General features: G+C 42.0%; 2 protein-coding genes and 1 long non-coding RNA gene across 6 annotated transcripts; all 3 read right to left on the bottom strand.

Annotated features, from left to right (window-relative positions):
* Positions 1-7,698: 7,698 nt before the first annotated feature.
* LOC115657053 (pre-mRNA 3'-end-processing factor FIP1-like) lies at positions 7,699-39,924 on the bottom strand. 3 transcript variants are annotated; one of them, XM_030574264.1, is made up of 16 exons: positions 39,842-39,924; positions 37,955-37,994; positions 34,892-34,976; positions 34,085-34,194; positions 32,841-32,899; positions 31,486-31,596; positions 28,807-28,937; positions 27,736-27,860; positions 24,789-24,894; positions 22,825-23,023; positions 20,426-20,452; positions 18,339-18,396; positions 16,649-16,704; positions 15,445-15,513; positions 12,917-13,075; positions 7,699-9,540 (listed from the first exon to the last, which is right to left on the bottom strand). In XM_030574264.1, the coding sequence occupies exons 1-16, from the start codon at positions 39,921-39,923 to the stop codon at positions 9,350-9,352; spliced, it is 1,608 nt and encodes a 535-aa protein (XP_030430124.1). In that variant the 5' UTR covers position 39,924; the 3' UTR covers positions 7,699-9,349. The 3 variants fall into 3 exon arrangements, with proteins under 3 accessions (XP_030430124.1, XP_030430123.1, XP_030430125.1); XM_030574263.1 differs by having other exon boundaries at positions 7,702-9,540; positions 15,321-15,513; XM_030574265.1 differs by lacking the exon at positions 39,842-39,924 and adding an exon at positions 36,674-36,699 and having other exon boundaries at positions 7,703-9,540; positions 15,321-15,513.
* Positions 39,925-40,497: 573 nt separating this feature from the next.
* Positions 40,498-51,192, bottom strand: LOC115657489. The gene is made up of 3 exons (XR_004001982.1): positions 50,696-51,192; positions 50,001-50,003; positions 40,498-40,607 (listed from the first exon to the last, which is right to left on the bottom strand). It is a non-coding gene; the product is annotated as an uncharacterized LOC115657489 (long non-coding RNA).
* Positions 51,193-51,246: 54 nt separating this feature from the next.
* Positions 51,247-88,947, bottom strand: CHIC1 (cysteine rich hydrophobic domain 1). Of its 2 annotated transcripts, none has more exons than XM_030575416.1 (6): positions 88,767-88,947; positions 74,127-74,181; positions 60,197-60,352; positions 56,860-56,916; positions 56,527-56,586; positions 51,247-55,091 (listed from the first exon to the last, which is right to left on the bottom strand). In XM_030575416.1, exons 1-6 carry the CDS (start codon positions 88,922-88,924, stop codon positions 55,041-55,043), a joined length of 537 nt encoding a protein of 178 aa, XP_030431276.1. In that variant the 5' UTR covers positions 88,925-88,947; the 3' UTR covers positions 51,247-55,040. The 2 variants fall into 2 exon arrangements, with proteins under 2 accessions (XP_030431276.1, XP_030431277.1); XM_030575417.1 differs by lacking the exon at positions 51,247-55,091 and adding an exon at positions 55,099-55,376.
* Between the last annotated feature and the right edge of the window lie 14,314 nt (positions 88,948-103,261).

Raw genomic sequence — 103,261 nt, 5'->3', positions numbered from 1 at the left:
CACTATAAAATCAGGACATCTGATCACCCTCTCTAAGGTTGATCACCACCACTGTTGCAATATTATACAGGTTGCTAATCCAAAGTCTTGAAGTCCTACCAAATGACTTCCTCAGTGCATTTTATTAGGGCTGTGGATTAATTGCAGTTAACTCACGTGATTAACTCAAATTAAAATCATACTGTTAAACAATAGAAGACTAATTGAATGTTTTTCTATATTTTGTATTGTGTTGCAATTGAAACCAAAGTGTATATTCAAGTGCTTGCATTTATCGATTCCAGCGAGGTGTGTGTGCGCCGTGTGCACGATCATTGGATAATTTTTACCCTAGCAACACCCGGTGGGTTGGCTGTGGAGCCTCCTGGAGTGGAGTCTTAATGGTGGTGGATATATACCCCTGCTGCCCCAGCACCCCCTCAGTTCCTTCTTACCACTCGTGATGGTTGTTGGAACTGTGGAGCGTGGCATAGCTGTCCTCCACTCTCCCTAGCCTTTGCTTCCTGGTTTTAGATAGTGTTATAAAGTTCGGCTCATAGTTAAGTTTAGCAGGGTGGAAGGGGTCCTACTCCTTCCTCCCTGCCTGCTGCCCGGGCTCATGCCCAAGGCTCCGGGTTTTAAGCCATGTTCAACCTGCTCAAAGCCTATGCCAACGGAAGACCCCAACGACTCTTGCCTGAAATGTCTCGGGGAGTCTCACCAGGCCAAGAGTGCAAGATCTGTAAGGCATTCAGAACTCGAACCAAAAAGGAGCAGGACTTTAGGCTCAAGCAGCTCCTTATGGAGGCAGACCTTAGCCGAGATCCCCTATCAGCACGCCAAGTTCTAGCACCGAGCACGTCAGTCTGCAGTGCCCATGGCAGTGGCTTCAGGTATGGCACCCCAGGCAGACTCGGATAGAGGCCTGCAGCACCAGACCTCTCCAGTACCGTGTCCAGTGCAAGTGGCTCAGTGCTGTTCCCTGTCTCCAGGACAGAAGAGACTGCACAAGCTGGAGGTGACTGTCTTGCAGCAACAGGCGCTAGCTGCTCCTTTGCTAACCTCGGAGTCGCGTCCGGCACTGCAGCGATCAAGGGTACAAGCGCCAATATCGGCACCATTGAGTCTGGCGCTGAGGGAGGAGCCATTGAGTCCGGTGCACACTGGCTCCCTGACCTGGACCGTGGTTGAGCCCCAGCTTCCGTCGACACGAGAGACGTTCACAACAGTTAGAGATGTCATTGCCCTCACAGAGTTGGCACCGGCGCAGACTGCAGCACTGCTTCTGATTTCTGTTATATAGTCTAGGGGCAAGCCTACCCTAATACAGCCGCCATCTCCTGGCATTGAGACGTGGCACCACTCCTGATCCCAGCGCCATTCCCTCTCACAGCGCCGGTCGTGCTTCCGGCACCGATCGCCTTCCCCAGAGTCGATCCTGGCACTGCTCCCGCAGACATTCGTCGTTGCGATCAAGGTCTGGATCCCAGTACTGGGTCGGTCATCGACGTCTCTCGATCACAGTACCAGTCCCCGACACCTCGCTGGCACTGCTCTCCAACAACCCGGTACTGGTCCGCCCTGCACCCCGAAGAGTCGACGCAGACGCACTCCGCACCGTCTCGGCCCTCGCGCTCCACCTCATGGTCATCGAAGTTTGAGGGTGCCTCGCGCTTGGCCTATCCAGCTTCAGGCCAGGGCGAGGGTAATGTGGGTCAATGGCATGAAGGCCAAGACCTTAATCAGGATCCTGCACGATGGTCCTTTTGGACACAGTGGGCGTACCACCAAGCCCAAGGGGTTCTGTTGGGGCCTCCCGCTCTGCCCATTCAGAACCCCGGGTACCAGAAGCCACCATAAGTCGTCCCCTTCCAGGGAGTATGGAAGCGGCTCCATCTACCCCAACGCAGGCCCCAGTGTAGCGGATCCTGGGCAACAGGACTCCTCGCTACACAATCTGCCACAGGATCCCCCTGGACCCTGTGGCATCTTTGTCATCATCTCCAGATGAGGCAGTGGCGGGGACAACAGCCTCAGGTCCTCCCCAAAAAGACCTTTAACATAAGATGGCATGTAATATGGACCTCCAAGCGGAGGAGATACTGGAGTTGGAGGACCCAGTGGTGGACATCCTTTCGGCGGAGGCCCCGTCCCAAGAAGCGTTGCCTATCTGCACCATCCAGACCGCCACCTCTATCCCACCGACGGCTAGAGGAGTGGAGAGGAAATACTTTGTCCCCTCCAAGGAGTATGAGTACCTTTATACTCACCTTCAGCCATGTTCACTAGTGGCGTCCTTGGTGAATGCATGGGAACGACATGGTCAACAGGCCCCAGAGCCCAAATCAAAAGACGCCAGGATGCTGGGGCCTGTTGACCATGTCGTTCCCTTGCATTCACCGAGGACACCACTAGTGGGCGCAAAATTTATTCAGCAGGAGGTCTTCAGCTCAGGATCACAAACCAACAAGGGCTCCTGAGCTGATATTGCTATAACTCATGGAACTCCATGGGAAATTTCAGAAGTTAATTTTATAGGAGTCCAGGGATGAGGTTGGGGCCCTAGTGGAGGGCAAAAAAGGTGGCTAGGACCTCCTTACAGGCTTCCTTAGATGCAGCAGACTCTGTGGCTAGGACCCTGGCATTGGGCATAGCCATGCGACGCATCTCCTGGTTGCAGGTATCTGGCCTGCCACCAGAGCTGCAACAGACCCTGCAGGACCTGCCATCTGATGGGCAGGGCCTGTTCTCAGGCAAGACGGACTCTACATTACAGAGTCTGAACGATTCCAGGGCTATCATGCGCTCCCTGGGTATGCACACCCTAGTGACCCCGCGCAAGCCTTTTAAGCCGCAGCCTCAATGGTTTTACCCTCCCCCTCGTCAGGACTTCTATAGAAGACAGGGACAAGGTGGTACAAAGAAATCCACTGGCCACCAACCTGGTGAGAACCAAGGCCCTCCCAAACTATCAGCAGGGCCTAAGCAAAACTTTTGAAGGTGTGCCTGAGAACGGCATATCAGTCACCACTCAGTATCCTTCCCCTCCATTTCGAGATCGTCTCTCCCATTTCCATTGTGCGTGGTACCGTATAACTTCAGACTGGTGGGTTCTTCACACAGTGGAAAAGGGATATTCTCTCCAGTTTTCTTTCTCCCCTTCCTCCAATCCTCCCTCCCCAGCCCTCTTCAGGAACCCCTCTCAAGAGAAACTCCTTATACAGGAGGTCCAAACGCTCCTGTCCATAGGAGCGATCAAAGAGGTTCCAAGGGAGCTAAGGGGCAGGGGGTTTTCCTCCCACTACTTTTCCTAATCCCAAGGCCAAGGGTGGGCTTCAACCCATCCTAGATCTGAGCTGACTCAAAAAATTTATGGTAAAGTTGAAGTTCCGCATGGTTTCATTGGGGACCATTATTCCTTCCTGGGATCCTGGGGGCTGGTACGCCGCCCTCTACATGATGGACGTGTACTTCCATGTAGTAATTTACCTGCCACACAGGCGCTTCCTTCGCTTTGTGGTCAATCATGAACACTACCAATTCGCTGTCCTTCCCTTTGGCCTCTCCATGGCTCCCAGGGTGTTCAAGTGTACGGCCATCGTGGCAGTCTACGTTCCTCGTCAACGGATCCAGGTGTTTCCGTATCTCAACAACTGGCTCATTCGAGGCCAAATCAGGGACCAAGTTCAATCCCATGTTCGGTTCACCCTAAGCATGTTCCGCTGGCTGGGTCTCCTGCTCAACAATGGAAAGTCGACTTTGGAACCAACCCAGAGAATAGAGTTTATCGGGGCAGACTCGCCCGTGCTCTCTTGCTGGATGCATGCTTTCAGTCGATGGCCAGCATCATTGGCAGCCTCCTAAACTTTCCGACTTCCACGGTAAAGAGGTGCCTCGGCCTTCCGGGGCACATGGCTTCATGCACTTACGTAACCAGGCCTGCCAGACTTCTGCTTTGCACGCTTCAGGCCTGGTTATTAACAGTATATCGACCAGGTTGAGACAGCCTGAGCATGGTGGTCACTGTCCGTGATTAGTTTTTGACTTCCCTCTGTTGGTGGCTGGACCCCACATCGGTATGCAATGGGGTACCATTTCACACCCCACAGCCCTCCTGATACCTGGTCACAGACGCATCATCTCTGGGATGGGGTGCCCACCTCGGAGAACTCCAAACACAGGGCCTGTGGACCACATCCGATCTGACTCTGCATATCAATGTACAAGAACTGATGGCAGTACGCCTAGCGTTTCAAGCATTTCGTGAGCACCTACATGGCCATTGTGTGACAGTCCTCACAGACAACACCATGGCCACATTCTATATCAACAATTAAGGGGGAGCTCGGTCATCCCCCATGCCAGGAGGCCATTCGCCTGTGGGAATTCTGCATAGTCCACTTGATATATCTGTTGGCATTGTTTCTCCCAAGGGTCCAGAACACGCTGGCAGACCACCTCAGCAGGTCCTTGCAGCCTCACAAGTGGTCGATTTGTCCAGATATCCATCCACTTCATCTTCCTGAGGTGGGGGTTTCTCCAGGTCCATCTATTCGCCTCGCGCATCAATCGGAAGTGTTCTGTTCTCTCCAGGGGCACTCTCAGGGTTCCCTATCAGATGCTTTCCTACTTCTGTGGAAAGACCAGCTGTTCTACGCCTTCCCTCCATTCCCGCTGGTACACAGGGTCCTACTCAAGCTGTGCAGGGACAAGGCACACATGATTCTGGTTGCCTCAGCAGGGCCCAGGCAGCACTGGTACACCGCACTCCTGGGGTTCTTGGCAGAGCCTCCGATCACGCTCCCACTGTGGCCGAACCTCATCTCGCAGGACCATGGATGACTATGTCACCCCGCCCTGCAATCGCGCCACCTTACAGCATGGTGGCTGCATGGCTACCTCGGTCGGAGTTACTCTGCTCACAGTCGGTGCAGCAGGTTGCGTTAGGAAGCAGGAAACCCTCGACTCGAGCCACATACCTGGCTAAATGGAGGCATTTCTCCTGTTGGTGCGAGCAGTGTGACACACACCCATTGCAGGCATTGATACCTCTCATCCTAGACTCTCTCTTATCCCTAAAGCAGCAGGGCCTGGTGATACCATCTGTCAGGGTGCACCTGGCAGCCATCTTGGCTTTCCATCCAGAACTTGCTTCCTCCGTCTTCTCCAACCTGATGGTAGTTAGATTTCTGAAGGGTTTAGATTGCCTCTCCCCACAAGTGCGACAACCAGTTCCGGCATGAGACCTTAATCTGGTCCTCCCCAGGCTCATGGGGCCCGTTTGAGCCAATGGCCACCTGCTCATTCCTTTACCTATCTTGGAAGACAGCCTTCCTTGTAGCCATCACTTCAGCGAGATGCATATCTGAAATCAGAGCCCTCGTCAGAGCAGCCATATACAGTTTTTTCCATAAAGACAAGGTGCAGCTTCGCCCCCACTCTGCCTTTCTCCCCAGGTGATATCAGCTTTTCACGTGAACCAGGACATTTTCCTCTCGGTCTTTCACCCGAAGCCGCATGCTATGCGGCAGGATCAACATATGCACATTCTGGACGTTCATAGGGCCCTCGCATTCTATATCGAGCATACGAAGCTGTTTAGGAAAACGACCCAGCTCTTCATTGCAGTGGCCGACCGGCTGAAAGGCCTACTGGTCGCCTCGCAACGCATCTCCTCTTGGATCATGATCCATGCTTGCTACGATTTGGCCAGTGTCCCAACCCCATGCCTCACTGCCCACTTCATGAGGGCTCAAGCCTCATCGGCCGCTTTTCTGGCCCAGGTTCCAATTCACAAGATCCGTAGAGCTGCAGTTTGGTCATCGGTACATACCTTTGCCGCTCGCTACACGTTAGCTCAGCAGTCTAGAGACGATGTCGCATTTGGTTTAGCGGTTCTGCACTCAGCGATGTCTCACTCCAACCCCATCGCCTAGGGAAGGCTTGGGAGTCACTTAATTGGAATCGATATGAGCAAACACTCGAAGAAAAAATGGATACTTTATCTTTGTAACTGTTGTTCTTTGCTCATATCCATTCCAAACTCGCCCTCCTTCCCCTTTGTCAGAGTAGCCGATAAGAAGGAACTGAGGGGGAGCTGGGTTGGCAGTAGTCTATATTCAGTGCCATTAAGGCGCCATTCCAGGGGGCTCCACAGCCGACCCACCAGGTGTTGCTAAGGTAAAAATTAAACGATCATGCATGCAGCGCGCACACACCTAATTGGAATGGATACGAGCAACACATCCCAAACAACAAACAGTTAAAGGTAACTTTTTTAATATTTGTACTGTAAAAATGCTAAGAAATAGGTTAAAGTTCCATAGTGCAACCTCTGTTATGAAAGTGCAACTTACAAATTTTGTTTGTTACATAACTGCACTCAAAATCAAAACCATGTAAAACTTCAGAGGCTAACAAGTCCACTCAGTCCTACTTCTTATTCACCCAATTGCTAAGACAAACAAGTTTGCTTACATTTACAGGAGATAATGCTGCCTGCTTGTTATTTTACAGTGTTGCCAGAAAGTGAGAACAGGCATTGTATAGCACTTCTGTAGCCAGTATTGCAAGATATTTACATGCCAGATATGCTGAACATTCTTATGCCCCCTTATGCTTTGGCTACCATTCCAGAGGACATGCCTCCATGTGATGATGCTCATTAAAAAAAAAATACATTCATGAAATTTGTGACTGAACTCCTTGGGGGAGAATTCTATGTCCCCTGCTCTGTTTTACCCATGTTCTGCCATATATTTCATGTTATAGCAGTCTCTGATGGTGACCCAGCAGAGGTTGTTCATTTTAAGAACACTTTCACTGCAGATTCGACAGAATACAAAGATACTGATGTGAGATTTCTAAAGATAGCTATCGCACTCAACCCAAGGTTTAAAAATCTGAAGTGCCTTCCAAAATCTGAGATAAGGTGTGGAGCATGCTTTCAGACGTCTTAAAAGACCAGCACTCCCATGCGGAAACTATAGAACCCAAATCACCAAAAAAGAAAATCAACCTTCTGCTGGTGGCATCCAATTTGGATAATGAAAATGAATATATGTCCATCCAAACCGCTTTGGACTGTTATCAAGCAGAACCCATCATCAGCATTGAATCATGTGCCCTGGAATGGTGGGTGAAGCATGAAGGGACCTATGAATCTTTAGCGCATCTGGCATGTAAATATCTTGTGACAACAGTGCCATGAGAACACTCGTTCTTGTTTAGTGTTACCTGAAAGTGAGAAGCAGGCAGCATTATCTCCTGCAAACGTAACCAAATGTGTTTCTCTGAGTGATTGGCTGAACAAGAAGTAGGACTGCAGGCTCTAAAATTTTACATTATTTCTGAGTGCAGGTTTTTTTGTACATAATTCTACATTTGTAAATTCAACTTTCATGATAAAGAGATTGCACTACAGTACTTTTAGGTGAATTTAAAAATACTGTTTTTTTTTGACAGTGCAAATACCTGTAATCAAAAATAAACTGAACACTATTCTCTGTTGTAACTGAAATCAATATTTGAAAATGTAGAAAATATCCACAAATTTAAATAAATGGTATTCTATTGTTTAACAGTGCGATTCATTTTTTTTAACCACTTGACAGCCCTACATTTTTATATATTGGGTACATGTTGAATACCTTTTACACCCTCTTCGTTATAAGCAAGTGTTCTTGGTATGGCTTCTCTCTCCCTCCGTCACCTCCCCCCCCTCCCCCCAAAATCATAGTAAGGACACCTTTCCTCTCCAAAAAATGAAGCTTTTGCTCTAGAGCCAGAGCAGTGCCAGTACAAAGTGATCCTTGCACTGCTTTCCACAGTATGCCTGAACTCCACGTGCTGGGCTGCTCTGCCAACCTGGCCTCTTGTACATTAAGAACTAGACAGATGTCACCACAAAAGCTAATCACTACTGACCTGGTCTGACTCCTAAATGGTAACATGAAATACTCCATAAATCTCATCACCAGAGCCCAATTGTTCTGTTAAAGTTGAGGCATGGCTGCACAGAGTACTGAAAAGGGAGGAAATACATTTAAGCATAGTCTGGGGGTTTTTTTCCCTTCTGCCTTCAGTATGCATTGCATACGATTCTGTTGCTTCAAGACAATGGAAAGTTTTTAAAACTCACATTTACAAAAAAAAAATTGCTTTATTCTGCTTCCCACAGGTTTTGTAGTTAATGACCCATCAAATGCAGTGTCATAGCATACAACTTAATATCATGCTGGATGGGCTCAAGTTTCAAAGGTTGTAAGCTTCACACAACACTCAGACTTGCATGACTACAGTACAAAAAAATCATGTAAAATTTCAGAACCATCTTATTTTGGGGAAGGATTTAAGACATTTTTAAATATCAATTCATAGAAGTGGAAGATATTTAAAATGAGATACTTGTGGATTCACACAAACAAGTGCAGTATTCTGTTTAAGAACCAGGTATACACAACAAACCCCCACCTTCCACTGAGAAATTTCTGTTTAAAAAAAAAACCCCAAAACCCTAAATCAAACAGAGCATGGAATTTGATGGCATTATTCTGAGATCTATAGGAGGAGGCAGAGTGAAATGCATTGCACAGGTGTATTAGTGATGCTGAATATAACTAAACCCAACAATGTCAAACTGCTGGCTGGGGCTTCATGTTCCTTAAGGTGTTAGATTATTTATCTCAATTGTTACAAAAAAAATAATCCAACCTAATTAAAAAAGAAACTCATGCTCTCATCACAGTCTTCCACGGAATGTGACTTTCCATTTACAGGTATAACATGTAAGTAGAACTACATTTTCAATGGGTTTAATAAAAAAAAAGCTGGGTTTGAAGTCTCTGAATGCCCTACCTTTTAAAAGCCATTAGACCAAAGCAGGTTCAAATGACACACCTGTAAAGTAGTTCCTTTCCACATGCTGCCAATCCTGCCACAGACAAATGAGAGATACTTTCATAGCTATAAAGAAATGGATCCAGGGATGAGACTGTCACTAACAGACACCAGATTCTAAGCTGGCTCACAGAGGACCTAAAATCACACTTTTCTTTGGACAAGAGAGTTCAAATTGCAGTTACTGTCCTACTTTTTAAAAAAAGGAATCATGGTTGCGCAAAAAAACCCTATCACCTAAATACATTAGTTTCAGCTGAAGCTGTCTTTCATCAGAAACCATAGGATCTGATATAATGAAGTTCTTCTAGGGTCCTTTACAAGAAGAATAGCTCGGTGCTGTATATACTATTACTGCCATACTTCGTCTTGTATCCAAGTTTAACTGTGTGTTCAGCCTTAACGCATGAGCTGTCACATTGCATTTCAATACTTGGCCACCAGTCATCTCTGCTTCCCTTGGAACATAAAGTTAGATGCCATGCTGCTTGCAAAGGAGCAAGTCCCTTCTAAAGGACAGCTGGGAGCTGTTACTCCTTAGCATTTTGTTCATCTCCCTCTGCGACGCCGTCATCACTGGCCTCCTTCTCCTCTTTGCTGCGCTTGTTCTTTTTGTGCTTGTGGCGCCGGTGGCTTTCACCCTCTTCACTTTCATGCTGCTTACTGTAATGAGGGGAAAGGGGTAGAGAAACCAGAATCAAGTGTCAGCACAGCCAACTGCCAGGGAAGTTCAATTGTACCTATGACAAAAGGTGCTGACAAAGGATGACGTTTGACCTAGAATAAATGTGATAAGAGATCACATATATAGAAATCACATATACAGAGAATGTGATGCCACAGAAAGGTTTCATCAGCACTCCTTCGGGATGCGCTTGTTACTCTTAAATGTCAAAACCATGAGGGAGTTACGCAGGTTGGCCCAACTGGATGCTGATAAATCCTTTCTGCCATGGTGCACCATTATGGTAAATTGTACATGCCACATATTTGACAGAGGCTGTTGTAGGAACAGTTTGTGGCTTTTACTAGGTCTATTTTTGGTATTCCTCCACCTGTAAAAGCCAGGCTCCAGTAATATGTGGAGTGGAGGGAATGCAGGCTGTGTAGGGAGTGATGAGGGAAAGGACAAGAATAAATTTGAGAGACTGTTGAAAATTTACCTACACTAGTTTTTCTAGACAGAATCTCTTGGGACTTACCCAGGCTGGAAAGGAAAGACTGATCCTACTGGCAGAGAACTGTTGGCTTCCTAACTGGACAAAACAATCCAATTCTACCTCTAATAAGCCAGGTGTTGGCCCAGGACTGAACTTTCCTCATCCTAGGTCTCAGGCCACAGGACTAGGTGGGAAGGTTCTTTCTTGCTTCCCAAATATGTGAAGGTTTCTCTGCCAGGTTTTGTTTTTCAAAAGAGAAAATGAGCACTGCAGTTGCTCTGCAGGTTAAGAGTGGACAAACCAATGCAGCAGGGTTGTGTGGGGCACAAAGTGCAGATGAGTAGCTCCCAGGGGAGTGTAAAAGGAGTTTAGCACATGGATACCTTCACGCAGAGCATGTGAGCACATTCTTATTACAAGCGGCATTCCCAAGCCCTGTGGTGAAGGTGCACCTCTTGCTGAACACTGAGGTCCTGTGTAAAAATCCCAAGGCTGCAAGTCAGTTTCTAACTTGTTTTAATCATGGTTCCATTATCATAAAAAGAAACCATTCTTGGCATGTTGATAACTTAATACCTTCCCTCCAAGGATCTCGCAGCATTTCCTGCACAGGGAGATAAGCCTTCCAGCACTCTGGGAGACAGATGATATCTCCTAGCCAGTCACCCAACACATCAATGGCAGAGCCAGGAACTGAACTTACTTTTGCTTGTTTTCAACCCTGCGCTCTGACCACACAACCATCCTTTGTCTCAAAGGTCTTGAACATTTGAAATGGGGGCTTTGTTTGTAAACATGACAGGTTTTCTTCAGACTTAAATCTAACCTAAAGCAGGTTGAAAATTGCACTGCAGTCCCTTCTCCCACTGCAAGAGTCCCAAATGACATCAGATCTTACCAGCATGATCACCTCAAGCACTAGAATCCAAAATGCAATTGTAATTCAAAGCCACCTTTAAAAAAACTCTACGTGGATTTCACCATTTACTCAGTGGAACAAACAATTCTCATCCAAGCACTCTGGGCTGCTCAAACAAGGGAGTGCTTGCTTTTAAAGAGAACAAGAGGAAAATCTATCCCAGCATTTCATTTCCAGCTGGCAGTCTGTATCCTAATTCCCTATCTAAGCACTGTAATAGCTTTTGGCATCATTTCAATGGAGTCCACGCTGCTTGTACAGCCACGCGATTTGCTGTATTTCTACTACAACATCAAACCTCTTGGGTATCAGGAGTATTATTTATCTAGCACCAGCTTCCATTTGTTTTCAATTTGGTTTTCACTGTGGTTACCACCCTCCTGTGAGATTCTAACTCTTCCTTTACACCAAGAGAGCAATCAGTACCTCTTGGAGAAATTAATGTGCATCCTGAAAGATCAGAACAGCATTTTACCTCCAGTCTTCAGAGAGAAGGTTTTTCTGATACATCAATTACATGATGAAGAGAAGACATTTTTTCCCTCCTCCAGAGAACCAGCCTGAAACACTAAGGCCTGGTTGGTCTACACTATAGTTAGGTTGACGTAAGGCAGCTTACATCAACGTAATTATGTCAGTGTACATACTGCAGCCTTGCTCCCTCCAATGTAAGTGCCCTACTACATCGACATAACTCCACCTCCACGAAAGACCTAGGGCTTCTGTCGGTGTAGTCAGGATGACGCAGTATCCATATAGACACACTGTCAGTTACTTACATCAGCTGTTGGCTGCCATTCTTGACAATTGTTGCTTACAGCTCAACTGTCACCCTTGGGCAGGTGGGGGGGCTCCAGCTGGGAACCCGGGTGGTTGACATGCTCCTGGCAGGGAGCAGAGAGCCAAGAGCCCGGGCTCTCGGCCCCCCACACTGCCCCTCTTAAGTCAGTGGAAGGGCTCTTGGAGAGGACATGCACCACCAACACTAGAAGGGCAGCGTGAACATGAACCACCACAGTAAGGCTGTGAGTTGACATAACATAGGTCAACTTAACATTGTAGTCTAGACATGCCCTTAGATCTAAACATCTATCTACACTGTTAACAAGATGCCCATCGCTGTGGTATCTGAGCAGCTCCCAGAATTCTGAAGTGTATTAATTCAGAAGTCAGAGGCTGGATTTTAGGCTTGTTATTTTGTTGATGGGAGTGCTATTTTGAGAAGATTGGTTCAAGAAGTAGTTTACATTTTGCTCTGAAGGAGTGGAGATTCACAAACACACTGATCTGCTCCATGAGTGACCTCTTTATCAGAGCATCACTAGCTCCATTTTAGTGGGGGTGGGGGGCACCCTGAGGGAGATAGTGACTCAGGCAGTATCACTCACCAGCAGAGATGGGACCACCATCCAGATCTCCTGACTGCTAAGACAATGCCATAGCCCAGCACCACACTACCCCTCTGCTCCAGGAGTGAAGTTCAGACCAGTGGATTGAACCCTCCATCCTGTGCACACCCCTTGGAATGGACAGGTCCATTGTTCCAGTAGAGCACAGCTGAGGTTTTCCTTCCTATTTTAAACTGAAATTTTCTTTTCATGGAAGCGAGTCTCCTGGTGCAGAGTCCATGACCAGCAATATCCCTGCTGGGAACCAATGTAGGGGACCTACAGATGGCACTTTGCCAGATCCCCAGAGCTAGCCTTGCTCCTCCAGAATGTACAAAATGAACACACAGTAATACAAAGGAAGCCTTCCCCTACCAAGATGGCTCTGAATCACTTGCCAGATGCATTACTTATAGGGATTTTGCCTCTCTCTGAAGCATCAGATATTGGACAATGTCGCAGGCATAGGCAATGCCAAAACGGACTAGAGGTCAGGTTTGTTGTGGATATTCCAGCCTCTGCCAAGATCCACATCCACTTAAAGGGCCCGCTCCACCAACAAGGAATCTTACCGTCTTGAAGACTTATGTTTACTGCTCTCCTCCTTCTCTCTGTGTCTGCGCTCCCGGTGGCGATCCTCCCGCTCTCTGCTCCGATCTCTACTCCTGCGATAATCCCGCTCAAAATCATAGCTTCGCTCTCGACTGTAGTAGCGGTATCGCTCGTCATCACTTCGGGGGAGAGAAAAGCGTACAGTGAGGCATGGGGAGCTGCTAGACAGAGGGGGGGAATATGCTACTCATTAACACTTGAGCCTGCCCTCTAATACATTATGAGCTATGTTCGTGGAGCCTGTGAAATCCCAGGGTCTCGAGGGCCTCATCTACTTACAACCTGATCTATATGCAGACCCCCATCCCTCCAAGGGAAACATCACCTCTTGGCAAAGTGCAATGTTGATTTAGACTGGAATTCTCTATTAGCACAATCAGAATAGATATTTAAAAAGAAAAACAAGTCCATGAGCTTAGCGTTTCTTGCTTATCGTAGCTCAGAAGCAACACTGGAGTTCAGATCAACACACACGTTTCAACAAACATTCATGCAACTTTAATGCAAATATCTGTAATAATAAACATAGAAATAATCATTGCCTATTCCCATCCATGGCCCTCCCACAACACACACCAACCCCTCCTACACAAGGTGTATGAGATCTCAACTAAAGAGAATGGTTTAGAGTTTCTATAAGGATGTAAAAGAGTCTGAGGAGTATTCTTATACGTGGGTGTGTGGCAGAGAACCTGGCCTTTGCCCAGGTGGGCTTTCTGGAACACATTTGTGACGCGCCCTCTCACTACTGTTCAGTCTTGCTCTACATTTTCCATAAACGAGAAAGAAATGACCAAAGTGGTCCAGAAACGTAGTCCTTGTATCTCTGCACTCCGCTAGTGCAGGACTGTACACTGCAGCACTCTTGTTCAGGCTACTGGTACATCACTTTGCTTGAGTCTATTTTTATTTATTTACACACAGATATATAAACACACATGTACACGTGCCTAAGAAAACGGTACGATGCACACAGAGACCACATGAGCTTATGGTCTGCACCCTTTCTCCAGCCTAAACATCTCACTCTCTTCTATATAAAACTGCATATCCAAAATGCAGACACATTTTGGAATTTCCACTCTCTTCTCCCCTATGCCTGTCTTATAACTCCCCTTCCCCATAAAAACACTGAATACTAAACCCCAAAAAGATCCCCAGTCCCATAGTTGGAAACAAGAATGAAACATTTGGGAAAAAAGCCTGAAATACTGTTTTGTAACCTACGCAAACAAGTTAAAGAAGAAAATCAGACGGAATCAAAGACAGAGGTATCATCTGGGAACTATCGCCTCAAAAAGGTTTGACTGATTACTGTGACTTGCCCTACCTGATGAATACAATTTAAGCTTCTAGATGCCAACATACTCTCCAGCAACTAAAAATGCTAGCACAGTGCCTGGAGTGCTAAGCAGATCACATGATTCATGTCCCCAGAATTACAGGAGCCTTACAAATTCCAGTATGTTAACATCCTCATTGCTTCCCTACCTGATCACCTTCCAAAATGCCTGAAGCCTTTTAAAAAAGCTCTCTGTTACAAGAAAACTACCTTGTTTGCTCAGCTCAGTGGCCTGGAAGTTGCCAAAGCAAGCAGCACCCTTTGCCAGGAATATACATATATTTTGGTCATGTTTTCAGCAACTACTGGCATTGCTGGGTGTGATGCTTGTAAAAATATCAACAGTGCTTGTGACAACAGTAATATCACAAGAGCCCTATGGTGGAGAGTGCAAAGCAACTGCATTGAAAGAACAGCAACCCTCTAATCTTCCCTGTGTCTCCGGTTTGCAGCCTTCTCCGCTGAGCTCTCTCACGGCTACTGTCCCCTTAAATCACACTTAATTCCCAGCAAGGTGGCTGTCTCCAGAGAAATGCCCATTGTCATTAAGGGTTTACACTGCATGGCATGTTCACGGTGAACAATGCTCCTTATCCCACAAGCTTTCAGACCATGGGGCTCAGCAAAAGGGGGCAGTTTCCCATCAAAATTGTTACATTCAGTTTTTCAACTGTCATCTTGAAACTACAGAATAGCAGCATTTGTATAGGACTTGTCATCCAGAGACCAAAGTGCCTTACACAAAAGGTGGATATATAATTGGTCATTAGCCCTGTTACAAGCAGGGAAACTGAGGCATGGAGAGTATGTGGTTGCATAACAAGTCAACAGCCGAGAACAAACCAGGTGTCCTATTGCTTGTTCTTGTGCTCTAGCTACTGATCAGTGCTGTAATTTCCCAGCAGGACTTGGTGGTAACATGTGAGCACTAAGTGTGGTAATAACTTTCATGCTTTCATCTGGCACAGCCTAGCCCCCTCCCTGGGAGGCCATTGCAGTGTCATGTGGACTACCGTGCTTACTTGTTGTATTCACTGGTAGTTGGAGTCCGGTCTCTGTCTCTCTCCCTTTCCCTTTCCCGCTCCCTCTCTCTCTCACGCCTTGAGCCAGAGTACTCCCAGTGGCTGCTGCTGGAGCTGCTCGTACCTTTATCCACGGTCGTCACCCAGGGCGTGTGGGATGTGGAAATAGGAGGGTAGCTGATGAAACCAGAATCTGCAGTGAGAGAGCAGAACCTTCACTTGTCTGAAGGGTTAGTGCTGACCCAGCAGGGAAAGAAAACATGCTTCTCTGCACCCTGCAACCAGGCCACATCGGGCAGCAATTTCGTCAGATCCTGCAACCTAAGCAGGTTTGGCCTAGGTCAGGTCTGGAATTGGGACTCACCCAGTAACATGTAGGTGCTCTAGTTAGTGGTACTGCTGGATCAGGAAGTGACACTACTCCCTTTGAATAGCCACTAACCCAACCCCCACCTCTTTACCCATGAGCCCCTGATTTCCTCCTTGCATATTCATGTATGATATTCTAATGAGTTTTAAGCATCATCTAGGCCAGAAAGAGGCAGATGTTGCTGCAATCACTCCAGGCACTGATTAAGGTTATTCAATTAGGAGCTGTTGACACCTGCCCTCTGTGGATCACAGCTGCCCACTCGGCCATGTTACTGGTCCTCCCGCAGGAAGTCCTATCATTTCTTCCTGCTCAGAGGATGCTGGCTGGGGAAGGAAGACAAGATAAAGGATCCTGAGATGCCCTGGCAGTTTCTCTCTTTTTGATCAGCCAGCAGAATCTATGGTTTGGTCTTCAAGATTCCTAGCCAGCTCTGTTAGCTCAGAGAGCAAGAGGTCTGGCCCCTGACCCCTTGCAGGATTAGGGCTGGTGCCTGCAGCAGGTAAATCCCAGGTTCTTGCTCTATCAGAGACATTCAAAGGCTCATGCATGAAAAGTCTGAAATTTCGCTGGGGGCACATTCTTCCCTGGAAAAAGCCAGGATCACGACTAGGGGCACAGGGACCCATGGCTGCACTAGAAAGCTTCTCTGTTGCTGACATGGGAGTTGGGTACTGAGAGCAGCTGATACAGGAATGAGAACTATTTAATTACAAACATTACCTGGGTCAGAGTCAATTCAGAGAGTGCAGTTGATCTAAGACTGTCTAGAACATTTACTGCTAGGCTCATTACCAACGCCCACTGTCAGCGATTGGGCTGGCTGGAGCGCAGACACAGCTTCAAAGGTCACAGTGACAGAGGCATAGGTCAACCTAGCACAAGGGTAAGTTACCAACAACCCTCTGGCCAGCCCCATGCCCAATCAGTTCCACCATCCTGCGGCTTCCATGCTCACCTGCAGAGTTGTATCCAAATGGTGGAGGCTGCCTGTTATTGTAGCTGGCAGGTTGGCTTTGGAGAGAACACAAGGACACCAGTTACTAACATCAGTTACCTGCCATCAGCTTAGCACACAGAGCGGGAACCTGCAATACACTTACTGTTAACTCAATGGAGAAATTAAGACAGGAACCCTCCCCACCCCCCAGATGCCACAAGTCTCCTCCTAACCCCCTTGCTTCTGTTCAACTCCTGAAATCCAAGCTGGGTTCTTCACACCTGCCTGGTCTCCAGGCCAACAAGTTTCCACTCCTGGCTGCTGCAGTTTCCCTCCATGGTCCTGGGTTGAGGCTGGATGTGGGATCTGGCAGCAGGGAAAGGCAGGACAGAGTGGAAGGTCTTGCTGAGAGGATGGAGACCAGAAGGGAGGGACTGGCTCTGGCCAGAAGCCCTGACAGTCTCCCCTCCCTCTAGTAACAGATCCTCCTTCCTCTTTGCCATGATGCCCTGTAGTGGCTATACCAAAATTCAGGAAAATGGTCAGTCTTGAAAAGGCCAGAGGCAGTGTAAAAACAGAAGATCGTGCTAGAAAATTAGAAGTTAGGAAAGCTTATCAGGGTCTAAGGAAAGGTTCTACTTAGGTTCACTCATGTTTTGGGCAAAACATTATGTAAATTCATGTAATATAGGAACGAGTTAGTTCATCTCTAGCGGATGGTGGCAGACAAAGATCCTTTGGGGAAGGAAGGAGTGGTGACTTGAATGAAATGATAAAGATTTTCTTTAATAGCTATAAAGCCATGTGTTATGCTACACAATCACATTTTGCCCTCCATAGCATTTTTCATGCAAGGATCTCCAACCTCTTTTTTTTTTTTGGGGGGGGTGGGGGGGGCAGCAATCTGGTAACTTTAGTTATGCAAGATGACCAGAGGTCACATCCTTTCACCTCACAGATGGTTCCCTGAGGCAAGACGTGGTGTGGTGGACTGGGAGCCTGGCAATTTAAGTTATATTCCTGGCTCTGCCATGAGCCTGTTCTGTGTCCTTGGGCAAGACCCTTTGCCTCCACGAGCATTAGTCCTCCGTCATCCTCCCCAATCTGCATGAGACTAATAATGCTTCATAAGAAATAAATTCACAGTAGCAAAGTGCTCTAAGATCCTTGGATGGAAACTTCCAGGGAAATGCAAAATGGTATTACTAAGAACACAGTGAAAGCAACAATACAGTTTTGAATACTGGTTGTGAACATACTCCTAATATGTGTGAGACATGGCAAGATACCAGTAAACTGACAAACCAGGGGCGAAGTTTGCTGCAACAGATTAAAGCCTTGGAGCAAGAGTTCACTGTAAACCTGGCAATTCATGCTCCCCTTCCAAATCAGATGCAGGTTGTAAGTTACTCTACAAATATTCTAAACACAAACCTAGCGTTCCCCGATACCATGTGGCCATGCTGATGGGTCCCCTACTACGTAGCACACCTAGTTATAGTATCCCCACATCCTGCTCCTTAAGCTACCTTGATTCTTAGCACTTCTTAAAGATTCTTTGTGTTTCTTAAAACTGTGAAAAACAGGATAGCTCCTATTTCCCTCCTATGCCTCCCACTCAGAGTAATTCCATTCTACTGTCTAGCTGCACTTGGCTGTGTAAAACCAGGATGGAAAATTATTTACTCAAAGGAAGCTTCTGCCTTACCCATCAAGTGTTGGAATGAGGAGAGCTGGTGGAGGAGCCAGAGGTGGAGGGAACAGCCCTATAAATAAAAGCAGAGTGTCAAGATGAAGTCGCAGCAAGCTTACGGTGTGGGGCTAGACTCCCCCAGAAATCAGGCAATTAAAGCACAGTTCTACTCTGAACAGTTACGTTGAAATGGCACCTTCTAATTCCACAAACTCACACCCCTGAGTGTATTCAGAGCCATATGCGCTTACAATTGATCCTCTACTGCTTTTTACTCCTATTTGCCCTACAGAGACAGCACAGCTAAAGAAAAAAGAGCCAGACGCTATTCCAGCTTGCGCATCATCAACAAAATATCAACTCAAGTACAGAGTGAAAATTTCCCCCTACATTAACCCTGTGCAGTCCCATGGAAGACTGAAGGCTTGGCTCTCAGATCCCAGGTTGAAATCCCTAGGGCTGACTGTAAATAGAGTGATGGTTCTATCTGTACAGTGATTTAATGTGACATGCAACATGGAAGCCTACTGTTTTGGGAAAAATCACTTTTCTGACTATAAAAGCAGCAAAGAATCCTGTGGCACCTTATAGACTAACAGACGTTTTGGAGCATGAGCTTTCGTGGGTGAATACCCACTTCCTTCACCCACGAAAGCTCATGCTCCAAAACGTCTGTTAGTCTATAAGGTGCCACAGGATTCTTTGCTGCTTTTACAGATCCAGACTAACACGGCTACCCTCTGATACTTTTCTGACTATAACTACACTGTAGAAGGCAGAAACCATAGTAGGGCAGAGCACAACCTAGACAGTTAAATGGATGTTAGAAGTCCCCCACATGATCTCTTTCCACTTTCTAAAAGTGACTTGCATACCTACCTAGGCTTCTAAATCCAATTGACTTTCAAAGTGGCTAAATCACTTTTGAAAATGAGACTTAAGTGATTTTGAAAATTTTACCAGTTTCAAACAACCAAGAAATTCTTGGTTAAGCCATTACCAATGGCAAGGACATCATGCTAAGTGAACTACTAGTTTGTTCCAGTGTAAACATTTGTTTTCGTTGTTTTAAAAGAATGTGTTTTCTTAAGTTATTCTGACACTCAGTCATCAAAATTCCCCCCTTCCCTATTTTTGAAAGATTTTTAATCTGTAGATTATATGACTAGAGAAAGTAGTAACATTTGTGAAACTCATCCCTCTAGAGCAGTTGCTATTGTTGAGAGAAAGCACTGATACTTAGTGTGTCATGCACCTTCCTCTAATTACCACAGAAGCAAAAATTGTGACAGGGTATTTTCCACACATTACCCTTTTCGGTTCAATTACTATATATGAAGCTTCCACTGTAGCTAAAGTCTTTTCTTTCCCCTCCAGCCCATCACAACTTTAATCTAGATGGAACCAGAATTGCAACTGGCAGCAGCAGTGCCCAGAAGTAGGTCGGGATTTGTACTCTGCTTGCTAGAGGTGGCATTTCCCTAGATCAAGCCCACTATGAGCAGGGTCCATTTGATAACAAAAAAGAATCCATTCTGCAATATTGTTTACATTGAGATGAGAAGTTCCAATCAGGATCTGAAGCTCTCCAAAAATTGGGGCTGTTCCAGCTTGGGCTCAAGCTTATTTGTTACACTTGGTTTGTTAATGTTCACCAACTATACTGTACGTCACGGGAAAGAAAACTTCCAGTGAAAACAGCCATTGCTGCCCCCTTGTTCTCATGTTCTCTCTGAAATCTTATGTGAAGCACTTTGATTTGACAGAAGACTCATCACTATGTGAGATCCCATGATGGCACAAGTTAGGTCTTCTGAAATTTAACCAAGAAGCTTTCATGATGTCCTCTGCCAACCAAAGCTGCTTTCTGGATTATTCTTCCAAGATAAAATGATTGTTTTAAGTGGCCCTATGGATCATTATTGAGCTCTATAAGCTAAACAGCTGAAATTTGAGATTGCACTGCTTATCAGTGCTTATGTTAGCCCAAGTCTGATTGACCTCAAGGTAAGATGCAGCCACACCATTTCATACTTTACTTCAGTGCTCAGATAGGACTATTCTTACTCACTGCCACTGTTAAAGGCAAATCAAAAGCCTACCTGGAATGGGACCTGGTGGTGGCAAGCCTATGGAAATAAGAAAACAAATTTAGTGAGAACAAGAAGAAATTAACATTATTTTGTTACCATAAGCTAATGAGCCTGGTTTAGTAGTATCCACTTCAAGAAGTTTGTTTGAGGCCAGGTATATTTCAGCAAACAGAATATACAGTAAAAACTGTTCACTTCTTCCCCCCCCTAGTCATCATAAAATGAGGCAGTAAAGACCAGGGAGGCTATTATTTCATCCATCACTCAGACAATGCAATAATGTTCTCCATGGATTAGATCCCCTGAAAGCATATTTATTCGGGATCTTCAGAAAAGGAAGCCAGCGAAGAGAGAAGCGCTAGTATAATATGCTCTTGCTGACCTCTTCCAGGCAGGAGACTAGCTGCTGCATCCTGGACGAGGTAAAGTCCAAAGTGTGGCCTTCACTTCAGTATTCCAGCACACCAGTAATAAAGGCACTGATCACCATGATGAGGTTGATTGAGTGGAAGAGGCACTGCCTTGTTTGTAGTAAATGGAAAAAGGTGTTTCAGACCATTGCTGATGCTGCTTAGTTAGAAAAAGGAATCAACAGGATTCTGACACTGTGCATGCCCTGGACTGTCAGCAGGCATTTAAATGTCCATGAACAAGCAAGCCCTCTTGGTCTTTGCCTGCACATTTTTCTAACAGGCTGATCCAAAACTCCACTTGATGTCAATGACCGATATACATGTAAAACCACAGCAGTCCTAAGTCTAACAGTGATTTTAGCACCAGTGTTTAAGGACTAATTAACTTTCACCTGAGACACTGACTCATGCAACACTAGGTCAAAGATAAATGAATGACAAACTCTCCATTCAGAGGAAATATTCTAATCTAATCTCTGGACCTGAATCAACACACACTACAGAACCAGATGTTTTTAAAGAGAGGATTTTGGTTCTTCTCTAGAAAATAAATACTAATCTAACCCCAATTCACATAGGTTATCTCCAGTAAGGTGTGTCACATAGTGCATCAAGTAGCAGAAATAGCAGTAGAACTTGAGACTCCTGACCCTCAGAGCCCTGCTCTTACCACTAGACAATGCTCTTCCCTTCAGGAATACAATGCAATCCCACTATCTAATCAGCTGCACTCTAAAGTTAGGTGTGAAGCATACACCGATTCATCATAACAACATGTGTTATACAAGGAACCACCATCCACTTAAAATCTAGTCACTCTAAAAATAAATTTAATAGTTTCAGGTCTACAAATACTTAAGTCCCCCTGCTGCGCTTTTTCCTTTTGTTAACATTTCTCTCCCTCAGTTGCTATTGTATAAGACCCATACAAACATCAGAAGAAGGTGAGTGACTAGCTGTGCAGGAGAAAGAAATTGATTATATGCAAAATAGTGCCAAAGACATAAAGGGGGGGATACCCAGACCAAAATAGAGGCCCCTTCCCTCCATCTCATCAAGTTCTAGCCTCCTAGCCATTATAAATACCATAGGTAAAAGGTGTTCTGGGAGATGCAATTTTTAAGTTAAGTGTGTCTTCTTAAGTGCTGAGTGCACTCAGCACCATGCCTACCTTCTCAATATCTGTAAGGGAGCACACACTTGGCAACATTGAGGGACACTGACAGCTTGCCAGGAGTCCATAGGAGGCCCCTCATTTGCACATACATTCACACTGTTGTCTTAAAAGTGAAAAATAAAATGGGCAGAACTCTAATACCTGCTTACACTCTCAGATGTTTATACAAGTAATATCCCACAGTGACACGAGGTATGATAAAATGTATAGGATACACATGTAGAAGGGATATAAACCTTCAGACTTCAGGGCACAAACTAACCACCAACCAACCTGAGTAAGGAAGAAACTTCTCCTCTAAGCAGATTATTCCAGAACTGTCCATTACAGGGTGTCTCACTTTCCTCTGAAGTATCTGTCAGACAGGATCCTGGGGCATCTAAATAGCACACTAGTCTGATCCAGTGAGGCAATTCCTATGTTCCTACCTTCCTTCAAAGATTAAGAGAAATTGCTAGTCTACTTATCCATGTGTAAGAGGCCAAGCACCATGGTATCCAAGTGACATCAGCGACTGCAACAAAACACAGAGCCATTCAAAGGGAACAGCAGCCCTGAAGAGTTTGAAGGCATATATATCCAAAGGTGGGGGGGGGAGGAGGCGAAGAGGGGGAGAGAAAGAGAGAGAGAGAGAGAGAGAGAGAGAGAGAGAGAGAGGGGAGGTTCCCCAGCTGTCTGAGTTATCTCAGTGACCTGATACATGGCTGCTCACTTGCCCCTTAACATTTCTTAATTATACTAAAGATTCCTTTGATTTCCCCAAGCCTCAGGTACTTGAACTTCACACACCCAGATTAACACATCAAGCAAATACCTACCTGGAGGATGCAGAGGAGGTGGGACAGAAGTAACTGGAGGGGGAGGATGGAGAAAGTGTGGTGGGGGTGGCCCAGCAATTGGGGGAGGTGGGGGACCTGCTGGTGGTACAAACGGCTGTTGCTGAGGTGGCTGCTGGGGCTGTGATGGTTGCTGAGGCTGCTGTGGGGGTTGTGGCTTATTTCCATGATCTCCAAGAACCTTCAAAACAAAGACAGACAGACAGAAAATAGAAGGTGGTATTTTACCCCTTGGAACCTGCAATCAGTGCCTCCTAGTGCTGGCAAAAGGGGCATGTGCCACAGAACCCAAGCACCCCAACATTACAGGGAGGGAGGAAGTCTGGGACAGTCTCAGCCTTTTAGACACACTACAGGGGAGATGTCACAAGCTCGGCATGCAAGGAAATGCCCTGTCAACAAACATCTTCGCAAGCATGAACATGACAAGTGGTAGAGTCCAAGCTAGCTACAAATCTACTCCTATGCGAGATACCCCTCCCCAAGGGATGCATAGAATTATGACTGAATGGGTCACTTGCACTTAATACTCTTAGGACGAGCCAAAAACCTGATCTCAAGAGGGGTTGGGCACAGCCACTCTTGAGATCAGGCCCCACATCACAGCCCTCAAAATAAGAGCAGCCCCATTCGAGTGGTGATATGCTCTCTTATTAAACAGACAATTGTGTGTCAAAATTTGTTTTTGAAGTGCATCCAATTTGCTTTCTTCATCAATACAACATGGGGTCAAATTCTGCTCCTAGTTGCATCAGTGTAAACCCACCATCAAAATTAACAGAGCGCTGCTGGAGTCACACCAGTCTAACTGGCAAGAGAATTTGGCCGTTTATGTTCACATTGCCACTATTTTAAAGTTCAGTATACAGCATACACCAAAATGATTTGGATATGCAAACACCAGCACTCAGTATGGGGAAGAATAAAAAATAATTTACTAATCAGATTTAGCCTTGATGCACCCCTGGGGCCTACCCTTAGTAAAAGGTTTGTTTGCACTTTCCCAACATCGTTACTTTATAAAAGAAGTTTTTTGGGCTGGAGGGGGGCAGTTGGAAAAGAACTGTTCTGGTCAGAAGGTTCTGGGGACTCTAAAAACCCCTAGCTTCTGTCTGCTGAGAATCCCAGCAGAATATGGGCATTAGGTTGTATATGGGATGACACGACTGAAGTCAGTGGAGCTATACTGAAGTGAGATCAGAACAGGCCCACAGTTTGTAACTTAATTTTTTTGATGCCTTTAAAAAGGGACAAGTTGTGCAGTCCCAACACTTAGACACTGCAGGGTGAAGAATGTCTGATAATAACCGACATGAATGTTATTTTGAAATGCTGTCATTTTTTAAAAGATACATAAACATTCCCTTGCAGTGTTGGAAACCCCCACACAACAGCACTAGATTAGAGAAAATGACCAGACTAGTTTTACTGTCCAACATGAGAAAAATGTAGAAAGGTAAATGAGAGCAATTAACAGTGAAAGTAAATTGGATTGTTACAATTCTTTCAGATTTAATAGGAGAACACACTAGTAACAAGGTATGGCTTTAAAAAAAAAGGGGAAAAAACACTAACAAATCCATCTAGGAACTTCACAGTTAACATTTGCTGAACATCATGATAGTAGTTAGGAGCTTGGACCCTCCTGCTCAAAAAAGAGAAGTCCCAGTGTGTGTGTGGGGGGTGGGGCTGGGGGAAGAGAGAGAAACGCTCGATTAGCAGTGTAAGGCTGATACAGTTGAGTTCTCATTCCACCCGCTAGGGGGGCACTGGTATGTGCATATGTTATGATTGGTGATTTATTTTGCAATCTTGACAGTGTTCTTTTAAAACAAAACCTCATGTTTTACAGAAGTAGACAGTCAGGAAAGTGCAGACAATTGCTCAAGGTTCATCTGAAAGTGCACAGGATATCAAATGTTTGAAGACAGCTTGAAGCTGTTTACCTGAATGGGATTTTCCTCAGAGGCGTGTTTATCGCGGCGTCTTCCTTCTACCCTCCTAATAGTGCCTGCCTGTCCACCAATCACATCAATTGTCCCACCCAGCTTCCTGGTACAAAGTAGATATATCTTCTCAGGTTCGGCACAGAAATTAGAAGTAACAGTTTTTCTTTTCCCCCCGACAGAGAGCTCTCTCTCATGCTGGGAGACCTAAAGCAAAAAGGCCAAGTACATTCTTTTCCATCCACAGCAAATCACTCCAGGCAGAGCTCCAACTGACAGGGAAACACAGTAGAAGGGTGGGGAATCCTTTACTGCATATGCACAACTTGAGCTCTGGCTGCAGATAGTGATTTAGGTCTCTTTAGACACCACTTAGTGCTTGATCCTGAGATGTGAAGAATACTCTACTGGCTTCAGAGGGATAATGTGGGTGCTGAACATCTCTCAGGTTCAGACCCTGAAAACTGTCACTCACCTATACATCAATAAGACTACTCAGGTTGCAGGATCAGGCCCAATGCCCTTACAAACAGATCTAGTAGGAGTGGAGAGTGCACAGCACTTGAGAACTTTAGATCAGAGACAGCCCAAAATTTGCACCATTTCATGACGGACCCATGCTAACTCTCATGGACCACCACTCTAAACTAAGCACTCTCTTTGGTTACAATTCTGACTGTAGGACACATTTTTTGCCTCTCTATCCCTAGGCCCAGTCCTCCTCTCAAAGAAGTCAGTAAAAGTTTTACCACTGGCTTCAATGGGAGCAAGACAGGGCCTTATATTAATAAAGAGTGTTTGCATATAAACAGGGGACCAGATTCTGCTGTTGGTTACCCTAGTTAGATCAGGATCTTTGTTTCTCAAGAATTTGTATTTTCTTGTTGCTTATTCAAAATCCTATACTGGGGACAACTATTTCCACAGCTGTGATGTCACAAGCACAGGATTTGGGGGATGAATGAGAAGCAGGAGAAGTTAAAGGAATCAAACATTCTACGTTTATGAAAATATTCTCAGTAATAAAGACCCAGGGGCAAGAAAGTTGGGACTCTCTATCTGAATAGACAGATTAGAGTTTCTTGTCCAGAGACAGCAGCTCATGAAGGGTCTGATCCTTTAAAAGATGCAGAGTTTCCCTCCTCCTGAAAGCTGTGAATTTGCCATGACTTTTGTGACGGTAGCTGACGTTAGGACATAAACCCAGGTCTGGACCATTCTGGCCTGCCCCTTACTGAGTGAAACTCCACCAGGAAATTTCAGTCTGGCTCTACTGGAAAGCCACGAGCTTTTAATTAACTGTTGAAGTCATTTACTAAAAAGCGTTCACAGTATTTTAACTAATAAAGGATACTTGACTCCAAATAATGGGATCCCATTAACTTCTGCATTCTCCCCACCCTCCCAGGTTGTGACTTCTGCACCTTTTGCCTGACAAAACCATTGCAAACAGCATTGCCATAGTCAGCTTCTGCTGCAATCCAACCAGAGAGAAGTAGGATCACACCTTACACCTTCTACTGTGGGACAAGTGAGTTACGGAAGGGCCAGAGCTAAACAGAAAACAAGTGAAATTTACTGTCCTTCCCATTTTCATTGTCATAGGAAACAAGACTTTGCAAACACAACCTGCTGATTGTTGAGATACAATAGCACAACAGATGTCCAATTTCATGGCATGTATCTTAGTGCCAACAGAGAGACGTGCTGTGACTATAGCACCAAAGGTATTTAAACACATTGATTTTAATCCAGGTTAATCTCTAGATAAAGCCAATATTGATTCCATGTTAAATTGGACGCTGCTAAATGCGTTAGGGCTAGAATGTATTTTCTTAAAGAAAAAGAAACTTTACAAAGCCCAATAAGGAAAGAAAAGTTTTCATTAATTTCAGTAGGAGCAGGTTGGATTTGCAGAGACTTTAGAAAGAATAGCATCACATGCGAGAGCTGGAAAGTAAAGCTGATCAGTCTGATTTCTCTGTCGAGAAAGTGTGAAATGCAAAAAAAACTAACTGCTTAGACAGAAATGAATAAATTGCAACTTTAAAGTTTTTTTAATCCAGAATAATTAATTTAATACAGCTCTGAATAATTCAGAGCTAACCCAGGGATCCTCTTCTAATTTTACTCAAACTCTCCACTGAAAAGAGTGAGACACAGGTGCAGGACTGGTTCCTAAGTATGATCAGCAGAGGTGTGCAAACCATGGAGTTTTAAAAAAAGAAAAATCTGTTTTGGTCTCCTGTAACCAGGTTTCCCAAAGCGCCTTATAAAAAATAATCAGAGCCATATTGTCAGGAAGGTGACTGTTGTCCAGTACAGGTTTCCAGTTAGAATTACTAAAAGCAATTTTACTTTGTCTAGGCTTTGAACCATTTACAGTCAAGAGAAAAAACACCAAACTGACATCCAACTGATAGCATATGTAACTCATGCTACCTGCAGAGCAGGCAGTTCAAATACCAAGTAGCTCCTCTTGGCCCTTACCAAGGCCTGAGCCAGCTCTGGTTAAAGGCAACGGAATGATTTATTGACTTCAGTGGGAGTTGGACCAGGCTCTGGAAGAATCAGCAGCCCAACAATGGGAAGCTCCATAGCAGGAAGACTTCCTTGTCTTAGCCCTCCCCTGCAAAGCTCCCCTTTGTAAGGCTGGGACCATGCAGCATGGCACCAGGCCTACCTACTCACACAGTGCAACAGTGGGAACACCAACAGGGTAGGGAAATGGAGCTGAGGGTGGGGGGGTTCCATAACTACACAGCAGTGTCATTGGGAAGGGTGATAACTATTGACTTTCAGATTAACACTCAACATAGTTTAAAAGTCGCTGCCCTGTTTGGGGTCCATAAGAGACTCAGACAAAGAAATAGCAGGATATCATCTGTCCCATTATTTAATACATTCAAATAGAAAACTCCAATGCAGTTTCTATACACTCCCTTACCTATTAGGTGGAGGCCCAGCCTTCATCCGCCCTCCTATCAGAGCCACAAAGTCCGTTTTGAATTCTGTTTTGATAATGTTGTTCTCTGGTTCTTTCTCTGCATTTCCTGTCCTTCCTTGCTGAACCTAAAGAATTAAAAAAAAAAAAAAAAAAAAAAAAAAGATTTCTGTCTTTGGTTACCAGCTGAGTAATAAGTCATGAAGTTCTGCTCTTCATAGGTTCACGCAAAATAAAGATCCAATCTTCAGCCAATCTCACAGTTTTGCAAGTTGAATGCCTTTTCCACTCTTGGCCTGCTGTCCCCATTTTTAAATTCCCATTAGAAGCCCCAACATATACCTAACCTGACCGTGGTCCTCTTTTTCCAGTCCTTAATTCAGGGAATAGAAATTGGATATGGAGGCTTTTCCCTCAAGCTCACCCATTCAAATCCTGCCAAGTGACCAAAAGCTGTTACCATCTGAGGCCATTCGGTGACCATGTGAAATGAGTTTGGTGGCCATGATGGACAGGAATCCACATCACAAGAAGTGGCAACAAAACTGGCAAAGTCTCATCAGAGATGCCAAGAAGCAAATAGGCCAGGGAGACAATGCCCCTCGCATCACAGTTGGCTCCTCAGATCAGACTTAAGTCAATGGTCTGTCAACTCTACACCTCTCACCAGCACTAAATTCACACACACAGGATCCACCAACCTGAGGGCTTTGGCAGTGTTACCAGCCCAGCTCCACAGCCAGACAATCTCGAGGGTACAGCCTTCTCTGGGAATACACCTAAGTCTCACCATCCCAGGGGATTTTTATTTGCCATCATGTCAACAATCTCCATGTTTGCTGGAGTGCGTCATTCAACCAGGCAAGAGAACAATTTATTAGCCGGGGGAAGAGTTAAAATTGTCACCTCCACTAAAAAAATGTCCAGGTCCATCATTCTTGACAGCTTGCCTTTCAGTTAACATTCCAGGATCACATTGCTAAACCAGCTTCCATTTTTAGACTTGCACTTATGTGCCCACAAAATGAGCAGGCTTTTGTGCTGCACCCACACACTGGCTAGCAGGTTACTTACTGTGATCTTATTCTCACTGCTGATAGGTGGAGAGGGATCCAGTCCAAGCTGAAGCCGTCGCTGTTTCTCACAATAAGCTTTCCATGTGTCTTCATTGAATCCATAATTAAAGTAATCAGAAAGGTCAGCACCTGAAAATTAAGCCACAAATCAACAGAGCAACTCGGAGAACACGTGCACTCTCAAATCGCTCCTGAAATGCTTACATGGAGAATTTAAAATTTCCAATAGAGAATTGGACATGGGGTTGTTCTTCACTTTCTGTTCTGAACTTTGTATAGTGTTGGTGTGAGAGTTTCAAAACTGTTGCATTCCTCGTAAGAGGTGGGTACATCTTAGTAGGGGCCAAAATATGAAGTGCTCTGGGACCCTGTGGATGCAAAGTTCACCACAAATTCAGGATATTGTAAGAGAGACAGTAACTTATGTGAATTCACAGACAGTTCTTCACTGATTTAGTTTTTCATAGTGGTATCCTGTATTAGTCCTTTCATAATTTTATGGAGGAGTTTAATGCTGATGAAAACTGTCAGTGGCACAGATTTTTTCCATCTTTGCTCTGCCAATGCTTTTCTATTCCGAGCTGGACTGCCCTTTGCTGTTCTGATTAGAGGTTCTCTACACCAGGGCCTGCCCACTGTGCTAAACTGCAGCCTTTATAACATGGCTTAAACCGCACAGACTTATTGTTCAGTTGTGATCTCAACCAGGATTTGAACTGAGATCTCTCAATTTGTATTAACCCGCTATGACATTGGTGATAATTTTAGGGCTTATTAAGGAGAGACTATTTTGCTGACTAATCTTATTGTCTAGGACATAGCCCAGAAGGCTGCTAAGGAAGAGGCTACTGAAGTAGCACAAAGAAGATGGGCTGAGCTTGTGCTTTAAATTTTACCTCAATCCATACTTCAAAATCATTATTTTATGACTATGTAGATCATTCCTGGTCCAGAGATGGGTCAGCAGGACAATAATGATCCCCACGCTCGTATCTCTGGATTTTACTGGTATCACTGCTCTAATTCTGTTCTTTCCTAACTTCTTCTCTTCCTAGTCTCTCTTTCACTTCATAGTCAAATCCCCTGCAGAAGAAAAGGATAAATTTTCTATTTACATCTACACAACATCCCTTCATCACAAAGTGCCTACTGATCAATACTTTAAAAAAAGTAACACAGTGATTTGAATTTTCCACTGTGTCTCCTACTGTCCTTCATCTCAGGTGGGTGAGATGTATCAAACATCTCATGCACCGCCTTCCAAAAACACTACTTACACAGCACAACCATATTTTTGAAGGGCAAATAAAATATTAGCTCCCGGCCATATATGAAGGAGCAAGTGAATAGATTTATGCCAAGACTGATAGATTTTCATGCCAATTTTGCACGGCTGCTGTAATAAGTGTTTGGATCTCTCTGGACTTTAGTTATTTTGTATGAAACACGGCTGAAAAATGGAAAGACTTCACTTCAAGTATTTTATAGTTTGTACATAAGAGTCACTTTGATGTAGAGTATCAGAGGGTAGCCGTGTTAGTCTGGAAGTGTTACTGTTAGTTTGTTAGTGTTAGTGTTAGTTTTTTATGCTCCAAAACGTCTGTTAGTCTATAAGGTGCCACAGGATTTTTTGCTGCTTTTACTTTGATGTAGAAAACTCCCCAGTACAAAACCAATAGAAATGGAAGATAAAAGAAACTTCCTATATTTTAATCTTAGCATGTTACATAGCAATTTTTATCTATAGATCTCAGCGTTCTACAAAGGTGAGTATCATTATCCACATAATACAGAGACACAAGCTGAGGCATGGAGAGTTAACTTGCCCAGGGTCACACAGTTAGCCAGTGGCAGACCCTGGAGCAGAACCCATCTTCTGACTCAGATACTCTTGCCCTGTTGCACACTGGCAGGAAACAACCAATATTTCCTTCCAATGTGTAAATCAAGTTATTTTCCTTACTGGGTTGTTTGGTGGCTTTTTTGATACATTAACTCACATTAGAGATGTTCCTGTCAAGAACTGAGTGTGATTGCTTTCCTTAATGATATACATTGATTATGCCCCAACTCCCACTGACAACAATGGGAATTATGTGATTGAATGCTAACTTGCTAAGAACAAACTGTCTATCCCCATGCTCCTTCATGAACCTGGTACTTCCCAGCTCAAGCGCTGACATTCCAAAGGAGCACCAGTGACAAGGCTGCACAAAGGGTGTCCTTGAGTTTAGCCATGATGGGCTAAAGCATGCCAATGGCTGTGCATCAAGAGACCACCTCTCACCTACAGCCAAATCCTGATCCCACTGAAGTTAACAAAAAGTCCAACTGACTTCAGGATTTGTCCAAATGCTATTATACTGCTACCAGAGTCTCATGTCTTAAGAAACAGAGGTTAATATAAAGACCAGCTACTTTTCTTTAGGAAAGTAAGAAACAGAATACAAGTCTAGCCCAATTTCTTCTGATCACTGCTGAAATTGGCACATGGCTCAGTAACTCTAGTTAGCATCACTAATTGCTCAGAAGAGGAGTCAGAGGTTGAGCAGTAAGGGTTGTTGGATTTCTCCCTCCATCCCCCAGGGCAGCAACACTTTGACAGAAATTATGCATGAAAAACAAAATAAAACAGAACTGCAGAAAATATTTACCACAAGAAACTTTGAGGCCCCACCTGGTTTCCTCCACGGTTTGTCTTCAAACGAATCTAAATCCACTTCTATTACAGGCAATCCATTTATATTCCCTGTGGCATCTAGATCAATACCTTTGGGCTGCAACTTGGCTTTAAAGAGAGAGAAATTGTTACTGCTTTTAATGTAATGTTTCTAATCCACCAATTTGATGAGCGAATTATTCAGTTTAAAATAGCTATTATCTGCTATGAATTTAACATCAGCTCTGCATTTGCCATTTTCCAAACGTAACCAGATCTAACTTTGTAGTAAAAAAACCACTTCCAGTGACTTGTGAATAGATGGCCATGGTGTTATAGCTACTAAACCTGGAGAGCTGGGAGACAAAGAAAAAAAGACCCCCAAAATACCAGCACTGTAGATGAACCAAATAAGCCATTTAGGCAACTATGAGATTTAGCTCAGAAGAAAATATTAACTTTTCTCAAGATCATTCAGTGCAATCCCCCTCCCCCTAAAACCGACGCAGACAGGTCTACTCTTAATGTTAGCTTCGGGCTTGATTTTACAACAGGCCAACAATCCACTGGAGCCAATAGGAGTCCCCGGTGCTCAGCACTTTGCAAGAAGAAAAGGACTCTGGAGGCAACTACATCTCCTCAATTCTCCTCAGCCAGAGGGAAGATAATCACCACAAAGGGACTGGGAAAAGGGAAAAACAGGGATTGCAAAAAGACAGTTTCCCATACAGAAAGGAAAAGAAGGGTATAAGGGGAGAGGACATATTGAAGAGATATTTTAAACCCAACATATGATGTAAAATATAAAACTGGCAGAGGTACTGAAGGCTGATTCCAGCCAACTGATTAGTTAATGGTCAAGGGCCAGAGTCTTCTGCCCTTACTCCTGGTGATTAACATCTTACACTGCAAGTAGCCCCACTGATCTCAGTAAGCCTACTTATGCAGTGAGGCAACACTCAGTGCAAGCAAGGATAGTAGAATCCAGCCCCAAGCATTAATTCTCTAGTAATATCCTGTCCTGAACAGATGCTGTGTTACACAGGGATTGTCTTTTTTTCCATTTTCAGTTTAAAACAGCAATTACAACCTGGCTGCCTGGCATTTCTAGGTGATCAATTACCAGCTGGCTGTTCCTCGAACACATGTTGGGCCATCAATTCTCCCCAGCCAGCCACTAATCTTTAAGAAACTCACTGCACAGAGCCCATACTTGCTTTAAAGAAGATTCTCTTTTTTGAGGGTTGAGACAGTAAGCAATATTTTTAGCTGGCCCAGCCATTCATGCCAGGGACTTCAGCAAAAAGCCTGTGCAAGAAGTTTGAAATACCCCAAAATACAGATGGTAAAATAAATATTATGATTATTAATACCTGAAGAGGATGTTCCATAGCCTCTACCTGTTTTTAAGTTTAGATTCATAGGAGTCCCCCTAGATAGAAAAGAATGAGAAGAGATTTGCATCAGTATTTCAATATATGGGTTGAATTTTTTGTTGTACATTCTAGCCTCAATATACCCCAGCAGACTGGAAGAACATAAAGTGTTGTCCCAACCAACAATGACCTTTGCTTTATCTGAAGCATCTTTGTGATTTATATTACTTAAGACTCCATTACTTTAAAAATTAGGATTACACTTTTCATGTAAAGCTATTGATGGTGAAGAGAGCAGCATACTGAAATGGATATCCAGCAGTGTACATTTAGATAAGCAGCAACACACGAGATTGTCTGGACTCAGAAGCAGAGCCTGATGATTTCCCCAATGTTTGTAGGTACCATCCTGCCAGAGACCATACTTGTGAGTAAGAATTAGGATGGAGCTGGGCAATGGGGGAAAGAATTGTAGCAGCAAGTCTGTACAGAATATGAGAAAAGAAGGGAGCACTCTGTTTCACAATGAAAAAACACAGAATCCAAAAAAGGATGTTTGAAAAATTCTAATGAATCAGCGATTGCATGAATGGGGCATCACTCTTTAGAATGATCCATTAGACCCCAAACCCTTCCTGCAAAAGCAGAGGGGAGTTATCCTTGCAACGAATGATTAGAATATGCTGCAATGAACAGGTAAAAGGTTTCCTTAAGATGATGGTTGACAGCAGCAACCAGAAATGCTGCCCCCTTATTTCCATCTAATACAGAAGAGTAAATGTTATTCAGACTCAGATTCTTAACCATCTCAGTGATAGGTGGCTGGTTTGCAAATCTGGTCTCACCATACCTCAGCTGTGAAGAATTGGACAGCTGAAACAATTAATGAATTCAGGTCTTCCTTTTAATTCATCTGCTGTTTAGTTTGATTCTTCATTTAAATTCAACAAAACCTCAAGAATTAAAGTAACTTTAAGAACTTGCACTACTTCCCACCTTCTATTTCACTTAGTCAAGTGCGCCACCAATATTAATTATTCAACATGACGGCAGTTGACATCTGGAGTATTAGCCTCATTTTACAGATGGGTCACCCAGTAAGCCAATGCCAGAAACAGGCATTAGCCATTAAACTCACTGCCTCTTAAAATGGTAAAATCAACTGCTTTTTCCCCCCTGAATCACAATAAGAAAGTTGGTTATTAAAACAAGCAGCAGGCACTGTAACCAGAAATACATACATGTACGATGGCGCTCCTGTTTTAATGTTGCCAATGGTAACTTTCACATCATCATCATCATCACTGTCGCTATCACTGTCTTCCTCCTCATCTTCACCACTCGGGGGGGCCTAACAGTAAAACAGACACATGGGGACTCATTGACACTTACACTCAAGAAATTCACCTGGATGAGAACGCAAGTCTTAAAAGCTCAAAAAAGTAGTACAGGTTAGGAAGAATGATTCTGTTACAAAGACTTCCCTTTCCACTTGGTTAATAATCAAGAATTTTATTTAATTTATTTTTTTATAAACAAAAATTTTTTCACCTTTCATCCAAAGGATGTCCGAACTATTTTCAAACTAACTCCCACCACAGCCCTGTGGAGTTGCCTAGGAGTGTTACTACACCAGTTTTGCACATTAGGCTCTGATTCTGGCAAGTGCTTAAGCATACATTTAACACCCACCAATTTCAGTGGGATGCTATCCTGAATCAGGGCCAGAGAAATTAAGGTACAGAGGAGTTGAGAGGCTCAAAATGAGTAATCTCAGAAGGCAATGGCTGAGTCAGAAGTAGACCTTGGCAATCCCAACACCTAATACTCTGACCACAGGCGTTTTATGTAGAAAAACTACATGCTGTAATTAGCACCCAGAATTGCTAATTAATAATTTGTTATGGTATAGGTGTAATAAGCTATATTTAAGATGACAAGTAGTAGTCCCTTTTTATCTGAGCCTTGTTATACACTAATATTTACAAGTAGTGAACATGCACTGTACCGCAATAGCCACATCCAACAGTTATAGCTGTAACACATACATGTTGTGACATCTCTCGGTCTTCACTGGTGACAGGCTGGCTCTCCTGAGGAGCATCTTGCAAAGGATGAGAAGATTCTGCATGTCTACCAAATATAACAGATCAAAATAAATACATGTGACCCATGGAGCGACCTATTCATGTTTCTAAAGTGCCCATCAGTACAGAATCAAGATAACATTCTGATCATAGTTTTATCAAGAGACATATTTGATTCTGGTGACTGGTAATAGAGTAGTTAGCTCAAATTCAATCTCAGTAGGTTTTGCTTTTATTGGTGAAAGGCAATTTAGAGTTCCTGAAGGATGCCAGATGGGCGGCCTTGCACACCAAACACTTATTTATCCACAGATCAGCTAAGGTACTTGCAGCAGCTCTGAAAGATTCCCAGTTTGCCTCAACCCCACTACTTCTAAGGGTACGAATGCGGTTCAGTCTCCATAGTCCATTCAATCCTTGGCCTTTCCCTGAGACTGCCAACAAGACTGCCAATTATATAGGCATTTTTAAGTGAAGAGGACACCTGCCCAGTAGGAATCAGATTAAGATCAATTGATTCCCTTTTTACAAGCCACCAAACATCAACAACATTCAGTTATTCAGGACTTGGGCTGAATTTTAACCAGTCACATGGAAATTAAAGGACAGGTAATTAACAATCCCATAGACCATCCCATTTCCTTATTCATTGCAAATTAATCCTAATATACACTATTGACCTTTCAGATTTATTCTGTTAACTAAAGATTGTGGAGCAAACGTTAGTATTGTTTATTGCATTTTCCAAGCAAGCCAGTGTCAACAAAAATCATAAGTACCTTATGTGTTATGGAACTAAAAATCAGAAGGCGGCATATTTAGCCATGGAACTGGAAGAGTTATTTTGAAATTCTAATAGAATCCTTTTTTTAAAGTTAAATTAACTGAGGACTTAAGGGCCCAAACATGACAACACTTACATCTGAGCAAAGGTTATTACTGGGGGTACTCCCACTGAAGTCAATGAAGATACTCATGGGGATAAGCACCATGCCTGTTAGTGAGTGTTTGCTCCCTTTGGGGTTAGATCCTGCAAACACATGACACACAGAGGCCACACACTAAACAGATTAAAGCCATTTTAGAGGCTGCACAAAAGGAGACACCTTCTAAACTAGGAAGCCAAAGATCACACTGACATAATGGAGCCCAGTAATACAAAATCTTGGAAGTGGTTACCAAGAATCAAATAAAATAAAAGTCAACCCACTGCAATTTTGTAAACCAATGGAGCTCTCTTATTAATAGGCTAGGAAGACAAGATTATGGAGAGACGGACAGACCTAGGCAAGCAGGCTAAATTAATTCTTTATCAACTGCACAGTCATGTTGGAGGAAAGGTAGTGGAAAATTTCACAAAGAAAAAATTGCAGTAATTAAGCCAAGAACAAACAAAAAGTACAGACAAAGATTTCAGCAGCCGTCCTAGTAAGCATAGGTACCACTATGGTCAAATTCCTGAGTGGTAGCAAAAGCACTTTAGTTACTGAATTAGCATAACAGGCTTCAAAAAGAAGATCACTCCATAACAACTCCAAGGTCACAGGCATCAAGTCATTGTGCAAAAGATAAAGAGAAGTACCACGGGAGGAAACTGCCACAGATAGCTCCCCAAAATCTTTGGCATTCTTTTCACCAAATCAAAAGCGATTAAGAGCATTGATCTTAAACCACAGAATTGTCTCAGAATCCAAGACTGATCAATCAGCCAGCACCGAATTAAAGAAAAGCAACAAATGTTACCTTCAGCTTCAAATCACAGGAAGTATCTGTGGATGCGTATTACAATTTGTGAATTGAAAGTTCAAGTACACATATATAAAAGTAACAGCCACTTTCCTACAGTTTTAAGAAGAGTGAACAAACAATCACTTTGACAGGATTAGTGTCATCACTTTTATGTTGGTAATATTCCTGGGCATTTTATTTCCACCCCCTGAATCCCAACATAACCCTTTGTGCAGTAATAAAACAGCCCCTTTTACAGCTCTGCTATAATTTCACAAAATCCTCTGCATCAAGGAACGTCAAGAGATACTGAAGACATGTAATTTGGTGTACACTGTCTTCTCACGGATAGTCAACATATTCAGAGAGATCATCATACTGGCATTTCAATGGTTAACAAAGAGTTTAGCAAATAATCATCTTGTTGGCACATCTCACAACCCATACAAAGTTTATATGTGGGACAAAGACTCAAAATGAGGACTATAAGGAAAATAGCAGCAGGAAGCAAAATAATATAATAATACTTTGCAGTCAAGGTTTTAAAGTGATTTGCAAACATTAATAAATTGAAGGATGTAGCTCCTTTATCTTATGGAGAATTTCTGATAATCTCATGTAAATCATAAAGAGACAAGAACACTATTTATGTAGGTTAGCAGTACATTTATGTCTAAAATCAGAGACTGTCCTTGTCACGAGGAATAGTTGATATTACGTTTGCTAAGTAATCGTGCAGTAAGACAGTCCACAGGTTGCTTGCGTGTGTTCATATTGGCTGAATTAGGATGCTTGCTCCAAAAAGGAGAATATTCGTAATGGTCCCAAAGTGCAGCAAACACTGGGCTCAATTTGCTGCGTTTCTCAACACCCTGAACTCCAGTTTATGGCACCTGTTCAACAATCCTGAAATTCCTATCATACGTACATATACAAAAAATATTCAAATGCAGAGACCTCTGGAGTGGAGGGAGGCACAGCTGGTGCATACCACACTGCACAAGTATGGGGAGGGCGGGAATTTTGGTCAAGGATACTGCGAGAATCCTCTAATCTTATTAAGAATCCAGTGTAACTTTTCATATCACCACTGAACTTGTTTTTAAGGTCTCATCCAAAAGATGTCCAAACAGTACAACATACATACAACTCAATTTGTTGTGATGCAAGGGGATTAGTTGACTCTGTCAAGATCTGAAACTAGGCTCAAAGTATCTAGGAATTACAAGCCTGATGCTCAGACAACGTTCTCCCCTCCAGCAGATACAGTTATGAGTGACTAGTTTACAGACTTACCTAGCAATTGGTCCATCTTCTTGCTTACCAGTGGTGTCATCTGCAAATATGATAAAAATAACGTATTAAATCAAAACCCAAAGTGATCAGAACTTATAACACAGTCTGGGCCTTCTGGGGAAAAAAAACTATCATATACACACACACATTATAAGTAATGATTATTTCCAAGCAAAGCTCAATATGAAATAAAGCAATGAAAAAGTAAGATTACACATCCTTGACAACTGACAGAATTAAAAAAGGCCTTTGAATGCCAGACCCCAGATTATGCAACAGAATGAATAAAGGCACCTATCAAGCCAGGTATGGATCTTGGCTCCAAGAGTCTTCACACATTTTTTTCTGTGGGAGAAAGAGACCAGGCTAGGTGGGAACACGACCTCAAGTCAAGAAGTTTGCAAAAGCAAAAATCAAGAGACCAGAAAATATACTGACCTTAATTGACCAAAAAAAATGTAAGGTCTCACAATGGTAGGAAACGCATGAAGTGATGGAGCATTGAAAAAGATGCCTGGTAACTGTTCCAAGAATGCTCTGCCAGCAAACCCAGGCTCTGACCCTTCACTTGGATACATAGGGAGCCCCAAGTGGCACAGGGGTCCACTGGCATCAATCCAGGGGCCCAAATATGACAGATTTTAAAAGTTATTATGCACGCCAATGTCTTGCTATTAGAGTTTCATTCTGCCCCACTTAATTCATTATCTTATCACTGTTAAAAAGTGATCATATACAAGCCAAAAAATCCTATACTGTATTAAACAGCATCAAAGACTGTGACAGAAGAAAAAGATTCTGATGGAAGGTCAACTCCAACTCCAACTCCAGCTCACCCAGCTGAGGTAGTGGATTCAGACTTACTATTATCGATATAGTGCCATAAGCATGTGTGACCCTTTGCAAACAACTGAAAGTAACAAGTTTCTACCCTGAAGGAGTTTACAAGCTGAAACAAACATAAGCCAGTAAAGGATGACAGTAGTATCACACACAATGGCTAGGACAACAAAGTAAGGAAAATTAGTAGGGTATATGTGTGTACATACACACAAACTTCAGCAAAGGGAAGGAGAAAAATCTACCGAAACCCCATGGAGTCTACAGAAAAAAAAACTAACTGATAGATTAGACAGGTTAAATAAGTAAGAGTCTTTCATTTGATTGTGGTCTATCAGCAGTGCCACAACCCTATTCCCACGATCCCTATTCCACTCCCGACATAAAATCTTGCAATGGTCAGTGGAATCTAATACAAGACCATCACATAGGCATGTACTGGATATGGAGAGGCTCCTTGATTAACCTACACATCCATTAGTCAACTCCATCACCTCCCCAGGAGGAGAAGGGAATGTGGCTGCTCAGAAGCTCAGGGGAAGGCAGACCATAATCTGGAGAGCGCCTGTGCTCTATCCTAGTTTACTTTGCCTTCTGACTAGTGAGGGCTTTCCTAGGATATGCCTACACAGCGTTACAAACCTGGGTCTATGCACTCTGTTTCCAAGCCTGCGCTTGTACATCCACACAGTATCGTTAAGCCTGGCTTTACACTAGCTAGACCCCAGTCTCACAGCTGCGCTAACATGTCCACACTGCACTATACAGACTCGGGTCTGCGGCTTGAGCTGCGTCCGCACTGCCGAACGACCCCAGTCACCGCGGGGCTGGGACCCGCCCCCCGGCAGGGTCATGAGCGCTTGCTGGCCCCACTCAGGCTGGTTACTGTGGGCGGGCTGGGCCCAGAGCCGAGCCGGAGCCTGGGTGAGGTGCAGTGCGGACAGACCCCGCACCCTGCCCGCCGGCCGAGGGGTGCTTGGGCGCTTCTCGCCCAGCGCATCCCCCGCGGCGACTCGGCGCAGGCACGGCCGCCGCCCGGTTACCTACCCCCGTACAACCAGTGCTCCTCGTCCTCCTCCGCCTCCAGCGGCGCCGCGCCCGAGGCGGGGGGCTCCAGCTCGGTGGCCATGGCCGCCGCGCCCTGGCCCGGGGGATGCGCCGGCACCGGCCGGGCGGGAGGAGGGCAGGCGGCCTTCGCCGCCACAGGGCCGCGCCGCGCTCGGAGGGGACGCGCGGGCCCGGCGCGCCTCACGCAGGGGGCCAGGCCGCGCCGCCCCCCATGGCCCCGGTGCGTTCGGCGCAGTCCCAGCCCCGCCGCCTGCACGCGCCGCTAACGGGCCGCCATCGCTCTTTCTCTGGAGGAGGAGGAGGAAAAACCCGCGTGCGAGCCGGATCCGCCGGGTCCTAGCGCCGCCCAGCCCCGCCGCGGGATCAACAAAAGGCGTTCTGCATCCCAAACCAGCGGAGTTCTGTCTGCTACTGCGCATGAGCAAATGGCGGCCAGCGTTCCTACTGAGCATGCGCGGAGATTAAGCACCTGTGCAGTGGGAAAAGTGAAGCCACAGTGAAGCGCCTGTGCACTCAATTTTTGTGCCGCCAATTTTCCATTGGCGCTTAGCTTTGCTCTGGGCATGCGCGGGGCGGGGCTTGGTCCCTTCCTCGAGCCTCAGGGCTGAGAGCGGTCGGGCCGGCAGGGAGGTTACAGCTCTGGCGCTTTGAGAGATCGGGAGCGCGTCCCTGTGGGCCCAACCCGCGCGCTGGGCGAGGACCGTCCCGGAGCTGCTGGCCAGCCAGTCCCCGGAGCGCAGCCTTGCTAAGGCCACGGGGCGCGCGCTGTGCAGCACGGGCTGGGGAAAGAGAATTCCCAGCTGGAATCACCCAAGCACATTGGGGGCGGGGGATAAATGGATCAGATACGGGGAGCTGATCGAAAAATCAAATAGAAATGAGGCAAAACTGGGGATAACGGAATGGGCAAGGACAGTGAACAACATTTAAAAGGCAGAGCAGAGCATCTGCGAAAGGCAAGGCAAGGCCAGGGCAAACAAAGCAATGTATACAGGGAAAATCGCTGGAGCTCACAAGCCATGATTGTTATTTATTAGTAGGATGTGTTGTGGTAGCATATCAGAGCCCTAATAATCAGGGGCGGCTCCAGGCACCAGCACTCCAAACGCGTGCCTGGGGCGGCAAGCTGCGGGGGCACTGCTGGTTGCCGCTAGGGCGGCAGGCAGGGTGCTTTCGGCAGCTTGCCTGTGGAGGGTCCACTGGTCTGGGGGCTTCGGCGGACCTCCCGCAGGCGTGCAGGACCAGTGGACCCTCCGTGCTTGGGGCCGCAGAATGTCTAATAATAGAGCAGAACCCCATCCTGCTAGGGGGGCACTGTATGCACAAAGAACAAAAAGACAGCCCCTGCCCCCAAAGAGCTTACAATTTAAGAGGCATTTGGCATCAATCGGCCCAAATTTGCCAATATTAATACACATGAGTATCTGGACACATGAATAGTTCCACTGACTTTCTTATGTAAGGGCTAGATCCTGCAAGAAGCTCCACACCAATGGATTTTTGTACCCATGTGGAGCCCTGAAATTGATCAAGCCTTCACAAGGATTCAAGGATCTGGTAGGGCATTTCCACTAGCGGGATCAGGGCCACACTGTGTAACTGCATTTAGGATTCATTGGTTCAGAAGTATCAATCAGTGTTGACCATTGTTTGAGAAATAACTATAAAAGCACAGTGAATTCTGGCCCCTATCTTGCAAACACTTACTCACATGCTTAACTTTAAGTCAGTAGCACTAATTGTGCTTAAAGTTAAGCATGTATATATATCTATATATATTTGTACGATTGGGGACTTTGGCTGTAAGCTATTTGAGACCGGAACTGTAATTTATTAAAAATTTGCAGTTTGGCCAACCCTGAGCATTAAAAAATCATGAGTCAGCCCTCTCCCCTCCCAAATCATGAAATTGGCTTAAAAATCATAAGATTAAAAATATTTTACTTATCTTCTGATTAACATAGGATACACTTGGGACACATATAGCTTGCCTCTGTAACAACAATGGCTAGAAACTTTGTTTTTCAAAAGCGAAAGCTAACATTCTTATGAAATAACATGACTCCAAGAACTGGGGCTTTAAAAAAAACACCAAATATCATGAGACCTTCAAATTGCAAGAGTTGGCAAGGCTGTATTTGCACAGCACCTAGCACAAAAGCACCTGTTTAATGCTTCTAGTTGCTACCATAATATAAAAAACAAATTAATAATAATTGCCCAAGAAATTGTTACTAGATGGAAGGAGTGCAATGCCTTGGACCATTTACCCCAGGAAGTGCCCTACAAAAATATCATTACTGCTGTTATAATATGAAAATTGATTTATATGAATATGTAGAATATATTTTATACCTACTTTGCCCTCGTCTCAATGATTATACAAGGTGCATAGCAACAGAGAATCAGGCCTCAAGTGTACAGGAACTTCAGACCATTTAAAAGGGGAGATTCCCAGCTTCTTAATGGTATAGCACTTGGGTCTAGTCCTGGAAGATCCCAAGATACAGATACTTTATCAGTTTCATATATAATTATAATACCTAACTCTTATGTAACATTTTCACCTGTAGATCTCTAAGTGCTTTACCACAGAAATAAATTATTATCCCCATTTTACAGATGGGGAAACTGAGGCATAGGGAGGCGAGTGACCTACCCAAGGTCACCCATCAGGCCAGTGGCAGAGCCATGAATAGAACCCAGCTCTCCTATGTGGATCCAATGCTCTCTCTACTATGCCACAGGTCACAGTTAGTGATTTCTAAACTAGTTAAAATTTTCTTCTTTTTCTGAGCTATTTGCATTGAGACTCATAGACTCAAAGGTCAGAAGGGACCATTATGATCAAATAGTCTGACCTCCTGCACAATGCAGACCACAGAATCTCACCCACCCACTCCTGTATCAAACCTGTGTCTGAGCTATTGAAGGCCTCAATAAAGACCTCAAGGTGCAGAGAACCTTCCAGCAAGTGACGCATGCCCCACGCTGCAGAAGATGGCGAAACCCCCCCAGGGCTTCTGCCAATCTGCCCTGGAGGAAAATTCCTTCCTGACCCCAAATATGGCTATCAGCTAAACCCTAAGCATGTGGGCAAGACTCACCAGCCAGCACCCAGGAAAGAATTCTCTATAATAACTCAGATCCCACCCCATCTAACATCCATCACAGGCCACTGGGCATATTTACTGCTAGTAGTCAAAGATGAATTAATTGCCAAAATTAGGCTATCCCATTATACCATCCCCTCCATAAACTTATCAAGCTTAGTCTTGAAGCCAGATATGTCTTTTGCCCCCACTACTCCCCTAGGAAGGTTGGTCCAGAACTTCACTCCTCTGATGGTTAGAAACCTTCATCTAATTTCAAGTCTAAACTTCCTGATAGCCTGTTTATACCCATTTGTTCTTGTGTCCACATTGGTACTGAGCTTAAATAATTCCTCTCCCTCCCTGGTATATATTCCTCTGATATATTTATAGAGAGCAATCATATCTCCCCTCAGCCTTCTTTTGGTTAGGCTAAATAAGCCAAGCTCTTTGAGTCTCCTTTCATATAACAGGTTTTCCATTCCTCGGACCTTATCTGAACCTGTTCCAGTTTGAATTCATCCTTCTTAAACATGGGAGACCAGAACTGCACACAGTATTCCAGATGAGGTCTCACTAGTGCCTTGTATAACAGTACTAACACCTCCTTATCTGTACTGGAAATACCTTGCCTGATGCATCCCAAGACTGCATTACGTTTTTTGACAGCCATATCACATTGGTGGCTCATAGTCATCCTGTGATCAACCAACACTCCAAGATCCTTTTCCTCCTCTGTTACTTCCAAATGATGCCTCCCCAGTTTATAACAATAGTTCTTGTTATTAATCCCTAAGTGCATGACCTTGCACTTTTCACTATTAAATTTCATCCTATTACTATTACTCCAGTTTACAAGGTCATCCAGATCTTCCTGTGTGATATCCCGGTCCTTCTCAATACCTCCCAGCCTTGTGTCATCCGCAAACTTTATTAGCACAATTCCCACTTTTTGTGCCAAGGTCAGTAATAAAAAGACTAAATAAGATTGGTCCCAAAACCAGTCCCTGAGGAACTCCACTAGTAACCTCCCTCAAGCCTGACAATTCACCTTTCAGTACGACCAGTTGTAGTCTCCCCTTTAACCAGTTCCTTATCCACCTTTCAATTTTCATATTGATCCCCATCTTTTCCAATTTAGCTAATAATTCCCTGTGTGGAGCTGTATCAAATGCCTTACTGAAATTGAGGTAAATTAGATCCACGGCATTTCCTTTGTCTAAAAAATCTGTTACCTTCTCCAGGAAGGAGATCAAATTGGTCTGGCATGATCTACCTTTTGTAAAACCATGTTGTATTTTGTCCCAATTACCATTGACCTCAATGTCCTTGACTACTTTTTCCTTCAAAATTTTTTTCCAAGATCTTGCATAATAAAGATGTCAGACTGAGAGGCCTGTAGTTGCCCGGATCATTTTTTTTCCCCTTTCTTAAAGATAGGAACTATGTTAGCAATTTTCCAGTCTGAGTTTACAGATTCATTAAAAATTCTTGCTAATAGACTTGCAATTTCATGTACCTGTTCCTTTAATATTCTTGGATGAAGATTATCTGGGCCCCCTGATTTCATCCCATTAAGATCATGGTATTAAGACAGTTTGGGTTCCCTAACAGAAATTTCTAGTGAACACTTTCTGGTAGTTCAAGTTAGCCAACTAGATATTGGAATGGAGGGGCTATTGGACTTCTGGTTTTTGTGACTACTGGTTCTCCAAAAGAAACTCTTCAAACTGTTAAAAAATTTTAATGAGCCATCCAGAATTTCCAATAGGGTTTTACAAGTGGATGGATGCAAAAAGCAATACCGCAACACGTTTCTATATGACTCTTTAAACATTTTGTTAATAGTTCTTCTGTCAAGTAGGTGGCACATGCAGGACACATGGTGTGGCAATGTGTTATGCAGGATTTATAGGCATTTGCTTGGGATGACCTGCATAATTCATTTCTGGCTTTGCAACTCATGAGTAATTTCATCTCAGCTGGCAGATTCAAGACCTGTGTGTAGCTTCCCATCCTCTTCCTTCTGGGAATTACACAAATCATCTGGTATTTCCCAGTCCTTTGGAGTAACTGTCATTTCAGGAGACTCAGCTGCATAGTGCCTATTTTGTTGTAGGCAGTGTGCTGCCACCTATCTCCTCTCTTACAGATTCTTTGGTTTGGGTCATGCTGTATGGAAGCTTAGAACAATACTACTGTCATATGACAGGCTCAAATAATCACAGAATGAATCACTTTCTTATGATTATTTGTATTTCTGTAGCACCAAGGGGCCAGACTTGAGGACCAGGACCCTGTTGTGCTAGATGCTGTACAAACAGAAGAAAAAGATGGTTCTAATAGTGTACAAGTGTCTTAATTAGAATAAAAAACCCAGTATTACCTCTAAAGCTCCTCTCACTCTTTCTGCCTGGGGTTTCCTTCTACAGATTAAAAGAAACACTGCACATTCTCTGTCTGAATGGAAAACAGTCAGTAGTGACAGACAAGTCACACAGAAAGACACCTACACTTAAAGCCTTGAGAGCAGATCTCTATGGGGGATCCTATACCAGGGATTACTGAGTCTAGATTATCTTCATCCAGTCTTCTGTGGAAAACTCCTGTTCCCACAACCAGAAAGTGACTGACAGTTGTAGTCATCTGTGTCTCTTGTGGCCTGTCAGAATATTTCACAAGTGACAAACAATAATTTCAAGTCATTGCTTGGGCCTTATGAAGTGACACTTGTGTGATCTGTCTAAATATAAAAGTAAGCCCCATCAGGAGTAAAGTGATGTTTTCAAGCAGTTTAATATAACCACATTTTCCAGGGTGAAGCAGTGATAGAGCACAGATCTGTTAGTGTATTAGCTTTGTAATGTCTTTTCAGTTTATGTCTTGCTCTCCATAGTTTGTAACTCAAAATGTGCATGGCACTGAGAGACCCTGATTAATGACCTGGAGTTTCTCCAGCCATCCAATTGTTGTCATTATGGAACAAACTGGACCAAGCTGAATTTGTCCTTCGGGCACAAAACCATGATAGACATCAGGCATGTAGCAGATCCGTGTGGAACTAACCTGTAGGCTGCCATACAATGTTTAACCACATTGCACCCCAGTGGTTGCTTACAGAGATTCCTATTTAGTTGTTTGAACATCTATTTGTAAATCTCCTTTGGGATGTAGCTGAATGAAAGTTGCAATACAAGAGTAAGATTATCATTGTTACTGACACTGCCATCTAAGATCTCGTCAACACTGTACCAGACCTTATGTGTTTCAAATCATTCTATTCTCTCTATAATAGGCCTTAGCTGCAATTTAGACAGCGAGATTGCAGCCTCCTTTGAGCCAGAGCTCTTGTATCTAAGTCAACATGGTTCCAAAGCAAAAGTTCAGTCTCTAGTTCCTGAGGGGCTTGCCCAGTAAATGCTTCAGCCAACAGCTCCAGGACCCACTTCAGAAGTTCATAAATGAAATGATATTTTATGTGCAGCTTCACAAAAATCAAGAGAAAATCATAAAAGATCAGATGAATACTTCAGAAAGGATAACTAAGCTGGACTGGAGCTTACAGTACTGCACACTGAAAGGTTGGTATACATTTGCCAAAGTGATTAGTGATTTTGGATGCCCAGCTTTACAGACCTGGTAGAAGACTCATTTTCAGACAGTGCACCCACCCTCTGAAAATCAGATCCCTTTACAAGGCATCTCAATATGGGGACCCAAAAAATGGAGGCACCCAAAATCACTAGGCTCATTAGCAAATTTAGGCCATTTTCAATAGCATGGCAGAAAAGGCCTTTTTTTATTTCTTCTGTCTAAAGTTGTCTTTTTCTTTCAGTCACCTCACTGTGATCACATAGCCCAAGCTGTCCTCTCCAGTTATTACTCTTAAGAGTCAACAGATCCAGTCTCAATCTCTACTCAATTAGCATTAGGCATTACATCATCTTCTGTCAATACAGAACAATCAGTGGGTTTTCTTTATACATATCTTTTCATTTAAAAACAAACGCAGTTACAAATACTTCACATCTGGCCCAGGATAACTATCTTCCCATCACATTAGTATCTGTCCTTTACTGATTCTCAATTGACATTTTTGAGGCAGACGTGGGCATTTTACCTGAGCATGGGGCAGACAGTGCTGGAAGGATGCCAGATTCATTCAGGTAACAAGATGTGAAGTAGAGATTAGATGAGAGTTATCAAGTAACATTAAATATTAGACAAGTTGGCCTTACTCATCACATCCAGGTTATCCCTCTCTTGTGTGGCAATGACTGGACTTCAAGATGTAAGAGAGAAGATAAAAGTGTTGTCCGATACTGCTCTCAACTCTCCACCACCCTTTACAAAATACAGAAGATTGGATCCACCATCCACTTCCCCAATACATGCAAAAATTATGCTGCTCTAACTGTACTGATATATTTAAAGTGATATAACCTCTCCACCTAGTGTGCACACAGTTATAATGGTGCCAATATCAATATGGCTTATTCTTGGATACAAAGAAAACTATAAACCTAGCTATTCTGGCAAACCCCTCGAGGATGAATGCAGTTATATTGATACTGAAGTGCTCATACTGATATAACTTATGCTAATTCCTACAACAGCATAAGCTGTACTGGTATAAAGCACAGTTATACCGGTATAACTGTGTCTACACAATAGCTTTTACTGGTATAGTTATGACAGTTTAAAAAAAAACAACACCTCTGACTGACATAGCTGTGCCAAGGCCAATTTTTAAAATCAGGTTTAGGGGTTGTATTGATTTAACTATTTCAATAGGAAATCACACCCATAACAGAAAGAGTTAAACCAGCACAAAAACTGTATGTAGACAAGGCCTTGATATAAAATAACTATCACTGTGGAAGGCTGCTAACATATCACCTGACTTTTTCCTATTGATACATTATTTGTATTGCAGAAGCTCCTGGGCCATTGGTCCATGACTAGGTCTCCTATCATACACATACAAACACAAGAAAAACAAAATCCTACTCCAAAGGGCAGAGGGTTGCAATAAGTTTCCAGATTCAGAATCCTGTCTATACCCTCAGAGCCTGAGAAGGACTGGGACGATATTCAGTAAACGGCAATTGTTTTAGTAACAAGACTAAACAAGTCTGTGCGTGGGGGAGTGAGGTTCTTTTAAAAAACTAGAAATTAAGTGAGCGTTTGTGAAGAGTCCTGGATGCGTTATTGCTGGAAACTGAGCTCAGTTTCTCCACTCACGAGAGTGTTAGTGCAAGTTTCTTCACCTCCCTCAACTTGCCGTATCCTGATTTGGAGGAAGTCCCTCCACAGGTTTGTTTAGACATGAATAAAAGTTACATTTTGAAAACGTTTTAGCTCAAACGTTTTAACTGACCCATTTAAAACTCAAGTGTAGCCAGGGCAAGTTGTATTTGGACATGTCAGGTGAATGGCCTAGGCGGGCTCCCTCCTAACCTTACCAGCTAACATGTGCTAAACTAAGTACAACTTGTCCAGTCCACATTAGTTTTAGACTCTGTTTGTTATGATATGCTAACATCATAACCCCTGTGCTTCCTCCCCCACTCACCTTGAATCATATTCTAGACATCTTTTCAGCTAAGGCTAATAAAGATGTACGTGATGGTGGTTTTAACAACATAATCATAGTTCATGGAAAGTGGGACTGAGATGACCAGCTAATTTCACACAGGCCATTTAGTGGTGTTCAGATGGCAACAATTTCATTCTCCAGCACTAAATTCACCCAAAGTTTAAAAAAATTCTTTAAAACAAAAACTGCTTATCAATTCATATGCAACAGTCATTATTTTCATTTTACGGTGGAACACAGTTCAGACCTTCAACCAACGGGAGACATTACCTCATAGCTGGTAATAGCAACGTTATCAATAGAATGTTAGAAGTAAACCTGTTTTACAAAACTCCCTTTCACAAGAAATGGCCATCTCCCTGACTAACAGAAGGCTATTGTATTTTCCCCTCAATTTTATGTCCCTTAAGATTTGCATAACATTGTGGTTTACTTGGACTGGTGGAAGTCAGACGATATTTTAGGTGCATCAGTTCCTTTAAATGAATCATATTTTTCTTTGATTTTCTTTTAAATTTACTCTATTTTTAAACTCCTGTTGGACTTTCCAATGATGACTGAAGTGAGGTTTACATGGCATATTTAATATACAAGGTATTCAAAACAAGGTTAAATAGTTTGTCTATTGGCTGATTTCACTAACAGGCAGTTATATATTCAAAACCTGTTCCTACGCATCATCAGAGAAATAGAAAACTATAATTAAAGGACTGATGTTAGCATAATTCCTAGTGCAATTTCCCTCCATTTTCAAGTGTCGTAATATCTTTCTTGACAGCAATCTGACAAGTCTTGGGTTATTTTATAATTAAACAATTCAAATCCTTTTTCTTCAATAGTGTTCATAATAGCATATTGGATGCTAAAAATTGTATCTGTAGAACATGGATGTCACCACACTTGCTGGTGGTAGGCTTATTTCACTTGCCACTCCTCCCCTCTTTGGGCTCTTTCTAATGTAATTTATCATGAGTGGACTGTTTTGACCATTTTCACTTAGGAGTATAATTAGAGGATTTTTCCATTCATTCAATTTAAAATCTTTTCTACAGCACTTGTCCCTTTAGTATCTAAGCACTACATAAACAGTAACAGATTTACAGCAAGTTTACACTGCAATTTAGTGTAATTGTAGTGTGGATAGATATATCCAAGCTAGCTTTCTTCTAGCTAGTACAAGTAACAATAGCAGTGAAGATGCAGTGGCACAAACACCGGCATGAGCTAGCAACCTGAGTACGTACCCAGGGTCCCCAGTGGGCTTATACTTGGTTGCTAGTCTGTGCTGACATGTCTTTGTTATTCACTAGATTAAAGCTAGTGCAGCTAAATTAACCCTTGCTACAATTACACTTAAATTGCACTGTAAGCTTCACTACATTCCTGTAAGGTAAGGAAATATCCTCATTTTACAGATGAGAATGGAAGCACATACAGATTGATTTACCCACTCATAGAGGAAGTCTGTAACAAAGCGGAGACAAAACCCCAGATCTCTCGAGTCACAATCTACTGCTTTAATCACAAAATCAACCTTCCCATGGGAGGAAATGGAAGCATATATAGACTCATGCCAATTTCCCCCCCATTCCTTCTCCAAAGGTGCAACATAGTGGTGATCGATTGTCCTTCTAGGTGCTACTGTCCACTCCAGAGGCAGCTGCATTTTCAGTAGCTCTGTACATATAGTTTGTAAAGCAAGGGGGTACAACATGTAATACGAGTGACTAGACTCATTAGCTATTAAAAAACACAAAAATGCAAGTCAGAGTAAAATTGGCTAATGGAGATTTGGCCTAGCACCCAGAAGTGTTCTGTTTTAGAGGGATTTGAGTATTGGGTTGTAGCAATGACAGAAAACTGGTCAGTGAAGTGCACACATTGGAATGCTTTTTCATTTGCCTAATGTACTGAGAAAATGCAGAGCTCTAGAAAACGGTGCTCTATCTTTGAGCAATATATGTACATATACTAGTTACAGGGACCCATGCATTCCCCACTACACAGAATGCTGAAGGACTTATGTATAAAATCCCACTCTCATAAGAAAAGTTGGTATATCAACAACTATGGGATGGGAAATGGGGCTTTACAGCATTGTGCTGCATATACAGTCTTCTGTTCAACTGTTTTTGTCTTAACAGGCACACGTTCTTGTGCTCCAGTCAGGCTTCCCTTGAGGTGGACCTACAGCAGAATGAAAAGAACTTGCTTTTCTCAGTTCTGAGAAGTCCTCACCATTGAGCTCCGATCCAGCAGGCATTGCAGATGCCTTGGATCTGAAGATGGCATGGGCTAGTCCAAAACTGTGGTTCCCATTGCCCAGAGTGCTATCTCCACGGTGGCAAGTGGAAAACAGTTCTTGAAAAAAGTCAGTATCAACCAATTGGACAGATTCTATGGAAAAGTAGGAGCATGGCCCAGAATGATTCCAAGGCCTCCACTACCCTCAGTCCAGCAGAGCCTTCATAAATTGCTGACTCCTGGTACCTTGAGCAGGTAAACATGGTGGAGGCCTTGATGTAAAGAACTATCTGGCTGGGTCAGATAGACTAAAAAATTGACATATATGTAACAACAGAAGAGGCGCAAAAGGGTGTTTTCCATTTCTACACAAACTTTGCAATATTTGTTTTCATCTCTGGATTTAATTAAAATAAAAACATTTTGAAAAATGATTCAGATTAACCGAGTTTGACTTCCAGCTTCTTTAATGGCACAGGTCAATGCAGTAAATTGTAAAGACAAAGCTTGTTTAGGATTTTATTCAAAAAACTTCAAGGTATGAGGTCCTATTTAAAAAAGTGGCTATTTACTTGTAAACAGAATAAAAATGTTAAGGACTCAATTAAAAATCCTTTCATACAACTTAAACAAAAACAGATTTCTGATGAGTTACAAATAATATTACACTTTCATAAAAACACCAAAAACAAAACAACAAAAACAAAGATTGCAGAACAGGAATATCAGACAACCTTGTTTACTAAAATGGTCAGAACTATTTACATTGAATATTAACTGTTTGACATTTTTATTGCTCAAATGCTAATGTTTATAGATAAATGCAGTAAACTGATGTCAGGAGACACTAATACACGCATATTCATGTTTTTGCATACAGATTTCTGTACTTATCAAGATGAGCATGTGAACTTTATCAAGACTACACTAAATTTAGCAAAAATGTATTTTGTTTCTAGTCTCATACATAATCAAATCTAAACTTTCTACACATGTTCATATACATTTATATTTCTTTAGGCCAGCATGAAACTACTCTCAAAAGAGTCATTTTAAAGCTTTTAGATGAGAGTTTTCCTTCTCTGCCAATATTCTATAATACTGCGACATTTCCTAATACAGAAGTCTGGAAAAGAAAACAATGATCAAAGTATTCTGACAAAACTTAAACTAAACAATGTTTCCAGATGTGCTTTTCAGGAAATTTGTGGGAAATTACGTTTACAGATATTCACTTAAACTGGTTCCCTTTTCTCCCCCTTTGCACAGCATTTTCTCTTTCATTTGAACCAGTCAAGGCACTTTCCTTTCCATTTGCATTAAACTTTGTTACCGCTACTCTTCGTTGTATCGCTATGCGCCCTCTCTGATTCTCAATGACTCATCGTGGATTGGTTTTTACAAAATTCATATTTACTTATAGTTTTTAAGGTAATACAGATTTTAGAAGACTGAAAACTATCAGATGAATATTCATGTATTAAAGCAAATGGTAGTCAAAATAGAACCTGTCAGCAGAATGCAGCCTATAATCTAAAGCAAAACCTGTGGCTGCCTTTATCTTTAAATGAAAAAAATGATCTGTGTCATTTGCATGCTGGCATTTGTAACACAATCCAAAATTACCTCTTTATTCAGATCAAGTTTGTCGTAATCAGCTGTCTTGGCTCTTATGTTCCAGGACATTTGCTAGTATTGTCTCATAGCTGGGAAAAATTTAGGTGCTCACTTTTGAACTAAATATTAATGGGTGAAGATTAAACGATTTGTAATCTGACATTTCCCAAAAAAATACCCCAAAATCCCTATAGAATTTATGTTCTTAAATGTGTCATTTTCATACAGATACAAGTGCAAGTCTTCTAAATTAATAAGCCATTGAACATACTGTCTAACTGTGGAGAGCTGATGGTATTTTCTCTCAGCCTGGCACAGTGTTTCACAAAAATGTGTTATAAATCAGATGGAACAATTCTGACCTGCATATCCTAAGGTCAGACACAGACTTGGGTTTAAGGGGAAGGACTGCTAATAACTATGAGACTAAAGAGTATTCAATATTCACTACTACTCATGACATCAAACTCTCACTGGCTTTCTTGTCCCCTCAGCTGCAGAGGAACATTCTGAAAATATAGTCACTCAAATGAGGGAAGGAAATAAAGAGTGTGGTGTGGTTTCTGGGCTGTTGGTTAACAAAAATGAGACGGAATAATTATTAACAACCTCTAGCATAACAGTAAGAAGCTTCTATTACTTAAGATTTTAAGGTATTAAATATGCTTACAATTATTCTTTTATTAGCAACACTTTCTGCCCAGAATCCTGTTTTAACAGAAATGAATATAAAATTAAGCATGCTATTCCAATTCTGTTTTGCACTCTATTTTCTCTGAGTCTTTAAGCATTCCCTCTGCTTCCCACAGTTAGTGCCACATTATGATGAAATGTGTCTATGTATGCTTTTTGTAGTTCTGTAATAAAGTTTCAGTGAAGTTTATAGTCAGACATTATTGTAGATTTTTTTTTAAACTACTTACATTCTAGTGTTTTAAAATGCAGTTAGTTAGCTGACACTGATCTACTAACGTGAACTGAAACCTGTTTACTAAGCTGACAATCCATTTCAGCATTCAAATTTCTCAGCTTGAAGCATCATTCTTGGCAGCTGTGGTTGGAAATTACATCCCAAGTACAGGAGTTTCTTGTTCCTCAGCTGAGCAACAAAAAGGATGAAGAATTTGACTCAACAAGACTACATGCCCATGAAACAGTCTGCTAGAAGTCATGTCAACTGCAGCTACTTAAATTCAATGGTTTAACAAATGCTTTCTTCAAATCCAACCAGGGTTTGTACCATCCCTTTTCTGTATGGATTAATATTTCAGAGGAAAGTCTAAAATCAATCTGGAACTGGAAAACTTAGGCATCAAATAGCATCACAAAGAATCCAAATAACGGTAAAGCAATGCCTGGACACTAAGTTATGATAAAGCTCCTTGAGGCAAATATCAGCTCATCATGGCTCACATCAAACGACTGTTTTGTGGTTCTCTGTTATTCTGTTTGACAATATGTATGCTGCTCCTTTTTCATTCTGGAAAGGGTGCAGTTTTAGTTAACTACTTAATATGTAAAAAATAATATCAGGTACCACTGTGCTATAAAAATAATAAGTTTAATGTTTCTTCTGTATTGATTTACCTGTCCCAAGTAGTTGGCTTTAGTTATAACAATTTGGTCCAATTACTTTAAATTTGCTTCTTTGCTTTTTTTTTTTTAAATGTGTTTTTTTCCTGACTTCCATATATTTGTGTCTTAAAAATAGGCTTTTAGGATAGTCTGATAATATTAGTTGCAGTCTACTCCACAAATACAATTTTTCCAAAAGATGAGAATACTTAAGATTCCTTATTTCAGGTACTAACCAAGACACCTGAAAACTTTCTGAAGAAACACAGAAATGCTGTGCATTTTTCATCCATTTACTAACAAAGTGCATCTGAGCCCTACATCTGATAGTATGTACAAACTCATTATGGCTTTACCATAAAAATGGCATATGAATGGGTCCATAGAATCAGGATGCTAATAAATGTCATTAATAAATCTATGTAGAACTGTTGGCAATACAATCAGAGCTATATTACATTCTGTAAACCTTGACACACCACACTTTACATTATGCAATGAAGCACTATTTACAAATCCACAGTGGGTAAAATAATTAACCCTCTAATGTAAGTGATGATTTTGCAAAGTGCGGGACAAAACCAGTGCTGTTAATTGCAAGTCCTATGCAAGCAAGTTATAGTAAAATCATTGCTAACTACTGGAAGCTTACTTGGACGTTTCTATTGAGGATTTATAGAAATGAGATTTTAGAATGAAATACAATATGATACAGAGTTAGGATGTACATGTGGAAACAGTAAGTATGGAAATTAATAAGGCAGCATGCTCAGAACAAGTTTTAAGCAGTACTGATGTTAGATCCTTAGCGGCAACTATATCTGTTATTGTTAATGTTAAAAATTCAGAGTGCAACATAGAAGCCTCATTTAACATAAAAATTGTGCAAATTGTTTCTGTCTTAAACAAAAGAAAATAACATAGCAAGGAAGATATTCTACCAAATAACATTTTTAAGTCACAGCAAAGTAGACCATCTTCTTTTCAAAATCAGCTACAAGGCACTAAGAGTAGGAAATGGCAGGTAACATGAAAGACTGAATACTGCTCCTCAGTCAGGTCGAAATATGGGATATTTTGGTAAGAATTCTATTAGTATTACCTGTTGAAGAAAAAACCCAACATATTAATCAAACTGTTCTTTAGAATAATGTTGATGAAACTGTATACATATTTATTGCTATGTGCTTGCTACTGGACTTGACATGTGGAGAACCTATACCACCCAGCTTAAAAATAAATAAAATCAGGTACTGAGCAGAGTCCTTCTGTCCTGGATTCCACTGGAAAGGATGTTGTGGGTGCTGGGATTCCCTCCACAATTTTTTCCGCTCGGCTTATCTCAGAACACCTCGTTCAGTAGTGGGAGAGCACTTTATTCAGTCTTCTGGAATCCAAGAAATCAGTTCAACTCCAGGCTCGTCACTGAATTGTTTTTTTATTGGTATACAATCAAACTATACTTGAGCTGATCAGGCTCGAGTGTAGGGGTTGGTACAGGGTATACCACACATCCGAAATACATAATCACGAACCAGTTTATACACATACTTACACTTACTACATCATATCGCACACTGATTGGTCTACTCATTTTTGTAGCCAATCCTTAACTAAATCATGAGGTGTTTGTGCACTCCACTACATGCTAGGCCACTCCACTACAGCTGCAAGTTATCACACATTGCTTACTATCCTTCTCTCTCTTTTCTACTAGCTACACCTTTTACATATTTACAAGGGTATTGTAACTTACGCTTTGTTCATTGTTTCACGTCCTTGCTAAGACTAGACCTACAGTATGCATCAAAGTTTTTGGCTAAGTGACCTTCCCCGAAGTATAAAAGATAATTTTTATGCCCATCTGAAGAGGAAAACGTAGTCAAACAAGATGAACATCTTGAACTCTGCTTTCTTAGATGCGTCCACTATCTTGGTCAAAGCTCTAGGCAAACGCAAACCAACAAAAAATTGCTGAAGTAACCAAAATATACAAAAATTAAACACTTAAGTCTATGCTATACTAGCTACTTGTGAGTTATTTACAGCTACTTTAATAAGGGAGAAAGGGAGAGGTTCGTTCAGTGAGTATTCAACAGGTGGACAGGAACTGAGGTTGTGGGTGAGAACTAAGAAGGGGTGAGGGAATCTGTAACCTCACTATAGCAGATAAGGTTCCTCTAACTGTCAACTATTATTCAACACAAATCTCCAGCAGCAGGGCTCTGAGCAGGCAATGTTATGAAGGAGAAACTCTGTTTTCAGATGATAATGTCAAAGTTTTACTACATGCAGCTGTTGCACTGTTATGTTGCCATATTCATGTATCAAAATAGGATTTTCATTCTACTAGCCAAGAGTTTCTGTAGTGAGTGACACAAATGGTGAATTTCCAAAGGTTGTGTGTACATCAGCTGAGAACGAATTAGACGTGAGGAAACTGAAGGGTAAAGAGTCTGGCAGTTAATGACATTTGAACTATTAAAATCACACTGTAGTGATGGATACTAAAAATGTAACAGAAAAAGAATACTTACATATTCCATCATATTGCTAGTTTCACATTTCCTTTTACTCAGCTTCCAGTGCAAACCAAGCTAAGAAAATAATTATTGTGGGATTAAAGGTGTACTATTGCATTATTTCTCATCAACAACATAATAAAAGCTTCAGCAATATCTAACAGTTCAAGATCTCAAGCATGTCTTTTTACATTTCTTACGCTTTAAGATGTGAGAAGAATTTAGTATTTTAGCTCCAGTCCTAAACAAGCGAATAGTATTCCTATATTCCAATTGTGCAGTATTTTATTAATTCTAAATAAAAGTGGAAAAAGAAATTTATAGATTCTAGTCCTTAATATTTCTTACCTTATGATATAGTCTGTTATTTTCCCATTCTAGCAACTTCTGAATTGATCTTCTAGTCTAGGAAAGAAAATCAATATTATATTAGAAATGGCTCAGCTATCAATCTCATTCCCAAAAGTCTTAAAGTTATATTTGCAGCTCTCAAACATCACATGTAAAGTGGTAAAGTATGTTTTAGGAAAGGATAACTAAGGAAAGGAAGAATTTCACCTTGGAGAAGTCTTGCCTTCCCAAATCCACTTGTCTCAAGCATAGATTATAGGGGTGGGAGAGTAAGGGCATCTCATCAGAATTATAGATTATGATTTCTGTCTAGAAGCTCCATCATTCCCACTACCTTTCTCAGCTGTACAATTTGGGAGTTATCTTGGACTCAGGAGCATTTTGGGGTGCTCAAGTAGCTAACTCAGCAAAACTCCATCTTCCATCTGTTACTGGTCAAAAGATTACAACCATCTGACCCGTCACAGTGATCCACATAACTGTGACCTCTGGGCTTCGGTATTGCAACTCATATCTAGGAATGAAACTACATATGCTGAAAAAAGTCTCCAGCTGGTACAAAAGTCAGCACCAGTATGCTTAGCGACATAGGACTCTGAATGTATCATCCTGGTGCTCTGCTCTCTGCACTGGCTTCCAAGTACACTGAGTCCAATTCAAGGTCTATGGCCTGATATTCAAAATCCTCTAAGGGACTGGCCACATGTACTTAACAGATCACCTGTCGTGCAACCAGTTCAAACATACCATGATGGTTATGTTCCACCAGGGCAAGGGAACTCTTAACACATTGTGAGAGTCACAAGTACAGGAAACAGAACATACATAGGACCTGGATCTACAACATGGAACTAAAAAAATAAGTCAACTTCGAAATAGCCACTTGGAGGGCTAAATGGAAAATTCATATCTTAAACTAATCAAACTATTTCACCAATAAGGTGAAAAGGAAAAAAAGAGAGATCCATAGATTTCAAGGCCACAAAGGTTGTGATCTAGTCTGACCCCTGCATAACACAAATCATAGAATTTCACCCAGTAATTCCTGTCTCAAACCCAATAACTGTGGTTGGGCTAGAGCATCTCTTTTAGAAAGACATCCAATCTTGATTTAAAGATTTCAGGTGGGAGAGAATTCACCCAGGGCTGGCTTTAGGGCAATTCCACCAATTCCCGGGTATCAGGCCCCGCACCCAAGAGGGCCCCGCACCCTCCGCTGAAGTGCCGCTGGAAACAGTGGCAACCGATTGAGCTGATGCCGAATTGCCACTGCCATCTTCGGCGGCAGCTCAATGCTGCCGCTGTCTTCAGCAGCATTTCAGCAGCAGCTCTTTCGAATGGGGCCCCGCACGTCCTAAAGCCAGCCCTGAATCCACCATTTCCCTTGATAAGTTTTTCTAATTGTTTAACTACTCTCATTTTTAAAATTTGCATTTATTTCCAGTTTGAGTTGGTCTAGCTTCAAATTCCAGCCACTGGATCTTGTTATGTCTTTGTCAGATTAGAGAACCTTTTACTATCAGACATCTCATCATGTGGGTATTTGTAGACAGTGATCAGATCACTTAACCCTGTCTTCAATAAACTGAACAGATTAATCGATAATCCTTCACCTGTAATGTTTTCCTGTCCTTAAATCATTTTTTATAGCTCTCATCTGAATCCTCTCCACTTTTTCAACATTTTTTAACTGTTTATACCTGAATAGAAACAATATTCCAGTTATGGTCTGATCAGTGCAGTATTATCTCCCTACTCCTACTCTATATACACCTGTTTATACCTTTGAGGATTACACTAACCCTTTTCGCTCCAGCATTGGACTGGGAGCTTATGTTCATTTGGATGTTTGTCATCATATCTAAATCCTTTTCAGAGTTACTGCTTTCCAGGAGGAAGAGTGATACAAGCGTTATTTGTATTTTAAATACTTGGGAAGCATTCAGATACATTGATGTACACTGTATAGGATTAGACAAGGGCTATGTCTACACTACAGAGCATATGCTGTCATTAGGGTGACTAGATGTCCTGATTTTATAGGGACAGTCCAGTCCCGTTATTTGGAGCTTTTCTTATATAGACTCCTATTACCCCCATCCCACATCCCGATTTTTCACACTTGATGTCAGGTCACACCCCAGCATAGTATGTATGCTGACAGAAGGAGCTATTCTGTTGGTGTAGGAATGCCACAATGTTAGCCATGCTGACAGAAACACTCTTATGTAAGCATAGCTGGGCCTACACTGGGTTGTTGTTTTTTTTGCTGGTATAGCTATGTTGCAAGGGTGTGTAGTTTTTTTTTGATGCCCCTGACTGACATAGCTATGACAGTATACATTTTCAGTGTAGACCAAGCCTAGGTAAGAGTGCTTGGAGATCCTTTCTGGGGACCAGTGAAGGAGGGAAACTGAGGCAGATGCAGCTGTCGTGTTGCATCCTGACATGGAAGGGCACTTAATGAGGAGCCAGCTGTATGACAGCAGCCCAGTGGGTTAAAGCACTATGCTTTTCAACCCTGAGATCAACCCTTATGAGGTCAAACATTAAATGCAAAGTCTCCTTGTATACCTCAGCAAAGGTTTGTCCTCTATTACAAAACACACATATTTTGGTTCTCTCTACTTAAGAAAGGCCCAAAAATCATAATAAGGGATGCTGCAGGGCAGAACTAGTATGATCTGGAAGAGGGGTAAAGGAAAATGCCTGCCTGCATTCTGCTTCACTCCAAGCAGTTCTATTATTGTTACTTTCATAAGCAAATTGAAGGAGCTGCCAAACCACTTCTCTCTGCATGTGGTGCAACCTGTAGGCTTTTTTTGGGGGCAGAGTTTAGTGGACTTTCCTTTTCACACTTAGCTCACCAGAGATAGAAACAAAACTAGACAATGGGAGAAATGGCTCAATCTTTTGAACGTCTGTAACATTAGCTTCAATTCACAATGATAAATCCTGATATGAAACTAGAAAAGTAACAAAGATGAAGGAGTATACTGTTTCTTCCTTTAATAAATTGTACAATGTACAGAGGTTTACAAAGAGATTTCAGTCTATTTAGGACATTCTTTGGCTCATTAACTGCTACTCTGGCACAACTCATTGTTATTAACATAATTCAACATTGTTTACATTATATATTTTATTTACTGTTATTATTAAAGATTAACAGCTAGCAGACATATCTCACCAGTTAAAGGGAGACGTATGACAGCAACTGGGGATACAGAAAGAAGTTTCAGAATAAAGAAAGGCACCTTTACTTAAAGGCTATTATACATTAGCAGCTGTTGTCAATTTTTGGTCACAATGCAACTTTGAAATGTGCACTTACTCTTTTATTAAGACAGATAACAGGCCACAGGCTGCAACCCAGGGTGCAGCAGCAGCACAGACAGCCACAAAGCAGCCATTTTACATTGACAGGGAGATTCTTCTTTAAACACGCATTCACACGGCTGATACTAGTCTTAAATTCTTCAGGAGCAACCTACAACAGAAATGGCAAACTTTAACTGGAAGCCACTGCAGATGCGCTTTCTTATTCACTGGTTCCATGGATTACAACATAAGTGACAGAGGTACAGTTATAAGGTGTGAAACAAAGCTATATAAATCCTCCAAAAACATTGCTAGTACAACTAGTGTGAAAGTTCGCCTTCCTAAATTAAGTTCATTTACTCTCTATGCTTGAAATTTTTTTTTATGTAAAAATGATAATTGCAGTAAGTTAGAAGAGTTTCTTCCCATGTTCTCTTGCAACTGCTAATAAATCGTGTTGATAACACAACCATCCCCTGTAAAACTAGATTAGGAACAGGGCCAAGCAACAGACAAAATTGGTGACTTTGACAAAAAATTAGATGAAAGAGACATTTTGGCTTTCATGGAAACAAAAGGTACCTTTGTATGTAAAAAGGTGCCATTTCACACACAAAACAAGTGTTCATCACTGTGTCTAATTTCTCCCTATTACAAGCTTGTAACATGCATGTGAAGTTGCCCTCTCTTTGGAGCGAAAAGCTGTGCTTGTCAATAGAAATGAAAATATTTCTTCCAGGAACAAATTACTGATTGGTACCATCCCACATCTCTAATTATGGTATCCTGCTGAGGAGGCGTAACCAAGGAGCGAACAGGTGGGTTATAATAACTATGCTTTATACAGGAGTATAAAACATGCCTAGGATCAGCAGCATGCTGAACAGTGATGTGAAGGTTTGAAGCATTAGATTATTCCTTCTTATTTCAACTAATTTTATTGCTTGCCATGGTGTATAAGTCATATAAGTCACTATGGCTGGTTCTTGAAGAGTGGCTGATGCTGAGATAAGTAAAAGTTACAAACTTTGGCCAAGATTTTCCAGAGTGACTGCTGGTTCTGGATGCCTCAGTCAGTGGGTGCTTAACTTGAAAGACTGTAAAGGGGCCTGATTTTCAGAGAGTGGATGCTCAGTGCTTTCTGACAGTTAGGGCTCTTTAAAGTCTAAGTGACACACTCACTAACCAAGGCACCCCAAAATCACTAATCACTCTGGAAAGCCTTGGCCAAGGTCTTCATGACTGAAAGTTTACTAAGACAGTGATATACAGTGAAGTGAATTTACCCTCTTTCACTTACAGAACCCCCCCACCCCCCGATTTATAAAACACCCCCCATCCAATGAAATGATTAACTACTGCAAGTGTCACAAAGAAAGACTCATGATTATTCTGGTTACAAAGCAATGGAAGCACAAGAGTGTCTCCACCTTTTAAAGTCTCCGTTAATAGCCAAAACAAGATTTGAACAAAGCAAATTTGTAAGGACAGACAACCCTAGATTCTGTATCCCTACGGTTTGGTGGGACATTATCTGAGATTGCAAAGTATCCTTTTCAAGATAAAACAATTTAAAGCAGCAAGACAAATAATGATTTTGATATTTCATCTGATAAATTTTAGTATGTTTTACTTTGTTTTCTCAAAACAACAAACTTATTTTTAAAGGACTATTGTTTTGGGGGGAGAGGAGTGAACAAGAGGATGTTTACCAAAGTAAATTGTGTACTGCCTCTGCAGATTCACACTGCAAGACTGTATGCATGAGCTTCCCCAAGGGCTGCATGCCCCTATTCCAGCATTTTAAACCCAAGGGTACAAAGGCCCACACGCATCCAACTGTTTTTCAGTTCCTTTTTTAACTACAGCTGAAACTTCAAAAGCAAATTCAGCCAGTTCTGAGGATTTCTTAACAGGTTTTGCCCTGTCCAAGAAATAATCAACAGCCCTTTCAACAACCAAGGTGTACAGCAAAGATCAACACAGAAGATCTCATGGCTTTGAAAAACACTGACAAAAATATGATATCAACAAACGTGATAGTAAAAAGTCAATAATTTGGTATAGAATATTAAGACTATTAATCAGTTGTGTGAAAATTAGTACAAGGAAGTTATGCCATTAAAGGTTGCCTTTCTTAAGATCTCCTGGCAAACGGCATAGCCTTCAGGAAGGAACCTTTATTAAAAGACTGCAAGCAGGAGCAGAGCTAATGGAACTGAGAATATCTGGTGAGCCCAACCAGAATCACCTGGCCCTCTTAGCTAAATATTCCTGAGAACTTTTGTAAGAAGATACATATGTGCATTCCCTTCTCCAATGTGACAACATTTGAAACCATGCTGTGATCATGAATATCCTGGAATAATATATTGGCTACACTATACTCTGATTCAGGGTAAAGCAACTACCTTCAGGTGAAATTTGACAGAGAAGGAATTTGCTAAACTCTCTGAAAACCCCATGCGTTGATTTAACCATATGATACTTTCCTGCTAGGATGTTCTTCATTACTGCCAAAATGCAAGCTGAAGTTGGTACGCGTATGGATGCACTAGCATCACAAATACACTGCATGTTGATACAACACAGAAGACTGATGACCCTGCCTGTTCAAATAAACTGTGTATTGACAGGTGTTATCAGTGTGAATATCCATCGGCTTTGCTCTGATCAGAGGAATAAAAGCATGAAGCCCTCAGCCCCAGCCAGTTACTGTTTATGTAAGTTCCTGAGATCTGATCATTGACAACACCTGTTAGAAGTCCACAAGTCTTCTTACAGAAGACAAACTAGTACCTTCCAAGAACTCAGAAAAGTTCTTAAGTGTCAGAACCTGAGTGGCACTAAGACCAAATTTCCCCAATTTCACTCAACTTCAGCATTGGGCAGAGAACAAGTGATCTTTAGAAAATTAATCATGCCCCAACAAGATGACTCTTCGAAGTCAAATATCTAATATGGAAACAACTTCAGGCTCTGCTGACAAAGGCTGGTGACCACAATTGCCGGACACAAGCCACTCTGTAGCGTGCAATTTCACTGACTGAGAAACTCCCCCATTGAACCCGAGGTGCTTCCTATGTTTGTTTTATCAAGATGTGGGAGCATGAGTCCTGGCAATCTTTTCAATTTGAAGTAGGACTTATACGGCTCACATATATAGTGAGACTTTGCCACCAGCACCAATTCTGTAGTCTCAATTTTCACATGAGATATTAATATATCCTGTAATGGTTTACTATGAGAAGGACTGGGGATCAGGATTTGGCCTGAACTCAAACTGAAAAGAATATATCCATTCAAGAACTCCAGGAACCAGCAATCTGGAAAGATACCTGATATTCTGCAATGCCTGCGAACATCTTAAAAATTAAAATGGGTTCCAGATCTTCTGGAAAAACTGCTGTTTCACTGGAAGTGCAGAAGAAGCTGATGGACCAAGATGGATGACTGTTTCTGCAGTGACCAAAAAATAAATCTCCTGTAACCTTGAGTGATGTGATGAACCTCTTAAAAAAAAAAAAAAAAAAAAAAAAAAAAAAAAAAAAAAAAAGCAGCTTCTGTTGCTTCCCAGCCTCAGTCTTCTAACTATTAATCTGATTGCAGAATTACAAAGCCAGCCATGATATGGACTACAGTGGTCATAACCAGGGACCTAGTTGCAGGGTCTGAAATGTCATTGTAGAAAGGGGTGACCAACCGGAGCCTGAGAAGGATCCATAATTTACCAACGTACACTGCCAAAGAGCCACCGTAATGTGTCGGCAGCCCTTCATCAGCTCCTCCCTCACTCCCAGGGCCTCTCACCATCAGCCCTGCCGATCAGTGCTTCCTCCTCCTTCCCCACACCTCCCAGTCAGCTGTTTTGTGGCATGCAGGAGGCTCTGGGGGAACGGGGAGAGGAGCGAGGGCATGGCAGGCTTGAGAGAGGTGAGAAGAGGTGGAGTGGGGGCAGAGCCAGAGGTTGAGCAGTGAGCACCCCCTGACACACTGGAAAGCTGGCACCTGTAGCTCCAGCCCCGGAGTCGGCGCCTATACAAGGAGCCGCAAATTAACTTCTGAAGAGCCGCGTGTGGCTCCGGAGCCACAGGTTGGCCACCCCTGTTGCACACCATCAATGAATAAATGTTGCAAATTTCTGAACTACTTCAGTGAAGGAGATCTTTCATAATTAGAGCCAATCTTCAGCAAAGTCTATCCCAGATGAAGAGGACCAATGTACATTACTGGATATCTGTTTTCCCCTATGCCTTCTGCTATTTTTAGAAGCTGAAACATGTGCTTTTGGGGAATGCGTCAAACTCTTAAAGAGTACCTGGCTGTTCTACTCATAGGCAAGTCATCTTTTTGCATCCAGGTTCAGACCTTGCAGAGCCTTCCAAAATCCAGTGACTAGATCCTTCTCCAACAGATACGAGGACTTCATGGGTAAAGACCCAGAAGAACCTTCTGGCATCATGCAACAATTCTGAGAGACCTCTTGCAGGAGTGCTCTTAAGTGCCTGAGTCCCCATGGCTTCCTCCATGTCAGGGCATGGAGTCCTGAACTACAATCACTTTTTTGACCTGCAAAGGAAATCTAAATAGAGTCCACACAAAATCTATGAACTTACTACTACATAAATACTTCATGAACTAAAATACTCAATTAAGTCCAGTACCAATGCAAGCAGAGGGTAGGGTTCTGTCCACTTAGGCCAATGGAAAGAGGTAATGATGTATAATTGCGTGTGTGTGTGTGTAAGGGCTTACATCCTTGATTTTAGAATGCTGTGACAGAGGCACACAAATACTCCCGCAAAAGCTGCTTTGAAATGAGTCCAACTGCTGAATGGCAGGACCTGTGATCTCATAATGGGATCTGTGGGGGCTAAGTCATGGAGAATATAACATGAACATATTATTTTAACAGGACCTTTGCTGAACACACACGTACGCCACATGTGCTCTTAAATTTGATACTGAATAAGGTAAAAAGTCTTCTGAAATATATCTGGTTATCACTTAGAGATTAGAACTTTTATGTTTTATATATATATGCAACTTCAAAAAAGTATAACAATTTGCAACACTGGTCATAGTAATTGATTAATCTGTTTTGATATTTAAAAAGGAAGCTTTTATTTTTCCATTGTATTGACTATCAAAGCATTTTTCTATTAGTAAGTTTTAAGATGATGAGATTTAATTCTACAGATATTCTTTTAATGGCAGCCACTGGAACAGCTGACAGGTTTCAGAGTAGCAGCCGTGTTAGTCTGTATCTGCAAAAAGAACAGGAGTACTTGTGGCACCTTAGAGACTAACAAATTTATTTGAGCATAAGCTTTCGTGGGCTACAGCTCACTTCTTCGGATGCTGAGTAAATTCTAGAATCATTACAATCAAAGACAACTGATATTATTGTCAATTTACTTTAACAGAAATCATTGCTACCATAGCAAGAACTTTTCAGAAGTGTACAGTAAATGGACTGTTATATGAGGTTACAAATCTTTGTTTAGCATTAAGGCAAAAATCCCATCTCCCTCAGCAATACCATCCATCCTGATTGGTGAGAAAGGATTATAGGGTTTATTTCCTGGCCATTAGCAACTCTCAGAGCAAGAATTAGGCTTTCCCCCAGAGGTGGGCAAACTATGACCCACAGGCCACATCCAGCTCATGGGACCCTCCTGCCCGGCCCCTGAGTGCCTGACCTGGGAGGCTGGCTCCTAGCCCCTCCCGTGCTGTTCCCCCTCCCCCACAGCCTCAGCTCGCCACGCCACCGACACAATGCTCTGGGTGGCGGGGCTCTTGCAGAGCTGTGGACTGTCCTGGTGTTCTGGAAGGCACAGCTGTAGCGCTGCCAACCACCGATGCTCCAGGCAGTGCGGTAAGGGAGCGGGGGGGGGCTTGGATAGAGGGCTGGGGAGTTCGAGGTGGTGGTCAAGAGGCGGAGGTGTGGATAGGGGGCGGGGCGGTCAGGAAGGAGAGGAGGGGTTGGATTGGGTGGCAGGGGGCGGTCAGGGGTTTCAGGGGCAGTCAGGGGACAGGGAGGGGTGGATGGGGCAGGAGTCCCAGGGGGACCATCAGAGGGTGAGAAGCAGAGTGAGGGCCAGGCCATACCTGGCTGTTTGGGGAGGCACAGCCTCCCCTAACCAGCCCTCCATACGATTTCAGAAACCCGATGTGGCCCTCAGGCCAAAAAGTTTGCCCGCCCCTGCTTTACACAGAGCATGAACAATCCCTACATAACCTCAACCAAATCTTGCTATATTCCATCCCACAATTTCTGTACATCAGAAATGCATCAGTTTCACTGCCACCTTTGTTCTTCCACATCTGCAGAGGAGGGGGCAGGAAATGTTGAAGATAGGATCCTGCTACCTCCTAAGAGCCAAGAGCATAGAAAAGACTGCAGGAATGGGTGCCAAAAAACCACAACAGCTGTTTCCTGACCATTTGGATCACTGATCATTAAAATCAGTGGTGATTTGGGTGTGCACGTGAGCCAGGCTTGCTGCCAGTTAACAAAAGAACATGGTACTTTTTGGTAGCATGAATGAATAACTATGCAGTGAATATTTTATAAGAGTATTTACTTTTTGGGGCTAAGGAAACAAGCTTACATTCTCTGACAAATGGGCAAGTTCAAATATAGTGTATACGCAATAATTTTTTAAAAACAAATTAAATTAATTCTTTTCATGAGCACAAATGGAACAATTCCAATTGATAGTGACTGAAATATCAAAATTTAAAATACTTTATTTGCACCGGATCTTTCACTGGAATAAAGGAAATTTGTTTATCATCACAGCTATTTGTGGATGGGTTTATGTTAATTTAAAAATTAAGGCACATGGCACACAAAATAATCAACTAAGGGAAGTGGGGAAAGCCCAGGAATCCCCCCCCGACTTGGAATTTTTTTAAAAGAAAAATGGAAAAAACAACAACATATAGTGTAAGAAAAAAATCCTACAATAGCAGGAGGGTTTTCTCCCCATCTTTAACTTTTGTGAGACTTATGAAAAATGGATATAATTCCATAACACTTCATCTGTACTCTTAATGCAAATTTTGTATTAAAACAAACAAATCTTGCTAGACTGCTACATAGCCCAGTAACACACAATTTTTGCAGTTACAGATGGTGGATGCTTATTCTCCAGGCATGCTGGGGTTGAGTGTATTAATGAGTCTGTGGTGGTAACTTTTAAGGAAATTAACATCTTAAATTATGGTTCTGTTCTGAAGTGCGACTCTACACAAATGGCACTTTTCATTCAAAAGAAGTTAAGCATTTGTGTTTTCGGAGTCATATATGTTTACTTTAAATGACAAAAATAAATGACTACTTTTTGTTCCTGCTAGCACTGCGTTGCCCACTTTGCTAAAAGAGTGGGAACTGGATTCTAGTCTCTCTTTTACATCATGCACAGCTTTGCACATCAAGTTTCAATAAGTTACATCACATGGCACAAACTTACTGAAGGCAATGGAGTTACAGATGTCTCTAGTATGTAAGTCTTTTTACCACAGTTTTAGAAATCAAGCAATGATAAATAGGTCTGTGAATCAGAGATAAGTTTCTAATGGAGAAAAGTAAGTTTTGGTACTCGATAACAAGGTGATTCCCCTTGGTGTAGACAGAAATAATATAAATTCTGTTCATGTCAGTTTACAATTAAATTTACAGCTCAGCAACCTTTGTCTCGAATTAAAGAACAAATGCTTTTCAACAGATAAAAACAGAGTTTTAAATCCATCTATTTTATAAGCATTCATACCATGTTTATTTGTACATATAGGTACAGTAGGTGTTTATTAAAAAAGTTACTGCACATTTGGTATCAAATTTTTTTGTAATCCGATAAAGATGTAGCATTTTGCACATCAAGAAATTAATAATGTGCTGTATTTTTTATGAAATACATAATATTGTGCCAATTTACCAATAGAATTTGTGTTCTGGAATGCATTGTAAGTAGACCATATCCATTTTGTTGCCACATTGAATCTGTAGCTTTCCTCCCTTTGATTCTGAAGCTTTGAGAGATTAATCTAAAAGTGTTGTATTGGAAAGATTTTAGTTAAATTGTCAATATATAATTCATAGCATGCTTAAACTCTGCATTTGAATAATTTTGGAAAAATTGCTTGGAGGGTTTCTGTCTGGATCTTGAAAAGAAAGATAAGTACACTGCTTCTGGCTGTGCAGTCCACATTGTAAAGAGAGATTAGTTCCTTTTAGGCCTTTAAAAACACATAAAAGAAGGGGGATCGTAATATTTTACAACAGGATGCAAGAGAATCTGCAAACAGAGGAACAGACCAAGCAAAGCCCAGCAGGCCTGATCTGCCTCCTTCAATCATCATGATCACAAACGCTATCCATCACATGTCGTGTTGGATCACAATACTAAGGGTACATTTTATGGCTTACACTTCCCTGAATTGCACACTAATCTCTGTATAGGACCCCTTATTGTTTTAAGATCAGGGCAGGAAGCTCCACTTTCTTCTTTAAGGTTCACTGGCTCTGTCATTTTCTTGTCACCTGGAGCAGTGTGCTGTTGTGCCATATATCATGAATAGTACTTTTCCAGTTTGGTTTAGCCTTTGTGACAATGAAGGAATCTCCTCTTTCCTAAACCTATAGTCCTATAAGTTATTTTGCATACAAGATTACAGTTAAGTCTTAGTTTAAATAGCATTTTAAACAAACTATTTAAAATAGACCTAACATACCTATGAAATATACATACAGAATTTGGCCACCAAAACCTGTCAAGGTAGATTTACAATAATGAAGTTATACAATCTGTATTTTAAATATTAGATCCTACCTCTTGTTCATGTCTTAAAAACCGTAAAAAAATCAAAAACATGCAACATCGACAGTTTGAAGACCCGGTTCTACCTAGGTAGATGTGTTAAGGTTAGTATCAATTTATCTTGAAAGTTGAGAAACTGATTAGATTAGTAGGCCCATTTCTGACCCCCGTGAAACTTTGCCCCTATATATCTGTTTTCAGAGTCCATATAACCTCCACTATACATGTGCCCATTTCCCAGAAAAAGAGAGCAAAGTTTCAGTGTGCTTTTCAGTTACCATTTTTTGTTTGCTTATTTTCTCTGCATCTTAGCACTCAAGAACTCTATAATGAATAACCAGTATCTGTAAACAATGGGGGAATATTTCAGTTAAGAAACAGTTTAGTGTTGTAACAACAATACCTAGCACTTCAATAGCATTTGTCTATAGATCTCAAAAGCACTTTAAAAGTTTAAGTATTACTATCCTCATGTTACAGAGGGGGAAACTGAGACTTACACAGGTTAAGTGAATTTCCCAGAGTCACAACGTGAGCCAGTATCATAATTCCAAAGTGTTAATATTTTTTGGGAGACAGTTACCTAGACAGCATCTTTTTAAAAATTAGACCTTTATTGTTACTTTAAGGATTTACCTTTGAGTTTTCCTCCAGTAATATTATACAAGAAAACACAGCCCACATCTAATGGCTTAACTAATGCATTCAAGCTGCTGAACTGGACAATATGAACTCACAGATCTATTAAATTGTTACACCTGTGTTCTGAATAAAATACTGCTTTATTTTATTGCATTGTGCATTATTCTTAACAAAGAATCTGATACATCTTAACAATAGAATGGTTCACTAAAGAAGGGACTATGCTATGTATAACATAGACTTTCAGAGCACAATCATTCTGATGCTTTTTACGTTACATTTATTTTTAAATGTTAAAATAAATGTAACAACTGACTGCAAAATTCACCCTTGTGAACTTTGGGTGCCACTGAAAATACATTTATACTGAAATTAAACAGACATGTTTTGGTTTTTTAAAAATAAATTAGCAAATGGCCAGGACAGGCATGTTTGCTTCTTGCATTCACCTGAGCACAAGATTCTTCCTCAAAACCAAAGATGATAGTAACTGGCAGTTAGCAAGAGAAATTATTTGCTTTTTAATAGGGCTATCGATTAATTGCAGTAAACTCACATGATTAACTCAAAAAAATTAATCATGATTAATCGCACTGTTAAACAATAGAATACCAATTGAAATTTATTAAATATTTTGGGTGTTTTTCTACATTTTCAAATATATTGATTTCAATTAAAACACGGAATACAAAGTGTACAGTTCTCACTTTATATTATTTTTTATTACAAAGATTTGCACTTTAAAAATGATAAACAAAAGAAATAACATTTTTCAATTCACCTCATAGAAGTACCATAGTACAATCTGTTTATCGTGAAAGTGTAACTTACAAATATAGATTTTTTTTTTTGTTATATAATTGCATTCAAAAACAAAACAATGTAAAACTTTAGAGCCTACAAGTCCACTCAGTCCTACTTCTTGGTCAGACAATCACTAAGAGAAATAAGTTTGTTTACATTTATGGGAGATAATGCTTTCCGCTTCTTATTTACGATGTTACCTGAAAGTGAGAACAGGCATTCGCATGGCACTTTTGTAGCTGGCACTGCAGGGTATTTACAAGCCAGAGATGCTAAACATTCATATGCTTCTTCATGCTCCTGACACCATTCCAGAGGACATGCTTCCATGCTAACGATGCTCATTAAAAAAATAATGCATTAATTAAATTTATGATTGAACTGCTTTGGGAAGAATGGTACGTCTCCTGTTCTGTTTTACCTGCATTCTGCCATGTATTCCATGTTACGGCAGTCTCAAATGATAACCCAACACATGTTGCTCATTTTAAGAACACTGTCACTGCAGATTTGACAAAATACCAATGTGAAATTTCTAAAGATAGTTACAGCACTCAACCCAAATTTAAGAAGCTGAAGTGCCTTTCAAAATCTGAGAGATACCAAGTATGGAGCATGCTTTCAAAAGTTGTAAAAGCGCAACACTCTGATGCAAAAACTACAGAACCCAAACCACCAAAAAGGAAAATCAACCTTCTGCTGGTGGCATCTGACTCAGATGACGAAAATGAACATGTATTGGTCTACACTGTTTTGGATCATTATCTAGCAGAACCCATCATCAGCATGGATGCATGTCCTCTGGAATAGTGGTTGAAGCATGAAGGGACATATGAATCTTTAGCGTATCTGGCACATAAATATCTTGCGACGCTGGCTATAACAGTGCCTTATGAATGCCCGTTCTCACTTTCAAATGACATTATAAACAAGAAGTGGGCAGCATTATCTTCTACAAATGTAAACAAACTTGTTTGTCTGAGCAATTGGCTGAACACAAAGTAGGACTGAATGGACTTTCTCGGCTCTGTAGTTTTACATTGTTTTATTTTTGAATGCAGCTATTTTTTGTACATAATTCTACATTTGTAAGTTAAACTTTCATGATAAAGAGATTGCACTACAGTACTTGCATTAGGCGAATGAAAAATACTATTTCTTTTGTTTTTTACAATGCAAATATTTGTAATAAAAAATAAATATAAAGTGAGCACTGTACACTTTGTATTGTGTTGTAATTGAAATCAGTATATTTGAAAATGTAGTAAACATCCAAAATATATAAATAAATGGCATTCTATTATTGTTTAACTGTGCAATTAATCGCATGGTTAATTGTGATTAATTTTTTTAATCACTTGACAGCCCTACTTTTTATCCCGCAGGAGATTATTTGTTTATTTCAAGATTTCTGTAATTGAGAACAGATTCTCAAATTGGTATGGGAAAAAGGTAAACACAGATTCTAATTTCTGAAAACAAAAAATATACAGTAGAACCTCAGAGTTACAAACACCAGTTATGAACTGACCAGTCAACCACACACCTGAACTGGAAGTACGCAATCAGGCAGCAGCAGAGACCAAAAAAAAAAAAAAAAGGCAAATATAGTACTGTGTTAAATATATTAAAAAAAAAAAACCCTAAATACTACTAAAAAAATATAAAAGGGAAAGTTTAATTTTGTTTTGCTAAGGTAAGGAAACTTTCTGTGCTTGTTTCCTTTAAATTAAGATGGTTAAAAAGCAGTATTTTTTCCCTGCATAGTAAAATTTCAAAGTCAACATTCAGTTGTAAACTTTTGAAAGAACAACCATAATGTTTTTTTCAGAGGTACAGACATTTCAGAGTTATGGACAACCTCCATTCCCAAGGTGTTCGTAACTCTGAGGTTCTACTATATCCTGCACTCAGTTATATCAGATATGATTTATTATTTACAACATTATATGAAAGCCCTCAACAAGTAAGAATGAAAGGGGGATATAAGAAACCAGTCAACTTCTATTTTTTCCCTCTGAATCTAAAGAAGAGAAAAGTCAGTTGACCTGTAATGAAAATGTTTGCTATCGAACCTGGAGAATGCTCATAAACCAGTTAATGCTGAAAACACCATTAAGAGGAAAATATGAGAGACACTGACGTTTCCATTAAAGTTTTATTTAAACTAGCATTTGCTAATTTCAATATTGAATTATGCTTTAACAATTATTCATGAAATTTTCCATACTGGTAGCTTCATTTATAGAAAAATATGCTTATTTGAAACATCTGTTGAGTTTTCATATTCTTTTCAAATCGAGTTTAGTTTGTTGCTTTACATCAAGGAATTATTTCTGAAAGTTTAACTTAAGGCCCAGGAGACTACAACAACATGTAACATGGCAAAAAACCCTTTAGTGATACTGGGTCTGATTCAAAACCCAATGATGTCATTGAGATCCTTTCTCTAATCTGGGATTAGGCCTAGATTTACCAGGTTGCCTTCTGACACCTTAAAAATCCAAATGGCAACTTGCCTTTTCACCATTTAATTCAACTGTTGTCAAATAATATGTGGGACAGAGACACAGTATTTTCATAATCATCATGTTCCAGGAGGAGAAACAGGTGGATTTGTCAGAACCAGACAGGGGATGCCATCCAAATGCATGTATGTACAATGTTAATATGACTCAATAGCGAGTGCAAAGGCAGTAGGAGACCTTAGCTACATGCTTTGTCATTAGGGAGAGTAACAAGAGCTGAACCTTTCACCCCCAGATTCTGAAAGGGAATAGTATACAGTATGGGGTGAAACAAGGGAAAAGTAAGAGTAATATAACTGAATTTAAAGGTATGAAAGACATGAGAAAAGTCAAAGTCAGAATAAAGCAGCACAAATCTGAAATAGAGGTATGTATGAACAAGGAAAGGTTTTAAAGCAAGAACCAAGAATCTGGTCACAACATTTCATTAATAGATGACTATCAATTTAAAAAGGGGATTTCTGCTAATCTCTGTCAGTCAAGATACAGAATACTATGAAAAGTGGGAGAATTTCCTCCAAAGACGTGGTGAGCCAACTGTACGTTTTCTTCTGCAAAATATCATCTCTACAAATGACCAAATAACTATAGATGTGCTTAGCAAAGCAATCAAACTTTTTTCCATTTACAGGCTTACACCGGAGGCCAGACAGTCTATGGAGAAACGGAATTCCACCCCCCACCCAAAAAAAGTGTTAAATTGAATTCAGTGCTTGAGAGAGAAACCAGATTGAAAGGCACTGAGGTCTTTTATTTAATCCATACACAGGCTTCTGGATCCAGAAACCCAGGGTGTGGCATTGTCATGTTTTGAAGAGACTGCCTATAGAGGAGTGAAGATACTGTAGGTGATGTCAGACCCCCTTGGTCTTTCTTTGCTCAGATTGCCAATGACTGCAATTGTGGTGAGTAGTTTTTATGATGTGGAGATATGCACTAGGAACTGGGCAGCGATTGCCAAATTGGTTCATGTAGGACAGAGTAGCAGACAGTAACAACCTCCTGTCACTACTGACCTGGAAAGGATTTGGCTTAGACTTATTCTACTTGAATTCAAGAACAATGCTTCTAGACATTTGTAATGCACAAATTATTGGATGAAATGTCTTCCGAATTTAAAATTTCAATGCAAACTCAGACTTACCTTTCCTGTCAGGACAGAAGGAAATTCTGTGTCAAACCTGTTGCTCAAGCCAAACCTTGAAGATAAAAGAGACAAACAAAATATATTCCATCCAACTTATTTTATGTGTCCCTTTTTATAATATAAGTTATGCAACACTTGATTTGGTGTTTAAGGAAAAAAAAGAATGAGAGTAGAATGTTTTCCTATATTTGTTTGTACTATTAACAGATTATGTAAGTTTTCATAAATGTAAAGTGTTTTTACACCTAAAATGCTTTTACAGAAAAAAAAATTGTGACTAGAAGTGTAGCTTGTTGCCTTCTTGAAGCAAGTAATTTTTAAACAGATGGCCAGGCAAAGAATTCTCAGAAAACAGAAGTAACTCAAATTTAAATCAAATTTAAATAAAAAAATACTATTAATATTAGACTCCAATTGCAATTTGAAGAGGTCAATTAATCGTTTTATACAAGTTATTAGTTTGTGCTTGTTCATGTCACAAATTCACATATAGCAGATATATCTAGCAATAAATAAACGAGTTTGTCTTCCCTATACAAACCCTGTAGCCTAATATTTAAGAACAGTTATATTAAGTTGAAGCAAATTCACACATGCAATACCTATGAAAACTCATGCATACCATAGATTTTAAGGATTATGAATTTTAAGCAAAATAAATTTTACATTCATCAACAATAGTGGCTGGATTTCTATCAGAAAAGTAGTTGTGTAAAATTTACACATTGCTCAGCAATAGGCAGTGAAACCTAAAGGGAGCCAGGTATCTTGCAGAGCTTAGTAGCTCTGCAAGGAAACTGGAAATAGGAGTAGCTCCTGATCCTACACACTGAAAATTTTAATCAGTTTAGTAAGTAAACTGGTTTGTAGATTGCCAGGTTCATGCTTAAACATGTCACTTGGTGCGGTGAAAGCTGCTTTCTTTTTACAAGTGTAAAACTAAGAAGTTAAATAGGTTCAGAGGCTAATCCTGCCACTCAGCAAGCACCTTGTGGCTTTGTTATGATTGCTGGGTCCCTGAGATATTTCACTTCCTTCTCCTATGAAGCTCTACCCTTCACAGTTCTACAGGGTCCTGTGATATACATGGCCTCACTGAGCTACAAACTTTTATACTTGAAGAAACAAAGCTGTTTACTGTGCACTGAGTTTAGTGCTTCACTACAAACCCTACTAAATTATCCTACCTAGTTACTTCCAGCCTTTCCTTTTAATCATAATATTCCTTTGATGTGTTGTGTACAGTTATATTTCTTGTAGCAATCTTTGTTAAGTGTTTTTTGGGGATGGGGAGAATATGCATAACAAGCCTCCAAAAACAAAAACTAAGACAAATCACAAGTTCTCCCCCTCAAAGTTACATCAGTCATCTATGCAAATTCCAACATTGCTGACCACCACACATGTCCACCACCATTCTGCATACCGTAACACCACAGACGAACCTGACAATTTAACAGTGATACTCAGAGTGCGGTCTGAAGCCGCAAGTGGCTCTTTGCAGTACTTATTAAAACACTGTGTGATTTAATTATTAACCAATCTAAGTTAACAACCAGTCAGGATGCTTTTACTATGTTATTAACCAATTAAGTTAGGCTGTGAGAATTATTTATATAATCAATTCACATGACTGTGACTCTTGGGTAATGTTGATCGCTAATTTGGCTCCTTAACCACTCAGGTCTTAGTATCACTGATTCAACACATGAAATCGGCAGTGTAGATTAGTGCATAATTAACTCTTAACAAAAGTGAAGCATAACAAAGAGAACTGGTGCAGTCTTAGAAAAACTCTATAACTAAGCCCATTACAATGTTTGTCAACAGTACTAGTGAAGTCTTATAAAGCATTCAAATAGCTAATATAACAGTCAGAGCCATGACGCTAGTAATCTGTTAAAAGCAGCACCTGCATAAAATGTGCAATAAAAAAAATAAAAATCAGATATACATAAATGTATACCTGAGGTTGCACCTCAAATGCACACCTGATGCCATGCTTAAATAAAACTAGGTGGTCATTTCGTTTCATTTATAGTTTGTCAATTAGGACACTCAAATGCACACTTAAATTCTAGAAGTCAGCTGGCTAAGTAGCTGAAGTGTCGTGTTGTTACTCCGTACGTCTGCTCAATGGTCCAACTTTTACAGAAATGCTTTTGTCCTTTTCATCTTCCTCAAGTATCTGCATTCTTAATTTCTTATATAGTATAAACATTAGCGTATCATTTCTAACTAAGTATATTAATAGTTCTTACGCACAGCAATAGCAACCCAAGACTACAGTTTGTAAAAGACAAATTTTAGACCCATGGTGCTAAAGAAACATTATAAATCTAGTAATAGAAAGCAGAAGTACTACAAGTCAAAACAGACATTTCTCATTAATATTTACAAAGAGTTAATTTCTATTAATCTTCACTGTAAACACTAATTCTTAAATTAAACTCGTGTTTGTTTTGGATTACCTTTAAGCATTTAGACAAATACAAAGGTTACTAAACTTTATCTTGTTTTCACTTTCTGCCAATGTATTTTGACATGCCAGAATTCATTTTCAGTTTGTCTTCTTATTTAAACCTACATAACTACAAGAGTAATAAGATAGTCTTTATTTAACCTTAAGGAAAAAAATTAGGTGTACAAATACATAACTAGCAACTGAAGAAGTCTGTTCTTGAGCATCTACTATGGGATTTCCCAACTATTAGCAAAGATGGATCTAAATCAGTTTACAAAATCTGAGCAATAAAATAAGACAATATAATTGTATTTAGATACCCCATTTTGAAAATTGAGACACTTAATATAATTCTGAGGTACTCATTGATTTATGTCCCTTTAAAATTCCTTCAGCACAACCAACCCCACCAATGGGGAAAAATAGATGAGTACTTTTCAATTACATTTGGTAAGAATGACAAGCGCTTTTCTAAAATAGCAGTGTATATTTTACTGAGTAGACTTTGAAGGCATTATTGTAGCACACCTTCACCACTACTGTATCAGTCCCAAAACCATTCCCTCCAATTTCAAATAAAAATTGTAATGTATAACACATTCAAGAAAGCTCAACTGAGGATCTGTATCTTGTTTACAACCAGATTCTCTTACTCATTTTTACAGATGAGATGTCTGAGACCTTGTCTACGTTGAGAGTAAAACTGTGCTAAATTACATGTTTAGACAGCAGTTCCTTGCAGGGTTCTAGCATATTTTTATTACTGTGTGCCTAGCGGTTCCCTCTAAGAACCATGCTTCATGTTCTACTATGCAGTTCTCAGATAACCAAAATCCCTACTCACAGCAGCCAGGGAGCCATTCAACAAGCCTACTAGCAACAATAATTTCTGAGCCCTGAATTCAGATCCATAGATTCCAAGGCCAGAAGGGACCATTGTGTTCATTTAGTCTGACCTCCTCTATACTACAGGCCAAAGAACTTCCCCAAATGAAATTCCTAGAGCAGATTTTTTAGAAAAACATTCAGTCTTGATTTAAAAATTGTCAGTGATGGAGACTCTACTATGACCCTTGGCAAATTGTTCCAATGGTTAATTACAATCAGTGTCAAAAATATATGCCTTATTTCAAGTCTGAATTGGACTAGCTTCAACTTCCAGTCATTGGATTATGTACCTTTCTGATAGTTTGAAGAGTCTATTATTAATAATTTGTTTTCCATTTAGATACTTACAAAATGTAATCCAGTCACCCCATTATCTTTGTTACGTAGTTTGCGCTCTCTGAGTCCACCACTAGAAGGTAGGCTTTCTATGACATATGTGTGAGTTATAACATAGAATCATAGAAATGTCAGGCTGGAAGGGACCTCAAAAAGTCATCCAGTCCAGCCCCTTGCCCTAAGGCGGAACCAGGTAAACCCAGACCATCCCTCACGTGTTTGTCCAACTTGTTCTTAAAAACTTCCAATGACAGAGATTCCACAATGTGCCTTGGCAGCCTATTCCAGAGCTTAAATTAAATACACTTATAGTTAGAAAGTTCTTCCTCATATCTACCCTAAATCTCCCTTGCTACAGATTAAGCACATTACTTCTTGTCCTACCTTCAGTGGAGGTGGAGAACAACCAATCACTCTCTCTTCATAAGAGTCCTTAACATACTTGAATACTGTTATCAGGTCTCCCCTTAGTCTTCTTTTTTCAAGACTAAACATGCCCCCGTTTTTTTAATCTTTCCTCAATAGGTCAGGTTTTCTAAACCTTTTATCCAATTTGTTGCGGTGCTCTGGACTCCCTCCACTTTGTCCACATCTTCCTAAATGTGTGGTACCCAGAACTGGACACAATACTGCAGCTGAGGCCTCACCAGTGACGAGATGATGGGACAATTACCTCCTGTGTCTTAAATATGAAACTCCTGCTAATACACCCCAGAATAATATTAGTCTTCTGTGCAACTGCATCACATTGACTCATATTCAATTTGTGATATACTATAACCCCAAATGCTTTGCAACAGTACCACCACCTAACCAGTTATTCCCCATTTTATAACTGTGCATTTGATTTTTCCTTCCTAAGTGAAGTACTTGCCATTTGTCTTTACTGAATTTCTTCTTGATTTCAGACAAACTCTCTAATTTGTCAAGGCCATTTTGAATTCTAATCCTATCCTCCAAAGTGCCTGCAACCCCTCCCAGTTTGGTGCCATCCACAAATTTTACAGACAGACTCACCACTCCATTATCCAAGTCATTAATGAAAATATTGATTATTACCAGACTCCAGACTGAACTCTACAGGGCCCCAAGATACACCCTCCCAGTTGGACAGTGAACCACTGATATTTTATAACTGCTCTCTGAGGCCTGGTCTACACTACACGTTTAAACTGAATTTATCAGCGTTAAACCGATTTAATGCTGCACCTGTCCACACACAACGAGGCACTTTATATCGATCGGTACAGAACAACTGGTAACTGTCTCTGCTACCTTGCAAAGGCAAATGAATGCTGCTGTGTAGCACTGCAGTACTGCCTCTGTCAGCGGCATCTAGTACACATACGGTGACAGTGACAAAAGGCAAAACGGGCACCATGGTTGCCATGCTCTGGCGTCTGCCAGGGCAATCCAGGGAAAAAGGGCGCGAAATGATTGTCTGCTGTTGCTTTCATGGAGGAAGGGATGAGTGACGACATTTACCCAGAATCACCCGTGACACTGTTTTTGCACCATCATGCATTGGGATCTCAACCCAGAATTCCATTGGGCGGGGGAGACTGTGGGAACTATGGGATAGCTACAGGATAGCTACCCAGAGTGCAACGCTCCAGAAATCAACGCTAGCCTCGGTACATGGACACACACAGCCGAATTATTCTCCTTTGTGTGGCTGCGTGCACTCGACTTTATACAATCTGTTTTACAAAACCGGTTTATGTAAAATCGGAATAATCCCATAGTGTAGACATACCCTGAGTATGGTCTTTCAACTAATTGTGCACTCACCTTATAGTAATTGCATCTAGGCCACATTTCCCTAGGTTGCTTATGAGAATGTTCCGTGGGACTACATCAAAAGCCTTACATGGTGATTCAAAAAGTCAAACTGTGTAGCATAGATAGGCTTGGCAGAATATGATTTTTTTTTAATAATTTTACAGATAATGGTGTTTATTTGTAAGTATTTTTTTTAATTTTTATTGATTTAAATCTTCACAGTTGTACAAAGTTATCACATCAAAATATAAGTAAATATCCTTAAATCAAATCCTTAAGTTCTCAAGCAACATTTTTCTTACTCTGCCTGTCTGATAATCAAATTTAAATTGTGGAAATATTTTTTGGTGGTTCGTGTATGTACGGTGAAATTGATGTTCACTGATATTTACCGGTAAAAAAATCTAATACTTCCAAGCCTCAGTATAGATGGGCCTATGGCATAAGAAGGTTGAGTACTTGTCCAAGTTCACAAAATGAATTAAACATCCCCAGAGGAGGAAGAATTGGAGCACAACAATAAGTGAACAGGCTGTCATCTTCAAGAGATGGAGTCTTGAGTAAGGGGCAAACCACAACTATTTAAAAGAGGTTGGCATCTTGCTCTCATGCAAGGAGACTGTAATCAATTGCATTAGTGGCTCTAACACTTTCTCATTGGCTTTCTCCAGCCACAACAGACACAGATCATAGTTATCCCCTAGCAACTCTTAAAACAGCAAGTGAAGCAAAGTAGTTTTTGCCAGATGAAACTAAGTATTTGTCCTATAAGTAATTTAAACTAAGATTTTAGTAGGTGGCCACTAACTGTGTGTTGCTCTGTAGGTGAGCTACTTGACATGTGTGGGGTTTGATATGCAAAAGTAATGAGCATTCACGACTGCCACTGAAATCAATGGGAGCTGTGGATGCTTAGCATCTCTGATAATAAGGTATTAGCATAAATTCGGGAGACAGGGGATCTTGAATTCTAATTCTGCCTCTGCCATGGATTCAATGTGTGACCTCAGATAAGTTTCCACCTCAGTTTCTCCATCTGTAAAATGGGGAGAATTTTATGAATCTTGCTGACAGATGTGGAGATACATTCATGAATATTTGTGATGCACTCAGATTCTATGACTGGAAATGGTTGGGTCTTTACACTAATTGAATCTATTTCCCCATGTTAAGTTCTCCTCATGCCTTCTATGGGTCATCTCGATTATCACTTCAAAGGTTTTTTTTCTCCTGCTGATGATAGCTCATCTCAATAGATTGGCCCTTACAGTTGGTATGGGTACTTCCACTTTTTCATGTTCTCTGTATGTATAAATATCTTCTGTCTGTGTGTTCCATTCTATGCATCTGAAGAAGTGAGCTGTAGCCAACGAAAGCTTATGCTGAAATAAATTTGTTAGTCTCTAAGGTGCCACAAGTACTCCTGTTCTTTTTGCGGATACAGACTAACACGGCAGCTACTCTGAAACCTCAGATTCTATAGCGATAAGTGCTCCAGTAAAGGCCATGAAGGAATAGTTAATTTTATATTCCGTACAGGGTTTTGATGGTATGCAGTAAACAAGGCAAAGATCACACATTGAATGCTGAGGATAAAAAGATACTGAATTGCCTCATTCCCTGATCATCATCCATCCTATATACTTTATGCAGGGATCTTATGGAAAAAATAGTATATGATGCCACTAATCATCATATCATGATGCATATGCAAAAGGGGCAGAATTCAGGTGGCATAGGCATTTCCTATCTTTTAAAACTGAAAGTGATAGGCAACCTAAATATACGAGTTGCAACTAGCACCCACTATAATATCAGCTGAATAACAAGTTCTCTAGCCCTTAAAATGCACAGGCAAAAGGTCAGCAGAAGAATCAGTACAAATAGCAAAAAACTTGATTAAAAAAAAAGGCCTTAGTGGAATCCGGGGATCCATATTTAGTATTGTAGCATATTGCAGGCCACCTTAAACTGCTTTACTAGGATCACCATGGGCATAAAACCTTCGCACCAATATCTAACGAGTTTCTTGAGCCTCTTAACCCTGAAGTAATTACATTCAAGGAATCTGGACCAGAAGGTTAGATGGGAATAAGAACAATTATCTTCTGCCTCACTGCAAGTGGTAGATAATGCCAATATTCCAAAAGGGCTGGCAACCTGCCAAGATACGTTATACCATTTGTACCAAGATCATGCATCATAACCATCCATAAGGCTCAGTTCTAAAGGAAGAACAGAAGATATCTAAATAAAACCCAAGGAGTACAATGGGTCCCTGTCTCTCTCTATGGTTTTCATTGACTAGGTGAGCCTATATTACTTCTGTCAGAACAGGAGTGCTATCAGGAGTATTCTAGGCATCTTCAAAAGACAAACAAGCCTCCTGGTGGCCTATCCAACAGGCCACTTATGAAAGGTATTGTTTTCAACAGAAGAAGTGGCTTTATGACACAAAGGGCAGGTCCAGACTAGGGCTTTAAATCAATTTTAAGAGCTCTAAATCGATTTAAAGCTGTAACTGTCCACACTAAAGAGTGCATAAAATCGATTTTAAGGGTCCCTAAAATCGATTTCGGAACTCCATCTAAACGAGAGGAGTAACCCCAAAATCGATTTTTTAAAATCGATTTTATGCTAGTGTGGACGGACATCGAATTTAATGGCCTCCGGGACGTATCCCACAGTGCTCTAGTGGCCACTCTACACAGGTAAAGGAACTCTACTGCTGGCCAGGTAAACAGGAAAAGCCCCGGGAAATTTGAAATTCTATTTCCTGTTTGCACAGCGTTGAGCTCTCAGCAGCAGAGAGAACAATGCAGTCTCCTGAAAATAGGAAAAGAGCTCCAGCATGGAACACACAGGAGTTACTCGATCTGATAGCTGTATGGGGAGAAGAGTCAGTGCTTTCAGAACTGCGCTCGAGCAGACGAAATGAGAAAACCTTTGAAAAAATTTCTAATGCCATGCGGGAGAGGGGACATACCAGGGACTCGTTACAGTGCCGAGTGAAAGTGAAAGAGCTCAGACAGGTGTATCAGAAGACCAAAGCAGCAAAGGGCAGGTCAGGCTCTGCCCCCAAAACATGCCGGTTCTACGACGAGCTTAACGCAATATTGGGGAACTGCGCAACGACGAACCCCCCCTTGTCTGTGGATTCAGAGGTGGGCGTCGTGATTCCTGCCACTACGGAAGTTTTATTTGACGGCGATTATCAGTATGATGAGGACCAAGAGGAGGAGGCTCCAGCAGAGAGCACAGAGCATTTTATCCCCCCAAACAGCCAGGATCTTTTCCTCACCCTAACTGAGGTTCCCTGCCAGCCATCTCAAGCCAGTACTCCAGAAAATGAAGCTGAGGAACCGTCCTCTGGTGAGTGTAATTTCTTTTAATAAAAGCTTCGGTTTAATGTAAGCCTTTTTTACTGGGTGCTTCAAATCACTACCTGTACTTAGAGTCACTGGAACAGCCTGTTAACATGTCTGGGGATGGAGTGAAAATCCTCCAGGGACATCTCTATGAAGCACTCCTGGAGGTACCCCAAAAGCCTTTGCAGAAGGTTTCTGGGTAGGGCGGCCCTGTTCCGTCCACCATAAAAGGAAACTTTACCACGCCATGCCTGCAGCACATACTCAGGAATCATCGCATGACAAATTTTAGCTGCGAATTGCCCTGGTGACTGCTTACATTCGAGAAGCATGATTTCCTCTTTCTCTGTCTCTTATCCTCAGGAGAGTGATATCGTCCATGGTCACCTGTTAGAGATTAACGTACTTTTAGTGAAAGGGAACAGAGATGCGCATACAGTCGGTCCTTCTGTGCTGACCAAGCAGATTAAAAACCTTTCCTAAAACAGAGACCCATGAGGTGGTTGTTAGAAAAGTCTCCATCGTAACAGGGAGGATTCCTCCAGCACTTGGCCATCATGACTCACGGCAATTTGTTGCCATGGTAGAGGGGGGATGGGGTGAGGTAGATGGATTTCATGCGTGCTGCGAAGTGCAGCACAAGTGGGAGGGAAGTGGTAGCATGTCCCTGTCCATGGCTTAAGAAAAGAAAGCAATGTTGTTCCTTAAGGCACTTTGCTCCGTTCATGCTACCTGACAGTACAATCGACTACACGGATTACTAGCCATAAACTTACCATTTTCTCCGGACACGGTCTGTGTGCTCCCTGACCTGCGTCTGAGCAGAAATCTCTGTCCTCAGCCACAAGCAATAAGTATTAAAGGAATCCTAAGGCGACCTTGTGGTAAAGTAACATGTTCAAGGTTTTTTAACAGGCACAGGTCAGTGAGGAGAAAGACTGTATGCATTGTTTTGTGAAATGTGTCTCTTATGATTCTTCTATCACTTTTTCCTATCCCCACCCCCCCCACACACAGCTGCACATTTCTCCAGCCTCCCTCTCCCTTCTCCTGTACGTAGGGGGGGTATCATAAGAAGACTGAGGAAAAGGAGGACGCGTGAGGACATGTTCACCGAAATTATGGCAGTAACCCGTACAGAGAGAGCTCAGCAGGGGGACTGGAAACAATTGGTCGCAAAGTACAGGGAGGCTGCCAGTCAACGCGAAGACAGGAGGGACCAACGCAAAGACAGGAGGGACACCAAAAATGATGTCAGGTGGCAGGAAGATCAGCGCTGGCGAGCAGCAACGGTGGATCTTCTTCGTGATCAGACTGACATCCTCCGCGATATGCTGCAAGAGCTCCGTGGTATCAGAATGTCCCTACAGCCCGTGTATAACCTCCCTCAGTACTCACCCTGTCCCACACCTTCCAGAACCAGGCGTGTAAGAACGCGTGGGGGAAGGCTCTCTGCACCAGCCCCCTCCACTGCTGCGGACACTCCAACCAGAAGGCTTTCATTAAATTGAAAAGCCCTTTGTGTCCTGTTTTTTCCCTCCTCTAATGCCCCAAACTTCTCCCATGGCACCTTTGCCTATTTTTACTCTCAGGTCATGCTGTTAAGGCAGTGTGAGTGTAGTTTGGTAATGAAGTAAAGCAAGCAGCTTTTGGAAAGCTGCACGGAAGCTAGTTATCAGCATCAGGAGTTGACAATTGGGGATATGGGTAATACCGGGAAAACAAAGAAAGCAGCCATACCGTACCCTGGTGCATGAGAATTCTTGTTCTGTCTTCTCTGATGCACTTTCTTCTTTCCAACCTCCCTCCCCCTTCCTCCAAACCTCCCTTGCTCCGTTCCCCATAGAACGCCGAGTTATGAAATTTCATGCACAGTATTGTAACAACAAGCATGATGCTTGATTGCTGAAAGGGTCTGATTTTAAATAAAGAACACAATTTTTTTTAACAAATAATAGTAACTTTATTTTCAATAAAAAAGCAGTTAAGGAAGGTTGCAGGTACGGTGCCTTGCAGCAGACGGAAGCAGCAAATGGTGGAGGTAGGTAATAATAGTGAAATAAAGATTTATATGTTTTTCAACGGACAGCTCTTGCAAGTAACCTAAGCAAGCAGTTGTGGAATGCTGCAGGGAAGGTATCTTGCAGCAGCAAGACTGCATAGACGGGGAGGGCAGCAATCAATTGAAAGGAAAAATCAGCATTCAAACTGTACCCTGGCCCATGAGGAAGCTACTTTTCAGTGCTTCTCTGATGCTCACAGCATCCTGGTGTGATCTTCTAATTGCCCTGGTGTCTGGCTGCGCATAATCAGCGGCCAGGTGGTTTACCTCAGTCTCCCATCCCGCTATAAAGGCCTCCCCCTTGCTCTCACAGAGATTGTGGAGCACACAGCAAGCAGCAATGACAAAGGGGATATTGGTTTGGCTAAGATCTGAGCGAGTAAGAAGCGTTCGCCATCTCGCCTTAAGCCTGCCAAATGCACATTCTACCACCATTCTGCACTTGCTCAGCCTGTAATTAAACAACTCCTGAGCACTGTCAAGGCTGCCTGTGTATGGCTTCATTAGCCAGGGCATCAAGGGGTAGGCTGGGTCCCCAAGGATAACTATAGGCATTTCGACATCTCCAACTGTTATTCTCTGGTCAGGGAAGTAGGTCCCTTGCTGCAGCCGTTTAAACAGTGTAGTGCTCCTGAAGACACGTGCGTCGTGAACCCTTCCTGGCCATCCCAGGTGGATGTTGGTGAAACGTCCCTTGTGATCCACCAGGGCTTGCAGAACCATTGAAAAGTACCCCTTGCGGTTTATGTAATGGGCACCCTGGTGTTCCGGTGCCAAAATAGGGATATGGGTTCCATCTATGGCCCCCCCACAGTTAGGGAATCCCATTGCAGCAAAGCCATCCACAATGGCCTGCACATTTCCCAGAGTCACAACCTTTCGAAGCAGCAGCTTAATGATTGCTTTGGATACTTCCAGCACAGCAGCCCCCACAGTAGATTTGCCCACTCCAAATTGATTACCGACTGACCGGTAGCTGTCTGGCGTTGCAAGCTTCCATATGGCTATTGCCACTCGCTTTTCCACTGTGAGGGCTGGTCTCATCCTGGTATTATGCCGCTTCAGCACAGGAGAAAGCGAGTCACAAAGTTCAAAGAAAGTGCTCTTATGCATGCGAAAGTTCCGCAGCCACTGCGAATCGTCCCACACCTGCAGGACTATGCGGTCCCACCAGTCAGTGCTTGTTTCCCGTGCCCAAAAGCGGCGCGGAACGGGTAGAACCTCACCCATAACCGTCAGGAGCTCCAACGTGCAGGGGCCTGGGGTGTCGGAAAACTCGTTCTCCAGTTCGTCATCGCTGTCGTCCCCGCATTCAGGCATTCTCTCTTGCATTTCTGCATCATGGGTCAGCATTGATAGAACGAGAATGCGTGAAGTATTTACAGTATTCGCGATCAAGGATAAGAGCAGACCTGGATCCATGCTTGCTGCAAAATGGCGTTTTCCTCACTGCAGCCAGTAAAAACCGCGCGAACTGACTGTGTGCCGCTAACAGGAAGGGGGAGGGTGAGGCTGTACCCAGAACCACCCACGACGGGGACTTTGACCCCATCATGCACTGGGCTAGTAACCCATAATTCCAAAGGGCAGGGACCCGTGCAGGAACTGTGGGATAGGTACCCAGAGTGCAACGCTCAAGCAAAAGATGGACGCCAGGGAAAATGGACGCTTAACATCAATGTAAGTAGCTCTAGTGTGGATGCACAAAATCGATTTTATAAACCCTGCTTTATAAAATCGATTTTAAGCACATCGATTTTAGGCTGTAGTCTGGACGTGGGCAAAGTGACTAAAGTTCAGAGATAGCATGTACCGACAGAGTCCATTAAGAGACATAATAGTTCTCATTTGCCAGTGGGTCAGCATCACCTACTCTGACCTTCTAGAGTCCATTTGAGTTTTCTATTGACTGTGTATATTAACCGGTTGTATTAGTTTGAGGTGTTTTAAGATGTAAGAGTGATCTGTATCACATGACTGGGACTAGGCAATAAAGAGCGCTACTATACCATCATTTCTATTTGCCATACCTTTCTTATTCAAAGAGGTGGGGAGGGAAGATGAGAATACCAATAATAAGATCATGCAATTATATAGGCCAAGTACACAACTTGATGATACTGAATCATTTAATGTATTGCTTTCTTTTACCCCTGACTTAGACATCACTAGTTGGCGCATTTCTTGTAGGTATCACACTTGAGCTGGGTTTTGAGAAGGGGACTGAAAGAGAAGCAAATCTAAGGATTAGTTCAGTGAAGGCACTGATGTAATATAGGCATCGGGGAAGAGAGCACAAAGACAGTGTGAGAGAAGTAAACAAATGTGTGATTGAAGCCAATTTTTATCTAAAACATATTTTAAATACTAACTGCATAATTAGTAAGATATGTGCCTATCATTCCAATCACCTTGCTGCTGTGTTACATCCCTTTTATCCCCATCATTTGTCCTTTTTAGACTGTATGCTATTTGGGGCAGGAACTTTGTATTTTTGTGTTTCGAAAGCTCCCAGTACACCAGAAAAATGTAAACAAAAGACTCCCTTAGAGACTAATGCCATCATAGAGAGGACCTCCATCAGCACAAGCAGAAATTCTGTGGTGCCATGGAATAACCTGTACATAAATCAGATTTGGTTTGAGCTAATATTTAGGGATTTACAGATAGAACCAAAACTATATTTGATACTGTGTCTATTAGAATGCAAGATTCTCTTATTCCCCATGCCTCGCTTCAAACCATTAGATCACACCACAGAGAGAAATGCATCATCTTTTAACAGTCCAAACACAAGCATAAGATGAAACATGGTTTATGGAGTTATACAATACACAAATGTGAAATACTGATGATTTCCCATCCCATTTACTGTGTAAGATAAATTATAATCTGTACATTGCCTTATGTTCAATTTCTTCACTGGTAAGAAACAGCCTATTTTTAAACAGCTGACTGTGTTATGCTGATTGATCATTCTATGTATTACGATACTATAAAATAATGGCAAAATTCCTCAATTTATTTAATTTTGTTTCAGATTTTTTCATTATAAAACTTCTGAACTGCCCATGGTAAAAATGGTAAAAGTTAAATTCAGTAACTCAAATGTTTCAAATTTACAACACAACACACCCAGATGTCCTCTCTCTGCAGTACTGCGTGGAGGCCCAATGGCTGAGTTGAACCCAAGAAGGAATATAGTAAAATTGTGGGCACAGACACTTAAATCATCCATTGATTCTATTGTCTTGTGGTGTTAACTTTTAAACCCACGCAGGAACTATTTTCAGTCTGGAGCAATGAACTTAAGATACTAAGTGTTGGTCAGCTGTTTTTTCTGCAGCTAGAATAGATAGATAGTGACAAGGTTTTTGGTTGACCCAAGTTGCTGGAAAATAGGATGTTTCCCAGCCTAAGGCAAAGCATACACAAAAGAAACAAAGATGTAAAGAAGCCAGGCCTGAGTCACAAAGCCCTTAGGCAGGGAGCTACTTTTGTTGCATTATTCGTGGTAGTGTTGACAGAGCAGCCCGAAGCCAAGAACACTTCCTGATCGCCTCCACCCACAGCAGCAGCAGCAGCAGCATCCCCACCAGCACGGATCTGACTGCTCAGCAAGGCAGCTCCCCCATCACGCGGGGCTCCTGCCCACACTCCCTCAGCCCCGCTTCCCCTGCCTGCCGCCCCTTACTCGCTCACCCTCACCCCCGCCCCCAGTAGCCCCCACGCCTTACACGGTGATGTGCCCGGCGCCCCGTACCGCCACAGGGTCTGGCGCGTCTCGGGGCCGGGGCAGCTCCTGGCTCCTCACCACCGGCTCGGACTCCTCCTCCTCCTCCTCCAGCTCATAGATAGTGTCGAAGTCTGCCATATTGGGGAGCAGTACGCTCATCTCCCCCCGCCCCCACCGAAACGCCCAGTGCGCATGCGCACTGACCCGAGGTGGGCGGGGCTCGGGCCGCTCGTGGAGGGTGAAGGGGAGCCGCTGTGTGCGCATGCGCTGCCTGATGGTCTAGTTCTTAGTCCTGCGTGCCCGTTCTCCCGGTTCTCAGCAAAGCCAGGTGGTGGGGGCAGCTGCTGTCTAGGGCCCCGTCAGGTCATGGCAGCCAAGGTCCCTCCGCCTGTGTGTAAAGGGGGTGGGCAGGCTGGGGGCCCCCCGTGGCCACTGGAGGCTCCCGAGGCTAGGCGGGTCGGGTGCACAGCAGCCCCGCGGGCTCAGCCCGGTTGTCCCGCCGTAGCCATTACCTCGTGCCTCAGAAAGCAGCGCCCCCACCCCCCGGGCCTCTGGCGGGGAGCCCCGACCCGCGCCCCGCGGCAGAGGTGCAGCGCGGCACCACACAGTGCTGAGCGGCAGTAGCTCCGTTGGGAAGGAAGCTCCGGGGCTTAGAAACTCCTCCTGCCGTGGCAGGTGTGTGCGCCCCGTACAGTGCCAGTGGTAGCTAGCGCTTGTGTTACAGAGAAGATCGTTATTAGTAGCCCTGTTTTACGGATGGGGAAACTGAGACACGGAGAGGTGAAATGACTTGCCCAAGGTCACTCAGCAGGTGGGTGGCAGAGCTAGGAATAAAACCCAGGTCAAACGAGTTCTGGTTCATTAGGTCACACTACCTGTGTTACTGCATGTTTTTGTAAGCATTTCAGTCCATGTCTACTCAAGGACTTTCTACAGCAGGAAAGCTTAGCAATCAGGAGTCAATGCACTATTTCTTTAGGTCCTGGATGAATAATATTAACTTTGAACAGATGACTGGCACCTCTGTGCCAGGGATCCAGTGGCATTCTCTGCTACCATCTTCTGGTTTGTCAGCAATGCAGTTTTTGGTGATTTATCTTTTACTCTTTCCTTTTTCTGTCAGTGACTTGTCTATTTAATGAAACCAGTTCATTTAATTAGAGAGCTCTTGGATTCTTGGCCTACTGCATCTGTACTTTCTACCACTGCTTTTGTTCATCCAGACTGAAGAGTTTTAGATAAGAAACTTGCTAGATAGCCAATGTGAGGAGGATGGGAAGGGGAAATGGTAGTGATTGTTAATGGACTGGAGGCTATGTGGTTATCCAAAGGATAGAAACTGAAGTTTGGAGCAGCACTGGGGAAACAGAGACTCTTTTGGAGTAGCTTGGAGGGTGAGCAGAGGGGAAGGGAGGGCTGACAAGGAATTAGAGCCCCATAGGAAAGAGTCCAGGAGTTAGCAAAAGTAGAGAGTAGCCATATGTGAAATAACTTCTGCGAGGAGGCCACTGATTTTTTAACATTTCCACTACTCTGGGTACTATTTAGCCAAAGTCCTAAACCATAACAACACTGGGGAGTATGGCATACAATACTTGGCATACTGGATTCTGAAGGTGCCTTACAATTAACATTCCTGCAGGTCTGTATTAGACAGCCAAATGTATTGCAGCATGCAGTTCACTATTAATCAGAGGTGATGGAAAAGGAAACCCTTGCCAGGGAGATCCAAAAGTAATGCCATGGTGAAGTCCCACTTTTGCTCATAGTGCTGGCAAGGAGAATATTAGGGCTTGTTTACACTACCTGCTGGATCAGCGGGCAGTGATCGATCCAGCAGGGGTCGATTTAGTGTGTCTAGTATAGACGCAATAAATCGACTGTTGAGAGCTCTTCCGTTGACTCTAGTACTCCACGAAGGAGGAGCGCAAGCGGAGCTGATGGAAGAGCATCAGCTATCGACTTACTGCAGTGAAGACACCGTGGAAAGTAGATCTAGGGCCTGGTCCACACTACAGCGTTAAATCGATTTAACGCTGTACCCGTCCACACTACAAGGCACTTTAAATTGATTTTAAGGGCTCTTAAAATCGATTTCTGTACTCCTCAACGAGAGGAGTAACCCTAAAATCAATATTACTATATCGATTTAGGGTTAGTGTGGACAGAAATCGAAGTTATTGGTCTCATTCTTTTACTGAGCTACCCAGAGTGCACCGCTCCGGAAATTGATGGTAGCCTAGGACCATGGACGCACACCACTGAATTAATGTGCCCTAGTGTGGACGCGTAAAATCGATTTTATAAAACCAGTTTTATAAAACTGGTTTTAATAATTTCGATTTTATGCTGTAGTGTAGACGTGGCCTAAGTACGTCGACTTCAGCTATGCTATTCACATAACTGAAGTTGCATACCTTAGATCGACCCTGCGTGGTAGTGTAGACAAGTCCTTAGATTCCTACTAGAGTACTGTCTTCAATCCCCATCTTCACCTGGTTAACAGAAGTCATATTTGAAGGTGCTGGAAGGAAGTAGGCTAGTAGCTCATTTTCCACTTCTTTCACCTCCATTTCTGGGAAGAGGGGAAATGGGTCTTCACCCTTAGCCTCCTTTTGTTTGTGTTTGGGGGTGTTTTCCATGGTGAGTAGTTCCATTACCTAAGTTTGCTATTCTTCATGGTTTTCCAAAGTAGCAGCAAGGTGGAACCAGCATGCTTCTGGATTTTTTCACTGCTACGGATAGGGTTCTGAATAGCAAGGTGATATTGGCTGAAGTCTTGTCAGTTTCTGCTACTTGACCAAATTATCAGCAGTGGAGATACGGAGCAGTCTGTTTGCAGACTTGGGAAGACAGCTCTGTAATGATTCAGACAGGGGCGGCTTCAGGGACCAGCGCAGCAAGCACGTGCCTGGGGCAGCAAGCCGTGGGGGGCAGCCTGCCAGTTGCTGTGAAGGCGGCAGGCAGGTGGCTTTTGGCGGTGCACCTGCAGGAGGTCCACCAGTCCTGCTGCTTCGGTGGCAGGGACTCCGATGGTGCGGCACCGGCGGACCTCCCGCAGGATTGCCTCTGAATTCACGTGACCAGCAGACAGCCTGCAGATGTGCCGCCAAAAGCCACCTGCCTGCCGTGCTTAGGGCGGCAAAAAACATAGAGCCACCCCTGGATTCACATTTGGAAAATTTTCTTCATAACCTAGGAAGAAAGTGTTCTATAATTATAGATTTTTAAAAGAAATGAAAGCTTATGTTCTGATTGTTTGGTAAGTTAGACTCCTGGGTAAGCTTTTTCTTGTCACATGCAAATAATGGATCGTTAATAGTATACGTTGATTTGTTAGGCAACATTTTTCTTACTTACGTGTAAATTTCAGTTAGTATTGATGGAAATATTTTGGTGGTTTGTATGTGTATTGTGAAATCAACCTTTATTAACATTTGCCAATAAAAATCTAACCCTTCCAAGCCTAGTTATAGTATTATATTACAATGGGATAAGATAAATACCTTATGGCTATTTTTGATGGTGGTAACTGACCCAAAGGATATAACTGTCTGTTAGTCATAGCATATAAAATCTTTATAATGCAGTACATGGCCTAGACAGGTGTAATGCAACAATACTATAAGGTTTAGCCTTTATATTAGACTTTCCTCGGCTCTGGCGGTTCTGGTGGACTGTCCTTGAAGCTATAGGCTTCATGGTGTTATTTAAAATATAACTGCAGGGGGTATAACCCTGCTATCCTCTTGGCCAACATGACTCTCAGGAAGAAAAAAAGCAGATTCTGAAATCCAGGTTTGTGTGTGAGCCATTGCTCAGCAGCAGAAAAATTCCCTCTTGGAGGTGTTTCAAGTCAATCAGTGGAACAGTTTAGAACCAGAGCACTTACGTACTAGCAATTTCCAGCCTCAATACCTGCAGAATGCTAATTAATTAAATTAGTGAGTTTGGTCTAGTAAAAGATATTGCCTCACCCATCTTGTGTCTCTAATAAAACTAAGTGTCAGAGCAACAGCCTGCATTCTTCATGCTAATGAACATGACAGATATTTAGAAGATGTCTAATTAGCATTCAGTTGCAGGTAGAAGTGTTGAAAGGAGTGTACAACAATTGTGGCTTCATGGGAAAAGTAGCTAGCTCCTATTACCTTTGCAGTATGGGTTTGTAATGACCTGTGTGAAAACTTGTTAGGATTGTGTCCAGTTCTGTACACCACATTTCAGGAAAGATGTGGACAAATTGGAGAAAATCCAGAGAAGAGCAACAAAATGATTAAAGGTCTAGGAAACATGACCTATGAGGGAAGATAGAAAAAATTGGGTTTGTTTAGAAAAGAGAAGACTGAGAGTGGACATAACAGTTTTGAAGTGTATGAAAGGAAAGAGGGAGAAAAATTGTTCTTAACTTCTGAGGATAGGACAAGAAGCAATGGGCTTAAATTGCAGCAAAGGAGGTTTAGGTTGGACATTAAGAAAAACTTTATAACTGTCAGGGTGGTTAAGCACTGGAATAAATTACCTAGGGAGGTTGTGGAATCTCCATCATTGGAGATTTTTAAGAGCAGGTTAGACAAACATCTATCAGGGATGGTCTAGAAGATAATACTTAGTCCTGCCATGAGTCCAGGGGACTGGACTAGATGACCTCTCGAGGCCCCTTCAAGTCCTATGAGTCTATGAAAACTACTATGTCAGAATATTTATGTAGTGTGGGTGGATGGGGCTTCCAACAATCTGTGTCCTAATTAACTCTCTCATTTTGCAGGGACAAGGGATTGCCATCTACAACCTTTTGAAACCACAATTCCAGACAGGTGAGGATTCGGATTAAAAGAAAGGATTGTATTGAGCACAATCAAGAAATTATTGCACAAGTTTGTTAAAAGAACCTGGGAAGTGTTATGCTAACATGGTCTTAGAACAAGGGTGAGCAAACTTCTTGGCTCAAGGGCCACATCTGGATATGGAAATTGTATGGTGGGCCATGAATGCTCACAAAATTGGGGGTGCGGCAGTGGGTGAGGGCTGTGGGGTTGGGGGTGCAAGAGGGTGCTCTGGGCTGGGACTGAGGGGTTCGAGGGCAGGAGGGGGGATCAGGGCTAGGGTAGGGGGTTGGGGCACAGGAAGTGGTCAGGGGTGCAGGCTCCAGGCGGTGCTTACCTCAAGCAGCTCCCAGAAAGAGTGGCATGTCCCCATCCACCTCCTATGTGGAGGTAAGGCCAGGCAGCTCTGTGTGCTGCACCCTCCATAGGTGCTGCCCCTGCAGCTCCCATTGACCATGGTTTCCAGCCAGTGGGAGCTGTGGGGGCAGCGCTTGGGGCAGGGGCAGTGTGCGGAGCCCCCTGGCTGCCCCATGCGTAGGAGCCAGAAGGGGGCATTCCACTGCTTCCAGGAGCCGCATGGAGCAGGGCAAACCCTGGATCCCACTCCCTGGCTGGAGCACTGGAGCAGGGCAAACCCCGGTCCCTACTCCCCAGTGAGAACTCAAGGGACGGATTAAAACATCTAGAGGGCCAGGTACGGCCCCTGGGCTATAGTTTGCCCACCTCTGTCTTAGAAGCAATTGAAACTGTGAGGAAAGTTGGGGTGGATGAATTATTTTCTGGTTCTTCTTAGAACAACAAATATATGTTTGAATGATGATTATGTAGAGAAATACTGGAGATTCCTGTCTTTGAATTAATATTGCCTTATAGTTCTCACTTTTCTTGATGCCTATTAGCATTAACTCTAGAAGACCCCTCTTCTGAATTATTTTTTCAAGATTTGTATTTTTTAAAACTATGCTCCCAAAAAGCCTCAGCACTCAATCATCATTCAGCATCATTCACACACAACCAGATCTTAAATTTCATAGATAACAAACAAGTCCAATGGTTCACAGTTCACTCTGATCCCATAGGATGATTGTACATCTTCATATATGTAGATAATGCTGAAGTAATAGAAGTGTATCTTTAGACTCAGTACACATTTTAAGTTTGATAGATGAGCCATTGTAAGCTGGGTGATCTCTTTGCTGAGGGGGCTGCAAGGGATCATTGGAGCTGGGTATGCCTCACTTATGGTGCAGCAAACTAACTTTTAAACTTTAAAACAGCCTTTTTGGAAAATGCAGTGTTGTTGTTGCAGTGTTGGTCCCAGGATATTAGAAAGACAAAGTAAATATCTTTTTACCATTTCTGTGCATGACAAAGACAAATTTACACCAAACTCTTCTTCAGGAAAACAGCAGGTAATCTGAGCAGTATCAGGAAGGCATATAGATTTGGGTATCCCCTATCATCTTCTGCAAACTTTGATTAAAAGGGAAAATGAATGAATGAATGGATTTGAATACAAGAACGGAAAGTAGAGGGAGATCTGTTTTGTAGTGTTACTTCTTTAATCCCTTTTGTGATAAACTCTGGTGAGATTGAAAAGGCTTGGGGCACCATGGCAACGTGTTGGGTGCACTGGTTAATAACAGAGTCCAAATTTAACATTTTTCAAACAAGGATGGCTTAATTAAGAGGGAAAAAGAGGCCCGGATGATTTCTTGACCTTACTCATAGCCAAGAGTCGTGCTACTACCGTAGCTATTCTGTCAGCTCTCCAGAAGTTCTCTCACACAGTACGAGTCTCATGAGAGTGAGAGCCTGTGAGTTTTTATGGTGTCTACCTATCTCATCAGGCCACACAGTTAAAGCCACAGCCATCATTTATCAATGAGAAACTTCATCCTGTTTTTTTCACTGGTGCCTTTCGTTCAGCCCAGCTATGCTTCCCCTATCTTTTTGCTGAAAACAAACCAAGTTAGCTCCCTAGGAGTATGGGCCCATATCCTCAAAGGTGCCTAAATACCTTTGAGGATCTGGGCCATGGTCTTTAATGCCTGACAATTCCTGCTGTAAACAGGAATTGCAAATCACACCTCACAAAGGGAAAGGGCAGCAAGTGAGAAACAGACTTGAGGTTTGCTGGGGTCTGGGAAGATAGTGTATTTACACAGGAGGTCATATTGGGTTTTCCTCTTACAGTAAAAAAGTGAAAAAAAGAAGAGACTAGATTATATCTTAAAAGAATTTCTCCACTTCAGAAGTTCCATTCACAGAGACCTTTACACCAAGATAGAGCTCCGTGTGCTACACAGCTCACTCCTCAGGAATAAATCTGAATGTCTTCTTTTCCCTAAAAACCCTCCCACATTAAAAATTACAAAAAGAACCCAAACCCAATACAGGAGGAAGAGCCCTCTGACCTGGTATTCTCTATCCCATCGCAGGGCCTTGGGTTTTTATTAATAGTGGAGATTAATTTACAGGTACAACAATGAATCTGGGCTGCATAGTACCTGGTAGTATGGTATAGTTAGGAGTATTGAGGGTGGCAGGCAAAGGCATTCAGAAGTTAGCTCAATTGTTATATGAAGGAGTAAGTAGCTCTGTGAAAGAGGAGTTGATGTTGTGGTGGGTTTATAAAATGGGGAAATGCTGAATGATTTATTTTTTATTTATTTCATCTTGATAGACAGGTTGTGAATGTATTTCCTCTTTACAGTTTAGTTTATGGCAGAGCATAGAAATACCTACTGATAACTTAGTAAAATAGGTACAGGTTTATTTTTCTCAGCACGATGTCCTAAATTAGTAGTGAACTGAACAAGACTATTAGGAAAATGTAATCTATAAATTATTCAAATGTGTACATTCCTGTATTACTTTCATACACTTTCTCAGGTACGGTATAGTTAGGGGAAAGTAATTTTTGTGTCTGTGGAATAAAAGTTTAAAGTGGCAGGTGTTTACAATACAGAGAACTGTATTATAAAGCCAATAGGTGAAGACCTAAGGGTAAATTTTCAAATTGCTGTCTAGGATTTTAACCACTTTATTCTGAGTGGGAATTGGATTGTTAAACCCCCACCTACAGTTGCTGGGAGTACTCTGTTAGAATGTGGGACAAGCTGGTATCTTTCCTGAGCACTGCATAATTTCCTCCTCTTCCCCTGGAAAAACATGAGCATAGTGAATCACCAGAAATTCATATTTGCTGCTGTTTGAAATGTTCTAACTTTATCCCTGATTACGACAACATTCGTTGTAATCTCTGCAAATATAAGACCAAAACAAAAACAAAAACAACCCGAATGTTTTAACTGCCTTACTTGAATTACTCTAACAATAATAATAATAACGTACAAAAACTGTTAAAATAAGTTATTTTGGTTGCAAAGTCAAGAACTTGAAAATTAGGAAATGCCAGATTTACAGTTGCCCTGTTCCCTTGTGCATCCATCCTGTGCACTAAATGAGACAGGTTGTGATGCTGGTAAACCATGTGCCAGCTTATGCCAGGGTCCCCCTGTCTCAACTGAATACTGACAAATACATAGCGGGAACCAGTCTGGGTCACTTGTGTGTTAGTAATGTATTGTTAAAATAGATGTTAGAGTTACAAAAATGTGCTTAGTGTTTAGACTTCTTTGAATGCTTGTGAGTTGCTGCATGCATGAATCTCAGTTATAACATCTCTATATTGCAAGGTAATATTTGAGCATTTGTATTATAAGCGTCTGTAACTGTAAATCACCAGACAGGAGAGAAGCTTTAATCTGTGTGAAATACTAGTCTCTGGCAGAAGGTGTTATGACCTGCCTGACAAAGAAGGCCCACCGACACCAAATGAGCTATTTTGGAACAACAGAGAACAAAAGACTTTGACATTCCCCTCTCACCTGCCCATGAAGAGGAGAAATGTATGTGAATTCCTCCCACCAGCTGAGGTTGCAGTTGGAAGCAGAAGTGGGAAAAAATAAAAAGGTCTAACAAGGAGGAACTGTATCTCTATGGCACTTTGACTCTTGAGGACAAGGTTTTCTAGGCGTAAGATATACAGTGTGTAGCCTGGGTTAGCCCTAAAGGACATCTAGAGCTCACTTATTAAAAAAGCTTCTATTAATTTTATATGTTTACCTGCTTTAACTTTGTAAATAACTCTTATTTCCTTTTAAATAAATCTTTAGATAGTTTATTATAGGATTGTCTACAGGAGTTGTCTTTGGTGTGATATCAAAGTTGCAGCTGACTTGGGGTAAGTAACTGGTCCTTTGGGACTGGAAATACCCTGAAACTTGCTGTGATCTGTGGTGCAAGAGACCATCTATCTGATAGCACAAAGGTAAGCTTGCCTAGTTGACAAGATAGATCAGAGTACTTCCACAGTTAGGGTATGGCTACATTTGGAATTTCAAAGCGCTGCCCCGGCAGCGCTGCGGGAGTGCTGCCGCGGCAGCGCTTTGAAGTGTGAATGTAGTCAGAGCGGCAGCGCTGGGAGAGAGCTCTCCCAGCGCTGCATGTAAACCACATCCCTTACAGGTGTAGCGTGCAGCGCTGCTGCCCTGATTACACTGACGCTTTACAGCGCTGTATCTTGCAGCGCTCAGGGGTGTGTTTTTTCACACCCCAGTTGCAGTGCTGTAAAGTGTGAGTGTAGCCAAGGCCTCAGGCTGTTATAATGCCTGAGGAGTTTACACATAATACTTGGTTGGTGAAATCTAAGTATAGAACTCACAGCCAATCTGGGGTTTGTGCCCTGGCTCTTAACAGTCTGCCTTGAGGCTGGTGCTCATGTTCTTGAGTTATTGCAGGACAGCTTGACACAGGGGTCCTCTGAGAAAAATAGCATGTGATCATATAATTAAAAACTATCATAACACATATGCACAAAAAAGCAGAATGAAGGCTGCCTGGGCAACCTATATTCTGGCATTTCCTAACTTTGAAGCGCTTGATTTTGCAACCTAAATAACTTCCTTTTAGTGTTGGTTTTTTAATCTAATTTTCTACATTTTTTTAAAAAAGGGAAAAGATTCAAACAAATTCTGTTATGTACTGTTGTAACAATCTCCACATCATGTATCCTCAGCAGGGTTGAACTCTGAAATTTCAGTGCTCATTGCTGCCACTTGAATTGCAGGACTAACTACATTAGTTGGTAGTCAGAAAAGGCTGTTATCCCACTAAGGGGAATGATCTGCTGGGGCAACGTGTTAAATCCTTGGAGTTTAAGAGTGGCCCAGGTTCTCTCTCTCTCTCCCCCACCTCACAGTAAGTTGGGGGGAGTGCCTTACTGGGCTTTCTCTCCTATCCCCATTGCTGCAACTACTCTAGCAACTACCAGATGTTTCTCGTGCAGCATGTGCATCTGCTTGCACAGCTTTGGAGGTGGCAAGAGCCAGCCAGTCTCTTTAGAATTTTAGTCCTGGATCCACAAAGGAACTTAGGTCATGCACCACTCAGCGTCATGGCACCTAACTTTTAGGCAACTAGAAAATCACAGGAACACCATGGTGATCCACAAAGCCATTGCTTAGGTTCCCAATACAACGAATGGGGAGAGATATGCACCTAAGAATGCAATCCACAAAAGCCAGACACTAGGTGGGGAGCCACTTAAACTAGCCATTGGGAGGTAAATAATAGCCCACATGGATTTGTTAAGAACAAATGCCAAGCCAATCTAATTTCCTTCTGGCCTACTGGATGTGGGGAAAGGTGTAGATGTGATATATCTTCATTTTAGTAAGGCTTTTGACACAGTCCCACATGACATTCTTATAAGCAAACTAGGGAGATGTAATTACTCTAAGGTGGGTGTTTAACTGGTTGAAAAGCTATACTCAAATAGTAGTTATCAATGATTTGTTATCAAACTAGGAGAATATATCTAATGGGTTATGAAGGGGTCTGCCTTGGGTCTGTTAGTATTCAATATTTTTATTAATGACTTGGATAATGGAGTGGAGAGTATGCTTATAAAATCTGCAGGAGGACAGGAGCACTTTGGAGGACAGGATTAAAATTCAAAACAGCCTTGAAAAGTTGGAGAACTGGTGTTTAGTCAACAAGATGAAAGTCAATAAAGACGTGCAAAGTACTACACTTAGGAAGGAAAGGTCAAATATGCAACTGCAACGTGTAGAATAATTAGCTAGGCAGTAGCACTGCCAAAAAGGTTATAGTGAATCACTAATTGACTATGAGCCAGCAATGTCATGCAATTGCTCAAAAGGCTAATGTGATTCTGAGGTGAATTAAGAGGAGTGTTATATGTAAGACATGGGAGGTAATTGTCATGCTCTATTCACTGGTGAAGCCTCATCCAAAGTATTGTGTCCAGTTCTGGGTGCCACACTTTAGGAAAGATTTGGACAAAGTTGAGAGGATAGCTACAAAAATGATAAAAGGTTTATGAAACCTGACCTCTGAGGAAAGGTTAAAAAAACTGGCCATGTTAGTCTTGGAAAAAAAAAAGACTGAGGGGGGATCTGATAACAGTCTTGAAATATAAGGGTTGTTATAAAGAGGACGCTGATCAATTGTTCTCCATGCCCCCCTCGAAGATAGGACAAGAAGTAATGGGCTTAATCTACAGCAAGGGAGATTTTGGTAGCTATGGGGAAAACTATAAGAGTATGTAAGTTCAGGAAAAGGCTGCTAAAGGAGGTTGTGGAATCTCCATCATTTTAAGTTTTCAAGAATAGGTTAGACAAACACCTGTTAGAGATGGTCTAGGTTTACTTGGTCCTGCCTCAGTGCAGGTGTCTAGACTAGGTGATCTCTTGAGGTCCCTTCTAGCCCTACATTTCTATGATTTTCACCTGTTAAATTCCTTTCTCCGATACAGGTGTGTGTGGAGGGGGGTGAGAATTGAACCTGGGTGTTCCATATCACAAATGTGTGATCTAACCAATGGGCTGAAAGTTACAAGGTGAACAGCACCACCACCTTCTCTGTCTTTAGCCAGCTATTTAATGGGAGCTGATCCAGGAGGCAGCCTCAGGATGCCTTCTGGATCAGGTCCAGCATGTGAGCTATGTGCAAACACCGATTTGTTCTGGGGTTTAGGTGGCAGGTATGACTGATGTGTTTAGAGTTAGGGAGCAGTATGTATGCCCAGAGGCAGAAACATAGGCACGTAGGGAAGTTTTACCCTGAAAACATAGCTGCTGGATGAATTTAGGTACCTTCAGTATTTGGCAGGAATTCTGTGGATCACAGTGGAGCCTGGGATTTAGATGCCTAAATCTGGGGTTTGGGCACCTAAGAACCTTTGTGGATTGGATCTAAGTGACTTGCTGAAAGTTTTGGCAGAAGCTGGTATCAGAATCAGGGATCTGCTCAGCCACTAGACTACACTGTTCTCTTTCATAATCATTCATGAACAGATTATGATTCTTCTGCTGAGGTTAATCTGCAAATACTCCCATTGAAGTTAATGGGTCTAGTGGTGCTACTAAACATGTGTAGGGGGATCAAAATTTGCCCCTCAGTTATCTTTTTTGGAAGGGCATCTCCTAGAAGTATTCAAATTCCCAATAATCATCCATTTTGATGCTGTCTGTCAAATATCTGAGGCTTAAAGTGATCTTTTTAGAAACAGTCCCAAAAGGATGCATTAATATTACCCAGCATTTCTTTGTCTGGGAATTAAAGATATTATATCGACTGAAAACATTACACAAAGATACAGCTGATTTTCATGGTATTGTGGGTCTCTTTTTCATAGTGCATCCCACTAGCAATCTTGTGTGTACCTCTTTTTCTTTCTTTATCCTGCCTCAGTATGGGGGTGATAGACTAGAGATGACCTCAAGTACTTTCCATTCCTACATTTATGTGAGTCCTATGTTCACTGCTTGGTTTTTGTGTTTGATGGGAATTTATTCCCGCTTATCTACATCCAACATCTCTTTGAGCACTTTTTACAGGACTAGTTAACATATGTAAATTACTAGGCATCTTTGAACAGGCCAATTTGCTGGATTCAAGTGCATGGGTGATGTGAGAGGGATTGAAGCTGAACTGAATTACTTTTCTGTGGCATTTATAACTGTTTAAGGCCAGGAAATAACTTGCTCTGTGCAGGAATATTTAGTTCTGTGCTCTCCGGTAATGACCATTAGTGTATAATCCAGAGTTGGGTCCAAGTTGCAAAATCAGGCTCCATATCTGACCCTGAAAAATTCCGATCCAAGGCTTTGATTTGACCTGTTCTACACATAGCAATTAGTGACAAGGTCTGGGTTTGAATTCTGCACTTTTCTCTAGAAGTTGGGAAGTTTTCAGATGTGGTCCTTTCCAATCACTAGTCTGTTTTTAAATAGTGGGTTTTTTTAACAGATCAGTATTTAGGATTGTATTCATGAATCCAAATAGTTGAGTACTTCATTGCACGTTGCTTTCATATTAATTCAATGGCAAAAACATTGGTTCTTGATTAAGTATTTATAGAAAGTGGGCCTGAGAAAGGCAGTTGTTGGCAAACCATTGGCTGAGCTGCAGCATCCACGTAAGAATAAAGATGATTCAAAGAAATAGGATTTGCTAGCTGCTGGAATTTATAATCTGTATAGTTTTAAAGCATTTCACTGGTTGCAGCCCAATAATACCAAGCAAATAGCTGTATTTAAATAGTGATTTGTAGTCTAGTCATTTTATATTTATATGAAGTGTAAAAGACAAGAAGTGTGAGAGGTTGGAAACTATACCCCTGGGTGAGAAAGATCGTGTTTGATTTACTATTTTTTAAATTGCCTTATCGTGCTAAGGGAGAGTCTAATTAAGATCAGTGGAGAAGTCTTCAAAGGAGACAAGATAAATATTGGGAAATGTTATTTTTATCCTTCACTTTGTATTCTCACCCTGGGATGTCATGGGCATAAACATTAAATATTAATGGCCAGATTGTGCCTTATGAAGCAGCCACTTTGCTCTGCTCCAGCAGCATTAAGGGGATATAATGAAGACTTTCAATGGCCCTGCAGGACCCCATTGTAGGGGCTGTCATAGAGCTGGTGTGTAATGGCTCTGTGCTGACCTCCTGTCCTGGTTTCTGACATAGAGGACTGGTTGACAGTGGCAGGCAGGGGATGTGGCCAGGGCTATTCTATCCTACTGTAAGAGCCCGTGGCAGGTAGGTACAAAAGGCTGCAGTGTAGAGCAGTTCTAAACTGTACTGTGATCTGGGACCAGAATTGGTGGATAAGATGACGTAGGCTTAGAGGCCCCCGAGTCCAGTGCCAAATTGGATGTTCAAGCCCAAAATCTTTAGTAATATGTTTTTATGTCCTTTAAAGCCGAGCTGGTTGAAAATTTTCAGTCACAAGCATTTTTGATGGAAATTGTCTATTTTGTCAAAATGGGAATTTCCACAGTAAATGACCATTTTTGACTAAATTTTCGGGGTTTTCATTAGAAAAAACTTTTTTTTATTTAACTGAAAAATTCTGCTTGGTCAGTTGAAAATTTTCAGTTTTTATTTGCCAGAAACCAAAACATTTTATTTTTTTTAATGAAAATGCACAAAAATCATAGAAAATTTCAAAGAATTATTTTTTTTGTTTCATCAACCTTTTTTCATAGAAAAAAATGAATCTACTTAAATTGTCCTCTTGGGGTTTAAATACATGCTCCATTCTCTTCCTGTTCCATTCACAGACTTCCACTTGTT

Source organism: Gopherus evgoodei, chromosome 9 (genome assembly GCF_007399415.2).
Source record: "Gopherus evgoodei ecotype Sinaloan lineage chromosome 9, rGopEvg1_v1.p, whole genome shotgun sequence".
NCBI lineage: Eukaryota > Metazoa > Chordata > Testudines > Testudinidae > Gopherus > Gopherus evgoodei.
Note: the sequence above shows the minus strand (reverse complement) of the source record. Positions and strands in the feature narration are given on the sequence as shown.

Excerpts from the sequence above, each read along its gene's own strand:
- LOC115657053 (XM_030574263.1), bottom strand. The coding sequence starts at position 39,923 with ATGGCCACCGAGCTGGAGCCCCCCGCCTCGGGCGCGGCGCCGCTGGAG. Across the intron at positions 32,900-34,084 it reads ACAGGAGCGCCATCGTACAT|GGGGACTCCTATGAATCTAA; the intron begins GTATGTATTTCT and ends TTTTCTATCTAG. Across the intron at positions 24,895-27,735 it reads GCTGGGCCTCCACCTAATAG|GAAGCTGGGTGGGACAATTG; the intron begins GTAAGGGAGTGT and ends ACTTTGTACCAG.
- CHIC1 (XM_030575416.1), bottom strand. The coding sequence starts at position 88,924 with ATGAGCGTACTGCTCCCCAATATGGCAGACTTCGACACTATCTATGAG. Across the intron at positions 74,182-88,766 it reads GGCGCCGGGCACATCACCGT|GTTTGGCTTGAGCAACAGGT; the intron begins GTAAGGCGTGGG and ends TTTATCTTCAAG. Across the intron at positions 56,587-56,859 it reads ATAACAGACTATATCATAAG|CTTGGTTTGCACTGGAAGCT; the intron begins GTAAGAAATATT and ends TTATTTTCTTAG.